The following is a 144,179-nucleotide window of genomic DNA, read 5'->3' on the forward strand; positions in this document are numbered from 1 at the left end:
CTCTATACCATCCAGTTATTCCCTTATTATATATAATTGAGGGCATGGGAAAAGCTTGGGTACAGTTCAGAGAGAAACAAGTATACAACCCTGGTATGCGGGCAGGAAGATCTGGGAGGAGGTTTGCAGCTTGCATTTGGTACCTAACATGATGCATGTTGTATAGTGTACATCAAAAATCCGTTCGTTGGGGTGACCAGATAATACTTCAGAATGTGTGTATGCTACATCTATATTTGAACAATGCTGCTAAGAACACTGGTGTACAAGTTCCCCCAGAGAAATGACTCTTACCCTCTGGATCACACCCACTTGAGGATCTATAATCTGTCTATATCATATCCATATATATATGCATGTATCTTATAAAAGCAACTTGATTGCTTTCACAGGGGTTGCCTAAGACCAGCAGAAAACACAGGTATTTAGAATATGATTCATTACCATTAGTAAACTTGCAGTTATGAAGTAGCAATCAAAATAATTTTAAGGTTGGGGGCCACTACAACATGAGGAACTGTATTAAAGGGTTGCAGCATTAGGAAGGTTGGGAGTCACTAGGTTAGAGTTAGTGTTTTCGAATTGTTGAAGCTGTATACTCAGGAATGGTATTGCTGAGTCAAGGGTGATTTAAGTTAAGTTTTTTGAGGAGACACCAAGTATTCCCTTTCCCAAGCCCAACATTTATGAATGGGGGCAGAAAAGTTTTAAGGGGTAGTTCAGAAATTTTCTGTGGGCATGGCTGTGAGAAAAGACCAAAAAAAAAAAATCTCAATTAGGCAAGTCAACAGGGGACGTGGTGGTCCCCAGTGTGGCACTGTGTCTGAGTGGTCTGGAGTTAAGTAGTATGCTGCTGACTGGACTTAAATAGATAGATAGATAGATAGATAGATAGATAGATAGATAGATAGATGATGAATGAATGAATGAATGAATGAATGGATAAATAAATGAAAAGGAGCAATCAAGGCTATTGAGCACTTGATGGCAGGAGTGACCAGAAACTGGTGAGTGATGGAGAGGAGATAAGAAGTTAATGAATTCGACTGTAGACCCAGAAGGCAGGGTGTCCACAAATGGGTGAGTCTGTTGGGTGCTCAGCTTCGAGCTTGGGATAGAATCACTACTACGTAAAGAATATGGTATGACCACAGCCACACAAAGTTCCAAAAATACGAGGATGACTGAAGATAAATCCTTGAGTATTTCCAGGGTTTGGGGGAAAAAGAGAAATGAGGCCACAAAGCTCTTTGATGTGGACACCAGGAGAAAGACAAGGAGGACGACCAGGTCAAGGTCTGCCACTATGACTCTTACTAGGAGTCTCTACTTTTGTTCTATTGCTGGTCACACTCTTTGACAAACCAACCTTGTTTCTGAATGAATTCAGTCCACTTTCCAGAATCCCCAAGGAGAAATCCTACCATGTGAAGGTAAGTCCACTACAAGTTTGTGGCTGTGTACCCCGAATATGCATTCAACAGTCTTGGTCTTGCTCCTTCTTCAAAACCTATTTAAAACATTCTGCTTACTATCTATTCTCCAGTGCTCAGATACATCCCTCAGTTCTCTGCAGAATTCATTGACCCCCAAACTAACTGTAGATATTTTTACTGAGTCCCTAGCCTCAATCCTTATTTGGTGCCCTTGCTTTCAATAGGTGAGGCAAGCTTTCTGCCTTACCAATAATTCTTTCCTACCTCCCTTTGACTCAGTGTTGTGCTGTACCGTTGGCCTCCGTGTCTTCTGCCGTGTCACCTCCAGTGCTTTCTCGTCAGTAGTTACATGAACTCACTTGGCCCACCTAGATTCCCTTCAGATCCCTATCTCTTTTCTATTTCCTGCCTTTTCTTTCAACCCAGCAGTCATGCATACCCACTGTGCAGTGCACTTCCTTCTCACATGTAAAACTCCAGCCCATTCATGTCATTTAAGCTGATCTAGATAAGGCCACCAACACACACACACACACACACACACACACACACACACACACACGCACAGCTCCTGTTAGTAAACTCAGTGTAATCTTTCTTGATCACTTTATCTACCTCTAAACATTTTCCTCTGACCTTGCTCTCTAAATGAATATTAGCATCTCTCCCCTTCCTCACCCTTAGCAGATCTACCTCCTGCTTTGGTAATAAATAGATTCCATTGCCCTCTGGCAGGGGCTGCCCTGGTTTCCTTCCTATCCACAGCTAATCTGTAAAGAGAAGTCTCAATCTTCTTCCTCCCTCATCCAGGCACACCTTACCCTCTTGCAGCCTAAGACCCCACCCACTATTTCTCTTCTTCAAAAACTGTTATATTGACTTTAAAAATGAACCCACTTGGTACTGTTTATTTTTCTGAATCCTTTATCTTCCCTACAGGTATTTCACTTTATTGCTTTACCTGTTAGTTCTCAGGGGTGCCTATTAAATTAGGTTTTGTATTAAGAAAATCAATACATCCAGCTTATTTCTCAGACAACTTGCACAACTTGAGCCTAATACTGACAAGTTCTTAATTAAAAACAAACAAACAAACAAACAAACCAGAATTATATGAAAATATTCTGAATTTTAGTTTGGCAAAAATGTTTTTTGTTTTTTTTTCCTTTTTTTATAAATAAAATTTATTGGCACATGGCTATACCTACTCATTTAAATAGTTTTTTTAGCCGATTTCATGTTGTGCAGTAAGAGCAGACTTAACTAGATTCAATGAACACTTCATATGTTGCAAAGATGAAAATACTATATGATTCTTATAGAAAAGGTTTTCCAACACCTAAATAAGAATCAACTAACTTTAAATGTATAAAATGATTTCGCAGATATGTAATTAACTTACGGTGCATATATGATCATTATTTATCACTTTACATTCTTTTTTTCTTTTTTTTATTATTAATTACACTTTATTCACTTTGTATCCCCCCATAAGCCCCTCCCTCCTCCCCTCCCGATCCCACCCTCCCACATTCTTCTTCATGAATGCCCCTCCCAAAGGCCACTGATTGGGGAGATCCTCCTCTCCTTCCTGGCAAAACAAATTTTTAAGTATATGTATCTGAATTCCCACTGCAGGCCATCAATTTGCACCATGTATTGATGGCATTTGGATAGCAGTGAAAATGACTGCTGTGTGCACCTTGGTATTTATAAAGACTGTTCCTATTGGCTCCAGTGCTTGACTTAATTGTCTTGCATATGAAGAAACATTGTATGAAGTTTCTTTAATAGTTGTTTCTTCATTCTTAGTTATTCTAATGATTGCCAAAACGTTGGTTTCATTCTTAGTTTCCACTAGAGGCCTGCTCCTGGGGTCTCAAGATGCTAGGTGTTGGCTATTAGTATTTTGCTTCAAAGCTTGTTTCATGCTATTCTAGGTGTATCCTGCTTACATCAGGCATTGATTGTCCTTCTCACTCTTCAATTGCTTTATCATCAGTTTTATGTTCTGGTATCACTGTTGTACAGCATAGGGTTCCTCCTCAATATGGTTTCACTGTCTAAACAACACAACGATTAGTCCAGGCTTGTGTCTGCCTCATCATAACATCTCCCTCACACTCGACAGAATGATGGAGGTATCAGTGGCTGTATATAATAATGCATTTATGCATTTATTCAAATATAAAAGGTTGTAAAAATTACTACGGCACACGTGGGTGCCTGGTATAAAGAAGATAAAATGCAGCCTTTTCTCCTAAAGCAAGTGAAGCAAATGACAATAGCCAGAGGAACAAACATTTTTACAGCCTAAGTGGCCAGGGAGAACATGGGCTCTGAAGCTGAATCGTCAGTTTCCAATTTGCTAATTTTAGGTACACTGTTTAATGTCGTTGGGGTCTGACGTTGTCTTCTACGGGATAAATGTACCCACCCCATCAGATGATTATAGATGTAATTTAATTATATCTGTAAAATGCTTACAGTCTACCATAAACTAAACACTGACAAAGGCTTCCTGTTGCAATCTCAGAAGTTACACTCAAGCCTGGGTGTCTGGAGACAGATAAGAGAGAAAGCTGGGAAGGCTTTTCTCAGTTCCTGATAGAAGTCCTGAATATCTCCAGAACAATTCACCAGGCAATTTCTATGCCCTGGATACTAGACAGTATCCAGATACTGTAAAGTAACAGAGGATAGCAATTGTAGACTGAAAATTTCCCAGATTGTAAGAGCAGGTTTAAAGTCAAAGTGGGCTCCTGAAAGTATGAAGAATTCAAGGTGACAGCGAATAGGGTGAGAAATAAAGAGACAGCAAGAAAATGAAGCGAAAGGTGGGATGTCAGCCTGTCATACCATACGATGGCATTTTAAGTTTATTCTATAGAGAGGAATCAAATAATGCAGGTACGGCAGAGAGACTTAGAAGAAAGCCATAAATGTTTTGCTTAGGTCTCTGAATGCATGGGAACACACATACACTCCTGCATGTTTGTGTGATCAGGTGTGTGTTTCTACTGTCATCTGTCCCAATCCAAATTTCTTGAGTAGCCTTGCCTCAAAACATAGATGGAGGGGGCAGTTTTCTGGGCCAACCCAAGCTGTTTAATTGTAGGAATAAAAACACAAGTTAAGCAGTGAAAATTTTCCGCATTTGCAGGGAAAAAAAAAAGAGCACCTTGTTTTGGAGCACTGGGCATTTTATCACAAAGAGATACTTTATACACGGGACTCTGAATGACCGCCAGCACCAGCTTGGCCCTTCTGGATCTTTCTCACATTGTTTGTGTGTTTTCTCAATTCGTTTAACTAACAAACATTTATTGTGTCAGACACTTCTTTAAGTATTGGGAGTCAACAAAGAATAAAAAAAAAAGTCTGAGTGCCCTCTAGTCTCTGAGGTAAATGAACTATTTGAAAATAAAATAATTGAAACAAACAAAAAAAAAATGAGACAGATTGAGAAAAGCTAGGGCGTCCATTCACCAAAGAATTGAGAGATTAAGGAGCTACCTTGAGGATGGTTTTGCGTGAATCAGCAGAACTGCAAAGCCCTTTTAAAGCACAGCATTTAAATTCGTGGGCAAAGTCCCTTGGCTGTGCAATGGCCACAGCGGTAGCACCCGATTCACAGATGTGAACGCGTATATATCATGAGCTTTATTGAGCTTCCTTTTAACAATGCGGTGTGGACAGTGCCTAAAATGACTCTCAGGGTTCGGTGGTTGTGATAGTGTGTGTTTGTGGGTATGTGTTTAATAGCATCCCCTAGCTCAGAACACTGCCCACGGGAGTGCTGTTCCTTACAATCTGCCCCAGTAGCAGTCCAAACTGCCAGGGACCTTTTATCCTTGTCACAAAAACAAGCCAAACCCACAACAACCTAGCATCAGGGAGTGGTGTCCTTAGTTGATTTTTTTTTTTCCAGTTCTGATTCCAAGGGAAGAATGCCACCTACCGAATCATTCACACCAACAGCCAGCCCTGCAAAACGCAAGCACTCCTGAGCCCTGATCTGTTCCAAATGCTCTCTGATTATTATTTAGTCCAAGAAAGAAAAGAGTCACTATTTGGGCTGACAGGAAGTTAGGCTCTGAGCTCGGGATATCTGATAAACGCTTCCACATATTGTCGCCTTCTCGATAGCTACCACCAAGTTCCGACCTCCTCTCTGCCTACATTTTCCTTTTAAGTGCGCTTTCTCCTTCAGAATGCGGGGTCCCTGCAGCCTGCGGAAGCCCGTGGTGCAAACCTGCAAGGTTGCTTGCCCATGCATGCTTTCTGCCCTGCTGCTTCCAAGGCCACCAGCCCGGGGTTTACCCAGACAAGCTTAGGTAGCAAGGAGCTTGCACCCGGGCTCGGGCGATGCCAAGAGGGCTTCCAGATTTGTCTAACCCCGTCCCTGGGCCTTGGTCAGAGAACGGGGGCGGGGGTCCTCCCCGCAGTCCGCGAACGCGAGGCCAGGCAGGCGGCCCCTGCGTCGTCCCCGAGCGAGCAGCGGTCGCTGCGGCTGCGGCTGCGGCGCTGCAGCTGCGCGGGAAGGGACGCTGGCGGGGGCGAGCGGCCAGGCGCGCGAGCTGCGCCGGAGGCCGTGGCGCGTGGAGGGTCGCGCGCGGAGGCGGCAGCGGCAGCGGCGGCTCCGGAGCCGGCTGGTCCCGAGGCGCCCGGCGAGGTCAGCCGCTCCCGCAGCGCCCAGCGCGGAGAGCTCGCTCGCTCGTTCGCTCGCGGCCGCGCGCACAGGCGGCGCGGGGAGGGCGGCGGGGGCGGGCCGGGCGCGGAGGGGCGGGGCGGGGCCGCGCTGACAGGCGGCCGGCCGGAGCCGAGCGCCCGCGAGCCGGGGCAGAGAGCGGGCGAGCGCGGCGAGCGCGGCGCGGCGCGGGCGAGCGAGCGGGCGGGCGGGCGGGCGGCGGTCCATGGCCCCGACGGGAGGCGCGCCGCCCGCAGCCGCAGCTCGGCGTCTGGCCTGAGCGCAGCGCGCCAGCCGACACCCGGTCCTGGGCTTGGGGTTGCTTGCAGATCTTCTTCATGGAAGCGATGTCTCCGCAGCAGGATGCGCTAGGGGGGCAGCCGGGGCGCTCCTCCTCGCTGACGGGGATGTCTCGCCTCGCGGGAGGCCCTGGCACCAAAAAGGTGAGGACGCCGCCGAGCGGGGAGCCCCACGAGCGCGCGCCTTGCACGGGTGCCTGGCGCCGAAAGGCCCCTGCGCGGGGCTGGAGGGGTGGTCACCTCCTGGAGTCCCCCCCCAACACACACACACACACACACACACACACACACACACACACACACACACTTGCTATCTTCTCCGGTGGGAACCGGTTTCGAACTAGCCCCTTGCCTCTCCACCTCTGACCCGGGGTGTGCCTCCCCGCGGGCCCTCGAGGTGGCCTTGACCCGACACCCCGAGGAAAGTAGGCGGCCCGGGGTGGAGGACGATGCACCCAGCCCGGGCCTCCGGGGGTGTCGGAGATTGGTGTTGTGGGCCAACATTGCGGGACCCGGGAGGTTCGGCTCGGCCTAGATCTAGGCTGGATGGCAGCTGGGTGGGCAGTTTCCGGAGGTCTCAGCAGGGCGTGAGGGGCTTGGCCCAGAGCCATCTCCTGAGACGGGACCCTGTGTGAGCTTGTGGGGGCGTCGCCCTTGTTCCCCGTCACCCGGAGGGGCGGTGAGGGCAACTACTGGGGCTTCTGCCTGGGACTGGCTGGTCCGCGGTATGGCTGGAGGATTTCGATGGGGGTCATGTGTCTGCAATAGGTCCCTGAGCAAGTGCACGTGGGCCGCAAGCTCATGGGCTCCTGGAAATTGATTTGGGTGTTCCTATAGCCACGTCTGCTTCCCCCCACCCCTTCCTCCAGCACAAAACCTTCCGATATTTGGCCATATTTGTTCCTTACGATGGTGGTGCTGCCTTTCCCAGCTTCTCTGGAAACAAGTTGGGATGAGAGATCATTCTAGCTCTATTCTAACAAATAACGTGAAAACATAGCATTGCTATAATTAGAGACTGAAGGGCATACACCAGCTCCCGGCATGTCCAGATTTTATGGCCTTTCATTAATCTTCCCACTGGGATGGTAGGTTGGCTGGAGGTCAAAGAAGAGAAGTGACATCAGTATAGAAATGTATGTGAGCTCCCAAGGACCTTGGACCTGTCGCAGAGCTGTCTATGGATGTCTGTGAACTTGATGTATGGACAGTAGCGGCGGCTCAGCCTTTGATGTATGGAGGCTGATTTTTGTCCTTGTGGAATTTCTCCCTTCAGAGATGGAGGGTGTGTGTGTGTGTGTGTGTGTGTGAAATCCAGTTTTTCCAAATAAAATGTGAAATTGTCAGGATGTCAGTCCTAATTTAGAATGGTAAATGAACATGAAGCAGTTGACATAGATTTAAAGCGTTTTGTTTTGTAAACCTAAGGAATTGGAAAGAATCAAGCATTTGTTTTCTTAAAGAGTGTGGCTCCTCCCCCGAGGCTGATTATGTATGCTAGCAAGGGGCAGAGGGGAGGGAGCGTTAAAGAGTAGCTTCATCATTTTCAAGCTGCCCTCTAAAGGGTCCCTGTGCCCCTTTCCCTTCGCTCTTTTTCTCTCAGCACAGCCACTCTCTCTACGATGGTGTCCTTCGTTATAAAACACCACAGGCTAGTACATTGCCACATCAATCTCACCTTCTCCAAGACGGTTGAGAAAACTGAATGAATGATGGCACATGGACACAGTAATGATAGCACTTGGTGTAGCATTTTCCCGTGTTTGCCATTCACAACACCGTGTCCGGGGCTACTCAGGCCCATAATCCAGGATGGACTTTCAACACCTTTCCTCACTCTGCAGCAGGCAATCCATCAAAAGAGCTAGTACCCTTCCTAAGTGTCTGGAATGCCTCAGCTCCCTCGCCACTGCTGCCATTGCAGCCCAGGCTCCCCTATAGCCATCTCTAACTTGGGCCTTTGCAGAACTCTCCCTCTGACTTTCTTGTCTTTCTGTGACCCATTCTGCATTTAGCAGTGCCAGAACGGCTTTTCCTTTTTTCTAATTTGAATTGATGTTCATTTGCTTTCAATTCTGGAGATTGATTTTGTGTGCATAGTAAAACCCAGGCACTTTTCCTTGGTCTCCTTTGCTTTTCCCATTCCTTTACCCTTCTCCCCCTTGTATGTTCTTCAGCTGCATGGCCCTTCATTTTCATACACCAAGTCAAAATCATCCCTGTTTCTAGGCATTGGTGTTATTCTCGTCCTGTCTGCCCCCAGAGCTGGTATTTTTCACATTGTGCAAATCTTGGGTCTTCTTAGAGGTGTCTCTGTCCTTACCGTGTAAACGGAAGCCACCTCAGACATGCCCTGTGCTGCTGCTTCATTGGTTGCCTCAGCATTGTCGTTGGCATTTTCTCATCTACTTGCTCCTTTTCATCACCTGCACACACCCCCAACTGTGTCTTCAAACAGGAGTGGGGCCTGCTGTGCATTAGTTGTTTCATAAACGTGCCTTGGGTCGTATAAACCAAAGACCGGGAGCAGTGTGGCCCCTGTCTTAGGGCTTGTTCTTTAGAGAAGCATCACCAAGCCTTACAGACACAGGTAGTAAATAATGTAGGTTTGCAGGCCTTATGGCCTCTTCCTGATTCCTCCACTATAGCTCCAAGGCGGCACGGACAGTACATGTGTGAGTGGGCTTGACTGTGCTCCAGTAGAATTTTATTTATAAAAACATGCAGTGGAGGCCAGTGAAATGGCTCATCAGGCCAAGGCACTTGCTGAGCAAGCCTGGAAACCCAAGTTCGCCCCCCAGAACCCACGTTAAGGTGGACGGAGAGAACTGATTACACAAAGCTATCCTCTGGCCTCCATACACATAGCACACATGTGCGCATACACACACACATGCAATAATAACAAAATACACATGCTTTGTAATTCCGTGCCCCCTGGTCTGGAGCAGTGCTTTTGAGTCAGGTGATGAGGCTTGGACTTCACTGTCTAGTTCAATAGCCAGTAACCACGTGCGCCTGTTCAGCTCCTGAAATGTGGCAGTACGCTGAAGGTTTCAGCAGCCCCCTTGAAGTTTAGCTGTTACACAATAACCTCACATATTTAGAATGTATAAGTCTAAGGTTTGATGTATGAATGCACATAGGTAACGTGCATATTCCCAAGAAATCACCCACATGCTTTATGTCATAGATTAAGTATGCATCTCCAGCTTACATAAGTGAACTGCCTTTTATGTTCGTTTTTGCCATTCTTTCACTAGATATAATTTTTCTATCCACCCATGCTTATTAGTATGTGTTAGCGCCTTTCGTTGCTGAGTTGTAAAGATTGGTCTTCTTAACTTGGAAGTTCCACATTCCATAGGTCTTAGATTTTGGATTATGTGGTTATCCAAAGTGAGATACCTTGGGGGTGGCATCGTCTCAATATGAAATTCATTCACGTCCCTTACATGTATAATCTAAAGATAATTGTGTTCATTGTTTTCAGTGCATCTGTACTTGAACCCCAACGCATCATGGGAGATGGTGGCATGGAACATTCTTCTTGGGTCTTATATCAGCAATCAGAAAGTTTCAGAGTCTGAGGCAGTTTTGGACGGCGGGGTTGGGCGCTTGGGATGATCCTTCTGTGGTGCACTTACCATTCACCTGGCATGTAGAGTGCTTCTGCTTTGGGGCTCTTACAAGCGAAGCTGGCGAGAACCTTCACAGCTCTGCACAGATCTGTGCTTTCTTTGGGGTAAATGTTTAGGCATGGATAGACTGGTCATACTTAGCCATATCCTTGACTCTGAGAAATGTGTTGCCTTATTCTGAAGTGATTTTATAGCTCCAGTAGCAGTGTAGGGTGGCCCGGTTCCACACATGCTCACCAGCACCTGTTACCATCTCTCTTTGGCTTACAGCCATCCTAGAGGGCTTGATGTAGCAGTACCTCTTCATCTGGATTTGCATATCCCCAATGATCTTCTCATGTGCTTACTATCCACACATTACCTCCATTGAATTCTCTGTTTAAGTACCTTGCTAGCTTTTGTTGGGTTGCTAGCTTTTATGTTACTGATGTTTGAGCATTGTGCATTCTGGTGTCAAATGCTTTACTGGGTATGTGATTTTCGAAATATTTTCTTTGTGTCTGTGATCAGTATTTTTATTTCTTTGACCTTGTTTTTCTAAGAACAAAAGCTCTTCATTTGGTGAAATCTAACTTGCTTTTCTTCTTTAATTTGACTTAATTGTAATTAACTTGAATTTAATTTAAATATATATAGTGGTATCTATTCAGTGGTTACACTATTGGGCAGCAGATTTAGAGGGAGAGCTTAAAAACAGTAACAGAACAATTATTAAATGGTGCTTTAAATGGTTCATTAAAACTCAATCCTGATTTGAACAGGTATTCAGATGGGCCATTCTACAATGGGCTGTTAAAGGAAAGACCTGTTTAAGTTGCCCTTTAACTCTGTAAAAGAAAAGGACTCTTACATTTAAAAAAGGGGTTCAGAAAGCGGGGGCAGCACTGAATCCAGAGGTCCTGGGGTGGGTCTGTTTGAGCAGCTAGCCTGGAGGTGCTCTGTAAGACCTCAGCCTCTTTGTTTTATAGCTTCATTTGTTATTGTAATATCAAGAATTACCTAGCTGGATAGCTTGCCTTTATTTGCTACTCAAAAGATTTAATGGTTTTTAGAGAGAATCCAGTCTAGCCCAGAAGGTAGAGTTCCTGTCATCGGTGATCTTGAGAAGAACATACGATACATTTGTGTAGCGGTTCCTAGAATAGGGCTCTCGAGTGTGGTTGCAGTGCACGGGTGGCGATTTAAATTCTTCTGGAATAATGTGTTCTTGGGGGATGTCCATATTTGTACATTACAGTCCTGGCACAGTGGAAGCCCGTATCAGAGCCATGCTGGTGTTAGGAATGACTTGTGTCGGACTCCAGCACGCTGACCTTTTGCCTTCACTTCATGATAATTAAAAGCTGTTTAATGTGGCCAGGGCTATTGGGATAGGAAGGAGATTTATTTATAGATATAGAAAACCAGTCAGAGTAAAATCATTTTAAAATGGTTCTAGCATCTCAAACGTAGCAGCTGCTGTCATGAACTCCTCTGTCTCCACTTTGTGCATTTTCTGAGCCCAAATATGTTTCTAGCATTTGGTGGTAGAACACTACCATCACCACTACCAGCAGCAGCAGCAGCAGCAGCAGCAGCAGCAGCACCCCATGCCAAGAGCTTACTATTTTAGCCAAGCGTATGTGTGGCACTCAGCCTTGAATGAAATGTCTTAATAGTAAGGTTCAGTTTTATTCTTCAGCACTGAGAAAAACAAGCCCGTGTTTAAAAGTGTGTCCTACTGAGTCCTTCTCTGGTGTTAGTCGCAAAGTGAACTGCATAAAACCAACCAGGAAAGATTCTTTTGTAATAGGCAAGGGAGCCCCTAGCTAATGTGAAGGGAACATTGGCTAACGGTGAGCACCGATGCAACTGTCAGGAGTCTTACTATTTTGGTAGCTCGCTCGGTTTTGAGCCCTGGTGTCTGCCGCTTTCTGGTGTGTCACAGAAGGAAGGCGGCTCCATTTCAGGTGCCCCTGAGCCAGGCTGAATGCCCATGCTGATAGCTCAGCGTTGCCTGCTGTAGGAAAGCTCGGCATACCCTTCCTATAGACTCGGAGGTATATTTTGGAGTTCTGTGTAGGTGCACCGACTCCTGTGTCTCTGCTAGATCTGCTGTGGAAACTAGTGTGTGGGAAATGTCCCTGAAAGTAAACTTAGAAGTCTTGATTGAGTCTGAGTTTAAAAGAAAAATACATCCATGGGTGATTCTGCAAATGTGAGCCCAATTCAGTTATGAAATTAGGCAGCATTTTTTATCTGTATGCGTTTACCTAAAGTGAGTGTGTGTTCACATCCAGAGGTTATAACTAGATATTAGAGGTCTTCCTTTATGGCTTTCTACCTTGCTTCCTTGAGATAGTCTCTCACTGATCCCAAAGCTTGTCTTTCTGATAAGCAGTCAGATTGGCCAGGCAGGGAGTTCACAGGATCTCCCAATGCCAGGGCTACCCACAGAGTGTGCTCGTCTTTATAGGCAGCTGCTGGGGATTCAAATGCGGGCTCTCATTCTCACAGTACCAGCACTCACCCACGGAGCAGTCTCTGCAGGCCCAGTTAGTTTAATTTGAAGATCGAGTCTCATAGATGAAAATGGGCAGTTATAACTCCTAGACTGAAAGCCCACAACCCATAAATACCTAAAGAGTTTGTGTGGTTGCCATTCTTTTCAGTTTTGAAATGGAGATTGCAGAGAGGTAGCACTTACTTCCAGAGGTTTCGGCGTTCTCCTGGCTTATGGGTTAGTGGAGTCTGCAAGACAAACAGCAATACAATTGGTGACTGAAGAGGAACAGGAAAGCTGAACATGAATCCTCTCCTATTAATACCTAGGGTTCCTATTAATAACTGAGGGTGTCTCAATTCTTTCATGACTCTTGACTTTGTCAGGCTGTTGGACTATTGCGTGTGTGTGTGTGTGTGTGTGTGTGTGTGTGTGTGTTGTAAATTCATCGCATGTCTGCACCACACACAACCTACTAGAGACATGTAATATACAACTTGCATTTTTTTCAACTTTTGTGGCCACTAACATTTATTACTGACTATTAAGTACTACCAAAAATAGCTGTATAAAGCCAGGTGTGCAGACATATATACGGACATACAATCATGTCATATATCTTGTGCTTTGAACACTCACATACATGTATGGATACACACATATACATGTATAGATACACATATATAATTTTGTTACTCAGTGAAGTGTCTTGAAATACACCCCTCATGTCTCCAGAGATTTGGTTAAATAAATCTAAAATAAACCTGTGCTGTAAGAAAACTTTGCTTTCCTGCTGTTTCTGTTTCATCTCTCATGTCCAAGATTAGAATTCCATGAGTCCCTGTATGTTTAAGATGCTTGTAGGAAACAGGGCGTCTGTGGTAGTCACAGCTCTATGGTTGTATGAAACTAGGGTAGGGCAGCCTTCAGTTTTTGTCATTGTATGTGAGACTCTGCCACAGTCCGGAAGGCAGAAGGAGTCGCTCTCTGACTTCTGCCTTCCACCCCAGTGGTGCTGGTAGCCAGCACAGCCCGGTTTATTTTTAAATTTTGTCTCAGCCTTATTTTCTTCAGGACAAGCTTAGATTAGAAACACCCAGCCAACAGCAGAGGCGGCCCCGTCAGCACTGCATGTCAATAGTGAACGGAGCAGCCCTGACCTAATTTTGACAGACACCTGTCACATGGCATAACTGGATGTAAAAGCTGTTTTTAGATGTCTGGTCACTCAAGAGGACTCTGAGAATGGATGGCATGTGTCCGCATCAGCTCACATATCAAGATCTGCAACACCAAATTTTCCCCACATCCTGTCCTTTCCTAATTTACCTGGGACCTCTTTTATAGCAAGCAAGGCCTAATATTCCCTCTTCTGCCTTTTGACTCTCCACTTTACACCTGACCTCGGATAATGACACATATATAAATCCAGATAACCCTGATCTGTTTCTGTTGATCATAAAACCTTCTTCCTCTGAGTTGGAGCATGAAAGACTAAACTGTAAGGCAGAGTTTCCCATTCATCACAGTGCATCTTACACCATTAGGCCCCTGGCCCTCAGACAGGTAGCTATTGGGATAGCCAATATGTGCTTATCATAGAGTGTCATGGCTGTATGAATAACTCTATTTTGTGTTGGCCATGATGTGATAAACCATAGCAGAACCCTGCTCTGTAAGACAAAGAGCACTGATGGTTGATCTGTGTACCTGAGTGCTATTGGAAGGGAACCATGGCCAAAGTTTGAAACTGGTGGCTTTGATGGAGACCACAGTCCAGCCAGTTCAAAAGCTGTCATGCTGATGGGGCAGAATGCATTGTGGCTAAAGATGAGGGAGAACCAGGAATACTTAAGAGCATTGTGCTGTTTTCTCACTTTTTTTAAAGTAAACACTACTGTAAGTCTTGTACGTGTGCCCCAATATCACAGTACTTTTCAGCTGAGGAATTTCTTATATATACACACAGAAAGATAGGACAGAGATTAGTTCTATTTTGGAGAGAATCTGAAAAATTATGTCCCAGAAGTAGGACTAGATTCAAGGCCAAATATCTGCTAGCCCAGTGCCTACTCTTTTATGTTATATAGACTTTTGTGTTTGTTGTTGTATTTCAAAGTAATGATTGTTTTGTGGAAAGAACGAAGCCAAAAGTAAAATCATTTCTGTCCTACTGCCAGAAGGAATGTTAATCTGCTCACAGTAGTCTTTGGTTGAACTGAGTGTTCAGACAGACTCTGGACGGGGTGGTTTATGAATAGGTAGAATAGGCTGAGTAGCATAGGCTACTCAGGTAGAATAGGTAGCACAGGCTGAGTAGCATCAGGCTGGAAGCATCAGCTTACCCAGTGGTCAAAATCCTATTGTGATAGTAGGACCCAGAAGCAAGGCGCGAGGTTAAAAATAATTCTTTTCCCTCTGCAGAGCCAATGTTTTCGAACTATAATTGTGCAGTGGCTTGAGTATGTTCCCGCAGATAAATACTGCAGCCATGCAGGGAACGGGAGATAGTTTACTCCTCATCAAACTGCACAGACCAGCCACAAAAGAATTAGGAGTCAAATTTGAGTAGGCTGGCTTATAAATTTGATCCAGTATTTTTCTGTCTGTAGTTCTTTAAAATATTTCCTCAAACCTCTCATCTTAATGTTATTCTTGTTTACTTTAAATGATCAAGGATGATGATAGCATCGTTTCTGTGAAGCTTGAAATGTTTGAATTTTTATCTCTAAACAAACCATGAAGAATTATAGTTTGCCTCCGACTTAAATCTTTCGCCCTATTCTTTTCTTTGGATAGATGTTTATTTCTGTTTACTTACTGGGAAAGCAGAATGCCAGACTTAGAGTCAGATGTGAGGTGAATAAAATGCAGCACTTAGTTGACATGAAATTAAAATTCTAATGAGAATTAGAAACAGGGTTCTCTCTTAAATCCTTTTGAAAAAAAAAAACCTATGGAAACTTACTATTTCCAGAAGCTTCTTTCAGTATGAACATAAACATAGTTTAAAAGAGTTTAAGTGGTGTTACACTATATTGGGTAAAGGGACAATGCCTCTCCCATACAGTACAGGCTGTCAAAGTAAAAGCCCAGTGCCAGACATGTGCTTCCTTTTATGAGCTGTTGATCAGTAAAGTCCCATAGTCGAGCCCCCACCAAAAAGAATAATAATAATCACATGCCATTGTCATTGCACTTGGTTATCCTCCAGAACTTGGTGGTAAGATCTAATTACTAAAGACACTCCATGCTTGAGTCCGAGAGCATGGCGGAGTGAAGCTGGTACTGGCCTGGAAGTACTATCTATCCCACATGCTTACCTAGCCACTTCTGATCACTTGCCATGCAAACACCTAAGGGGGTGGGTGGCAGCAAGTGGAACTGGCAGGCCAGTTTGAGAGTCTCGTAGAGAGCCGTGGAGACACTCCATAAAAAGATCGGTCAGCTTTACATGTCCATGTGTTATGCACTGGACGGCTGTTACAAGAGTATTCTAACTTCTAGTCATGAGCCAGTTTCCTGCAACAGCCGAATGGTTTAGCAGACAGGTGGTTCTTTTCTTTTCGATTAAGCACACAATTAAAATACTGTACAGCTGATCCGCTTCAAGTGCACAGTCCTTGGATTCTAGATTGGCTCTTTAATTATGCTGATCTCAGGGTCCTTTGATAAAGGACCCTCATAAAGGTCCACATGGCTCTTAGTCATCTCCTGGTGCCTTGTCTTTCCAAGCTCAGGACAAGCACTGGTCTGCATTCCATCTCGGTGGAGCCTTGTTCTGAACACTTCCTCAAGCGGAATCTTCCATAAGTGGTCTTCTGTGACTGTTTCCCCTAAACTGGCATAATTTTTCAAGGTTCAGGCATGTCATGTCATTTAGCACCTCGCACCACTTCTATTACCAATTACTGTTTCATGTGTAAACACGGGACATTGATGCTTGTGTGTTCTTAGGCTTGGTAGGAGGTTTGTTTTTCCTGATGCTGCTTGTGGACATTGGTGTGCAAGCCTTTGTGTGAACACAGATTTTTATTTCTCAAGAGATCATGCACTCGGAAAAGCTGTTTAACCGTTCATGGGACTCTGCACTAGTTTCAAGACTAACTGCCCCAACTTGGCATGAGACAACAGTGTGTAAGAGTCCAGTGTCTCTGTAAACAGTAAGCTGTCTTTCTTAGCGTTGCCATCCTAATTTAATGGATAAAGAAGTGGCTTATTGTGGCTTTTATTTCCCTGGTGGCTAATGATGTTGAACTATTTTTCATGTGTGTTCATCTCTTTTCAGAAATCATATCTTTCACCTGATTTCCACTTGGGTAATTTGCCTCTATTAGTGAGTTGTAATAGCTATTTATATATTCTAGATATGAGTCACTTAACATATGTACAATTAACAAATGATCTCCATTCTGTGCAGGTATTCAATAGTAACAGTGCCCGATTTACCGGTTTGGTTCTGCTTGTGTTTGTGGTGTTACATGAAGAAGCAATTGGTTGCCTTGTTGAAAGTGGCCAAGATGGCTTGTACTTTGTAAGATTTTTATATATTCACTCATGCTTTCCATCACGTTTGAGGCCATTGTATGTGGCCTGAGCTACAGCCCCAGCTTCATTCCTTGACATGCAGTTATCCAGTTATTCTGGCACAGTTTGTTGATGGGTAATGAAACCCTTGCTAAATCATCAGACAGATATTTACCAAGGAGCACAAAGTGACGGTTTCAGAGTGTGTAAAGGATAGGTTCCAGTGGACAGGAATGCCATGTACTGTCTGGTGCCTTCACAGGTGCCCCATTTCACAGAATCTGTTAAAGATCTTGGCTGCCTGCCTTCCTTCCTTCCTTCCTTCCTTCCTTCCTTCCTTCCTTCCTTCCTTCCTTCCTTCCTCCCTTCCTCCCTTCCTCCCTTCCTCCCTTCCTCCCTTCCTCCCCCCTTCCTTCCTTCTTCCAATAGGACCTCACTGTATAGCCTTGGCTTACCTCTTAACTCATACCCATCTTACTTCTGTAACTCTTCAGTGTAGGGTTTACAGGTCTGAGCACTGTGCCTGTAACGTTTGTTTCCATGGGGTGGGGGAGGGCCGCTGGTATTGACATGATGAATGACCGGGTTTTAAAATTCACATCACCCTCTCCCTGTTGACTGACTGTATAGTTTATGCTGATATTACACTAAGTTTGGGAATGCAAAGCTGAGTTTCAATAAGTAATCACTGAAGAAATAGGGCAAGAGAATGTAGGCCGTGTTTTCTAGAAAGGGGCAGAGAGGTAATGTCGCTACAACAACAGAAGTTGTATAACTTTTACATAGAACATTAAATGAGATGGGAGCATGGAGAGTTGGATGTATGATAAATTGAGCAGATAGATATGACCTAGGGTGGGAAACGTCTTGCAGGTTATTTGGCAACATCACTGAAGCTTTGAGTTATTTTTGAAATGTAAACCAAAACATGAATTACATGCTTTTCATTCTCATCTGCAGTTGTGACCTCTGTTCGTTTGCTCTTGGGTGGAATGTTTTTTTTGACCTGCCAGTCTAAATATAGCTTCAAAGAAGACAGCATAAAAATCAAAGATTTCTTTTCTCCCTAGGTGCATGCTATGCTTATTGAATAAGTTGCTGTTTGCAAAAGGAACAGGTTCTAAAATGTGATCACAGTTTTCTTTTACAGTTTCGTATAGATCTTATCCTATATAGGGATAAGGCAGTACACAGAGATACTGTTTCATGTTTGTTTGATTTTTAGCACACATGAAGTTCTTGTTAATTTTGGAGCTGATTCATACTAGATAAATGATAACATATGAAGCTCATTTCCAAAGGGTGTATTCAGTTGCTTTGTAATTTAATGTTTAGTTTGTGCATTTTAAAAACTGTTACCTTGTTCTCTTTGAATGTCTAATTTATTTTTAAGATAAAATATAAGCTTTAAAAAATATTTTCTTCCCTAATTCCATCCACTATGATATCACCTTGTTCTAAAAACATCAAACACTTCAGTTCAGAAAAAAAAAAGAAAATAGTGAGAAATAGGATAGTATTTGTAAGTCAACAAAATACACGCTGTTTGCACTTTCCTGCTGGTTTCTCATAAAACCAAGAGTCATAATTAACCGTGCAACAGCTGTACACTTTGCTGGTGTGGTGCAACCTGACCCAATGGATAGCTTGCACAGCTATCCATTTACAAAAGAATGAAGTGCCCTCTTCCTCCAGAGTGCTGACTGCATATTGTTATAAAGAGGCGCAGAGTTCAAGTCCTCACTGCTTGAATAACGGCCAGTTGTTTTATGCCAAAGCCCCCACAGACCTTTGGTTCTCATACATGAGAGAGATCTCTGGATTTAAATGAAATAACATCCAATTCATTATATTTTCAGTTATATTAGCTGCTTGTGAGACTTTGATTACTTCTGGATGAAACAAATCTTGTGAATCCTAAATGGTTCATATGATACTTTTTTCTTTGTTTCTTTTCTTTTCTTTTTTTTCCAAATCCAGGTAGACTATCAGAAATAGTAATATCAAATGACTTAAGAAACTGTATAGTCCAAATGTTCTTATTTCCTACACAGCAGAAAGCTATAGAAGGGACTGCATTATCTTGTGTTGTATGGCTTCATTAGGAGTAAAGTCTGAGTATGACTGTAAGGCTTCAATCAATAGTAGTGTTCTCGCTGTAATTTTGTTGCATCCCCTTCAGTCTGCATCTGGCTAGATGAAGTGGGAGAACACAATCTAATCACCACATATACAAATGTTCTTTCATGTCATTTCCATGAAAAAAATGTAAATACGTTTACAAAGGAAAACTTATTTTTTTTTTACTTACCCATGCCCGTGTGTTTATAACTCTCCCAGGAAGATGTCCTTAAACCAGATGGTTTCTTTTTTTTTTTTTTTTTGACCATTTTTTTTATTTATTTTTTTATCAGTTACATTTTATTAACTCTGTATCCCAGCCGTGTCCCGATCCCTCATTACCTCCCAGTCCCTCCCTCCCTCCCTCCCTCATCTCCACCGTGCCCCTTTCCAAGTCCACTGATGGGGGGGACCTCCTCCCCATTCATCTGATCCTGTTTTATCAGGTATCTTCAGGACTGGCTGCAAAGCCCTCCTCTGTGGCCTAACAGGACTGCTCCTCCCTTCGGGGGTGGGGAGACCAAAGAGCCAGTCATTGAGTTCCTGTTAGAAATAGTCCTTGTTCCCCTCACTTTGGGAAACCAATTGGTTACTGAGCTACCACAGGCTACATCTGAGTGGAGGTTCTAGGTTATATCCATACATGGTCCTTGGTTGAATGTCAGTCTCAGAAAAGACCCTGTGCCCAGATATATTTGGTCCTTGTGGAGCTCCTATCCTTTCCCCATCAGACTAACTCCCCTTCTTTCTTATGATTCCCTGTACTCCACTGCTGGTGGGAATGTAAACTGGTACAACCACTCTGGAAAGCTATCTGGCACTTTCTAAGACAAATAGGAATAGTGCTTCCTCCAGACCCAGCTATACCACTGCTAGGTATATACCCAAAGTTTGTTCAAGTACACAAAAAGGACACTTGCTCAACCATGTTTATAGCAGCTCTATTTGTAATAGCCAGAACCTGGAAACAACCCAGATGTCCATCAACGGTGGAATGGGTACAGAAATTGTGGTATTTTTATACAATGGAATACTACTCAGCAATCAAAAAGGAGGAAATCATGAAATTTGCAGGCAAATGGTGGGATCTAGAAAAGATCATTCTGAGTGAAATATCCCAGAAGGAGAAAGACAAACATGGGATATACTCACTTATATAGACCTATAAGATATGATAAACATAATGAAATCTATACACCTAAAAAAGATAATCAATTGAGCGGACGTGGGGTAAGATGATCAATCCTCGTTTAGAAAGACAGATGGGATGTGCATTGAACGTATGACAGGAGTCTACTGAGCGCATCTGAAAGACTCTAACTAGCAGTGTTTTCAAAGCAAAGACTCATGACCAAACCTTTGGCAGAGTACCAGATGGTTTCTTAATCATTGAATTTTTAAGGAACCTATTTCAGAATCTTTGAAATTCTGTGAAAATTTTAGTTCACATCTTTTGTGAATTTTAAAATATCCGTTAGCCAAGGTCACTCTTGGATCCCGTTCCACAGGTCTTTTCCATTCCCCTCCGCCTCCTCTGTCAGGCGACGCCCATTTCCTGTGTGTAACTGTGCTGCACTAATGTGGAAACCATCCATTTCCAAATGAAGAATCTCATTGTCATGTTTTTTTGTTTTGTTTTGTTTGTTTTGGTTTTGTAGTAAGTTCTTTTTTTGCACATTTTAATTTATTTTATGGCTCTCTGAATTCTTTCCAAATTGTTGATCAACCCGAAATTCGGAGTTCAGAATTAGCAATCATGTCCGAAGGAGAAGCTCCTATGGGACTCTAGTCTGCTGATAGTGATGTCAGGGGCCCCAGGAGTGACCCCACAGAGGAGGTCAGCGAGTCCTCAAGGTCAGACAGGTGGCAGGGGGCTCCCTCCAGCAGGGCTGGCAGGATTTCTCACATTTCAAATTCAAAATGACAAAAATGAACAAAGGGAGTCCAGGTAGGGAAGAGGGATCAAGGCAAAGCCTGGATAAATGAAAACCTGAAAAAAGGTCTGCAACAGCTTTGCTGCATATTAATAGCCTGCACCTTTCCTACTAAAAATCAACCCAGTCTTCAGTACGCAGGCTGCTCACACAGGGTCAGCCACTGCAGCCTCTGATGTCAGGTTGCCAAGTTCTGTTTCTGGGCTGTGTGACTAACAGAAACCACGAGATGGGATTTAACTGCTGTGAAATGGGAACTAAGTTGTTGGAATCTCCATGACTGGGGAAGGGTAGAAGCTTGAGAGTCTATGTGCTATTTCAGTGGGGAAAGTACCAAAGATGCTTCATGCAGCCTTTTTCCCCTCTATGTAACCTGGAGCCTGTGACTGATTCATAGTCATAATGCCTGTCCTAGGTGTCTGGTAGTCTCCATTTCTTAACCCATTTGCTTCCTGGTCTTTGTCATTTTATGTAATTGCTTCAGCTGCAGCGTCAGGTGTGTTTGAGTGATTCGGGACTATAGTATCCACGTAGGAGACAAAGGATTAGTGAGTCGAACCAATGTAACGAGGCCAGAGTGGCGGGGAGAGCAATGATTTGAGAGATCCCTGTGAACATGATGAATCTTTGGAGTACAAATTATACTAAGGAAGTGTATCATCCAATTAGATGATGATTCCTCTGCCTCATGCTAGTATCTTAAGTTATATTTGCCAGCGAAGACATGGTTAATTATTTCATGACACAGGAGATGCTGACACTGAGCCAGCTAGTTAGCCTTGTGTAGCTGCTATTAGAGCCATGTCCAGTTTCTAAACATGGCTGTTCCAAGCCCTGGGGCAGTGGGTGAGACCTTGGGCCAGGCCTGGGAGAGGACAGAACAGGAAGTATGGTTTTTGTGGTGTGGTCTGAAGCTTAATCACTGTGGTTTGTGACTCCTGTTGACCTTCCTAATCAGTCTCCAGAAGCAGGCATTCTGTGTCCACAGCTGTTAAAATCTGTATTCTTTAGCTGGAGAATAATTATCTGGATAACTCAGGCTGAATAGACTCTCATTCACCATAATTTTCAGCTCTTAAAGAGAACTTGAAGTTTCAATTCTATCTTACTACTTATAACTTACCTAAATAAAGGATGGCTTTTTCTTAAAAGTTAAAAAAAAAAAAAGTGTGCTTACAAGAATGAATACCCATGTGTGTAAATATTTAAATGCAAAATAAAATTAAGAGTTGATTACAGGTCTATTTAAGAATCTGTTTGCTGGGATGGAGAGATGGTTCAGTGACTAAGGGCTCTTGATGCTCTGCAGAGGACTGGGATTTGATTCTCAGCACCCACATGGTGCTTCACAACCACCTCTGACTCCTCCAGGGTACCTGAGGCCCTCTTCTGGCCTCCTTGGGTACTACATGTATATAGTGTTCACAAGATAGATGCCAGCAAATACTCATACACGTAAAATAAGTAAATCTTGCTTGTTTTTTTAATAAAAAGGTCCAAGTCACTATTGTTTGGACTTTAACTGATTCTCCTTCCTTTTATCTGACCTCTTAAAATCTTTTTTTCCACTGACGCTTCATTGAGAACACATGATGATCACCATGAAATGGAGTCAAAATTATATTCCCCAAGATACCTTGAAGTATAAATAAAATGATTCATGTCTATCTATCGTGTGGGTCATGATCCCTTTTGGGATAGAACAAGCCTTTCACAGGAGTCTCCTATCAAATATCTTGTATATCAGATATTTACATTACAATTCATAAAAATAGCAAAATGACAGTTGTGAAGTAGCAATGAAAATAATGTGAAGGTTGGGGGTCACCACAACATGAGGAGCTGTGTTAAGGCTCACGACTTGGGGGGGGGCTTGAGAAGTACTGCTCTAGCATTTGACATTTATACAAAAGGCTGCGATGGGGTTTCCTTTTAGTCCCTGGCAATAAAAAAATGCCTGTGCCTTGTGTTCGTACTTGTGGTATTTTAGAGGTGGCAGCTTTAGATCCATAATGGAAGCTGAGGACCCTTTGACAGTCAACACAAAATTTGCTTAATGAGACTGAAAACCAACATTTACTTCCTTCCCAAAGCCACCTGGTCATTACTTTGATTTTTTTCCTTCCTCAACAGAAAATGAAAACGCTATCAGAACGGAGGAGGAGTGCCCCATCCCTTATCCTGGACAAAGCCTTACAGAAGCGGCCGAGTACCAGGTGAGTCCCAGGCTGGTCTGTACCGCCTGCCGCTGGCCTGTGCTGGGGATTTCTTCTCACCTGATGAGGGTTTCAGATAGTCTTTTCATAGGCATGAAGGTTGTTTATCAGCACCAGCATATCCTGCTTAATAATGTCCTAATAACAAAGTTTCCCATTAGTAAAATAATTATTAATAAAATTAGTCATTAAAATTATTGTAAAGTATTAATTACTAATGCAATTTGTAATGTCGTATTGATTAGATTCCCACAAAATTCCTATTAATAAAATTATTAATAACGTGATATTTTTAATAAGACCATAGACAATTTTAGAGGTAGAGCATGTGCCCAGTTGCTTTAACACCAACCCAGTGACTTTCATATCACACGGCTTTCAGGTACAAGTGGGGAGGGTCAATGTTTGCTTGCTAAATAGAAATCCCAGGGTTGAGAATCGAATGTTTGCATGATACCCCCCCAAAATGTGCTTGCTGTTGACTACCAGATAGTAAGTACCCTTACATGGATGCAGTAATTTCTTATCAATTACAGTCATGAATAAATAAACCAAGCTAAGATTATTCTCTTTAAAATGTTGTGAAAGACAGTATTGTAAATTAGTAAACCTCAAACTGGAAAACCAGGCTAAGTATCTATTAAAATGGCCGTTTCATTATTAAATCTAATTACTTTTCTAGGAGGATTTTAAGAAAGTCCTTCATAATATGTACAAATTTAATTGATATTTAGTCACTAATTCAAGGTTTTGGGGATTTTTTTTTTTGCACGTGTGTATAGGTGTGTGTGTGTGTCCCACGTGAGCATAGATACATTTGTTTGTGGGGTGGGGCAGAGGTTTACATTGGGTGTCGGCCTCGATCACCCTGTTTACCGCAGTAGTCTCTGAACCCAGCACTTGCCAGTTCACGCGGGCCACCATGGCCACCAGCTGTTTATGCGAGCGCTGGGAATCTGAACCCAGGTCTTCGTGCTGGGAAGCATTTTATCCAATGACCCATCTTCTTGGGTCCCTGATCCGTTCAGTTCTTTAACCCAGGGACAATTCTGTGCTCAAAGGTCAACTACGGTAACTCCACGAAGCTGTGCATCCTTCCCTATGAAGAGGCTCCCTGCGGCCTTTATGTGAAGTAGGAGTTTGTCTGTAGCCATGCTGCTTTGACAAGCAGTGCTCTCAGTTAACAAAGAATCTGTATGGTCATAGCAGAAGCTTTTGGTGGAAGGAATACATTTCCAATCCATTTAGTTGAATATTTAAATACTTAGATCACTTTTTTGTTTGTTTGTTTTGTTTCTCAAACTAGGTCCTTTCTGATCTGTGCCCTAAATGTATTCCTTTTAGTTGTTGGGTTGATCAAGAAAGATAAACTACTTTTATTCAACAGGAACCTAATCAAAATTTAATTAGGAAGATGCTCTTCCAAATAAAAAAACAGTAAAGTACTCGAGTGTCATATGTAGACAACTTTAGATATTTGATTTAGCATGCCTGCGTTAGTGTGGGTGAAGGAAAGTGGCCACATCATCACAGTTTGGTCCTGGTTAGCTAGGCAGCACAGGAGGACGGCTCTCAGGGGAGGTGGGCACAGAGAGGAACGTACTTATCAGTACAGCTGTCTCTATCTCCACATACAGAAATGATTTTTACAGGGTTTTAAATGAAATCTACTACTGGACAATTGTGGATTCAAAGTGGAGCGGGGTTCTCAGCTAAAAGAGGCCTTGAGCTCAGGGTCAGTAGGTGGACATCTTCTTCAAGCCCAGGCAGGCATTTATAATAGCATTGATGTAAGGTACTGAAAACGTACACAAATACTCCATTTTCTAGTGATACTAACTAACCTCCAGGGGCCAGTTTGGAATTGTGTGGCTGGTCGGGTTTTCAGAGAAATGCAGAGGGCAGCCAGCACAGCTGGTTAAGACAGGACACATGCAGCGAAGCAAAGGATAAGAAAAGTTCTGGCATCCATTTCAAATGTCATATTTACGAAGAGAAAAAGTGTGTATGTTGTTTACACCTAAAACCTGACTGTTTTATATAGAAATCTGGTGTTTCTATGCATTTTCACTGATACTACATTTTCCAGAAAGGCAGCTGGGTTGTGCAGCAGGAGGTAATTATACTCTGCATTCTTTTGAACCATTTTAAAAAAAATCAGCTGGTAGTAGCACATTTGGAGGTGCTTGTTTCAACAGAGGGTTGCTTACCCTATTGTTCTTAAATTTAAATATATACATTTGAACCCTTGTTGTGCCTCAGCATAGCCATGCCTGAACATGTCCATACTGAAGCACGTAGTTTATTAATTGCACTCTGGTTTGTCTTCTTATTGTTATTAGGTTCTGATTAATATTTTATAGTTATGTTTAAATGTCATTCTACAATATAAAAAGAAGTAAAAAAAAAAAAAAGCCATGTGTGTTTATGTAAAAATGGATGGTTCATGTAATAAAAAGCCAACAAGTTTGGTAGGTCAAAAACTGCAAATGGAAAGAAGCAGGTAAATGGCAGATCAGAAGCCACATCTGTGCAATCAGAGGGAAAGAAGTTAGGGTTCTGTTGTCAGTGGTGGTGGTGTTTTTAGAGAGATCCTGTTTCTTAAAAACAAACAAACAAAAAAACAAAACAAAACACTGATACAGTATAATTCAGTGGTTCTCAACCTTCCTAATCCTATAACCCTTTAATACGGTTCCTCATGTTGTGGTGACCCCCAACCATAAAATTATTTCATTGCTGTTTCATAACTATAATTTTGCTACTGTTATGGATCGTAATATAAATATCTTACATGCAGGATATCTGATAATAGATGAGCCCCACAGTCGGTCCTGACTCACAGGTTGAGAACCACTGGTCTATTTGGACTTTTTTTTTTTTTTCCACAATACAGGAGTGGCCAGTTGTACCATACTACTGGAGCTTGGCTAGAATCAGCTGTAGCTACCAGGAAGTCCTCTAGCAGGCAGACAGCATGAGAGCCCAAAGAGGCAGAAATGTAGCCAGCTAGTGCACATAGCATGCAGGAACAGAGAGAGGGCTGGAGTGAAACAGGCAGTGCAGGCAAAAGCAGAACGAGGCATAGGAGCCTGGAGATCGTCACCTCCCTGGCCACTGGCCTAAGATCACTGTAAGTGTGCAGCGGGTCACGATGCAGTCGATGGGCCTGACAAAAGTCAACACAGGCAGACAGGCCCTCTCTGCCCACGCAGAGTCCCAGGGAAAGCTCTGTGCATGGAAAGAACAATCCCCAGAGCATCGGGGATGCGGTTATAACTTACAGTGAGAGGCCTCTCATTCAGGGGATTCTGGCAGAACACAGACTTAGTCACAAAAAAACCTTCTCAGCAGGAAAGGCACGTAACGTGTCTGAATTACTAGGACTGGCAGCCATCTTCCCCACCCTCCAACCGGTGGACAATGGTAGGAAAGACAAGACAAGAGCAGGAAAGAACCTTCTTGTACCAACTGGAGTCATAATGCCTTCTATTTCATTTTATTGTTTCTTTTTATCATTTTATTGTTATTGCTTTCTTACTTTAATTGTTCCGTTGTATTTTTAAACTTGTATTCATCAGAAAGTGCGTATGATTGTCCTTTCTCTGTTCCTATTCAAAAAATTTCCTCATACATCTTATGATACATTATATATTATACCTGTATTATACGCTTTTCATCTCATTGTTACTCACTCTTCCCCGTTTTCCCATTGCCAATTCATTTTATAATTCACCATTAATAGCCTTAGCTCTAAAATTATTACTATAAATTGCATTTTCCCTGATCAATACCATTATTCCACTGCCTCTAAACCTTGCTGATATCACAGGAGAAGTACACAAGTGTCTCTTACCACACGTCAACAACCCTACACCTGCTGTGATGTCATTATATTTGTCATTGCAGTGATCTTCTAAATAGCAGTAGGGAAAAACTCCAAGTAAAGACAGCTTACCAGGAGGACCCATATAAAACCAAACAAACTAAAAGAGGGGACCCAGAGGACACGTCCTCCCAACAGATACACAAAACACAACAAATAAAACACACACACACACAGGGAAATGAGACAGTAATCTATAATGACACCTCCAAGAGCTCACAACTGTTAAGCACCAAAACTAAAGATGATTAGATATCTGCAATCTCACTAAAAGAGTATCATTCGTAAACCAAGAAGACCATATGTCAGAGGTAGAGAATGAGGCCAAGAAAACAGTCCACTCTAAGATATGTGAAGACAAAAACTGGTCAGAACTCGCAGATTTCTAAAACCTCCGGAACAGGCTTAAGAGAACAGCCCTAAGAACTCGTGAAACAGAAGAAAAAGTTGAAAAACATCTAGAGACATGAACAGTTTATTCAGTGATATTTTAGCAGAAAATTTCCCAAACCTCGAGAGAAAAAAAAAACCTATTTTGAACCCAAATATGCACAAGTAGAGAAAAAATTCTCTACCACATCAGTTCTCAACCTGTGGATCATGACCCCTTTGGGGGTCAAAAGACACTTTCACAGGGATTGCATATCAGATACCCTGAATATCATTTACATTACATTACAATTCATAACAGTAAGCAAAATTACAGCTGTGAAGTAGCACGGAAATAATGTTATGGTTTTAGGTCAGCACAACAGGAGGAACTGTATTAAAGGGTTGCAGCATGCAGCTCTACCACTTATCGGGATCAAAATCTCAAAAGCACAAAGCAAAGGAACAGTGATTGGTAGCTATAAAGGAAAAACACCAAGATACATTCAAAGGCAGGAATGGCAGATAACAAAAATCTCTCACCAGCCTCATCTCTCACCAGAAAAGCACTGTTTCAAGCCTTTGAAAGTAAGTGACTGTCAACCAAGATCTCTAATCCAGCAAGTTTATCACTTAAAATCTCTCTCTCTCTCTCTCTCTCCCTCTTGAGAGAAGAATTGAGAGGAAATGGAAATATAACAGAAGAAAAATACAAATTAAGCCAAATACTGTAGAAAATACTTAAAGTAATACTACACACAGAAGGAAAAAGACAGCATAGGAAAACAAACATTTCACAAGAGGACTAACAACGGAGAGCCAGAAGGGATCATCCTGTTGAGCACAGTGAGCCGAAAAGCCTTGGTACTAAGGGGTAAGGAAGAAAAGAACTGTTGCTAATCCAACCAGAACATAAGAAACAGAGACTGTTGGAGATAGCAGAGGTCTCTCGATAATTACATTGAGGGAAATAGCCCTAACCCATGAGTTAAAAGACAAACAGTAACTTAGTTTAAAAACAAGATCTCACTGTCTCATGTCTCCAACAAACACACCTTACTGATAAAGTCATTGGAAAAACTGGGAGTCAGAGGATGGAAGTATGTCCCCCAAGTGAACTAAAGTCATCCACAAGCGGAGGTAGCAGCTGTCCTGTTTGATGAAGTAGGCTCCTAAATCATGTATTAGGGATATTGAAGAAGGCCTCTGCATGGTTCCATTGTTTATCAAGTCAGGGTTTCTCTGTGTCACCCTGGCTGTTCTTGAACTTGCTCTGTAAACCAGGCTAGCTTTGAACTCAACTATCCACCAGCCTCTGCCTTCCGTGCTGGGATTAAAGGTGTGTGCCACAACCATCCCAATAGAAACAGTTCACCGAATGCCTGTAAGCAATTTTTAACATTTTTTTTAGATCACATGTCGGCACTCCCAATTTTGTAGAAGAAACACTGAAAAGCATGAGAGGTCAGATAGTCCCCAGTGAGAAACCTTTGTACCCAACTCATATTTGCATCAGTCTTCCAAACTAAAACTGAACATCCCAGAGCTAACATACCATAGATGGACTGGACTGCACACATATCTAGAGAATATTCTCTTAACAGTTGGGAATACACATTCTTGCCAGTGGCCCACAGAACCTTCTCCAAAATAGTCACATTAAAGACCACAAAACAATCTTTAACAAATACCAAAAAATAAAAATAATTCCTTGTATCTTATCAGACCATCATAGAATAAAACTAGAAATCTGCAGTAAGCAAAAACAACACACACACACACACAGCTGCACAAATCATTGGAGACTAAACAGTACACTTTTGTGCAAAGAATGAGTCATTGAAGAAATCAAGGAGGAAATATTAACACTTCTGAAAGCAAGTGGAAATGGTGGCACACCTACTAGAACCTCTGAGACAAAGCCAGGAAGCTTCCAGAAGGAATGTGTATAGCCATAGGTGCTCACCTAAAACAAACAAACAAAAAAAAAAAGTCAGGAGCTACGGAAACAAGAACACAAACACAAATGTGGTGATGGGCAGAATAAGGGTTAATACAGAGATGGGTCTTTAAAAAGAGGAACTGGTGGGTCAGAATGCATCTACAGTCGGGAAACAGAGAGCTGTTAACTCACCCCCTCCTTTTTAGTCAGTCCTGCTGTTGGAACGAGTCTCCCCGATTAACTTTTCTTTAACAATTTATTTATTATATATCCTGATGGAAGCACCCTCCCTCAATGCCCTTCAGTCCCACCCTCCCTCCCTTTCTCCCCATCTCCTTCCCCTAGTCTACTGAAAGGGGGAGTTCTCCTCTTCTGCCATCTGCCCATATCTTACCAAGCACTTCCTGGATCCTCTTCCTCTGTTGCCTGGCAAGACTGCATCGCCAGGGGCAAGTGACCAAAGAGATTTCAGGACAGAGGCAGCCCCTGCTCTCCTTACTCAGAAACATACATGCAGCCTGAGCTGCCAATCAGCTACATCTGAGCAGGGGGTCTAGGTCCTCTCCATGCATAGTCGTTGGTTGCTGTATCAGTCTCTGCAGGACCCCTGGGTCAGGTTTTTTTTTTTAGCTTTGTCGGTCTCCTTTTGGGCTCCTGTCCCCCCATGTCCTTCTACCCCACCCTCTTCTTCCATAAGACTCCATGCATTCAGCCCAAAGTTTGGCAGTGAATCTCAGCATCTGCTTCGATCCCCTGTTGGATGGAGCCTTTCATAGACCATCAGATAGCTCTGTTCCTGGTACAGTGGGCTGTTTCCTGGGGTATAATCCAGGACATCCTTAGAAGGTTTGATTTGTTCTAGTGGACTTCGGCAGGGCTGAGCTAGTTTATTTCCGTTCTTGCAGAATGGCACATCCACTTGATTTCTGCATTCCATCTTGGCTAATGTGTTCACTGCAGTTACGACGCGCCTCACCTTTGTTTTGGTGCCAGCAGAGCACCGCCTCACCAGTGGGTGCCCAGTTCCTCTTTCTTGACCTGTGCACAGGGAGAGCAGGCTGTCCTGTGAAGCTTAAAACTGAAGTTCTCCAGAGTATTTAGCATTTTATGGTTGATTTTCCTTTAGAACTATGGACGGAAAGAAGCCAAGAACACCTGCCACAATTGAGAGGCTTTACGTTATAGATTTAAACTAAGTGAAGTCTTGGGCCCCTTCCTGCAGCTTGCGCTCTCCCTTCCTACAAGCTGTGAGAACTTTGGCAAGCTGTTTCTCCTCTTTGGGCTTTATTTTCCTTACCTGTAAAAATGAGCTAACCTTTTAAAATGCAATTTACACATGATAGCTGTAACATAAGCCTTTGTTAAACATACTGTCAATATATGTAAACTCATTTGGTCCCCAGTCACATAGTAGCTTAACATCTAATGGATATAGGTGTAGATCTTGTCTTTCCCATTTGAGTGACAGGACCATATTTTCTACTCTTCAGAATCTGTATGTTCAGTGCATAAACTTTAGTTGAATTAAATACATAATTCCTTTCTTGCCTATCCGAGTAAGAGTCCATGGCAACCTGAGGAAGTATAGAACAATCAGTACTGGGGAAAACCTTAGAAGGAAGGACAAATCTTGACTAATTAAGTGTATGTTGGTTTGTTTTGTTTTGAGGCAGGGTTTTTCTGTGTGGTCATGGCTATTCTGAAATTCACTCTGTAGACTAGGCTGGCCTGGAACTCGCAGAGATCTGCCTGCCTCTGCCTCCCAAGTGCAGGGTTAAGCCACCACCGCCTGGCAAATGTATGTTGATTTAATGCTTGCCTATTTATTTTCTCTTCTGAACCAAACCCGCATGAATAAGGGTCCCAAACAGCAAGGTGCCAGAGGGCAGGACCAGGGATGAGAAAACAAAGAAGGCAGACAGCTGAGACCAGGGGCCCTAACATACCCCATCAGCTTATGGCAAGCAAGTTTGTTAAGAAGTACAGCATCTTACATACACGTCTAGGGGAAAAGTCACCATGGTCAGCAGAAAGCTAAATCAAACAGTGTTGAAGAAGAGAACACAGGATACCTCAGACACAGCTGTCCTTCCCTCCTCCCTCCCTTCTTCTCCCCCCACCCAATGTATACATGAGTAATGGGTACACAGACCTCTGCATGCAAGTGAAGACCAAGAGAGACACTGAGTATCCAACTCTACTGCTCTCAACCTTATTCCCTCGAGACAGGGTCTCTCACTGTATCTGGAACTAGGCTAAATCCCACGAGCCCCAGTGATCCCCCAAATGATGACTGGAGCAGTAGCTCAGTTGGTAAAGCACCCCCTTTGCAAACCGTACTCAGCACAGTACAGCTCCAGAGAGCAGAGACAGAAGGATCCCTGGTGCTTGCTAGGCAGCTAGTACAGCTGAGTCGGCAAGCTCTGGGTTCAGTGTGAGACCTTGTCTCAAAAGTAAGGCGGGTGAAGAAGTGAGAAAGGTAACCGACATCAACCTCGGGCCTCCACATACATATATGCAGGTATGTGCTCATGTGCAAATGCATGCACATGTACACACACACACACACACACACACACACACACACACTAATTCCGTAACCTACAGAATGGAAAGTGTATGTCTGGTTCTTGCATCGCTCTAAATTTATATATAAACCCTTTTTAACTTAGCTTTTAAATTTTATGAAAAATGTTTCATCTACGTATATAATCTTTTTTTATTTAATCCATGTCCTTTACTATGTTTGGGCACCTCTTAAAATATCTGACTGTGTGTTGTACTACTGAGAATAAGTGGTAGGAATCTCAATGAAAAGGCTGAACATTTGTTTCTGTGGGGTTTCTGGTGTGTTTCTGTCGGCCAGTGTCTATAGTGCCCCTGCCCTGGTGACTTCTGCCTCTTGGCAGTCTACATCATCACTGCGTGAGAACTGATCCGTGTAACCAGTAGGTTTAGCAGAAAGTCGTGCCAGCACTGAAATGAGGTTCTAAAGACTGATGTCCGCTCTCCTTGCTCTCATACTTTTCTCTGACCACTTGATTTGGGGGCAGGTGAGGAAAGCCACACGTATTAGCCCTGTGAGGAGACCCCCCCCCCCAAGGAAAGAGGCCACCTCCTCTTTCTGAAGGGGTAGGGAAATGCTACTGTTTCTTGCTAAATGTTCAATAGGATTTATCAGTAATGCCATGTAGGCATTGTGTTTTCTTGTCTGAAAATGTCTTAAATTGTTATGTTTATTTCTTGAATGGTTATTATGCAGAATTATTTAAGCATGCAGTTCTTTTCCCAAGTCAGTTTTGGTAATTTGTGCTTTTCGAGGGATATGTCTGCTTCATCATAGTCATCAAATTAACCATAGCATTTTATTTTTGAAGCAAAATATGCCTAGATGTTTTTAAAGTATGCAAGAGCTTTAACCATGCCTTTTTCATTCCTGATACTGATAATTTCCAGTCATCTTTGTTTAGCTAAAGACATTATTATATTTATATTTTCTAAGATCCAAGCTTTAGCTTTGCTGCTCTTTCTTCTCTGCTGTGTTCTTTGGACTTCATTGGTTTATTTTTGTTTTTCTTAAGATTTGTTAAAAAGCTGTATATAATAAAGCACACATACCTGAAACGTGATGAATTTTAATTTGCTGCTCAAACATGAAGCCAATGCCACAGTCAGATAACATGACCTCCAAAGGTTGGGTGTGTGCCTTTGTCCCCATCCTCTCGTGATTCCTCCACCCATACTTAGGCAATCAGTGATCGGTGTGATGTCACAGTTTTATTTTTTATTTTGAGACTTTAATAAAAATATTGTACTACTTTTTACTACTGAGTAATATTGGAGTCTGAGTTTACCATCATTTACTCCTTTTAACTTGCTGGTAGACAGGAGAGGTGTCTCCAGCTTATAGCCAGTTAAAGTTGCTTTGTACATTCATACACTACTTTTTACATGTACTTGCATTCCATGTGCTTTCATTTTAAAGTAAGTATCAGCAAGTGTAATATCTGGATTGTAAATTAGGTATATATGGGGGTCTGGAGAGATGGCTCAGAGGTTAAGAACACTCACTGTTCTTCCAAAGGTCCTGAGTTCAATTCCCAGCAAGCACATGGTATGGTGGCCCATAACCATCTATTGTAAGATCTGGTGTGCAGGCAGAATGTTGCATAAATAATACATTTTTTAAAAAATTAGGTATATGCATTAACAAACTGTTAAATTATTTTCCAAAGCAGTTGTGCTTGGGCCTACAAAATGGTTTGGTGGGTAACAACACTTGCCACTAAGTCTGATGCCCTGGGTTTGATCCCTGGATCCCACACGGTCGAAGGAGAGAACTAACTCCGGAAAGTCGTACTCCGGCCTCCACTTGGCCACATGCATACTTATCCTCATCAGCACTGGGTATGGCCAGTCTCTGTAATGTGGAGCTATCTCTGCGGGATGTCATTTTATCTATCGATTTAGTTTTTCTTTATCTGGCTACTAACGGTGATGAGCATGTTTTCATCAGCTTATTTAATGTCTCTTCTTTGGTAGAATGCTAGTTTACGTGTCGTGATTGTGATTTTCATTGAAATGTTTGAAGTATTGTTGATTTTTAAAGGCTTAAATGTTCCAAGTCTGTACTAGCCAGTATAATGGCCACTGAAATGCCATAGAAATACTGAAATAGTATAGATTCAGTTCCCCACTCAAGGCAGCCACACTTTAAGACCTCGTGGAGTTGTGAACAGTTATTACCACTGATTCAATGCCGATAAGCTATCTTTAGAATCCCTGTGCAGTCTTTGGCTCAGCATATGCTTTGTGATTTTTTTTTTTTTTGCTCCATACATAAAGCTGCTTACTTTTTCCCTCATGACACTTCTTCAAAGAGCCGGATTTTAAGTTTTAATGAAGTCCAGCTTACTGCTTGTCTTCTTTTATACCTTTGTGCTGTGTTCTGTCCTTTCTTTTTTGTGAGACCCAAGGTCAAGATATCCTTTTGTGTACTATTCTAGAAAAGTTTACATTTCGGACTGTGGTCAATGTTGGGTCATTTGTGTATATCATATAAAATGACGACCAATATTCGAGTTCATTGCATATGGTTATCCAGCTACTCCCACCACACTTTTTAGGAAAGTGCCCTCTCCCTGTTCAGTCTCCTGTCCTTGGTCACACAGTCATTTTGCAGTGTCCAGCATAGATCTCCTTCTGTACTCCATACTCCTTGTGCCAGAAGCACACTACCCCAGTAATAAGAGCCTTGAAATGTTTTCAGGTCCATGTGTGTGGGCCCCTCAACTTGACTGTTGTAGGGTTTTTTTTTCCTTATCTCTGTTTGGTTACCTTAGGACCAGCGATCATCTGTGTAACTGTGTTAATCCATTTGGGAATTCCAAAAACCCCACTACTGAGATAATAGTGATAGGTTTTCCCCGATAGTAATGTAGGTAAGAATTAACATTTTTATTTCATTTTTGAATGTTTATTGTTTTGCTTTGTGACCTACTGGGGCTATCTGTTTGACTGTGAGTTTGGAGTTATCCATTGGATCCCGGCGGGCTTATCTATGGGTATACAACTGAAGATAATATCTGCCCCTCCCTCATTATCTCTGAATATCCAATAACCATCATGGAGAGATAGGGCCTCTCTGTCCTCTCCCTGATCAGTGCTTGATTGTCAGCTGACCTAGTCTTTTGCAGTCCAGTGCAGGCTGCAGTCATTGCTGTGAGATATGTGGAAACATACTTGGCTTTTTATAGTGTTCTTATTCTAGAATACTTCTAAATTCACTTATGAGCTTGGTGTGTGTGTGTGTGTGTGTGTGTGTGTGTGTGTGTGTGTTCCATGGAACTCTACATAGACTAACTATGCCACCCATGAACAGACCCCTGTGCTGCTTCCCTCTGCTCTGAAAGTTCTGTCTCCTCAAATTCTGATTTCTTTAGTCAGAGTCTGCAGGCCAGAGGAGAGGCTGGTATTAGTAGACATCTTTCTGATAGTAAGAGAATGAAAGCAACCTTGCCATTCCTGGAATGTCTTGCTATGTCAAATACATTTTAAGCATCACCATATGAATGGTCATAGACGTTTTCTTTTCCTTACTGCGTAGACTACATTGATGTTACGTGAAAGCAACCGTATATTCTTGAGCAAAGCCTTACTATGTCATAATGCTGTTTTCATGACTTACTGTTGACTTCAATTTGAAGAGTCAGTTTAGCGTCTTTAGGTCTGTATTTCTAAGACATTGCTCTGTTGTTTTCTTTACCTGTAGCATCTTTGGCTTTGATATCAAGGCAGTGTGAAATTTTGTGAATAACTTAGGAAATATTCTTTCCCCTTCAGTTTTCTGGAAGAGTTTATGTAGAAGGTATACCTCTCTAAATGTTTAAATTCACCTTAGAAGCTGCTTGGGCCTGGAGGTCTGGTTTGTGTATATGTGTTATGGAAGACTGTGATACATTCAGTTTCTGTATCAAAAATATTTGTACCACTTCTTTTTCAGTAATCTGTAATGTGCCTTATTAAGGACTTTTCCATTTCATCTAAGTGATCAGTTACATAGCCTTGTATTTCCTTATAATACTACTGTCTTATCCATTTAATATGTTTGAAATCTAGAGTCGCATTTGTAAAAATTAATGCTGAATTGCTTTATTTCATTTATAAAGCAATTTCATTTATTTCATGCACATTAATAATATAACAGTGTTAACTCAATTTTTCTTAAACTGTACACTGTCTTCGGATAACATTTGTATATTATAATAAAGTAAGAAGTAAAATTCACTAAATTTGTAAGCTCCACTGATTGTCTTTAACGGGTCTTTTTTGTTAAATTCTGAGTATGATATTCTTGTACTGCTGCTGGTCTTGTCCCAGTGTTTTTCTCCTTACATCTTGGATAAACACGTGTTTTTTATTTACTGTATAAAAACGAGTTTAGGATTAGGTTTGTGCACCTGGGCACTGAAATGGACTAATTCTTTTTGGATTTAGGAATTATCTGGTTTTTATTAAAAGAAAAATAGATGAAGATGGGAAAATAAGATGAAGGTCAGTTCTGTGTCCTGACCAACCCTGAGAAGATGAGCGAACTCGGCAGAGGGATGGCTGAGTCGTGACAGTGTGCCCGACAGCTGTGCTGGAGCTGTGCATGCCTCAACTGGCCATCAGAAACCAGGAGCAGATCTCCAGCATAACCCAGTGTGAAATCAGGAGCAGATCTCCAGCATAACCCAGTGTGAAATCAGGAGCAGATCTCCAGCATAACCCAGTGTGAAACCAGGAGCAGATCTCCAGCATAACCCAGTGTGAAATCAGGAGCAGATCTCCAGCATAACCCAGTGTGAAACCAGGAGCAGATCTCCAGCATAACCCAGTGTGAAACCAGGAGCAGATCTCCAGCATAACCCAGTGTGAAACCAGGAGCAGATCTCCAGCATAACCCAGTGTGAAACCAGGAGCAGATCTCCAGCATAACCCAGTGTGAGATCAGGAGCAGATCTCCAGCATAACCCAGTGTGAGATCAGGAGCAGATCTCCAGCATAACCCAGTGTGAGATCAGGAGCAGATCTCCAGCATAACCCAGTGTGAGATCAGGAGCAGATCTCCAGCATAACCCAGTGTGAGATCAGGAGCAGATCTCCAGCATAACCCAGTGTGAGATCAGGAGCAGATCTCCAGCATAACCCAGTGTGAGATCAGGAGCAGATCTCCAGCATAACCCAGTGTGAGATCAGGAGCAGATCTCCAGCATAACCCAGTGTGAGACCAGGAGCAGATCTCCAGCATAACCCAGTGTGAGATCAGGAGCAGATCTCCAGCATAACCCAGTGTGAGACCAGGAGCAGATCTCCAGCATAACCCAGTGTGAGATCAGGAGCAGATCTCCAGCATAACCCAGTGTGAAACCAGGAGCAGATCTCCAGCATAACCCAGTGTGAGAACTGCTTCAGAGACTAAGTTGTGCACTCCTCCATTGTATCGCTTCAGGGCTCGCAGCTGAGGGGACCTCACATGCTTTATTAAATTTTTCCTCCTTTGCAATTATCAGTCTATAAGTTGGTATTACAACATGTGCCGAACTTCCCATTCACGGGGGCAAGATTTTTAATTTCACATGATTTTTGATGTCAGTAACCTAAGTTCTTGTGCCTTTGTTATGTGCCACATTCTGTAAACGCATTTCTTTATTTGAACCTCAGTAGACAATACTTTATAATTATTCTCATCTGTATAAAAGAAAGCATTAGGCTCACAGCGTTTAATTGTTAAAGTGCACAACTAGTAAATGACAGTTCCAAGATTTAAATTCTGACTCCAAATCCCACATTATCAATTGAGAAAATGCCTCCATAAGATCAGGCTGTAGGCAAGCCCTTAAGGGCATTTTCTTAGTGATTGATGGGGGAAGGCCCAGCCCATTGTGGGTGGTGCCTTACCTGGGCTGGCGATCCTGTGGTCTATAAGAAAGCAGGATCAGCAAGCCATGAGGAGCAAGCCAGTAAGCAGCATCCCTCCATGGCCTCTGCATCAGCTGCTGCCTTTAGGTTATAACCCTGTTTGAGTTCCTGTCCTGACTTTCTTCAGTGGTGGACTGGGATGTGAAAGTATAAGCCAAATAAACTTCCTTCTCCTCAACTTGCTTTTGGTCATGACATTTCACCACAGCAATAGTAACCCTAAGAAAGTTGTGTCATAGAAAAGACTAGAACTTCAAACTTTCTGCCTAGTGTGCAAAGAGGCCTCTTGAAAATACAGACATGAGCCCAGAAATACAAGGGTACGATATTCGTCTTTTTAACTGGAAAGATTTTCTAAGGTATTTAAGATCTCTCCATAGCTCTTTGATTTTATGAAGGGAAAGTTCAGAGTGAGGCTGAATGCTTATGTATCTCACATATGGACATAGAAGAGTAGATGGCAAAGAAACCAGTGTGATCAAGCAACAAAGCATTCATGTAGTGAATAACAATAGTTTTTGTTTGTTCTCTAGCTCATTAAAAATGTGAGTAAACTCTTTCAGTTCCGAGAACTGGTAGAGAGGTCAGGATATCTGTCTAGGAAGTTTGCGCCCCTAGAAATAACATCTTACTGCATGTGCATCTTAGTGTAGGAGCTTGTGAAAGGCTGCTGCCGGTGAGCCTGATAGGTGGGCTCCCCACCACTGAGATCTAACGAGGACAGCGTGAAGAAAGATGCTGACCTGCTAACACTTTCCAGCCACCCCTAGATTAAGCCTGGAGACCTGAGCCCTTTGAGAAGCTGACCAAAGAGTCCTCAGTCCTCCTTTTTCACCCGTGACTTCATGTATTTGCTCACGGTTCTGCCTGTAAGTCACAATAGTGCTCTCTTCCGGCTCCTCAGTAATGGGGAAGTACTCTACACTATGAACAAAGAGGCGGAGTAGCGATGGTCCAGAGTGTGGTCGCATCAGCAGGAGCATCAGCAGCATCACTTGGCAGCCCAGTGCCGGTGTCAGGGCCCCACCCCGTACTGAACCGAAACTGCCATGAACAGTGAACACACACAGTACTGTAAGAAACTCTGTCTGTGGTTCTCATATAGATGAAAGTTTGATAGCCACCGTCCTAAGGCAGATGAAGCCTTTCCTTGGGAGCGACTAAGCCTTGGCTAGGTGGTTGTCATGGGAAATGAGAAATATAGTTACACTGACAAACTAAAATCTCTGAAAAAAGTAGGGACATAAGGAAACTTTCTGTATGCATTGTCCTCCATTTTCTTTTTTCTACTGCAGGTAGAAATTCTTGAGGAAAAAAAAAAATTACCCTTTTCAGACTCTGAAAGATATTGAGCATTGTCGATTTGAAACTTTGAAAGAATCCAATGTTTGAGGCTGGACCACAGCTCTAAACATAAAATTCATTTATGTTTTATGCATACCTTATCTCTATCGGCCTGAAGATAATTGTTTAGTGGCTTTAGTCTTACTACTTTCATAAGAGGTCAGCTGTGAAATTTTAACATCACTTTGGCACTCAAAACAGTTTATGATTCAGGAGTATTTTGGATTTCAGATTTTTGGATTAGGTCTGTTCAATCTATATTGTATGTTGTGCCCTCCAATACTGGGAGTCCCAAAAGGACATTTTTATCTGACTCTTTTCTCTTTTAAAACACAGTGCATAGGGACTGGAAAGATAGCTTAGTGCACTGGCTGCCTTTCCAGAGGTCCTGAATTCAATTCCCAGCAACCACAGGGTGTCTCACAACCATCTATAATGGGATCTGATGCCCTCTTCTAACTTGCAGGTGTACATGCAGATAGAGCACTCAACTGCATAAAACAAATAAGTAAATCTTATTTTTTAAAAGAGAGAGAAAAATATTTAAAAAACGCACACAATGCCTAGATTTTTGTGACAATTATTTCTGTTGCTGAGCTAAGACACCATGACCAAAGCAACTTACTGAAGGAGTCTATTCGGGAGTCTTACAGTTAGAGGGTTAGAGTCCATGGCCCTCGCTCTAGAAACATGGCAGCAGGCAGGCATGATGATGGAGAAATAGCTGAGAGTTCATATCTTAAGACACAACCGTGAGAGAGGGGGAAGGGAGAGAGAGGACACGAGAGAGAGAGAGAGAGAGAGAGAGAGAGAGAGAGAGAGAGAGAGAGAGAGAGAGAGAGACTTATCCAAACATATGAGCCTTTGGAGCTATTCTCATCCCATTACCCCATATAATCCTGCATATATACCCAAAGGACTCTTAAGGCCTACCGCAAAGAATCTTGCACATCCATATTTGTTGCTATGCTTCTGGTAATAGCTAAGAAATGGAACCAGGCTAGATGTCCATTCAGTGGAGGCATGGACTAGGAAAATGTGCTATACATACTCCGTGGAATTTTATTCAACTCTTAGGAAAAGTAAAATCATGACAATAGCAGGAAAATAGATGCAGCTGGAAATCAGTAATTAATCAAAATTAGCCTAAATCAAAGACTGCATTTGCTTTTATATTTGATGTGTGTGTTTATATTTGATGTGTGTGTGTGTGAGAGAGAGAGAGAGAGAGAGAGAGAGAGAGAGAGAGAGGGAGAGAGAGAGAGAGAAAGAGAATGATGGGGGGGCACTGCTTTAGGCTTTAGGCTTTGAGCTATATGGCCAGAGCCTGGAAATAAGACAGACCCACGTGTGTGCTTGCTCAGTTCTGCCAACAGAGATGCAATGTGTGCTTTTTCTGCTTTGTTAAGAGAATGGTGTCATCTCTGTGATGCATCACTGTGAAAAATTTCTAGTCAAACTACTGATTTTTATTTTCTCTAGCTTGTAACCTCTGGGTCTCACACCTTAATCTTCACCAGCAATCATTAAAGTATTATATTATTCTCTTATTATTAATATTTTTAAAAGTTGGGTAAAATAGAAATTAAATCACCTGATACTTCACTTTGTATGGTCACTGTGACTAAACTCTTCATAATGTCAGCATAATGTCACCACTTTTGAGAGTGGTGATTTTAATGTGATGATTCCTCATGACTGATGGCCAAAAATAATTCTCAAGAAGTGTGAAATATGGAGACTGGAGAAATGGCTGCATGGTTAAGAGCACTTATGGCTGTTGCAAAGGACCTGAGTTTGGTTCCAAGCTCCCACATCTGGGTTCTTTCTGTTAATATTTCTACAGTTTTCTGTGTTTCCATTCAAATTTTAGAATTGTTTTTTTCTAGTTCTGCTAAGAATGTCATTGACATTTTAATGTATATTGTTTTGATTCTGTATATTACTTTTGTTATCAGAGTCAATATTCATAGTATTAATTCTGATAATGGAAGGTTTTTCCATCTTTTATTTCTTCTTTCAGCTCACTGAAGATTTACTTGTAAAAGTATTCATTTCCTCAGTTAGGTTTATTATGAAGGGGCTATTTTTTAATGATTTTTGTTCTCAGCAAGTTTTATATTGTGTGTGAATTTTGTATTCACAAATCTACTAAAAGTATTTACTACGTCCAGAACTTCTATGGTGAAAGCCGTGGATCTTTTAATAATTGAACCATGTCATCTGCAATTTTTTGTTTTCTTTTTATATCTTTGTTTTCTTATTGTTCTATGTAAGATATCAAGAACTATATATATATTGAATAAGAAACAAATGATGAGATGCCCTTAACTTAATTCTAGATTTGTGGGAAAATGGTGTTTTCTCCCACTTAATAAAATAATGGCTTGTTTTATCACACTTAGTTTTTTTTATGTTGAGATATATTCTGTCTATTCTTAGTTTCTTCATAACTTTTATCATGAAGGACTGTTGAACTTTTTTAAAAACCTTTTATGCATTTATGGAGATGATCGTATTATTTATTTCTTTATTAATACTGCATTTTATTGATTTTATGATGATGTTAACCAACTATGCCCTCATAAGATGAAATAAACTTGGCTGTGTGGTATGATTTCTTTTTATTTTCATTATTCTCAGATAATTTAAAACTGAATCCAGTGTCTCTAGATCACACCATTCCCAAATCCTCCATCCAGGACTACCAGATCACCCTACACACATATCCTTCCCAATTTTATGTCTTCTTCCTTCTTTAAAATAAATAAGTTCTTAATATAAAAACTCTACCCAGCAAGGTATCGAAGCAGATGCTGAGACTCATAGCCAAACTTTGGGCAGAATGCAGGGAATCTTATGAAAGAAGGGGGAAATAGAAAGACCTGGAGGGGACAGAAACTCCACAAGGAGAGCATCAGAACCAAAAAATCTGGGCCCAGGGGCCTTTTCTGAGACTGATACTCCAACCAAGGACTGTGCATGGAGATAACCTAGAACCTCTGCACAGATGTAGCCTATGGCAGCTCAGTGTCCAAGTGGGTTCCCAAGTAAGAGGAACAGGGACTGTCTCTTTTGAACTCAGTGGCTGGGTCTTTGATCACCTCCTGCTGGGGGATGGGGGACAGCCTTAACAGGCCACAGAGGAAGATAATGCATCCAGTCCTGATGAGACCTGATAAGCTAGGGTCAGATGGAAGGGGAGAAGGACCTTCCCTAATAATGGACTGGGAAAGGGCATGGGAGGAGAAGAGGGAGGGAGCTACAGCTGGGGCACAAAGTAAATAAATTGTGATAAATAAAAAAATTAATTAAAAAGTATTGTTATTCTTTCAAAGTAAGTACATGTATATAGGTATGTGCACCAGAGTAAAATGCCTACTGAGGTCATGGGTTTTGGATTGCCCAGAGCTGGAATTACAAGCATGAGCCTCACAACATGGGTACTGGGAACCAATCTTTGGTCTTCAGCAAGAGGAGTTCCTGTTCTCAACCACTGAGCCATCTCTCCAGCCCCTTCTTTTTTATACTAACTCATTTAGTGCAACTAATACCGCCCATGTGGATATCAGTATAGGGTGTTGGAGTTGCATGGGTGTAAATGTTGCAAATCTATTAAATGATAGCTTAAACCATTTTATTAGGATTCCTCCTATATTTGGAAACCTATCTTATATATTTCTAATTTTGTTTGATAACTTAATATTTTTCCAAAGTTTGTATGCAGTGGCATTTTAAAATCATCAGTGAATGAAAATTTGATGTTAACATAAATTGAAGTAATTGGTTTATATAGGCCCATCAGAATTATTCTTTGCAAGGACACTGGAGATTACCACAGTGCTTGGTCTGGTAGTTAAAGTATCTTCTCCAGTGCTCATCAGCAATAGACAGCCTAGTCTCATCCACTCTTGGCTTGACTTCTCATTACTTTGTGGATGTTGCTTGCCTTTCTTTTCTAAATATTAAGATCAGTGTGTCCTAAAGCTCAGTACTTGAACCTTCTCTCCCTCTCTCCTTAGCCTATATGAACCAATATATTTTTGTAGTTCTTAAATCACCTGTTTTGATAACTAAATTAACATTTCAAAAGCCAGATTCCTAATCTCTACCTCCACGGAGCTGCTAATTCCAAATCTTGATTGATCATCAAACATCCTCAAGCTCCAGCAGGAATATCCCCATAGAACAAGATCTTGCCACCTTTGTGAGCTATCCTCCTTTTTACAAGCTGCTACTATACAATACACTAACAGATCTTTATGATAAAGTTTAATTCATAAATTGGGTATAGCAAGACATTGGCAACAGCTAAAAATAATTACAACGGTACATTATAATAAAAGCTATGTGAACGCAGTCTTTAAAAATGCGTTTTGTTCTGTCCGTACTTATCTTGTGATATTGTGAAATGATAGTGCATCTGTGTGGGCAATGAATGACATGGGCATCGTGAAACAGTATCAAGCTTTTATACAAAGGTCACTTGAACACTGAAATCCTGAGCCATCAGTCTGAAAACAAAGCAAAGTGACTAAAGATACATAGCGTAAATACAGGCAGGACAGAGTCAAGTTTTCTCACACTTCAGATGACATGTAGTTCAAACTCAGGAACCCCTCATTTCTGGAATTTTCCATACAGTTGTTTGGGGGCAACTAAAACTACAAAGTGAAACCATGAAGACAAGCTTCCCCATGAGGTGCCTCCTTTCTCTGAAAAGCTCTGGGTGAGACTTGGGCGACAGGAAAGTAGTTAAAACTTCGTGCCAACCTCATTCTTCCACTATTATCCAGCTAATTGAGTCAACTCATTTACATATTGACTAAACATTGACCTTTTGCCATAAATGAGCTGAAGGTCATGGATAGCTTAAGTCACTTCCAGTAGCATTCTCCCCTAATGTCTTTGTAACTTGTATTTCTTAATCTTCTAATGAGAAGTTGTTGGTTGGACACAAAGGCACACACTTATCATGTCCTGGCATCATAGGAGACTAAGGCAAGAGGAGCATTTGAGCCCAGAATTCCAGGATCAGCCTGGCAACATAACAGCAAACCTGCCTCAAAAGAAAACTTAAAGACATTATCAGGGAGCATTTTAATATTTTTATTTTTTACAATTTAGTCATTGTATATCCCAATTGATGCCCCTTCCCTCCACTCCTCTCAGCTCCACCCTCCCTTCTTTCCTTCCTTCCCCCCCATGCCCTTCCCCTAGTCCACTGAAAGAGGGAGTTCTCCTCTGCCATCTGCCCATAGCTTATCAAATTGCATCAGGCCTGCCTGGATCCTCTTCCTCTGTGGCCTGGCATGACCACATCACCAGGGGCAAGTGACCAAAGAGCAGGCAATTGAGTTCATGACAGAGGCAGCCCCTGCTCCCCTTACTCGGGAACACACATGGAGTCTGAGGTGCCAATCAGCTGCATCTGAGCAGGGGAGCTAGGTCTTCTCCATACACGGTCCTTGGTTGCATCAGGCTCTGCAGGACCATAGGATATCCAGAAATTACGGACAGAATGACTCTGATTGAAGCATGACTAATTTTCTTCTTTTCCATGTGCCATTATTTAATTGTTACCTGAACCCACACACTCAGTAGAGAATCTAGTCAACAAGTGAGTGACCTGTCTTATTGTTAAATCAGTAAATAGTCTAACGTGGCCCCATCGCCGTGTAGTCAGTACATACATAAGTTGCTTAATAGCTTGAGAGTGTTTGGCATTCTCTGATTCACGATGACCCACATTAATCTTACTTAGTTCACAATGGGGACAAATGGCATTTTGAAGTCAACACGCCACTAAAAGTAACAGAATCTGTTTTGTGTTTCCTCCAGTCCTCGGTTGAGGCTTACCTGGTTCATATTCTTTCATTTTCCAATAGAACCATTCTTGCAGTTACCCACTCATGTAATTCATGTTTCTTTCTGGTAAGTGGGCTGTGTCTTTGTGTATAATATGTTCTCAACCTGTGGCTCATGATCCCTTTGGGGATCAAACTAGGATCTCAGTGGCCTATCGTAAAACAACTGGAAAACACAGATATTTGCATTACGATTCACAATAGTAGGCAATAACAGTTGTGAAGTAGCAACAAAATAATTTTATGGTTGGGCTTCACTAAAACATGGCAAACTGTGTTAAAGGGTCACAGCAATGGGAAAGCTGAGAACTACTGCGTTAGAGACACCAATCACAACAGCTTTTCTCACGAATGTCTTGTAAGTGCCCTGGACTCTAAGTGGACTTCTTTGTCCAGGCTATGAAGAAATTTCACATTTTATTCTTTGGAAATACTCTTGTGTGGGAGGGTGGGAGGGTCTGACATTGTTAGTGTAACTGCTTATTGGTGACCATCTGTCCTTCACTTCCTTCTTTTATCTTGCTATACTGTTTTACTTGTTTGTGTTCCTTAACTTTTAAATATTCATATCATATAATTGTTAATGTACTCAGTATATGATATACTGATGATTAAATGTTTTCATAGGCACCACATACTCTAATAAGTATTTTGCTGATAAAAGTGCACTTCTCTATATTTCTTGCCCTTAAAGGTTCTGCTCATTCTGTTTATGCAAACATTGTTTCATCTGTCTTTCCAAGCCCTTATCCTAACTGAGTTCATTTTGATTGTGATATTAGCATTATCTCTAGGCTCTTTTCTCATAATCCAAGGCAAAATTCATGCTGTGCTCATTATGTTGTCTAGTTACTTTGGATATACATTCATACATACATAATACATACATTCGTACATGGCACACTATCATTTCATGGTGTAATTAGCTGTATAGGGTTTTTTAGTAACTCGAATGTGATTTTTATGACAATGATGACTACTAAGAGGCATCACCACCTGCTTGTTCACCCATCAGTAAGACACAAATGCTTTAAACTAGATTTCCAGGTTTTGTTTTATTACTGAAATATTCAAGCTGGTGACAGGTGTTCCATAAATGGGTTTATGGATGGGGATCAATAGTGGTTTTGTGGCATCATTTCAATAGCTATGTTCTTTTGTTTCAAATTATTTCCAGCCTCATTTATTCTAAACAGCTCAGCAGGGATGCCACCCGAAGACTGTCGACACAGAGAGTTGTAAACTTAGCATGCCATAACCAGGTTGCATTTCCTTATTAGACAGTTTGCATTCTACGATGACTGGCACCATACATTTAGAATCTTCAGTTTGGTAGAAATTTTAAATGCAGATTGAAGAAAGGAGTCAGCAAGAATAAGTAGAGTCCAGCTAAGGGGTCCTTTACAAACTGTAGAAGCAGTAATGAGGCCCTGATGTATATATTGCGTCTTTTTAGTTAGCATACCCTTAAAATGTAAGAAGCAGGAAAAGAGGGGCTGTCAACCATCACTGGTGGGGTGTAAAGTGGGAAAGGTCCTGTGCTGAAGTCTGCTGGTATTTCAGGAAGTTAAATATAGAGTTACCATCTAGTCTTCAGTATACTCAGCGCTGAAAACTGACATGGGAGCATCAGAAATGCTAGCTAAAAGGTTCAAACAACCAAAGTATTCCTTAGCTAATTATTTTTAAAGTATATCCACACAGTGGAACACATAGCAATAAAAAGCATTGAGACAAGCTACAGTATGAATCTTGAAACTCTTAACGTTAGCCTCAAGAAGGGGGGACAGAAAGGAACACATACAGGACAGCATGACACATGCAAAGTAGGCAAATCCAGGCCAGGGCTGACAAGGGCCGGATGCTTAAGACCCACAGGCTTTCCTTTAGGAGTGATACAAGTGTTTAACAACTAGATAGTGGTAATAATTGCACACCATGCATATTGTAAATACTAATGAATTTTACATTTTTAAGCGATCAGAATACAAGGGCTGTAGAAAGAGCTCAGTCAGTAAAGTGCTTGCCGCACAGTCACAAGGACCTGAGTTTGATCCCCAGCCAGTGTAAAGGCTGGGAAGATGCTGCATGTTCGTAACCCCAGCACCGGGGAGGTACAGATAGGAAGGTTCCTAGCCTGCTGGCCACACAGACTGATAGGTGGGCTCCCAGGTCGTGATGAGCCCAGTTCCCAGTGAGAGGCGCATTCTCAAAGCAACAAATCACAAGTGGACATCTCCCAAGAAATGCTTAGTTTAACTTCTAGCTCCCACACACATATTCTACACAGCTTGCGCGCGCGCGCACACACACACACACACACACATACACAAATAAATATGAAAAATGTGTATTTTGCTATAATTTCTGACAGAAGTCAAAATTAGATGCGCTTTTAAAAACAATAGTTAAGCAAAAATCACTGGATTAAGTACTTTCCGGGAACCCTGAAGAAGTATAGTGTGGTGCACATGATCCCAGAAGTATAGTAGACATAGAGACTGATAGAGAGAGTATTAAACTGTGTGTGCTAAATCTTTGATACCTCTGTATGGTCTACACAAAATATAAGTGTGAGTCCTGGCACTGTCTTGATGACAGTGCATTCAAGGCTGTTGTGGGGAATTTAGTGAGACTACTGTTCCTTAATGAGTAAACAGATGGCAGGGGACATGGTTCAGTGGTAGAGCACTTGGCCAGCATGCACGAGGCCCTGGGTTCAATGCCCAACAAGGTGCAAAAGATAAAAAAGAAAAGCTGAGTAAAGACAAGACATAATTAAGGCTTATTTTAATTTTATGCTCACAGCTAATTAGCTTCAATGGTGTATATTTTAATAATTCTAAAATGTATTTTCTTTTTTTAAGTGTTAACTTTATTTATTTAGTTGTTTCTTTACATCCCAACCATCATCTTTGTCTTCCTCTCTTCCTGGTCCAATCCTCACCTGCCTCATTTCCCCTTTCTGCTGACCTAACTTTCACTCCTCTAACCCACCCCAGCTCTTCAAGTTGCCTCAAGACTGAGCATATCCTCTTCCATGGTGGCCTGACAAGGCAGTCCTACCAGGAGAAAGTTATCAAAAAGCATGCAACAGAGTTCATGTGAGAAACAGCCCCTGCTCCCCTTACTAGGATGCCCACAAGAAGACCAAGTTGCCCATCAGGTACATATGTGTGTGTAGGGGGCTTAGATCCAGTCCATGCATGGTCCTTGATTGGTGCTTCAGTCTCCTCCCCTCCCCCCCAGGACCCATGTTAGTTGGCTCTATTGGTCTTCTTGTAAAGCTCCTGTCCACTCTGGGTCCTTCTATTCTTCCTCCAATTCTTCCACAAGGCTCCCTGTGCTCTTCCCAAACTTTGGCTGGGACTCTCTGCATCTGTTTCCATCCTTTCCTGGGGGAATCCTCTCAGAAGAAAGCTGTGCTAGGCTCCTGTCTTCAAGCATAACGTAGTGTCATTAATAGTGTCAGGGGTTGGTTCTGTCCCATGGGGTAGGTCTCAGTTTGGGCCAGTCATCGGTTGGCCATTCCCTCATTCTCTGCTCCATCTTTATCCCTGAACATCCTGTAGGCAGGGTAAATTTTGGATTGAAGGTTTTGTGTATGAGTTGGTATCCTCCTCCCTCCACTGGAAATCCCACCTGGCTAGGATGTGGACACTTCAGTCTCCATGTCCCCCATTGCTAGGAGTCTCCGCTAGAGACAACCCCATATCATCCCAGAGCCCCCTCTCCCCCCCGTCTGAGGTCTCCAGTTTGCCTCAGAAATGCCCATCCCACGGTTTCTCTTTTCTCTGCAAGCCCTCTGTCCTCCTATCCTCCTCTCCCAATATTTTCTCCCCACTCTTGTTTCCCTACCCTGTGTTCCTCCATATTCCCTCTCCTCTCCTGTTCTGTCTCTTTAACTACTGATGCTGCCTATTCTATTTTCCCTTCTGAGTGAGACTCAAGCATGCTCCCTTGGGCCCTCCCTGTTACTTAGTGCCTTTGGGTCTGTGAATTGTAGGGTGGTTTTCCTACAAGCCAATATCTACTTTTAAGTGAGTACGTACCATGTGTGTCTTTTAGGGTCTGGTTTACCTCATAATAGTCTTTTCTAGTTCCATCCATTTGCCTACACACTTCATGATTTCCTTGTTTTTAATAGCTGAGTAGTATTCCATTGTGTAAATTACCACATTTTCTTTATCCATTCTTCGGTTGAGGGACATCTGGGTTGTTTCCAGATTCTGGCTATCATGAATAAAGCTGCTACAAACATAGCTGAGTAAATGTCCTTGTATGATAGAGCGTCTTTTAGGTATGTGCCCAGGAATGGTATGGCTAGGTCTTGAGGCAGGGCTGTTCCCAATTGTCTGAGAAATCTCCAAATTGATTTCAAAAGTGCTTGTGCAAGTTTGCACGCCCACAAGTAATGGAGGAGTGTTCCCCCTTTCCACATCCTCTGCAGCATGTACTGTCACTGAGTTTTTGATTTTAGCCATTCTGATAGGTGTAAGATGGAATCTCAGAGTCAGTCGTTTTGATTTGCATTTCCCTGATGATTGATGGCATTGAGCATTTCTTTAAGTGCTTCTCAGCTATTCAAGATCCCTCTGTTAAGAATTCTATGTTTAGCTCTGTACCCCATTTTTTAATTGAATTCTTTTGTTTGTTAGTGTTTAATTTCTGGAGTTCTTTGTAGGTTATAAATATGAGCCCTTTGTCAGAAGTAGGGTTGGTGAAGATCTTTTTCCAGGCTGTAGTTTGGCGTTCTGTTCTGTTGACCATGTCCTTCGCCTTACAGAAGCTTTTCAGTTTCAAATGAGTTTCTTCCATCCCTTTTCTCCTCATTGCTGAGTGTGCATTTCTTACCTGAGGTTCCTGTGGCAGCTTCCTAATGGTTTTCCTCTCCCTAGCTGCCCTACTCTGTTTTCTTCAGTATGTCACAGACACAGCACCCTGCCCTAAAAGCCCTTGATGCTTTGACATAATGTCTAACTAAGATTCTTATAAATTGGGAAAATATCCTAACCAAGTCCTGTAATCTAGTCCTTCCTTAAAGTCCCTGTTAGTAGACCATGTGGTCTTCATGGCACACATCCTTTCCTTGGTGTGCCCCTCAGTGTTTATTGATCTGCCTGCCCATTCTTGAATACTCTGGGTCCTCAAAGAAGTTGTCCTAACCCATCCAGGCTCAGATTAAGGTCATAGCTTTGCTGGGCCTCAGTACTCCGTGTGTCTGTCAGGGTACTGATTTCTCATTGTTTTATTTGTCTGATTCTTCTATGGGATTACTGACTTCTTGAGGTCAGGGACGGGATCTGTCTTCCATGAATGGACATGGCAGGTACCCAGCAAAGCAAACTTTAACACTATTACATGTATTGCATGGTATTCACAATTAATGCTGAATGAGAATTTTGAAGAAATAAGAGAACTGAATATATGTCATGCAAAAGATAGCAAGCATAGACTGATTTAAGAGGAGACATGACATTTGGAGTGAGCTATGAGTTAGGTAATAATTTTTGAAGAAGTAGATTGCATTCTGTAATTATTGAAAAGTAACTATATTAGTTAGTGTACCGGGACTTGAGGTCGAATGGATCCTACTTAGTATATTGACTATCACTTGTGAACAGAGGTATTTCCAAAGAAGAGCTTGGCAGTTTTGTTTTATTGTATAGCACCTTGTTTTGGAGGTGTGGGGTTGGCGGTGAGCAGATGGTAGGTACAGTGTTGTGTGGAAGTCAGAGGACAACCGCAGGTGTCGGTCCTTTCTGCCTGAGGCACGGACTTTATTGCTTACCCCTGCAGTGCATACACAGGCTAGTGGGCCAGCAAGCACCTGGCAGTCCCGTCTCTGCCCCCATCTCACTATGCGAGTACATTATTACAGATGTGTTCTGCCACACCCAGCTTTCCTTGGGTTCTAGAGGTTCAGACTTAGGTCCTCACACTTGCGCCTGAGCCCTTTGTGATTTGTGCGAAGCAACTGTAGCTCTCAAACTTTATCTAACAGCCAACTGGTTTTTTTTAGCATAAGCCCAAGGAGAAAGTATTGCTGTGGCCAGGTTTCAGGGAAGTTACCTGGTTTCAGTAACAGTTAGGTTTTTTTTCTTTGCCATTCAGAAATAGCTTCGTACACTCTTCAAAATGGTATGTTCATGCATAAATCTCAGCAGGCTGATTTTTAGACCATTTGCTGTACTTGTTAGGTCAGTTTAGAGCTCTCTTAATTGTAACTTGTACATCCTATTCACTATATTAAGGATTAAATAGAAGGCTACGGTCTTACCCCCTCCCATTTCTATACCATAAGAGACTAAAATAATCACATCTCTATTGCGCACAGAACAAAAACAAATACTTCATCACTGTCTAATAATACATTTTAAGTAGAAAAGACTAAGATGGCAGTTTTTTTTTTAATGCGAAAGTTATGTGTGTGTCCCCTTAGACAAAAGTTGTTTTTAATTATGTGAGTGCTGAGTGATTTTTTTTTTCAGATGTGCTACAACATGTATTTCTTTTTAAGTCAAGGCTCAGCTTGCTAAGGTCTTGGAGGATCTCTTGTCATACATAGAAATCTTTAAAATTATAGACCGTAGACTTGTATTGCTGAATTTACACAGAAAACTGTTTCAGTTTCTTTGTGGGTTCTTCCCAACAGTACCAACATATTGTGTTTGAAGGTAATTTACCTATGAGGTAAAGCTTTTACTATGTGTGGAAATTCTTTGCTTTAAACACTAAACAACTACATTAACCCTTGGCCTAGGCTAACCTCAAACAAATAAGTTGTTTCAAGTTAGTGGCTGCTATCCCGCATTTCTAAGTTTCAGACTTAAACGTTTAAACCAAGGCTTAGAACAAGTTGTAGCCCAGGCAGGCTCCTTTGTTTTGCACAGTATTGCTAGGCCATGTCCTCACCTCTTTTACCTGTGGTTGATTCTGCAACGTGAGGGTTATAAAGACATCCTCACATCCTGAGATTGGCTTACGGCAAGGAGACATCATCCAGAAGAGGGTGAGGGAACTCCTAGGGAAAGGGGGATGGGAGGAGGCAATGTCTGGAGGCTACAGATGCAGTTGGTGTTGCTGGGAACATGGCAGAGAGCTCTGTTGCAACTTGGGCTCTCATAACAAAAGATTGTGTTGGCTAACAGATGCTGGGTATGCAGAGCAGGCAGACTAATAACAACTAAAATGTGCTTGTGCTGGATAATTTTTACATTATTGATTGTATAAAAAAAATGAATTTGGCATCAGCCTCAACCTGTAGTAGAATGAAACCACCCAGGGACCAATTCATGGCATCCAAATAATGGCTGAAAAGGATGACCTTTTTGTAGTGATGATTTCCTGTATCTTAGGTGAGGAGTTCAGACTTCACAGGTGAATACATTTGTCAAAGCTTAGTGTATACACACTGATGATTTGGTCTTGTGCATTTTGTTGTATACGTTTTAATTATGAGACAACTCCTAAGTAAATATTGGGCTCTAAGTATTATGCCCCCAAAGTGGTTAATACTGAAATGCCAAAGAGGAAATGAATTAATGAATCCATAGAAAGACAGTTGGATTAGGGCTATGATGACCCAATGTGATAAAACATTAGCCTAGGTCAAATTGTACATGTATTTTTTTATAAAGGTGTTTCAATTTTGTTAAAGGTTTTTTTCATAATGAAGTTCTGAGAGACTGCTGTGTGAAGAATCAGAAGTATCAGCAGGGAGAAGCAGTAAACACTGAGCTGCTGCCTTAAAAAAGAGCCCTTGAGTCCCACATTCTTACAACGACTGTCAGTTTCAACGTTAGAAGTCTTTGTCTTGTGGTTGAGCATTTGACTGACGGATTTGCTGCATGTGATCTGTTTCAGAGACAGCCATTCTGCTAGCATTGACACGTGTGCATTTCTGTCATCATTCATGTGCTCCAGTAGAACTCTGCTGATTGATGGCCCAGTGGAACTTAAAAGAGGCCTGCAGAGGCAGGAGAGGCATCTTTTCCTATTCAATGATCTGTTTGTCGCAGCCAAAATCAAGTAAGTAAATTGTATACACTGAATAATCGTTGGAAAGTTGAATTCCCTCTAGCAAAGTCCACGTTCTCTATTTGCGGTTACTATAATTATGTTTGGTCTGCATTAAACGACTAGCATATTTTATGAAGCTTTATTCATGTTCGTATTTATCTGGATGTTTTTTGCCACATGCATGCAGTGCCCATGAAAGCCAGAAGAGGGCGTCAGATTCCCTCCCCTCCCCACCCCTGAACTGGAGTTGTAGATGGTTGTGAGCCAACATGTGCAGGGAGTTGAAGCTGGGTCCTCTGGAAGAGCAGCCAGCGTTCTTAACCACTGAGCCAATCCTCCAGCTCCTGTAGCTAATATCATAAAGGAGATACTTGAGGGTTCTTTTTTTTTTAAATTGTTTATTAAAGTGTTAATTTAGGTTCCTGTTTGCTCCATGACCTGAGTAAACGTAGCAGGGATGGTGAAGAATGTGACAGGTCTAACCCCTGCTTCTCTGAAGCCTGCATTCTTACAGGATGGGATGAGGGAACTTGCATCTTTATGTGCATACGAGGGGTTACAGATAGTGACCAACACAAGGAGCAAAACTTAGGTGCTGGAGTAGGATATGAAAGATAAGGGGCGGCGGGGGGGGTGTCATCTATGTATTTGGTGTAAAGAATCAGTAAAGGATGAAAGACATTAAAGACAGGATGAGCTAAATAACAGATTCCTCTAAAACACAGCAGTTCAAAAGCTACCAGCATCTGCTGCAGTTTGAATCAGGAATCGGGACTATTTAAGTAGACGGCTGTGGCGCAAGGGCCCTCGTGACCCTGGGGCTTGGCTGGAGGATCCACTTGCAAGCTGGCAGCATCCGTTTCTCACTGTATATTGGTCAGAGACATTCGTTTCCCCTCATTTGATCTCCATCATAGTACTCCTCCTAGCATGGTACCTGCTTCCCTCATAGTGAAAAGTCCTTCGGAAGTGACAACACCATCACTTCTGACCTGTGCTATTGGCTACACAGACCAACCTGGGTACGGCATGAAAGGGAACTTCACAATGGCACATCAGGAAGCAGGGAGCACTGAGGGATGCTTTGGAAGCATGGAGTCACTAAGCTATACTAGAGAGTTTGGAATTTAACCTTTAGATTCGGTTGGGGAATGCCACCATGTGATACATATTTTTAAACTATTTGTTCACTATAAAGAATGGGTTGTAGGAGAAGCAAAAGCAAAAACAAGGAGAGTACACAGGAGGTTGCTGTGGTGGCCTTGGGAGAGATGATAGGCGCTTTACCTGGGGAAAATGGCAGTAGGGCTAAGATTTCAGACTTATGGGGATGTTGAGGATACACCTTAGAGGTATCCAAGAAGACCGACTTTCCATTCAGCACGAGCTGTCAATGCAGTTAACACAGAAGGTGGTGGCTGCGATGCGTGCTCCCTTCTGCTTTCTCGTTATTTATAAAACAACATGAAGGATCAGACTGTTTTAACAGATTTTCTCTGCAAAGTGATTTTCAGTCACTAGGGAAAAAAAATAAGAAAAAGCAAACACTTGTTAAACCTACACTAAGTTTTGCTATGTCAAAAGTAAGACTTGGGCAGAGCCGGATATTGATGTAGCGAAACTCCATTTAATCTGAGAGGTATGCTCGTGGCAATAAGAGTGAAACATTTGATAGCACCTAACTGTCAGTAATTAACCTAAAGACCTTAATTTCCAAAACCATCTTGAGTTGAGTATTTCCCTCACTGCAAACATGAAATTGAAATGGCGCTCCAACATTATAATGTTAGTACTTGGCTGAGTCTATATGAGGAACTCCCTGCTGTGCCAATCCTGTGGCTACTCTAACTGGAAGCCGGATGGTTTAATGTGCCAAAATAACGGAGTGTCGCTCTTAGTTTTCAGTACTTAGTCCCCCTTGTGCGTCACCCCGTCAATGTCCTTAGTCATAGTATAAATCTCACTTGGGCTTTATATTCTCTGTGGTGGATGAGTTTAGGGGTTCCTGTCCATGTGCTGTAACTTGGATTTCACAGCAGCTTTTATTTACCCAAATGGTTTGAATGCTAGGAAATTCATTTCCCCGGGCATTCTCTTCAGAGTTCACAGTGCCTTCTAACTACTTAGGTCTCAGAACTCTCAGGGGTATTAACTATATTGTATTTCCATAGTAAGGGTCCAAGGGAGATGAGGAAGAAGCTGCTGAAAAGCAGTCACAGCCAACTGAAGGTTGCTGCCTGCTAGGTGCCCAGAGCTGAACACTAACTATGTTAGCACCAGTCTCTGTTTTGGTTTGTTTGTTTGTTTTGTTGTAGTACTTTTCTAGTTTAGATTTTGTTTTCAGGTTACAATTTCTCAGTGTTTAAGAATATACTAAAAATGAGAAAAAAATTCTTAAGACTTTGTGGCTTTAGAAACACAAATTACCTTAACATTTAACATTCTATTGAAATTTTATTATAGATTTCTCTAATTCTAGGCTCATTTTCAGTGTCTCCTAAGATGGAAGTACTTAACAATTTATAAATCATGTCTTTATGTGTATCCACTGAAATAATTTTGAAAGTAAGCAAGTTATATCTCTTTTATCACAGAGATAAATCTAAGTTGGGTTTTGATCCCAAAGTAGTATTCAACATATAGGTCATTCAACATATAGATATTTGCTGCCATTAATGCAGTCATAAGAACTAAACTTGCCCAAATTATAATCTGCTGTTTCAGAAACTGGAGCTGGGAACAATAAGACCTTCTTTGTCCATAGTGAGTGGAAACTGCACTCTCGTGACAAATGCAGAACCGCCTAGAAAACAAAAGAAACAAAATAACAAGAGCACCCGTTTTTATTTCTATCCCACTAGATATAACAACAATTTTAAGATAAAAAATAAAATAAAGTTAGCCGACATGTGGACAGCAAGCTGTGTGGATGAAGTGGGAGAAGGCGACACGCACGCGCCGAGGTCCTTTGTCCTGGGCTGGCCCACAGTGAACTTTGTGGCCACATTCAGGTAAGAGCCATGGTTTGCCCCGGGTTCACCTGGGTTAGCTACTATAGCCATGTCTAGGACAGGCATGAAATTGGTCTCGCCAATTTCATGCCTGATCTTTAAGGAAAATATTCTGCTGTAGTTAGGTATTGAGTAATTCTTCCTTCGCCAATAAAAACCTTCATATGGCTGACTTTTCATCTGAAGATCATTATTAGATTAAAATATATAAAAATTAGTGATAAATGTTGGGAATTCAAAGAGCAATTCACCTTGGGTTAGATGGTGGTTTTTAAAAAGGGTTTATGGAAAAAATCAGAAGGAAAACAATTTATGAGATGACGGAAGTAGAATTGGGTGATCCGTCTGGGAACCCTTCCATTCTTAATGTCTAGAAGTGTGTTTGAAATATTGAGATTTCAAGTATGATCAGTTCTTACAAACCACAGAAAACCACCTCCACTGTTGATGAACCAGAGCTTTTTATTGCACAGATAATGTGTCAAAGAACTTTGTATGCTAAGTTCTGATTTGCTATCTATAGAGATTATTTTGTCAAAGGGTGTAAACTAGTGTCCAAAGACTCATTCGTAGGCTGGTACACATTTAGAAAATGCATGAATACAGAATATGTGGTTTTCAGCCTGACATAGTTATTTGGCTTTCAGGCTCAGCGTGAGCTGTTGAAAACGCATACCTGTGATTTTGAATGACTGCCCCAACTCCATGTTGATTTTCATTTTATAGATTTAAGTGTTTATCTCTCTCTCTCTCTCTCTCTCTCTCTCTTTCATACACACACACACACACACACACACACACACACACACACACACGAAGCTTTTCTGCTTCTTCCTGCTTTACCACCAAACTACTCGGGCGTCATTCTGAAGCCAGACTGGGAAACTGTTGGTCTGTAAATAAAGAGCAGGCATGCCACATGATTTATCCTGTTGTGCACTGTGGACCTGTTGTGGCACTGTTTGGAAGAAGAACATTTTTGTCACTCTCTATATTTCTTCCTTTCCGTGATCGATTCCTGATGTTTAATCTGCTTGGTAACAGGCAGTGGTTTCACACATGAGGGTGACCACGTGTTACCAAAAGTCTCCACTCTTTTTAAGAGGGTGAGACATGAGCCCCTTCGCTTGAGCAAAGCATGGTTCTTCAACCACTTGGTGAAGGTTAATATGCCCAGCAGGGCCATGTGGGTGCCATGCATGTCTCAACATAATTTGGTAAGAGCAGTTAACTTCTATACTATTTACTCACCATCACGCTAATCATAAACACCTGTCAAACCGAGGCCAAGTCTATACACTCCCTAACCACTACTCCTCAAAACCGCCAAAGCAAAGCACAAACTAAGAAATTCCTGTACACCTCCTAAGGAGACAGGCCCCTAAATGCCTTGTGTGGCCCTGAACAGAACAGAAAGAAGTTCCTTCCAGATAATTGATGAAATCTGGAAAAAAAAAAAAGTCAAGAGTTTAGTTATTAGTCAACGCCAGCATTTCCTGGTTTTGACAGCTGGGCTGTACCTGAGAGAGAACAGTACAGAGGCTGCAACTGGCTGGGAAATTTCAGGAATTTACTCTTCTCTGCATATAACTTTCCTGGAAACATTTTTTTTCCAAATTAAGTATCATTTTTTAAAAAAGTAAATTATTAAGTAGTTCTGCCTCTGGTATTAAAAAAAAAAAAAGTTCAATCTTAACAGACTGACTACCGGATAGATAAACTGTTCAAGTGTCTGAGCAAAACACAAATATCAGCAACTACCTGAGGGTTCTGGGAGATTTTGGAGAGGCATTAACACTAGGAAGAAGGTGCCAGCATGCTCTAGCTTTTTAAGGGTTTTCTAAGGCTTTAGCTTGTCATGGTGGCAAGCAACTAAAATTCACAAAACCTCACCGTCCCTGTGGAATTAAGAAGCAGCGTACAGTCTGAGTCAGCCACAGGTATTGGGATGAAAGAAGACACATCACAAAATAATTCACACTTCATTGTATAATTTACATAAATGACCCCCATCCTGTACCATTGAAAAGCAGGATTGTGAGAATCAAGGCCACAAGTGGGGTACAAGAGGACTTTTGATTTCATAATTCAGGTGCTAGGACACTTTTTTCTTCTGCATCAAGATTTTATGTAACTGAATCTAGAAAATCTTCGGGGTGGGGGTACCCAAAACAAGAGGCTGGAGATGTGGCTCAGTGGTGAAGAACACTTGCTGTTTCTTTTAGAGGACCTGAGTTCAGTTCCCAGCACCCAGGTTAGATGGGTCACAAGTATTTATAACTAGTGTTCCAGGGGATCCAACAGCCTTTTCTAGCCTCTGTGGGCACCCACATACACATGGCATATATTCCCACAAGCATACACAAATAAAGTTTTTAAATAAAAAACTAAAAGAAAGATGACAAGGAATTATTAACTATGAAAATTTTATGTTCCAAAATAAAATAATGTATAACATACTTTCTGATTACCAACCCTGAAAAATTGTCTATGTGAAGATAGTTAAGCAACAAAATTAAAACTGATTACAAATATATATTAAACATTATTTTCTGGAAAAAGAAAATTTTTCAACTTTTACACAGATTAAAAATACTATTTTTAAAGTTTGTGACTTACAGGATCATATAAGAATAAATTAGATGAATTTTTAACAATCCAACAGTGGCAGTAGAACACAATATTTAATTGTACATACTTTCATATTAATCAAAATGTTTTAGTAATTAAAATAAGTTTGTTTTGAGCAAACCTACTAAATTACTATTTTGCCTGTGTATATGAGATAGAAAAAAAAAAGTTTCTTTTCCTGACAACAGACTGGTTTCTGGGCCAAGGCATTTTCATTTATCTGCCAAATCTCACTTTGATCCCAATGTTAAGCATACTTTCTGTTTTAATGAATGACAGTTTAAGCTGGGGGGGGGAAAGCTCTGGAAGAGAATAATTAACCCAGTTTTACAGGTACGAAAACTGCAGCTTCGGGTAAGTGGCTTACCCGTGATTATCTCACTTGCATGCAATTCTGAAACTAAATATTTTGTTTCCAAATGAGGTATTCTTTCCACTAAAACAACCTCCCTCCCCTCTGACCCAGTACTATTGGTGAAATAATGCCAGCGTATTAAAAAGAAGATGCCTTGGATTCACCTAAGTGGCTTTAATAAAGCAACCGATCCTGGATCACGTGACCTTTCCATGGGGACTAAAATGCCTGTAGCATCTTCTAAGCAGTTGTATGAAGCTCACAGTGTCCATGTACAGCTCCGTGCACAACGGCAGGCTGTTCATGTCGTCACCTGAATGGGCAGGCTTTAAAATGCTGGCGTCAATATTTTATGTGGCTTATTTCTCTTCCGTTTTCTTTGATTGCAGTTCTCCAGAACAAAAGGACAAATGGCTCTCTCTCCTTCAGAGGTACTTTTTCAATTCACATATTTTTAATGTTATTTTTAATCTGTGATTAAACCAAACACGGTACTGTAGAAATGTGCCCTGGGGATGGTCCTTCTTCTCTTTAATGGAAATTGACATTTGTCTGCTAAAAATCACCTATTGTTTGGATGGTACACCAGCTAGAACACAGTGAAAATAATATTCTCTCACTACAAGTACTTCTGGAAGGAGAACACTGGGGTCTGATATCTCACATTAGAATCACTGATGTCTTCTCTCTCTGATACCTCCAAGCTATAAGCTAGTCATTTCTCCATCGTGCTCATAATTGCAAGGTTTTATTCAGAGCACCTAGAAAAATTGGTTATTATCTCTATCATTGACTGTACCGAGTAAAAAGGTCAATATGGGTTTGTCAGTTAGAGGCAGAGTTCTTCCCTCCTTTCTTTCCTCTCCTCTTCCCCCATGGAATGATCCAGATTTACACCGTGCAGAGCAGCTGAATGAGAGTGAATTCCCTGTACATTGGTATGTAGTCAGGTACTCACCGCAAAGTAGAAGACTATTCTGAGGGGAGAGGAAGGCCATAAGGACAGACCATCCCTCATGGGCACCTTCACCTGGTCCCACCTCCAACATCATTTGACATGGACGTCCCATTTTGGGGGATGGGGAGGGATTCTCTTTCAACCTATCATATAATCTGATTGTGCTATCTTTCAAGTGTCTTTAAAAAAAAAAGAAAAAGAGAGAGTATATAAGTATACTGACTATATTATCAAAATAGGTTGATAGTTTTTAATGACCACTAGTGAATCCCATCTAACTGTGTGTTGGGTTGGGTTGTTGTTGCATTCGATCAGATACATCACTCTAGAAAAAGAGAAGGACTACCCGAAGAGCATCCCCCTCAAAATCTTCGCCAAGGACATTGGGAATTGTGCCTATGTAAGTGTTTCTGAGCCAGGTCCCTGAATAAGAGAGAAAACACTGTGGATGAAAAAGGAGAGACAGGCTGACAGGCTACGTGTGTGGGTGTGTGTGTGTGTGTGTGTGTGTGTGTGCGCGCGCGCTACAGAAGGCAAGCCTTTGGAGGTACCATGGTGGGGGGAGGAGTGAACTTAGGTGTATCCTTCTATGCATGAAAAGCAAATGCTAAAGAAAATGAGACAAGGGGAATTCATATGAACTGTGGTATTTAGCATGTACCCCTGGATAGAACAGAGCTTGTCAGAAATCTCTTCTCATGGCATGGATACTTGTCTGGGTCCTTCCAAGAACAGCTGCAGAAGCTTATGGTGAAGCCACGAGGAGGAATTTGCTATTGATATTAGGTAGTTCTCCCCAAATTGTCACTTCAGGCAATTTGGAAAGTGTTTCATGCTTTGAGTTCTTATGAATCAAATCCCTGAGATTAAAGAATAGATCCAAAAGAGAGGATATTATCTAAGAATCACCATGTCTCTATGGTAAACAGTAAGTCTTCAGCCTCAGGTATGTGTTCTCTCCCGGCTGAAATTGTAGCATAAGAGCTGAGCTGTTGTCAATCATGTAGAGGATGGGAACTTGCCTTCATGAGGCTGCGGGCTGTAATACCACACAGCTGCTCCCAGTAATAGTCACTGTGTGCATGCAAATGTAGTTCATGAGACTTCTGGTTTCGTTAAAAAAAAAAAAGTTACACATACATTCTGACCAAGTCTTAAAGGCCAGATCTCACTGTGTGAAGGAAATGCAAACTTTTTGGCTGAGAAATTACCTAGATTTCCTCCAGTAAAATAGAAAAAAAAAAAAAAAAAAAAAAGACAAAATAAACAAGGCTACTGCATTTCTGCTTGCTTTGCTTGGATTGATTATATTAAGGATTTTCATGAAATTTTCTAATTTTTATCATTTTAATGTATGGGAAATACATGTTTAAATAAAACTCAAGAAGTTAAACAGCAAAAAATCAAGTAATCCAATTAAAAAATGGAGCTAAAGAGAGAATTCTCAATAGAGGAACATCAAATGGCAGAGAAACACTTAAAGAAATGCTCCACATCCTTAGTCATCAGGGAACTGCAAATCAAAACAACTCTGAGATTTCACCTTACACCCATCAGAATGGCTAAGATCAAAAACTCAAATGACAACACATGCTGGAGAGGATGTGGAGAAAGGGGAACCCTCCTCCACTGCTGGTGGGAATGTAAACTTGTAAACCACTTTGGATATCAATCTGGTGCTTTCTCAGACAATTAGGAATAGTGCTTTCTCAAGATCCAGCTATACCACTCCTAGGCATATATACAAAATATGCTCAAGTACACAACAAGGACATTTGCTCAACTATGTTTGTAGCAGCTTTATTCGTACTAGCCAGAATCTGGAAGAAAGCCAGGTGTCCCTCAACTGAGGAATGGATACAGAAATTGTGGTACACTTATACAATGGAATAGTACTCAGCAGTTAAAAACAAGGAAATCATGAAATTTGCAGGCAAATGGTGGGATCTAGAAAAGATCATCCTGAGTGAGGTATCCCAGAAGCAGGAAGACACACATGGTATATACTCACTTGTAAGTGGATATTAGACATATAATATAGGATAATCATGCTAAAATCTGTACACCTAAAGAAGCTAAGCAAGAAGGAGGGCCCTGGGTAGGATGCTCAACCCTCATTCAGAAAGGAAAACAGGATAGACACCAGAAGAAGGAAAAAACCGGGAAAAGAACAGGAGCCTACCACAGAGGGCCTCTGAAAGACTCTACCCAGCTAGGTATCAAAGCAGATGCTGAGACTCATAACCAAACTTTGGGTGGAGTACAGGGAATCTTATGAAAGAAGTGTGACAGGAGCAACAGCAGAGCAAAAAAAAAAAAAAAAAAAAAAACCTGATAGCCCAACCAAGGACAATGCATGGAAAGGATCTAAAACCCAGGCTCAGATGTAGCCCATACACTCAATATCCAAGTGCGTTCCCTAGTAAGGGGAACAGGGGCTGTCTCTGGCATGAACTCAGTGACAGTCTCTCTGATACTTCCCCCTGTGTGTGTGTGTTGGGGGGGGGTCAGCCTTACCAGTCCACAGAGGAAGACAATGTAGCCAGTCCTGATGAAACCTGATAGACTAGGATCAGAAGGAAGGAGAGGAGGACCTCCCCCATCCGTGGACTTGGGGAGGGGCATGCGTGAAGAAGGGGGCGAGAAGGTGGGATTAGGAGGGGAGGAGGGAGGAATTTATGGGGGGATACAAAGTGAATAAAGTGTAATTAATAAAAGTTAAAAAAATCTAAAAATTGTAAAAATCTCATGTCCCGCTCAGTTTTGAAGAAAAGATGTGAGATACAGTCATGGGTAAAGTCAAGGTACAGTGACACACTGGAGTTTTTCCTGGGGGAGCTTCAATGGTGCAGTCTCTCTCAGGGACTGAGCTTCTAGAGTAACTCCCCAAATAGGATGGCATCTTGGGAAGTAATTCTTTTATCCTCAGCCTTAAAGTTGTGTGCCGCTTGTTGGTGAAGTCTGCTAAACTCAACGTGGTTTTAGTTATGTGTGCTCCTTTTTTCTCTAGGCAAGAAGCACTATGTGCCGAAACTCATTTGTTCTGTCCCCTAGAAAGGTTTGCAGGGAGACACACTTCTGTAACTACAGTGCCAAGCATGTATGTGTCCAATGTGAAAACAATCGCCTTGGATACTATGTATAGGAACATGGACACTTTGCTTTACAAACTAATTCATGGCAGTGTTTCTTAAACTGAATATATTGACTTTCCAACTTGGGATGGGGACCAGCAGAGCCTTTCTAAGGGCCTGCTTTAGATAGAAGCCTGCCTTGTATTGTTTTTTTTTTTTTTTTTATGCCACACTAGTAGATAACAGAGGTTGGGCCTTTCATGCCCTCCCTGTTGGGCTCTGAGACCTTTTGATCTACTCCTTGGGAGTACAAGAAACTCATGAAGTCAGTGTATATGCATCTCAAAAGTTAGTTCAATTAAGTTTGTCCTATCAAGTAATTGGCTTATAGGAGAAAAATCTGTAGAAGACAAACAAGTGATAAATATCACTGAGTCTCCACTTTTTCCTTCATGTTACTTTGTTATCATATATGAAACTATGTGTACCCTGTCAGCCAACCTTGTGTCTGAGGCAGAGCACTAATTGCTAGTTTTTCTAATAACTATCATGTGTACTTATGTGCATAGCCAAGTTTTGCCTCAGTAGCCTGCCATTTATAGTGAGTCTTGTGGAGTTCATTGCACTCTCCAGATACTCAGACTCTCATCAGTTTCTTTCATCTTCGCTGTTCTTACGAGCAACTTGCAATATAGTTAGTAGAGAACTATTATAAATGGCCCTATCCAGTTGGCAGAATGAGGTTTTCTAGAGCTTTTACTCTTCTGCTAGACTCATCTATTTTAAGCCATCGAAGGACTACAGCACCGACAATCCCAGGAGCTCCAGGGCTGAATGCTTAGGAAGCTCTTACTGGCAAGCCTTAACTCCTTTTAGTAAGCAGTTCCTATTCTGGTCTCTCCTTAACTGATGGCGCACTACCACTCAGAGAAATGAAGTGATGCTATGAGAACTGCACTCACAGAACAAGGGCCAGTTCTGCCTCCACCACCATTCCCAATGGGTTACAGAAACACTCTGTAGAAACAGAACAAAGGAAGAGCCTTGCTGGTGTGTGTGTTTGTGATTGACCGGAAATGGGATTTGTACCCTCTTGCTCACTTTCTGAAGCGTTTTTAGTTTGTGGGCTATCCATTCTTTAAAAGAAAGGAATGAACTGTTCATGGCTATAACATATCAGAACAAAAGTGATTCATATTGGGGGGTGGGGTGTTTGTGCTCCACTCTGTCCATACTTGAGATTAACATTCACATTTGGTTAATCACCTGACAATGATTTGCTCACTATTTTTAAACTGTTCATTTATGTCATATTTTTTATTTGTTTCCCTACAGTTTAAAACTATAACAGTAATGAATTCAGACACAGCGAGTGAAGTTATCAACATGTCACTTCAAATGTTAGGGATAACTGTAAGTTACTTCCGCTATATTGTTTCCTTTCTGAAACATGGTCCTGCTGTATAGGCCAGGCAGGCCTTGAGCATGGGATTCCTTTGCCTCTGCCACCTAGATACTCTCTAAACTTTGGCATTTTATATTCAAAATAATATTTAGTAATTTAGATGTAAGCATATCATCCCTTCCATCACACACAATCAATAACAAAGTTACCTTTGCTCCCCAAAATGTAGACTACAGGAAAGCTTTTATGCTAACATGACATATGGGTGCTGTTCTGTTAACACCTCTGTGGCCTGAAAACCATAATGCTTAAACTAGAACTCTGTCATGGACTTGAAGAGCCTTACTCTGCTCACCATGTCAGTCGGTCTTGCTTTTAACCTGACCCTTTGTTTCCTGGGGTGAGTCTGTGAAATGTTAGTAGAAACGGTTAGAATATTGAGAAGGAGGTCAGAGGAAAAGAACTGGAAGGCTTCTCTTTTGCCTTCCTGCTAGTACCTCCACGAAGAGTTCTTTTAACTGGGAGACTTCAGAAGAATGGAAGCTAAGAAAAACATTTGTGACATTCTCTTTAAACACACTAGATATAAACCACCAAGATGGCTTTGCTGTAGATGGCTTGCTGCCGAGCCTGATAACCGAAGTTCCATCCCTAAGTTCCACCTGTTACGGAGAGAACTCACCCCAGAAGCTTTCCTCTGACCTCCACATGTTTTCTGGCATGCTGCTCTAGTGCCTGTGTGTGCTCACATATGTGTGAGCACGCAGTAAATATAATAGTTATTTAAAACTATGCTGTGACATGATACACCTAAGATGTCATAATATCACCTGTCTATATAGATTTGCTCCTGCGAAGTGCTACTAAGCCCATTAATGACTCAAGGCAGCCAAAATTTTCGATAAAATAAGCTGATTAGTAAAACTTAGTAATATGGTTAAAGTGTAATTCAGTTTTATATGCCCTGAGTAAAGTGGATATTTCTGCAATGGTTTCTAACCTACACAAACATACCTTGGAAAAGAGTACATAGTTTTAGGTTAGGAAGGGAGATTAATTACTTAATGATGCATTTTCTTAGATTTCTCCTTTAAAGTCTGATCTGCTCAGGCAAATAAATAAATAAATAAATAAATAGTGTAATTAGTAATTGAGATTATTTTATGACACCCATGCTAAGAGATACCTTATAATGTTTCTGACACTGCCTAAAATGTGTTTTTATTAGATTGCTTCTCCTCTGTCTAAAGGACAAGAAGGAGATGAAATGATCTGTATGGGTATGCACTTGTGTCCAGGAGTGATCCGTGTGACAATAGTCAGGACCCTGCAGGCAGGGCAATGAAATGCTTCCAACAGACTTGACTGTCTCTGTTACAGCTGCCTGTAAGAATGTTGCCTTGTCCCTACTGGAGGATCCAGCTAAGTTCACATAATTTGTATTTCAAGTGGAGTTGATCGTTCTGTTGGGTTAATAATTCGACTAGTGAACGATTTTAATTGTTTTCCATGACTGGGCCTATTCTCTAGTAGAATTCTTATCCTTTCTGTTCCCAAGACTGGATGAAGTTGCTCCCACTGAAGTCAGTTCAACCAGCTATTCATCTCCACAAAGCCTCGGGCCATTCCGCTCAGAGCCCAGTGAGCTAATGGACTGGCCCTGAGGCTTGCCGTGATAGTCCCATTGACGGTCCTGTTTATGGCTGTCTGGATAAGAAGGTTGGCTTGCAGAGGCATATTGAATGCTAAGCCCAGTATTCTCTGAGAAGACCAGAGAATCTCAGAGGTTGGGATCCGCCTTTTAGAACCAGGAAGTATATTCCTCCTTTGTCAAAGGGCTACCCTAGGCTTTCACACTCTGTGGGCCATTGGTAGGAAGGGTCTGATTCCATTACAGTAATATGGATCCCAGTCAGCTCAGGGGCTGTGGGAACAGGAGGACTAAGAGCGTTGGATCTTGCTTTGGAATAAGATTTGTTGTGGGGATAAGCGCCACTACAAACCATCTGTGCCAAGGAATCTAAATTAGCATGAAATGCCCCAACCCTCTCCTCATTCAAGTACCTAACATGAAAGATCTGTTTTGATTTTCAATTCTTTATCTCGAGGGCACTGAAAGAGATTACCAGCTGTGGGTGAATTCCGGAAAAGAAGCGGCACCGTACCCACTCATTGGTGAGTGTCTGTCAGAGTCTAAGACAGCACCGTGCTCCAATCTTAAGCCTAAATGTTACTATATCAAGCGTTTACTCTGAACTAGAGAGTGGAATCTTTTCTCTCAGGATGCTAATGATGAGTGCTGGGAAACACACATTTTCCTCGTGGCTTTTTTACTGTACGAGCAGATGTTGCCAAGCCTTCTGTAGGGTTCCCCCCACACACCCATGAGAGAGCAGCAGCGTGCATTGGAATTCCTTTTGCTGCACACATTGGATTTCAGTGTCTTTAGTTGACCGTTGTCTTTCCTACCTGCGGTGCTGCTGACACGGCTGCCTCTATGCACATAGTTTTGTGAATGGTGCATTGGGGCACTGTCACCCATCCCTGAGCACGTAACATCCACTCTGTCCCAGAATTCCCTTAGCATCACAAAGGAAGTGACATTAACTCATTTTGATTCCTAAAAGCCTTCACTGACTGATTTACCAACTAACTAGTAATCTCTTTTAGTATTTGTATAGGCCAAATTTCCATTTGTTCTTAGGACTCTTTTTTTTTTTTTTTTTTTTTTTCCGGCCTGTGAGACAATGTCTCCCTGTGTAATATGGGCTGGCCTGGACTGATATTCTGATGAATTATTGAGAAGTAGATTATGATTCACTTTATTTCAACTATTTATTTAAATATTTATTGGCTAGGAATTTCACTCTAATTAACAAAAATAGGGCAATTAAAATAAGTTCTGGTGTCCATGACAGATTCCAAAATGGTAGCCACAACAATAATTTGTTAGTGGCTTTGAAACACGGCCAGCCTGCTCAATAGTGCGCAGCATGCAAGGCATGCATCATTTCAGGCAGTCCTTTGTCAGCGAGGCCATTCTTGGGATGACTGAGTATTTCAAGGTGCCATTTTAAATGTTGTCCCTTACACGAGTGCGAATAGGCAGCAATAAGATGTCATTTAATGATAACATAAACATTTAAAATAACTTTAGTAAGTTAGCACTAAGTACATGGTAACTTTTTTAGGCATGGAGCCACCTTAAACTAAATTAAGTGCTATAACTCTAGACTATGTAATTAAAATCTGCAAAGCATTGTGGGTTAGCTGGCCAGTGTTTATGCAGGTTAGTTTTGTTTCATTGCTGTTATGGGGGCCTTCCTGCCTTAACCTTCGGAGACTTCTGTACTGTATAAATGTCAGTAACGCATTTGCCTTGGATGCCTGTGTCAAGTGCACAGGAGGGGTTTGCTGAGTTGCAGCAGTGAGTGGAAGTGAAAATGTGCCGTCTTTCCCTAAAGGATCTGCAGCATGGCAGGATCAAAGGGTTACGTCACACTGATGAGTCTACCTGGAGTGCTAAGCATCATGACATGTCCAGGATTTAGTCTGTCGGTCTTTCGTTGCGCCTACACCTTTATTCTACACCCACTACAGTTAGTTCTCTTTTCGCTGTTGCCTATGAACACCAACCTCAGAGAAGCAAACAGGGCAAACCACACCTAGTTTGAACAACTAGTTACACAAACAGCAGTAAGTAAACGTCTCTTACACAGATGTGCTAGACAGCAGGGCGAATCTTTGGGAGATTTTTTTTTTTGGAGGGGGTGGTGTTGGGACATAGACTCTTTAGCGCAGGTTCTATCTCACACTCAGTATAGCTTGCACCCAGGCTTGCCTCAAACTCACAGCAATTCTCCTGTCTCAGCTTCCCAAATGTTGAGATTGCAGGCATGAGCTACCAGACCTCTGTACTAAGCTTGTGTTCAGGAATGCAAACTTTTGTTGAAGAAGGTCCTATGCCGGAGGGGGGATAGGGGGAAGTCACCACTCAGTAGCTGGGCAGAAGTGATCCTACCCAGATAAGCTTCTTTGTCCCTCTTTTCAGATACCCTTAAATATTCTTAGATGCAAACCTAGCAGTCAATTATGCAATCCATAAACTGATGTCTCCACTCATTCTAAGGATTCTTTTGAAGATTTTTTTTCCTTTTCTCACCCCCCCCATCCACCACCGCGAGACAACCACTCAGATTTTGTAGAGCACCTGCAATATGCAGGGGCCCCCAGTTGCAGGCTGGGCACATGGATCGCTCAGTGAACAAAAGGATTCTTTATCCCAGACGCCCCAGGTGTAAATCGCAATACACTCCAGCTTGCAGCGCTTGGTGGTGGTGCTCAGTCAGCCTCAAGTCTGCATTTGGATTTTCTTCTTTGTAGGACATGAGTATCCTTACGGAATTAAAATGAGCCACCTCCGAGACAGTGCCCTTCTGACACAGGGATCAAAAGACGCCGCCAGCCCGTCCCAGCTCCAGGAGCCTTTCCTCATGGAGCAGCTGCCCCGAGAGATGCAGTGCCAGTTCATCTTGAAACCTATCCGCCTGGCGACAGCCCAGCAACTGAGTGGTAAGCTCCCCTCCTTCATAGAACCCTCTTTCAGCAGAAGCCCGCATTCCTGAAAACAAATTTAACACAAAGGCAAAGGCCCAGCTCCCACCCAGATGAACTTGTAAATACGAGTTTTCAAAAGAAAAAAAAAAAGTTGCATTTTGGAAGCTGGTTCTGTAAAACCAGCGATAGACTGTTACTGACTTGCCCTCAGAAACAAGGGACCGTATCTGTCCCTCCCTCCCTCGCCAGCCTTCCCCCTTTAACCTTATGCCTACTGCAGAGTCGGAGGCCCAGGCAGTCTGCAGGTGCTTCAATGCCTTCTTTGTACTGTAATACACTCTGCTGTGTGTTCCCCTAAATGATCACATTATAAAAGGGAGCCTGTCCACAGTGGGTGTCAGCAGAGTGCGATGCCCTGACCGGGATCCTGGTCCCAATACATGCGTGGAGATTAATATGATTTCTACCCAGGTCTCCCCTTAGCCTACCAATCTAACATGAATTCTCTGTGAGCAAAGCTGTCTCATTGCTACCCCACAATAAAGGCTGTATTATGGAAGCTGTGATGTTCAACAGAAGAGCATTATAATTTGCCCTGACCCGAGCCTGCTCTAAAGCCCTCAGTCTGGAGCAAGACTTTAGAAAGAAACAAAAGAAAATTGATACCAAAAAATATAAGGGTGATAGGAAATGGAAAGTGCACTTCTGTGTCTGCCTTTGTCAGCTGACCCAGTGAACAGTTACATTGCCTCCTGCAAGCGAACAAACTCAGACTTGAGGAGGAAGATTTAAAGGGAGGGCATGGACCGGGAGAGATCAGAGGCTGCCCTCCCTCCACATGACAGGCTATTGGCATCAGCTGAGTGCCAGATAAAACTCTTCGTCTGTGTCATGTTGCCGTTACTGTAGCAGTCCTGAAAATGCGCCTTTTCATCTGCTCCATTTCTAACCTCATTGCTGAATGACCCTGCTTTAAAAAAAAAAAAAAAAAAAAAAAAAAAAAAGAGGGAAGTGACAATCAATACTCATCATAAAGGTTTTTCTTGCTTTAACTGTTAAGGTGCGCGTCAAGGTCTTTTCAATTGGGACCTCCTCTCATACATTTAAATTCTTTAATTTTTTTTCTCTCACTAAAATACCTGTAAGTTTCTGAAATAATTGCAGTTATCAGGTGCAAACTCAGTTTTCATTCCATTAATTTCTGATGTTTTTATTGGGCTAAAATAAAAGCATGCAACCGCTCTGTTTTTCCTGTCTATAAGCCCATATTCCTCCTTCCGCTCACCACCAAGTCTAACCCATATTCCTCCTTCCGCTCACCCACCAAGTCTAATCCATATTCCTCCTCCCACTCTATCAACTCTACTACTCTCTCACCGTCCCCCCCTCTGTGTCTGCATGCCTCTGTAGCCATACATGACCCGAATACCATGCTTATCACAACCTCTCTTGCAGATGTCTTGAGCTCCTTTACCTTTTTCACTTTACTACATAACCCGGTACAGTCCCATTTCTAGATGGCTGCTGAGTACTTTGAAGAAATTGTACAGCAGAAAGGCAGGTTGGCATCACTCAAGACCAGCTCAAATAGGCACTCATACTGGCTGGGCAGTCCAAATCACCTGTTTTATACACAGCTACACACACACGTCACCCCTGCCACTGCCTGGTGACCTGGCCTTGGATGGAGGACCCCCCTCCAGTCAGAGCAGATCAGAGATCAGTTGTGCAAATGGGCTTACATCTGTATCTGTCATCATTTTCTCTCCTGTAATGGTTAATGGAGCTTGGGGTTCCAAGCTGCTTGGGCACTTCCTTGGGTCAGTTTGAGGTGCTGCTTTAGAGTACCCTTGATTTTATCCACTGAAAGGAGAAGGCTATATGCTGGTCTCTCTCTATTCCAGCACCTGGAGCAGTGCCTGGAGAATCTAAGTAAGTGCTCAGCAAATATGTACTGATTATGGACAGGTTAATGGATGTTTAATTCCTGAAAGAATTTAACCTAGCTAAGGAGACTGATATTCTGACTCTTCTACCTTTAAACTCAAGGTTTTCAAATCCGTTTTTCTTTCGTTACAGTAATTACTTGGGGTTCTCATCTACTCTGTCCATTGATTTGCATTCTCGTATTCTCTGCTGGAAGTGAGGGCAATGCTTGCATCTTTGATGTTCTGGGAAAATAGGAGAAGGGAGACAGTAGCTACCGCCCATGGGCCCAAAGTACCTGAACCATCGTCTCTGTAACAACCAACAGCAAGTGTAGCACCTACTCACTTTGCTCTGTAGCTTTGCAGTGTTTTATGAATAGAAGGTTTTCATGAAGAGCTATTTTGGAAATTGCTGGCTTTTCCTGTAAGGGGCCCATTAGTAAAATGTATAGGCCTTTACAAAGTATTGCCAATAAAATTCTGAAAAATTTTATTGGCAGATAATCCATTTGACATAACCTGATAAGAAAATTTACATGAAATATGAGAAAAGCAATCTCCACAAATTTCTTACTGGTAGAATTTATAATCAAGCACAATGTCTATAGATGAGAAAAATTGAATTTGGGGGAAAGGCATTTTGCCTATTTGGGATTTGAAGCTCTTGAGCTAATCATAGAAGTTGGATGTACATATTCTTATCTATGATGAAACTGTTATATATCATCTTAAAATATTTTACACAGCTAAGTATAGCTAAATACTGATGCCATTATAAAAATACACAATTTCAATTGTGCATATATCTCTCTTGAATGGAATTTGTAGAATTTTATTAGATTCTTCTTTTGATAATTGCCTCTTAGCATTCCATCACAAATTAATCACCTCATTTCCATATTCACATGGATTTTGAAGTGTGGAAATTTTCTTTACTCTCACATAAAAGTTAGTTTTTAAAAAAAAAAGAAGAAAAAGAAAAGAAAAAATACCACTGGAATTAGGGTGATCTTAGAAATTCTAATTGTTGCAAATTGTTTTCAGAATGGCTTAAGTACTGTAATAGTTTTATTTTTATTTATATCTTACAATTTTAGATTGATGACAGGTGTGGTGATGCATATCTGTCACCCAGCACTCTGGATTCTGGGGCAGGAGAATGTGGGTTCCCAAGTAAGGAGAGCAGGGCTGCCTCTGTCATGAACTCGGTTGCCTGCCCTTTGATCACTTCCTCCTGGCAATGCAGCCTTACAAGGCCACAGAGGAAGAGGATCCAGGCAGTTCTGATGAGACTTGATAAGCTATGGTCAGATGGCAGGGGAGGAGAACTCCCCCTTTCAGTGGACTAGAGGAAGGGGATGGGAGAGGAAGAAGAAGGGGGTGGGACCATGAGGAGATGAGGGAGGGGGTTATGATCCTACAATTGGCATATAAAATGAATACATTGTAAAAAAAAAAAAAAGAGGAAGAAAAAAAGAAAGGAAGGAAGGAAGGAAAAAAAGAAAAAGAAAGAAAGAAAGAAAGAAAGAAAGAAAGAAAGAAAGAAAACGTAAAATTTAAAAATAAAGTTACATGCAGCCATGAATCATCTGAAGGAATGGATGGGCGGGCAGGGGAGCGTTAGCAGGCCTTCTGGTGTTGGTCTTCTTGGTTTGCCTGTGGTATATATGCAAGATTAGAGTCTCACAACAGCGTAATGCAGCCATGACCATTCAGGCCTTTACAGCCATTGAAGCAGGACAGTCTCCCCAAGCATGGTTGGCTACCATAAAAAGCTAAAATGTTATGCTCAGGATGTGAGGCTAAGCACTGCACTCAGGGTCAGCCGCTTTGAACCCAGAGAAGAGCATGTCTGATTGCATGCGGGTTGATGCCCCAGGTCTCGCCTCTGAGAAAAAGGTATCGGACGGGTCTGATGCTCTTTGGGTGGATGCCACCTAAATGAACATCTGTACAAAGTCCCAATTTATTTCTAATATCAGAGATCAGACCTCTACTCTTGCCTGATGCGTCTAAAACAAAAAGGGGGAACTGCAGAGAGCTGCGTAATGCCGCGCCTTAAAGATGGAGCTGGTTTCCGCCTTCCACCTTCCCGATGGTGAGTGCTCTCTGTCACAAACAACTCCACATTTGGCTAAGGCTGAGGATCTGGCTTGCTTCCATGTATGTGGACCTATCTGCATTGCCCACGTGGCACGCTGGGGTTGGCTACCCAGAGGCTATTTAAGCTGTGGGCTGGCTTTCCCCAGGGTCAGATGATTGTTCAAGGTTCCTGAATAAACTGCATTAAAAAAAAAAAAGCTACCTAAATGAAATGGATTACCAAATATGTAAGAGAGGGTGGGTTAAGCAGTGTAAACAAATCTTTTGATAAGCTTTACATTTTATTTAAATGGTCACTGTGTTATACATTTTTCTAGAAACATCAGTACAACAAAAGTATCAAAATTTTCCTCATTTTATGTAAGAGTCATTAAAGCAGAGCTTGAAATAGGAAAAAATAAAAATTAAAAAAAAATAAAGTTACAGTAAAGCCAGGTGGTGGTGGCACATGTCTCTAATCCCAGTACTCAGGAGGCAGAGGCAGGTTTAAAAAAAAAAAAAAAAAGGTTACAGTAAAGGATCCAGACATCTATTCTACAAATGAGACTGTTAGATTCCTGTTATCAAGCAGTTTTTACCTGGAACCTAGACTTTTATTGACTTTTTAACTCAGTTGATAGATAAGCTTCCTCGGACTCCATGCAGCAGTGGAAAGCATAGTCTAGTGGGAATGAAACCCCGCCTACATCCTCTGTCCCAGATCTCTCAGCCCCACTGTCTGCACCTGGTAACATGAATTCTCCTCGTAAAACAGACCCCCCTTTCACTGTAACCACTGGCCATACTGCCAGTATTCTCACTGCACCTGCTGCTGCCTTTCATGTGTGAGCCAGTGTGCCACTGTGTGTTTTCAGTACTGAAACTCGGTTTTCAGTGCACAGCCACTGTGATGTAGAAAATATGCCCATATCATTTCCATCCCCTTCCTTCCCACCTTCTGTGGCCCAGTTCATCACTTGTGAAAAACCAGAATTTGAAAGGAAACTCGGGAGGGTAAGGCAGGGTTGCCACAGCTCCCAGGCAAGCCTAGACCACAGCGTCTGACCCCACGTCAAGCAAGCAAAGCAACTTTGTCTTCACTCTTTCTCACCGCCCTCGAGCACCGTCATGGCAGCCTGACCTATGTGCTTCTCCGCATATTCCGTAAGTGTGTAGAGTTTGCCCATATTTGCCTCGCACACGTGGCGTCCCACGTTCTGTACCTCTTAAATTCTCACAACTCAAATTTGTGAATTGCTTAGGGCTAGGAAGTATCTACGTTGCCATGGTCTCTCATGCAGGAAATCTCTTATTTCTAAGGTTAACAGGGAGATAACAAAGGAGGATAATTTCTTTCTGCTAATACTTTATGCTGCCTGCTTACAATCAGCCATAATTAGGCACAAACAAAACAAAACAAAACTTCTTATCTCCTCTGGTTAACTTAAGAAAAATATTGCTTTCTCTGGAAGCCAAGGGAGAAGTGTTACAAATTGAGGTCTAGGGGCTGGAGACATGGCTCAGGAGTTAAGAGCACTGGCAGCTCTTCCAGAGGACCAAAGTTCAAATCCCATCACCCACATGGCAGTTCACAACTGTTTGTAGCTCCAGCTCCAGAGAATCTACCACCCTCACAAAGTCATGCAGGCAGAACACCAATGCACAAAGTAGGAAAAGAATTGAGGTCTAGGCCTGGACTATAATCCTGAGATTGTGTTGTCCGTGCCTGCCAAACAGAGGTGGACTCATTAAAACCAGCTTTTAAACACTTAAATTATGAAAGCTTGCAAACTTTAAGGTTTCTTTTAGCATTGAGTTCATATTATGGAAAAACTTTTACATTTTAGTCTCAAAGCAGTAAAAAAAAAAGAAAAAACATATTAAATAAATAAATAAAAGTTCCTGCCGATATAGAAAAAAAATAGATCCCTTAAACTTTCCTTCAGGGTGATTAGTCCCCAGTGAGCGGCTCTACTGTATTGGAAGGTTCCAGATGTAAACATTAAAATTATTTGGGCTCAATTCTGAAATGTCACCTCTTGCAGACCTTTGTCCCTTCAAGCAAGTTGTTACCCTGTTCGAGCTCTTCCTCTATATCCTGTGTGACATCTAAAAGATACTGTTGTCCTTAGACCATGAGAACGTCCATCTTGAGTCTCTTGCTCAATGCAAAGCAGAAGGCAAATAATGATTGAGCGGCTCAGTTACATCTATAATGGAGATAGCAGGGTGAGCAGCTTTGGTGGAAAGTGGGGTGTCTGTGTGTGGTCTGAATGAACTGTCCATATTCCAGCCCAAACTGAACCAGACCTGCAGCACCGCAGGCCACTTCCCCACGTCTGTGCAGACCCGGGGCTACCGTGATGGTGAATTAGCTTCATGGATGATGGTAGAACACAGTACACTCCTTTGCACCCTGTCAGTCTACTGTTCCCACACGAATGTGCTACTCTGAGGGAGGGGAGATATTTATATGGCCAGAAGAGAATTTCCAGTTAAAGCTTTTTGGTCACAACTATTATTTTTTAGCTATAAAGTTGTACAAATTAATATTTTTAGTATTAATACTACTCAGCAATTAAAAACAAGGAAATCATGAAATTTGCAGGCAAATGGTGGGATCTAGAAAAGATCATCCTGAGTGAGGTATCCCAGAAGCAGAAAGACACATATGGTATATACTCACTTATAGGTGGATATTAGAAATATAATATAGGATAGACATACTAAAAGCTGTACACCTAAAGAAGCTAAGCAAGGAGGAGAAACCTGGGTAAAATGATCAATCCTCATGCAGAAAGGCAAAGGGGATGGACATTGGAAAAGGGAGAAAACAGGTAACAGGACAGGAGCCTACTATAGAGGACTATTGAAAGACTTTACCTAGCAAGGTATCAAAGGAGATGCTGAGACTCATAGCCAAACTTTGAGCAGCGTGCAGGGAATCTTATGAAAGAAGGGGAAGAGAGGAAGACCTGGAGGGGACAGGAGCTCCACAAGGAGACCAACAGATCAAAAAATTCTGGACAAGGGGTCTTTTCTGAGACTGATACTCCAACCAAGGACCATTCATGGAGATAACCTAGAACCACTGCACAGATGTAGCCCATGGCAGCTCAGTCTCTAAGTAGGTACCCTAGTGAGAGGAACAGGGACTGTCTGATATGAACTCAGTGGCTGGCTCTTTGATCACCTCCCCCTGAGGGGGGAGCAGCCTCACCAGGCCACAGAGGAAAACAGTTTAGCCAGTCCTGATGAGACTTGATAGGCTAGGGTTAGAGGGAAAAGGAGGAGCAACTCTAATATCAGTGGACTTGGGAAGGGGCTTGGGAGGAGATGAGAGCAGGAGGATGGGATTGGAAGGGGATGAGGGAGGGGGCTACAGTGGAGATACAAGTGAATAAACTGTAATTTATAAAAATATACATAAATTTTTTTAAAGTGAAAAAAATATTTTTAGTATTGAAGTTTAATCATGCAAACATGAAAAGTATCTAGGAAAGCTAAATTTACACTTAGGTTTCTGTATATTTATGTCGTCCTTGTGTCTTTTTTTTAATATGGCAATCTCATCTTTTGTTATCAGCTTTTGTCATTTAAAAAGAAAAAAGTATGTACTGAAAGGCTGCAAAAAATATTAAGTAAGCTTCAATCAGTTTTTTTCCTCAGTCCCAGGGAATCTGACATTTCACACTAAATGTTATACACAACAAACAGGATGGCTGTCACTGAAAATATTTAAGTATATGACTCAATGTTGACTTTATCCTCTGTCTACATTCATAGCTGGGTATGTAACTTGGTGATAGAATATTCTTAAATGTGTGAAAGATAAAACCAAATATGACAGTTTAGAAAAAATGGGTTAGAACATACAAACCAGACAGAAAACTAGCATTCATCACTACAGACATTTGCATGGCTTGGTGGGCAAATTCCTTCCTGGATTTAAGGAAGAATTGGTCCATTTTCTGTTTTGCTTTGTTTGGAATTCAAGTTAGACCAAAGAATGAAGAAAGTGCTGTAGTTGTGTGGAATAATAATAGTCTTTCTTGTCTGCATACTTCCCAATAGCTGTAAAACCCATGAAAACAAAATGGGTACAAAGAGATGTCCTCTGTCAGGAAAGCCTGGTACAGCTTTAACTGAGAGCCCACAATCACGCCCTGGGCAAATACTTTTCAAAATTAGCCTAGTGCTCTCTCAAGTAGGCCTTTTGGCAGATAGATAACATCTTTTTCAACTTACAGAAAATAGGAAAATTGAAATGGGTATGTGAACCTGAAGCTTAAGTACGCTCCTGACTCCACTGTCAAGAGAACTTCACACCTCCTTGCATTTCCTGCTTACAGTAGCATAAGGAAGAGAAGTGTGGTTATTGTCAAGATACTGTTTAGTAAATAATTGCTCATTCATTTATTATCCCACAACTTGGCGTACTTCATATTTGGTTTAAGTCGATTATTCTGAAGAAAAACATGTTGAGTTACTTTATAGCCAAATGGCACAAGGGGTTCTTTCAAAATTAGCATTTGATACTAATTAGCATTTGACCATCTCTTCTTGGATTATTTCCTATCCAGTGTTGCACAGCAGAGTGTCATTTCTGAATAGAGAAGCCATGTAGCAGAGTTTAATGTCCAGTTCTCCCCGCTCTCCCTGGGATGGGAAGTTTCTGTGTGCCAAAGCTCTCCAAAGCTCAGTTTTCTTGTACCTTCATTGCAAGCTTTTTGTTTTGCTTTGAATCAGCATCATGACTGATGCTTTAGGTATTAGCCGAAAGATATGAGCTCATTTTACCTGCAGCATTTGGGGCTCACACTCCTTTGGGGCTTTTCTCCTTTCAGGCACACCTTTTCCTTTTGTGTGTTGTGGTTGCCTCTGTCAGAGTTCCCTAGGTGTTCCAGGTCTCTCTCCAGGTGTTGCCACCCCACACCCTGGGGCCTGGTGGGTCTCGCTGGTCTGCGTCCATGCTGCCTTAAACACACTTTTTGAAACTGAGTATTGAAAAAGATACATTGGCAGCATCTCAGTTATCAGAGGAGAACAGATATAAAACGTTAGCTTCCCGTCTCTGTTCTCAGTCAGATGAGACACCAGAACACAAAGCATTCTTTGTTTCTAGAAAAACAAAAAATAACTCCTCTTCCTTCTCCCTGGTTCCTCTGCTAGCTTGTCTTCCCTCCCCCATCCTCTCCTCCTCCCTTTTACTCACTTTTTAATTGTGAACTAATTCATTCTTCAGCTTTTTATGTGCCTGTCTCACCTTTTAAATTCATAAATCTATGTTGATGCAAAGTGCTTTCTCCTCAAGTTGTTATAGCTCAACAAGAAAGGAGTGTTTTCTTTGTCGCGAAGTGTGGGGGGTGGAACTTGGGTCTTGTGTGAGGCAGACAGGTTCTCTACCAGTGGCCTACACCTCCAGCTAAGAACTGTAACTTCTTCTCTAGATTTCAGCGGCAAGACTCCAATCAGCAGTGCAATAATCTAGCCCAGAAATGTAAACTATACCTCGAAGCAGTAGCCAGACTCTAGATTCTTCCTAATTTGCCACTTACTTTAATAGATTGTCATAGCTCGCATTGTCAGTACCAAAGTACCTCCATCAGCCCTTGTCTGAGCTATTGTAACGCATAAACTGTAGACCAGAAACTGCAGAAATAACCGAATGAATCACAAGTTTCCCTCCTGATCTCGTGTCTTAGATTCTGGGCAGAAGACGTTTAAAAGGAGGCGCTCTATCATCAACTGGGCTTTTTGGCGGGGTTCTAGCACACACCTAGACAACATCCCCGTGTCGCCAACATCCCCTATGCCGGGACAGCTCTTTGGAGTTTCTTTACCAGATATCTGTGAGAATGACAATCTGCCGAAACCTATCTTGGTAAGTGTCCCTTGGGTCTGTAAAGTAGTGGGGAAGGCAGTGAGTGAAGGGAACGAGCTGCAGGGTAGATCTGTCTCCAAAACCGAAGGATTATAAAGACCCCCTGGCCCTTGCTAAGAATCTCTATCCTTACTTCAAAACTTAAAGGTCAGACTTCATCATTGCAGAACCCTCAGGGAGATACAGTAAGAAGAGACAGTCCAGTCGACTGTTTTAAGAAAGCAATAGAAGCTCACTTAACTCTGTTGCCCTGAAAGCCTCCTCCCATTGCTTAAGCTTTTAAAAAGTGGTTTGTTTATGTCTCATATGTTAAAGCTTCAAAGTGTATTCTCTGGTGTTTAGTCATTTACACATAGTATGGGACCAAGTAACTGCTGGGTTCGAATCGTCTCCAACTGATAGGTGAAACAGTCATGGCTAAGCAAGATTTGCCCAGCATCCAGTATCCCACAAGCAGTCCACACCACTGCGTTCTGGAGCCTCGTGCTGTGTTGTCCATCTGTAAATGCCAGGCACTGTGACGTGTTTTGTTATCTTGCTCACCCTCACAGTATAGCTAACAGGTAGTTAGCAACATCATCTCCCTTACTTTATGAATTTGAAAGTAAAACTCAGACCTAACCCAGATTGTACAGGAAATCAGGGGCATAACTGGCTTCCAGAGCTCATGGATTGCTTGTCTCCACACACTGCTGTCTTCTATACTGGATGCAGAGGACAGACAGACAGAAAGCAAACTGGGAGAATGCTTATACTCTGTGCTCTAAAACTTTTACATCCTTGTTAACTACAGTCAGCAGGTTATACAATAAACCTCATGATTGTACTTTTTCTTGGACCAGGGCCTATCTCCCTGGCCTCTGATTATAACCACTTTCTGTTCTAGAACTGTCATTTGAGTCCTTCTAGTCATCCCTCCAGCTCCAGGCCTTCCATGCTTAGACCCTGGCCTTCTGCCAGTCACAGAAGGCAAGTACCTGCTCCTGTGCTGGTGTGCGTAAAGTACCATTTTAGTTTATTTCCTTTGCTTCCTCATAGGATATGCTTTCCTTTCTTAACCAAAAAGGCCCCCTCACAAAAGGCATCTTCAGGCAGTCGGCCAACATGAAATCCTGCAGAGAGCTAAAGGAGAAACTGAATTCCGGAATTGAAGTCCACCTTGACTGTGAATCCATCTTTGTGATAGCATCCGTGTTGAAGGTAGGGAAAGTTTCTCCACTGTGAGCCCCAGCCTTTAGGTCCTAATGCAAAATCCATTCTGTTTATTTCTGTCTATAAAGAACCATGATAGATTTACAATCAATAAAGTGTTTAAAAAAAAAAAACACACACACACATTAAACAAAGCCTCATTGGACTTTTGAAGGCTACACCTGTAATGTGTACGTCTCATTGTCACTCTCACACCCTAGACACAAAAGCAAGTGAGTCAGACTGTGTCTCATCACCAAAACACACAGAAGACATTGTACCACAACAAACATCCTGTGTTTCTGAGTTCTTCACTCTCTGCCTTCCTAATGAAGACAAAGTTTTCAAGACTGAACTTTTGAAAAGGAGCATTATGTTTGCCGTAATACAAGGAAGATTTGCAGATGCCACCTAAATCGTATCCATTACTGTACCCCTCATGTCCTCCGCTCTAAAAGGAGAGCAGGGACGGCTGGGTCTTCTGACCATTGCCACTGTTAGAAAGTTCTAATGCATTCTCTTCCTCGTGTTCTTAGAAATGTCCTATAATTTTGGAAAAGAAACAAGAACTGAACTGTGAGCAGAGCTTTTGACATCTCTGCAGATGTGCCTCAGAATTCCGTTTCCCAAAGGGTTTGTGATGCACTGAGCTAGGAGTGGAGAAGGCCCCACCATCAAATACAAATGTATATCATCAGGTTTCTCCTTCTCTCTCTCCTTAATTTAGGCAGGCACAGCCTGAGTTGTAGAAATAATCCCTTGCTGTCTGTTTCACAGTACCCCACTTCTTAAAAGTTCTCTGCTAAATTGTCAAGACTGTTCAAAGGAGCATGGACTTAACAGGGTTGTGCTTCAGCCTGTAGGAATATTTTCTGTGCAAAAGCAAAAGGCACCCAGATGATTGAGGCTAAATGGGTTCCATATAACTGAAATCTTATCACTTATCAAATTGTGTCTTTTATCCCCATCTATTTCATTTGGTTTTAGGGAGAAGATAAACTTAAGCCTTTGTTTTCTTAAGCCTTTGTTTAGCTTTTCTTTTTTAAAACAGTCTGAGGTCATTTAAATGTTCCTTTAATTTTACGTACCTAGTTTTGCCTAAAGATAAGTTTAGCTCTTCAAACTGTGATTAGACAAAAATTGTTCAGGACAGTATGACTCTGGCCCTCCTCCCTCAGGGAAGCCTATCAGTGTGTGGGATCATCCCACATGAAGTAGAAGGTCTTGTTGTCTTGGGTTCTGGTTTTAAAGGGAACAATTTCACTGAGCCCTGCAGGTCAGTCATTGTAATCCAAAGTCCCCATCCTTCTGGGCTGTGACAGCTCCATTTCGTGACCTGTTGTTCCAACTGTGGGAGAGTGTGCTGCAAAGTTGTCCCTGACCCAGAGTTTACCCCTTAAACTCCGCCTTTTAAAGTGGTACTACAAGTTGATCTGGAGTTCTGGAAACTGGAGGCAGCTTTTGTGGAGGAGTTATCTGAGTCACAGGTGTCTACGCGCATTTATGCTTGAAGAATGAAAACAGAGGAAGATAGAAGGAGTCATCGTTTTAAACCCCCCCCCCCCAAAAAAAAATGAAGAAAAATAAAGGAAAGCAGACAGCACAACTACAGTTTTTAAATTATCTTAACATCTGGTTATGTTTGACTGGTCTCCCTTGCCCCCTACTAATAGTCTGTGTGATACTTTGTAACAGGTGAGTAATAGCCTCTATGTGCCGACTTACTCTTTACATTGCCATATAAGCCCAAGAGTGCAAGGGCCTGTCCCTGCCCTGATAGAACCCATAAGCAGTGGTTGAGAGTTCTGCATAATTAACTAATTTATTTGAATACATTATCGCAGCTTCCCTGATATAGAAACATCAAGTTGGATAGTGGCTTTTATAAGCTGCAGAGATAGTGATCACGACTTTAAAAGCCTGATATCAGACTTCCCACCTGTCTCTGTGGTATAAAGACTTGAAGGTGACTAGCTATGTCACTAAATTGAGTTCTCCTGCTTAATGTTGACTGGGTGGGGATCACACTGCAAGCCTTGACAATTAGTGCTATTCAAAAGAGACAGACAGGTAGCTGAGAACCAATGCCCAATGCTTGACAAGGACCAAATTCAACTAGCCTTTAAGCCTTTTGTAAACAACGGCTCCAAAACAGCAAGCACCTGTGGTTATATCCCGTTCACGTCATAGTCTGGTTTTCCTAAACCCATCTCCACAGGTGGTCTCAGCAGAAAAGACAATGTGACAAGGACATGTGCATTTACCATACACAAGTCACACCATGCTACCCTGGTTCCTGAAACGCAGCCAGTAGATGGGTTCTTCCCTCAGATGCACAACCATCTTATTTCATGGGAAACACAAGAACACGGCCTGTCATTGAGCACCAGCACTGAATATAACGTTCTAAGGTCGAAGCAGCTTGCTTGACTCATTTTTATCTCCCAAATACTTCCAGCAGTTGTGAATAAGTGCACGCAGAGGAGTGGGCCAAAATGACCGCCATGACACAAACCTCACAGATAACTTGTTACGTTTCCTTGAACTTGGTATTTTAAAGAGAAGGAAGGGTTTGAAGGGGTGGACTGTCGGATCCCACCACTGTTAGCTCGCTGAAATGTCTACAGGCCAGAAGCTTCAGTCAAATAGTGTGTCTTTTACCTTTTCAACAGTAATCCAGAATTGTTTATACCAGCTGGTCCTTAGAAAAATGTCACTTGCACGCTTCCATGCACATAACACAGTGGAGAGTGGACAGGACTCTTTTTTCAATACATATTTTGCATAAGAATGACTCAAATATTTGGGTTTTTTTTTCTTCATCTAGGATTTTCTGAGAAATATCCCAGAAAGTATTTTTTCATCAGATCTGTATGATCACTGGGTCTGTGTAATGGATCAAGGAAATGATGAGGAAAAAATAAATATAATTCAAAGGTAACTATTAAGTCTGAAAAATATCTTAAAATACTTGTATAAACATTTCTGTTACAATTAGGTATGTGCTGCTTTTGTTGTGCTGATTTTCTCTGATTTTAAAAATTACATTGTGTGTGTGTGTGTATGTGTGTGTGTGTGTGTATGTGTGGTGTATACAACTTGTAGAAGCCACTTCATGTAGGTCCTTGGCAGCAAGAGCCCCTACTAGCTGATCCATTCAACAGCCCCTAAGGTTGTTTTTTATTTCTTTATACCTCTTCTCAGTTCTGGGGATTGAACCTGGGGATTTGGGCATGCCAGACAAGTACTCTACCACTGAGCCACACCCAGGCCTTTTCTCCCTAATCTTAGTAACATGAAATAATTACACTGTATACCTCTACCTCTATTTCTATGAATCTGATAGGAGCTGAAATTCATTGGACTGTTGGATGCTGGGTATTCATGTAGGAATAGCATCTACCCCACTAGTTGACTCCGCATGTTCCTTTGGTGATGGGAGTCTTGCAGGGAACATAACCTCTTCTCTTCTCTCCAGGAAGCTACAGTGTGGTAGAGTAGGTAGGTAAAGTGGACGTGCATAAACCATTTGCTATAAAAAGCACCTGGTGAGTATGGTGAGGGTGCCAGAGGAAGGCAGTTAACTCCTTGAGAAGTGTGTTAGAAAACGGAATTTATAGACTCTTAGGCTTGTAACAAAGAATTCAGTGCTGGAGTCAAGTGTGATTTGACTCATGCCTGTAATCCCAGCACTCAGGAGGCTGAGGCAGGAGCATGACTGCCAAGTTTGATGTCAGCCTTGCTACAGCGTGAGACTCAAAAAAAAAAAAAGAAGAAAGAAAGAAAGAAAGAAAGAAAGAAGAAAGAAAGAAAGAAAGAAAGAAAGAAAGAAAGAAAGAAAGAAAGAAAGGAGAAAGAAACTGCACTATCTAAAGCCAACCAGTGATATTCCTTGTAGAATTCTTCACCTCATGTTCATGAGTATTTCCTACATCATAAGAGACTATGTAGGAAAGAAGTGTGCATTAAAAAAATTACAATAATCTAGTTTATGAAAATCTTGGATCCCTAATATCACTTGTTTAATTTTAATATGAAATTATGACACTTAAGCAAAAGCTTTTGTTTATTTAATTTGTGTAAGTTATTTTATGACAGGACCAGTAAGACCTTCCACACAACCCACACACAGCAGATTGCAGAATACCCCAGCTTTCAGTAACTGAGTCATGCGTGCTACTGTAAATCTGCAGATATACAGAATTGTCTCTTTTTTTCTGGGCCATGGATGCTGATCAGTCAGTTGTCCTTTCTGCTAGACAGAATTTAATTCCATAAGCAAGTATTGGATACTATTGCTACCTACGGCTTGGTATTGAAGTAGCCTGAAGCTTAGCATGCTTACAGAATCAGATGACCTGAAAGCGTGGGCTAGAAGCTTTATCTCCTACTGAATACACCCAGATCATCTCTTGGCTTATTTCAGGGTCGGATCTGGAGTCATGTCAGCCCATGATACCGAAGAAAGGCCTCTGCTGTTTGTGCAACAGGTGTCAAAGTACCTTATTTCCTAAAGTTGTACATTCTTATAGAGATACATATATACACACACACAGAGAGAGAGAGAGAGTGTGTGTGTGTGTGTGCCTGTGTGTTTGTGTGTTCTGGGTGGTAGCAAAAGTAATTTTCAGTGAATAATCATTTAAAACCTAGTCACTTACGTTAAATGAGAACAGTGGAAAACATAATACAAACTTGACGAATGAGAGAATGGTACCAATAAAGACAGGCCGGGGGCACAAGTGCCTTTGGAATCTGGGTTGGGGAGAACATGGCTCCCAGAACAAACGTGGAAATTTTTGTGGCTAAGACCTGGGTTGTCACCAAGAAAGAGCACTGCTGCCTTGCTGCTTGAAGTAAAGGAGCACTTTAGTCTTGCCAGGATGCCTTTCGTGGGTTCACTAGGAAATACTATGAAATGTTGCAGGAGTTGCCTGAGTTAAAACACTGTACTACGTTTCCTGGGAATAATAGCAGGCAACATATTTCATGCATTCTTCTATATTTTCATTGAGTTATAAAGACAAGATGGGAAAAGTCATTGCCAGCGCTTACCTTGTGTGTAAGCGTCCCTTGCTGCACACGCGGCCGTCAACGGGACCTCTCATATATCCGCACTGTGCTCCCAATTTGCCTGTTTGATTTGCATGGTTCCCGTGCAGGTGAAGTGAGAGCTGCCTGTCTTCACACGTTTCTTAATAAAACGTCCTGCATTTTTCTGTCTTTAGGCTATTAGATCAGCTTCCCAGAGCCAATGTTGTTTTCCTAAGGTATCTGTTTGGGGTATTACACAACATTGAACAACATTCCTTATCTAATCAGATGACTGCATTTAACTTAGCAGTGTGTATCGCTCCAAGCATTCTTTGGCCTCCTACTTCCTCCAGCCCAGAACTAGAAAATGAATTTACAAAAAAGGTAATGACATTTTTTTATTTTTATATCCCAAGTCCTCATTCCCCATTCTGCAACATTTGAAACTCACAGCATTCTTAAACGCAGGCTCTTAAATATCTAAAGTAGATTTCTCTATCTGGGTTTGTTGGTCATTCTGTCCTGGTAGACTAGCTAGGTGACATCAAACAGAAGGGAGAGACAAAGATCCACTGTTACTTCACTTTTCCTTCTAAGGAGGCTGGCTGAACAAGTTCTAAGAAGGCACTTCATTAAAACCTGGGCCTTAGAGCTCAGACCAGCCAGAGTTCAGTTCTCAGCAACAACATTTGCCAGGGATACAGTCTTGTGAGCAGATCCTCACCATGGTTCCTTCCTTAATGATACAGTGGAGACTGAGGTCCCACCCCTGGGGTGCCAGCTGTTGATCAGGGGTTCGGGGCACCAGTTTGCTTCACGCACACCATTTCTCAGTTGCTGAGGCGAATCAGCCATAGGTCAGTGCTCCTCCATCTCGGTGGCAGCACGGAGCCAGCTTAAACGCTCCTCTCCCCTCAGGCACCTCTGCTTAGGGGGTGTAGTAGGGGGCCATGCTGACACCGGTTAGAGTCCATGTTTCCTTGCTGTCTGCCTGTCCCTCTCCTTCCTTCTGTACCCCCAGAGGAGTCTTCTTCCAAAATTACAGCCCTTTACACAGGAATTTCTTGTGTGAGTCCTCGGTACTGATATTTGATAAATTTTAATAACACAGTATGTGTCTATACCTCAAACACCTATGGAGGTTGCTTGAAGTTGCCCTGCTTTAAAAGGCATAGCTATATGATATAAAACATTAGTGTTAAACCAAGGCTACAGATAACTGTTATCTGCTGACTCAGATTCAGTTCTGTGGCCAGACTGTTCTTTAAATTATTATCAATTGGCGGTGGGGCTTTTGTATTCTTTCATATGCTTTTCTCTATTATTTTGAATTTTGTGGTTAAGATCGGGATGTGTATATGAAGTGTGACATAATAAACACATATGAATAATAACACTTGAATTCTTTCATTGGGCACAGGTTTCGCTTCTTATACAATTTCTAATTGAAAATTGCTGTAGGATATTTGGAGAAGAAATCACTTCACTCTTGGGGGAGCTTTCTGAGAGAAGCGACAGAGAACATACCTCAGGTACTGTGAAGAGCACCTTTTGTAAGAACTAAATCTTTGTCTATGAAGACGCCGAGGCTAGTTGTTCCAGAGCCTCTGACCTGGGTCAGCAGGGACCAAAGCTTTCATTCCTTCCTCCAGAGGGCCTGCTGAGAGGTCAGGGTGATGGAGCCGAGATACACATGGGTTAAGCCTGCAATCTGTGCATGGAAGATTTGTGCCCTTGTTTAAATAAGAAACTCTAATATATATTAGAACTACTGTTGTGGAAACTGGAATCAAAGGTTCAGAGGCGGTGGGGGAGGTCCTGATTTGGGGGGGGACTTCTTAGCCCCTCAACTCCTAGTGAATTCTAAGACCTCAGAATTCTAATGTGCTTTGACCCAATTTGAAACAACTAGTGTCTTTGAGGTGAGGGGAGGTTCTGAAGTCATAGATATACAACCTCCCTAAAAATAACTTCCTTACTACCAATTACTACTACTCTTCCTTCAGTCCATAATATTGTTCCACCAAGCCTCAGTATTCCATCTATGAAATGTAAACAATGTTTCATCTATATAATAATTACAAGAGTTAAAGTAATGGTCTAACTCCAAAGAGCTTTATGAAAGGTCTCTCAGAGTCTGCTGGTATTTTGTATAATTGTATGTAGCACACTCGTGTCAGAAGATGGACTCTTAGCCAGAATCCAGGTCAGCTTCACACTAGTTCACTCACTTTTCATTATTTGTCCATTTTATGACATATCTGTTGCTTTGAGAAATGCCTCACCTTAGGAAAAAGTCACTTCATTGGAAACAGAGATGAATCTAGCATTCATGCCCCCTAAAAGAGTTTTGCCTTCAACACTAACATTTGGGGTAATGAAAAGATTAAGGTAGACAAGATGACTTAGTGTGTAAAGGTGCTTACCCTGCCACCACCCCCCATCAGCCTGAGTTTAATATCCTATTGCTGGGGACCAACATGGTGGAAGGAAAGAACCAATTCCAGCAAATCGTCCTCTGACTTTTTTATGTGTGCCTTGGCCTGCATGTGCTGCCAGCTCCCTCCATACACAAAGTTATAAATTTTTTTATTTTTTATTTATTACAATTTATTCACTTTGTATCCCATTGTAGCTCCCTCCCTTGTCTCCTCTCAATCCCACCCTAACCTCTCTCTTCTCCCCCATGCCCCTCCCCTAGTCCACTGCTAGGGGAGGTCCTCCTCCCCTTACATCTGACCCTACCCTATCAGGTCTCATCAGGATTGACTGCATTGTCTTCCTCTGTGGCCTGGTAAGGCTCTCCTCACTCCCCACTTTGGAAATCACTCTGGTACTTTCTCAGATAATTAGGAATAGTGCTACCTCAAGATCCAGCTATACCACTCCTAGGCATATACCCAAAATATGCTCAAGTACACAAGGTCATTTGTTCAGTCATGTTCGTAGCAGCTTTATTCATAATAGCCAGAATCTGGAAACAACCCAGTGTCCCTCAACTGAGGAATAGATACAGAAATTGTGGTATATTTACAACAATGGAATACTACTCAGCAATTAAATTTTTTGGAAGATTTTAAAGTTTAAAAAAAAAATTTAAAGACCATGTATGGACTGGACCTAGGCCCCCAACAGATATGTACATAATGGACAGGTTGGTCTTCATGTGTGTCTTCTAGCAAGGGGAAGGGAGCTGACTCAAACGAGGACTCATTTACATTCTTTTTGATCACTCCCCCCATGGCAGGGCTGCCTGGCCAGGCCACCATGGTAGAGGATGTGTGCAGTCCTGATATGACTTGATGTGCTGGGGGGGGGGCTCCCCTTTTCTGAGGGGGAGCGGAGGGGGGTTAAGAGAAAGAGGGAAGAAAAGGGACTGGGAGGAGAGGAGGGAGGGAGCTATGATAGGGCTGTAAAGTGAGCAAATGGGGTTCTTTTTTTAAGATTCTTTTCTTCTTGGAGGGTAGAAGTTTGAACTCTGTACATGTAGATATCAGAGCTTGCTGGTGTGCCTTAAAGGCAGTACAGGTTGGATCTGTGAGGCTGTTGACCATGGTGTCCTTTCTGCGCACAGATATGTCTTGCTTCCAGATGAATGACTCCTCCTATGACAGCTTGGAAAACGAGCTCAATGAGGATGCCGACGCTCCGTGCAGTGACCTGGTGAAGAAACTCGGCCAGGGGAGCAGAAGCATGGACTCTGTCCTAACCCTCAGCGACTATGACCTCGAACAGCCTGAGGTGGAAGGCCTTCTAACCCTGAGCGACTTCGACTTGGATCAGCCTAAAGACGAACACATTCAACTGAAACAACCCCTGGAGTCCAAGCCAGTGAGTGTCTTCGTAGCCTACAGGAAGGTCTCACTGGGGGAGGACGCCAGGGCCCCAGCTGGCCCGGGTACACCCAGCTGCCTGCCCACAGCTGCAGCAGACGCCCCCAAAGTCCTGCGGAGGCACCGGCGCTGCTCAGAGCCCAGCATCGACTATCTAGACACGAAGCTCTCCTACCTCCGGGAGTTTTACCAGAAAAGGCTACGCAAGTCCAGCTGCGATGCCGTGCTCTCTCAGAAGGAAGAAGATTACCTGGGGCAGACCCAGTCCCTGAAGAAAGAGGGTAAGATGCGCCTTCAACAGAGTTCAGTTGGAGGCACTGACATCAGTAAGAGAAACACTACTAACGAAAACATAAAGAAGAAAAGCTCTTCCGGTCATGAAGGAAATCAGGTGACAGCTTTCACTAAGTCCAAGCCAGTGGCCATTTCTGTGGCATCTTACAGCCACGTGTCCTCCCAGGATCATGCCAGGAAGCAACCGTTCGATGCAGATACGGGCGGGTTCTCCCCGCCACACGCAGCAGATGCCCGGAAGAGCTCCCGGGTACATCGGCGCTGTTCAGAACCCAGCATCGATGACCACAACTACAAGCTGTCCTATCTCAGGGGGATTTATTCAAAGAAACAGCATAAAACTAGTTGTGAGGCTGGCCTCTTGCATGGAGAAGAGGAGTATCTCAAAAGGCATAAGTCTTTGCAAATCGAGGGGCAAAAACTCATTAATCAGAGTCTGGTCATGGGGATTGAGGTGGGCAAGAGCAGCGGCACCCACCAAAGCACTGAGAAGGTTTTACCCCCAAGACTAAACCTTTGCCCAAGGGCTAGCTATTCGAGCTTATCCTCCCCAGGCACGTCTCCGTCGGGCTCAGTGAGCTCCCAGGACAGCGCTTTTTCTCAGATCTCGGAGCACTCTGTGTTTACGCCCACCGAAACTTCCTCGCCCATAGACTGCACTTTTCAGGCAGGGAGAAAACAGGAAGAGCTTTCTTCAGACTTTCACAGTCCCAGCCTCATTTCTGGAATGCCTGGTCCCTCCACGGGGCAGACCAGCAGCCATCTAGCTTATTTAAGAAAGGGTACCACGGAGCAACCATCACAAATGCATTCTGTAACCCTTCACCCCAGTGCATGGTTGAGAAGTGGTTTGGTCACTTTGAAAAACTGGTCCCTCAAAAAGAAAACAAAAGCAGCCAGACCGGAAGACATGAAAATCTGTTCCCTAAAAGAACCTTTGGAATTACCTCCACATGCTTCTGGTCCTCCAGAGACTGACTCTCTCCACGAAAGTCTCGATGACATACACCTACAGATAGATGAAAGTCCTGGAGCGATACAGACAGCCCATGGGTGCAGTTCTTATGCCTGTCAGGACTCAGAGCAACACTCCAGCTCCCCATTCCACCTGGTGGAAAGCAGACTCAAGCTTTGTATGAAGTTGCATGAAGGAGAAGAGGGTGGAGGGCAGTACCCTTCTAATAACTCTTGGGAAAGAGCCTCACCAAGCCTTGGGACTGGGGAGGATGTGGCCAGCCCAGATGCAGAGTCTATGACAGTTTGTGGTGATGGGGACAGACATTTAACCAAAGACATTTAACCTGCAATAAGAATCTGGCATCAAAATAATCGGATGTTTAAGAACAGGAACTGGGCTAATAAAAATAAAGACAGCAGTTAGTGTCTTTAGAAGACACCTGGGGTAGGTAGCACAAGGACAATCATTGCTAATATGACAGTTTCTTTGTTGAGATGTTTCATACTCTAAAGTTTTGAAAGGCATTTTCTGAGAAAGGGTGGGTTAGTCCTTTCCTGAGACATAGATACCGACAGAAAGTCAGAGGACGTGTCCTCTGTGGAATAACCCTGCTGTGTCAACAGTCTGTGAGTCCGGTGACTTGGGAGGACCAGAGTACCTTAGTGATATGTAAAGAGGATCAGTAGAGAGAAGCCATCTTTATGCCATGGAATAAGTAAGCAAGAAAAGGGGTCACCAAGTCATTCAGAAAAGCATGTACATTCACTATGGAAAGCAAAGCCTGTCCCTGAATCCAAGTCAGTGGCTTTTCCCAGTCACGTGTCTGCACGGGGTCATTTTAGGGACCACCTCATTGATAAAAGAAGAGAAAACCACTCTTAAAGATTAAAGAGTATGGGTGTCATGATAACACAACTCGTAATTGGGTGGCTTGGTTGACTGAGGTGTTTTTTGTTTTGTCTTGTTTTCTGTTAGAGTTGAGTTCATTTGCATTTTTCAGAAATGGAGATACAAAGGGGATGTTTGATCATTTTGTTGTCCTTCCCACTGTGCCTGTGGTAAAGATGCGCTACAGAAACATAACTTATCCCTCCTCCGAAAAGAGCATGCTTAACGGCATTTGCTCAAGTAGTGTAGAAAAACAAAAAATAGCCATATAAGAATTAGAGAAATTATTTCAAAATCAACTTTCCCTGGCTGGTTAATCTGAGGAAAGGCTTCAGAGAAGCAAGAGATGCCGTGCTTTGTGCCATGTCAATAGCAGCAATCATGCAATTGAGAAAGGCCTTTTACTGTGCTGGAATTGGTAAGAAAATGTGTGTAGATATGTATCCAGATCAGAAGGTTGGATCCTGTGATACATGAGATGTCACAGAAAGGGCTGCTCACTGGCTTAGACTTAATGGCAGGCTGCCAGGTAAAACTTTTCTCTAAGTCCCAACTTTCTCATTTTGAAAGATGGCAGTCTTCGGCAACAACATTCCCTTCTTGGTTCCATAAGAATTCTTTACCAATATGGCATCCCTGTGGAAATGTTTCTTTGCAGCCCTGATTGTTAGTTTACAGTCAACCAAGAGGAGAAAAAGAACAGTTGTTAATTATCCCTTTATTCTACAGATTGTTATTGATTACAGACTGACAGGCTGTAAGTGATTATTGAGTAGAGCACAGAATGAAGTTGCTGTTGGGCTGTCTCTGATGGTCACTGTCTTTGGATATATATATATATATATATTGCTGAAGTTCTCCATCTTTTCCAAATGATCTGGAGTTTATAAATATTAAAGTTTAGGCCATCATATTTTATGATGAACATTTCTTCTCTCTCTTTACTTTCAAGGCTGTACCAGTATGTCTTCTTTCCTAGGAGTAAGATCTTGCCAGGCAGTATGAGATGGAAGGATATACCCTAAAATAGATAAATATCTTCCCTTGAGATACTCACCTATTAGAAGTTTCCTGGAGTTTATGCAGTCTCTTGAATCCACTGTAAAAAGGACTTTTCACTCAAAAACTAGGTTACCCCAAATTAGTTTTCCTACCAGTCACCACGAAACTCATGGCAGATGTTGTTCATGTCTCCTAAAGGTCACATTGTCAGTTATAGGGTATGGACTTATCTCAGTACTAACTAGAGAAGTGCCACCTACCTCTTGGGCATGGCCCTGTTTTCCCTGGTCTTAATTATCTCTAGAACTCTGTGTCCAGTGATCTCCTTTGTGACACTGGCAATCTCAGTCAGATGTAACCAACCACTTCCATATGAAGACTCCGAAGTATCCACATATACCATTTGTGCTATTAGTGTATAAAGTTAGCAGGACGACCCTTCCCTTTGGGGCATACTACTGTCAGAATTGCAAGATGTGAATGAAGATCTTATGGCTTAGAATGTCTCTCCGGAAGAAATGCCTCCTAAACAAACTAAAGCATTCTGGCTTTCTTTTTTCTTTCATAATGGCCAGTAGAAAATCGTCCACCCAGTTTGAAGCATAGAAGAAAATAGTTGGTAAGGTTCGCCACCAACCATTCGGACTCTGTTTCCTTAGTATAATGCTCCCATTATACTTAATGTGAATAGTCTGTTGATATTGCTGTAAAGTATTGTATGATTTGAAGACAGACATGTCATTTTATTAGACTCCATCAATCTATAATATATTAGACTGATTCTTTATCTCAAATGCTATGAGTTTGTATAATATATCTTGACAAATTTTATTACCGTGTTATGTAACAAATGTGTATTTTTGTACCTTGCAGAAACTGCTGCTAACTTTTAAATTGTTTGGTTTTCAAGGCACTGATGATGGACATGTACAAAGTCCATGCTGTCTGTTAAATAAAATGTCATCCTGCAGTTAACAGTCCCACGGAGAAATACCGACTGTGGAGCGTTCTTTCGCTCAGGAAGCCTGAGCCCCCTTTCAGTTAACCATTTCATACATAATGAGTTGTGGCCTTAAGTTTTTACTCATAGTTTTCTAGGGTAAAATAGTGAAATTGTTTCTCCTTTTTATATTTTTAAATCTTGTTTACCAAACAAGTTATGTTTTATTCATAACAGTCCCCATTTTGTCAGAAATTGTGCTTTTTCATTGTATTTCTGGAGTGACGTGGACTGGTTTGTCCATATGCCAAAAGAAGTATCAGCTCAATTTCATGTGTGTATGAGATTTTCTTTCATGTTTAAAGCATTCTGGTGGGAGAAACCAATTGACTTTATACACACACCAGGATATCTGTGCTTTGAAGGTACTTTGTGAAGTATGACAGTTTCTTATGACTACTGACTTCTTGGGGTTTATTGAGTGGACTCTGTATAAATTTAACCACTGTTCAAAGGGTTTCAAAGGGATTCAGAAACTATAAAAACAGATTTGTTCCAGTTAGGTAGGAAGGACAAATCCACTTTCACAAATGCTTTTAATTATATTTCTGCAATATACACACACACAAACAGTAAATTCTACCCAAATTGCAGAGAAACAGAAGTTTACTTTTAATGAGCACTCAATCTAATGTCAATAGCTCTCTTCTTTATAGTGTACTTTGCATGTCATAACACTGAATCAGAAAGTTCTAATTTGTCAAACCAAGAATAAGATTTTTGTTTTTTTTTTTTAATTACTCCCAGTAAGTTTTATACTGTGAATAATAAATTTGGGTAAAGCATTTGCTTCAGTTGCTTTCATTTTGGTTATGAGGTCTTCTCATAAACAAACTTTCCTTTGAAACTAAGAAATCACTCACAGTGTGTGCTGCCTTCCCTGAGCCCTGCTCTATTTCTGAACTACCTTTGTGTTGCATTGTTTCTTTTTTTTTCCTTTTCAAATACAGTAAACCCCTGGAGCTTCATCTCTGTACAATGTGAAATATTCTTGTAGAGTTGGCAGAAGACGAAGGAATATTTGCAGACTTTGGTTTTGAAATCTCAGCCTATACACACTGTTGATACTATTAGACTAGAATATTGTTCTTTGCATTCCTATTGGACAACATCAGGGCACATAGACAATTTTAATTGACTTAAACGTGTTTTTCAGTATTTTCATTTGTCAAAGTAAAAGTAGTGTTTAGATTTTTACCTCACATAGTAATATAAGATGCAGGTTTGCAGACATTAAGATTTAGATGCTACTTGTTTTATCTGTGTTTTAGATTACATTAACTTAAATTTAGATATTCTTCTTTGCAGCCTCTTGTATAAGAACTGAATAAACTGGCTAAAACCTTCTGAAATAGTCTGTTACTCAGAGAGAATAAAATGGGTACCCTGAAGACTTACTCTTTCTCTACCACATCACAAGAACTGGGATTATTGCTGCCTAGAATTTTCAAGTTTAAAGAAAGTATTTTATATCTTTGCTCCCAAAATGGAATGACTGAGCATAGACTATCAAAATACATGAATGTTGAGAAGTTTCCTGTTAGGTCGCACACCAAATGTGATAGGCAAGCCCTCCTAGATGTGTTGACTTGAGAAAGAGAAGCACAAAGATCTCAAAAAGCAAGGCTTCAGATAAGATCATCAAGTAGAAACCATCTCTACGACATTATTGTAAAAGAGGAGTCAGCATTTAAAAGAAAAAAAAATGCAGAGGAAACTTAAGAAAAAAAAAAGATCAGGCTTAATAGGATTTTTCTCCACAACAAAAGCAGCCAAGCCCTAGCGCATGTTTTCCAGCAGGCTAGGGTCAGCAGCAGCTACTGAGGGGTGCTCTACCTGCGCCCACACACAGTCAGAACAGCAACCTGAAGAAGGCCACCCAGCCTGTGGAGATGCAATGAGGGCTGGGGAAATGTGGTGTGTGCAGAAAAGCCAGCCTACAACGAGCTGCAGAGATGCAAACAAAATTGTGGTAAAGAAGGCTAACCTTCTCCATGAGACACTACTCTCACCATGCCTCAGCAGACTACACAAGGACGTTAGAAGTGGTCTGAGATAGGGGCGGTCTCCTGGCAGGCATGCCTTGGAATGAGATAAAACAATTTATTCAATGAGATAATAGCAGAAAGTTCCCCAAACCTGGACAGAAAATAGACATTCAAACATAAAGGGCATTTAGAATTCCATCTAGGCATAACCAGAGAACCACTCTCCAGTAAGCCACAGTCAACATGGCAAAACTAACAATATTTAGTGCCATTGGAGAAAAAGAAAAAAAAAAACTTTCTCAGTTTTACTATGAAAAGAGTATCTGTTTTCAAAGATTAAAAAAAAAAAAAGCAAGAAAAGCATAAGGTGATGTATTTCAAACCCTACAAGTATCTGCCAAACATTGGTATACTCAGCAAAAAGCATCTAAAATTACTGGAGAAATAAGAACATCTCAAGATAAGTACAAAGTAAGGCAATGCAGTTCAAGCCAGCACCAGAGAAAATACTATACACAGATGGTTCCATCACCCAGAGCACAAAAGGAGCACTATTTCATGAGAGTAATAGATGAGCACAGGAGACCTAGGAAATAATCCATCAAGTCCAACAGAGTAGACCAGCAAATCCCTAATCCATACCCCTCCAAAACAACAAAACAAACATAGAAATAGCGAATTCTCAATAATGATATTAAATGCAAATAGTCCCAACTCACCATTTAAAAGGTACAAACTGGCTGTATTCAGAAGCACACTACATCTATCTCATCTTTAAAGACTGAAAGAGTTTACTGGGGGAGGAAAGAAGAAGAATGAAGAAGAAGGGGAGGAGGAAGAGAAGATGAACAATCAACATCTCTTAAGGATAAGAATTCATCCAGAGACCCAGCCCAGTGGAGGTAAGTTGGGCAGAAGATCCAAGCCCCATTGCCTTCCATCCCAATGAGGCCTGTGTGATGCTGGACCACACAGCTCTCAGCTTAGAGATCTTTCTGCCTGTTTCCCATCTGCCTGTCCCACCTGGGACACGGACGGCAAGCCCCACTGTCCCCCACCCCAAGGAGCCCTGTGGGGTATCAGAGCAGCATTAGGCTTGAATATCTCACTACCTGCTCTCACCTGTTGGCCTACCTGGGCCAGATGGCTAGAGGCCAGGGTAAGAACGCAAGCAACAAAACTCAGTGCCATCTGACACCACAGGAAACCAGTGGTCCTACCACAGCAAGATCTGGAGATAATATCACATCTGAAACACAAGAAAAAGATTTTAAATCTGAAGTTATGGAAATGATAGCAGCCTTAAAGGAGAACAGTAAAGCTCTCAAAGTATCACAGGAAAGTACAATCAAGCAGGTGAAAGAATTGAACAAATCCATTAAAGAAATATAGAAAACTACAAACAAACTTGAGAAGGAAATGAGTAATAGTATTCAAGACCTAAAAATGGAACTAGAAGCAATAAAGAAAATACAATCTGAGGCATTCCTGGAGATGGAAAACCTAGGGAAGAGGACAGGAACTACAGGCACAAGCATCACCAACAGAATACAAGAGATAAAAGAGAGAATCTCAGGGGTAGAAGATATGATTGAAAAAAAAATGATAGCTCAGTCAAAGAAAATGTTAAATCTAAAAAGCTCCTGACACAGAACATCCAAGAAATCAGGGACACCATGAAAAGACCAAACCTAAGAATAATAGAAAAAGGAAAGACTCCCAGCTCCAAGGCCCAGAAAATATTTTCAACAAATTCATAGAAGAAAACTTTCCAACCTAAAGAAAGAGAGGTCTATAAACATAAAAGAAGCTTATAACAGCAAATAGATTGGACCAGAAAAGAAGATCACCCTACCACATAATAATCAAAATACTAAATATAAGAACAAAGAGAGAATATTAAAAGCTGTAAGAGAAAGAAGCCAAGTCACACATAAAGGCAAACCTATCAAAATTACACCTGATTTCTTATCAGAAACTCTAAAAGCCAGAAGGGCCTGGACAGATATCTTACAGACACTAAGAAACCACAGATGTCAGACCCAAATACTTTACCCAGCAAAACTTTTAATCACCACAAAGAGAAAAAAACAAAATATTCCATGACAAAAACAAATTTAAACAGTACCTGTCCACAAATCCAGCCCTACAAAAGATAACTAGAAGGGAAACTCCAACCCAAGGAGGCCAGCTACACCCAGGAAAACACAGGTAATAAATAACCCACATCAGCATAACCAAAAGAAGGAATCACACACACACACACACACACACACACACACACACAAACTAGCACCACCAACATTAAAATAATAGTAAGTAACAATAACTGGTCATTAACATCTCTCAAAATCAATGGCATCAACTCCCTGCTGCATTCTGCTGCATACAAGAAACACACCTCAGCAACATAGACATTACTTCAGTAAAGGGCTGGAAAATATTTTCTAAGCAAATGGACCCAAGAAGCAAGCTGGAGTAGCCATTCTAGTATCTAATAAAATAGACTTTCAACCAAAATTAAAAGATATGGGGAAGGACACTTCATACATGTCAAAGGAAAAATCAACCAAAATGATGTCTCAATTCGAACATCTATGCTCCAAATACAGATGCCCACATTTGTAAAAAAAAAAAAAAACATTACTAAAGCTTAAATCATACATCAAACCCCACACCCCACATATTAATAGTGGGAGACTTCAACACCCCACTCTCTCCAATGGGTAGATCATCAAGACAGAAATGAATTGGGGAATAAAGAAACTAACAGATGTCATGAATCAAATGCACCTAACATATCTACAGAACATTTCATCCAAACACAAGAGAATATACTTCTTCTCAGCACCTCCCGGAACATTCTCCAAAACTGACCATATAATCAGTCACAAAGCAAGCCTCAGCAGATATAAAAAAGATTGAAATAACCCCCTGCATCTTATTAGACCACCATGCACTAAAGCTGGAACTCAGCAACAATAGAAACAACGGAAAGCCTACAAACATGGAAAACTGAACAACTCCCTACTCAAAGACCATGGGGTAATGGAAGAAAGAAAGAAAGAAAGAAATAATGACTTTCTAGTAGTCAAAGAAAATGAAGGCAAAATATAACCAAACTTATGGGACACAATGAAAGTTCATAGCACTAAGCACCCACATAAAGAATTGGAGAGATCCCATACTAGTAACTTAGCAGCTCATCTGAAAGCTCTAGAAGAGAAAGAAGCAAATACACCAAAGGTGACTAAACAACAAACTCAGGGATGAAATCAATAAATTGGAAACAGAGAATGATACAAAGAATCAATGAAACCAAGGGCTGGTTCTTTGAGAAAATCAACAAGACAGACAAACTCTTAGCCAAAATAAACTGCAGAAATTAACAAAATCAGAAACAAAAGGGGGACATAATAACATACAATGAGGAAATCCAAAGAGTCGTTAGATCTTCAAAACCCTATATTCCACAAAATTGAAAAATCTAAAAGCAATGGATAATTTTCTGGATAGAATTCACCTACCAAAGCTAAATCAAGATCAGGTAAACAGTTCAAACAGTCCCATAATCCCTAAGGAAATAGAAGCAGCCACTAAAAGTCTCCCAACCAAAAAAGGCCTATGTCCAGATGGTTTTAGCACAGAATGTCTGCCAGACATCAAAGAAAAGATTGTACCAATACTCAAAACTATTCCACAAAATAGAAACAGAAGGAACATTGTCAAACTTGTTCTACCAAGCCACAGTCATCCTGACACCTAAGCCACACAAAGACTCAACAAAGAAAGAATTTCAGACTAATTTCACTCATGAACATTGATGAAAAAATACTCAATAAAATACTCAAAAACCAAATCCAAGATTATATCAACTATATAATCCACCATGATCAAGTGGGCTTTATATCTGGGATGCAGGAATGGTTCAACATATGAAAATCCATCAAAGTAATACACCATATAAACAAACTCAAAAAAAATCACACAATTATCTTATTAGATGCAGAAAAAGCCTTTGACATGATCCAACACCCCTTCAAGTTGAAAGTCTTGGAGAGATCAGGGACACAGGCTCATACCTAAACGTAATAAAAGCTATATACAGCAAGCCAACTGACAACATCAAATTAAATGGAGAGAAACTCAAAGCGATTAAAAAAAATCAGGGAGAAGACAAAGCTGCCCACTCTCTCCATATCTCTTCAATATAGTACTTGAAGTTCTAAGCTAGAACAATAAGAAAACTAAAGGAGATTAAGGTGATACAAATTGAGAAGTCAAAGTATCCCTATTTGCAGATGATATGATAGTGTATGTAAGCAACCCCAAAATTCCACCAGAGAATGGATAAACAGCTTTAGCAAAGTGTCTGGATACAAGATTAATTTTTAAAAAAATCAATAGCCCTCCTTTACACAAATGACAGACTAAGAAAGAAATTAGAGAAACTATAACCTTCACAATAGCCACAAATAATATAAAGGATCTTGGTGTAATTCTAACCAAGCAAGGGAAAGACCTGTATGACAAGAATTTCAAGTCTCTGAAGAATGAAATTAAAGATATAAAAAATGATAAGATGTCCCATGCTTGTGGATTAGTAGGATTAACATAGTAAAACTGGCCCTCTTACCAAAAGCAATCTACAGAGTCAATGCAATCCCTGTTAAAATACCAACACAGTTCTTTACAGACCTTGAAAGAACAATTCTAAATTTCATATAATCAACAAAACCAAAATAGAAAACCAATTCTATACAATAAAAAATCTTCTGGAGGTATCTCTGTCCTTGACTTCAAGCTATACTACAGAGCAATAGTAATATGAAAAACTTCATGGTACTGGCATAGAAATAGACTGTTTGTTCAATGGACTTGAATCAAAGCCCCAGAAATAAACCTACATACCTATCATCACTTAAGTTTTGACAAAGGAGCCAAAAAAAATACAATGGAAAAAAGACAGCATCTTCAACAAATGGTACTGGTGTAACTGAATGTCTACATGTAGAAAAATGCAAATAGATCCATATTTATTCTCCCTGCACAAAACTCAGATCCAAGTGGATCAAAGACGTCAATATAATACCAGATGCACTAAATCTATTAGAAGAGAAAGTGGGAAAGAGCCTCAAACTCATTGGTGCGCAAGAGACAACTTCCTGAACAGAACACCAGCAGCTCAGGCTCTGAGATCAACAATTAATAAATGGGACCTTTTGAAACTGAAAAGCTTCTGTCAAAGCAAAGGATATTGTCAGTAGAATGAAACAGCAGTCTACAGATTGGTAGGGAAAGATCTTTACCAATTGTATATCCAACAAAGGGCTAATATCCAAAATATATAATGAACACAAGAAATCAAACACCAATAAACAAAATAACCCAATTAAAAAATGGGACAAAAAACTACACAGAGAATTCACAACAGAGGAATCTCAAATAACCAAGAAGCATATAAAGAAATGTTCAACTTCCTTAGTCATCAGGGAAATGCAAATCAAAACAGCTCAGATTCCATCTCACATCTGTCAGAATGGCTAAGATCAAAGTCTCAAGCAACAGAACATGCTAGCGAGGGTGCAGAGAAAGGGAAACATTCCTCCATTGCTGGTGGGAGTATAAACTTGTACAACCACTTTGGAAATCAATCTGGCACTTTCTCAGAACATTGGAAATAGCTTTACCTCAAAACCAAGCTGTAAGACTCCTGGGTATACACCCAAAAGATGTTCTACCATACAATAAGGATACTTGCTCAACTATGTTCATAGTAGCTTTATTCACAATAGCCAGAATCTGGAAACAAGCTAGATGTCGCTCAACTTAAGAATGGATAAAGATTCTGGCAAATTTACACAATGGAATACTACTCAGCTATTAAAAACAACAAAATCATGAAATTTGCAGGCAAATGAATGGAACTAGAAAATATCACTAACCCAGACCCAGAAAGACATACGTGGTATGAACTCACTTGTTAGTGTAAACTTGTACAACCACTTTGGAAATCAATCTGGCACTTTCTCAGACAACTAGGAATAGTACTACCTCAAGATCCAACTATACACTCCTAGGGATATATCCAAAATATGCTCAAGTATGCAACAAGGACATTTTCTCTACCATTATCATAGCAGCTTTATTCGTAATAGCCAGAATCTGGAGACAACCCAGATGTCCCTCAGTTGAGGAATGGATACAGAAATTGTGGTACATTTACACAATGGAATACTACTAAGCAATTAAAAACAAAGAAATCATGAAATTTGCAGGCAAACTGTGGGAACTAGAAAAGATCATCCTAAGTGAGGTATCCCAGAAGCAGAAAGAGACACATGTTATATATTCACATTTAAGTGGATAGTAGACATATAGGATAATTACATTAAATCTGTACACCTAAAGAAGCTAAGCAAGAAGGAGGACCCTGGGTAAGATGTTCAATCCTCATTCAGAAAGGCAAACAGAATGGACATTGGAAGAGAGAGAAAACAAGGACAAGAGCCTACCCCAGATGGCCTCTGAAAGGCTCTACACAGCAGGGTATTAAAACAGATACTGAGACTCATAGCCAAACTTTGGGCAGAGTGCAGGGAATCTTATGAAAGGAGGAGACAGAAAGACCTGGAGGGGACAGGAGCTCCACAAGGAGAGCAACAGAACAAAAACATCTGGGCAAAGGAATCTTTTCTGAGACTAATACTCCAACCAAGGACCATGCATGGAGATAACCTAGAACCCCTGCACAGATGTAGCCCATGGTACCCATGGTAGTTCAGTGTCCAAATGAGTTCCCTAGTAATGGTAACAGGGACTGTCTCTGACATGAACTCAGTGGGTGGCTCTTTGATCACCTCCCCTTAAGGTGGGAGCAGCCTTGCTAGGCCACAGAGGAAGACAATGCAGCCAGTCTCCTAAGACCTGACAGGCTAGGGTCAGAGGGAAGGGGAGGAGCACCTCCCCATCAGTGGACTTGGGAAGGGGCATGGGAGAAGATGACAGAAGGAGTGTGGGATTGGGAGCAGAAGAGGGAAGAGGCTACAGCTGGGAGACATAGTGAATAAACTGTAATTAATAAAAAAATAAATTAATTTTTAAAATAAGTGGATTTTAGCCATATAATACAGGATAAGCATATTATGAGGCACAGACCCAAAGAAGATAAGTAACATAGAAGATCCAAGGGAGGATGGGGAAGATATAATAGACAGAAGTGGTGGCTAAAGGAAGGGAACAAGGTAGGAGAGGGGCACAGAGGGTTAAGAGGTTGGAGATCAAACCTGGGGAGAGCAAGGGTGAGAGGACAGAGGGCCTGCAGAGAAAAGAGAAACTGAGAGTGGGGGAATCTCTGTGACAAGCTGGAGACCTAAGTCAAGGTGGGCTCCTGGGAGGACATGAGGGGGACTCAAGCAGAGACTGCTAGTAGCAGAGGCCATAGCAATTGAAGAGGACATCCTCTAACTAGAGTCCTCTAACTAGACTCCTAGCAGAGGGTGGGGAACAACCCACCTACAAAAACTTGGACCCAAAATTTACCTTGCCTGCAAGGTGTGCAGGATGAAGATAGAGCAGAGACTGAGGAAATGCCCAACCAATGCCTGACCCACCCTCTCGGAGAGTGCCAGCCCCTGACACTACGAACGATACTCTGCTAGGCTTGCAGGTACTCTGCTAGGAGCCTGACAGAGTTGTTCTCTAAGAGGCTCTACCCAGCAGCTCCTCAAAACATGCTGAGACTCACAGCCAAACATTGGGTAATACAAATGGAATCTTGTGGAAAGGTGGGAGGAAAGAGCAAATGACCTGGAAGTTACAGGAGCTCCATAACAGCCAACTAACCAGGGCCCTGAGGGGCTTGCTGAGACTGAAGCACCAACCAAAGACCATACAGGAACTGGACCTAGACCCTCTACAAAGATATAGCAGATGGGCATCTTAGGCTTCATGTGGGTCCTCTAGTAAAGGAAGTGGGGACTGCATTGGACATGGGTTCACTTGCCAGCTTTTTGTTCATTTTCCTCTGGAGGACTGCCTTGCCAGGCCACAGGGGAAGAGGACACACTCAGTCCTGATACAACTTGATGAACTGGGGTGGATAAGAAAGGAATCTCCCCTTTTCTGAGGAAAAGTGGTAGGGAGAGGAAGGAGGGCAGGTGGAACTGGGAGGTGAGGAGGGACATAGCTACAACAAGGATGTCAAATGATAGATAGATAGATAGATAGATAGATAGATAGATAGATAGATAGATAGATAGATGATAGATAGATAGATAAGAACTCATCCAGAAGACTGAATTTCTATACTCTGAGAAAGTTTCCACTTTCACAGAGCAAACAGCACAAGGTCAGATAGGTCATAATCCAATGATAGTGGATGACTTAAATACTTTTCTTTTTAGATAGATCTCCCAAACTAAAATGCAGGAGTTAAAAAAGAAAGAAAGAAAAAGAAAAAAACTTCTGAGCTACAGTGAACTAGTTGGACTTGACAGATCTATGGACTGTTTCTTCCAACACCCATGGATTACATATTCTAGGCAGAATATATAAACATCTCAAAATTGAATTATAAATAAAATAAAATGTGTATGAGTGTGTGTGTGTGTGTGTGTGTGTGTGTGTGTGTGTGTTTAAACATCTATAATGACATTGGGGCAGTAATTCTACAAAGAAAAGCATATGGGTAAGTGTGTAAGTGTGTGTGTGTTTGAACATCTATAATCACCCTGCAAAAAAAAAGCACAAAACTGAATATATTTGCTACTTTATTCTATCAGATGTTAAAAAAGCTAAAATCAACACTTTTCAAACTGCAGTAGAAAGGGGGGAAATGCTATCAAATTCATTCAACAGAGCAATGTTACCATGATAACAAAACTTGACAAGGACAAAAAAAAGGAAAATATGGAGAAATCCCAATAACCATAGATGTAACATTTTTCAACATCATAACTAAGATTATTTACTCCCTAGATACAAAGCTCACCCACCATACTCAAGTGTAATATGACATTTTGAGATTTAATAATATTATTTCTTTCTTAACAGATTCAGAAAGACATTTGATAAAAGTTCAATATTCCTTCATGATAAAACACGAACAGAAACTACTAACAAATGAAACAGAATAAATTATGTTCAGAAGAAAGCTGGAGCCAATATAGTAAGGCAGTGACAAAATTCTTCCTCTAAAATCTGTAATAAGACAGAGGTCCCCACTCTCTACTCATTCCAGAAAGTACTTAAGATACTTAGCTACAGCAGTGAGACAAGAGAAAGAAATGAAGGAAATAACAATAGAGAAAGCAAAGTCAAATTACTCATCAAACTCTGCAAAACATCAATAATGAAGGTGCTGGAACGTTCCAATCACAGCTGCTTACAACCAGAGGAAGAAACCAATCCTCAAAGTGAAAGACTTTTTTTTTTTAATAAAAACTTTTAAAAAACTGAAAAAGTTGAAACCTAGAAAATAGGAAGACTCCATATTTATTGTTTGGCAGAATCTATATCTTAACTCTTACTGAAAGAGGTCTTTAGATTCAATACAGTCCTCTACCAAAGTTCTAATTACATTCTTAAAAAAAAAAAAAAAAAGTCCTAAACTTCATATGGAATCACAAGAGACACAAGTCAAAATGGGTGATGCTGAAAGTGTCACAATACTTGATCTTAAATTATACTACAGAGTTACAGTGACAAAGACAGCAAGGTCTTTGGCACAAAAATAGACATGTAGTCCAATAGACTAGAACATAGCCCCCCCCAAAAAAAAAAAAAACTCACCACTTTGTCAAAAATTAGGTTGTTGTGCTATCAGAAATATACTTTGTTTTAAAATAAAGCATCTTCAACAAATAACACTGGGAGAATGATATAAACACGCAAAGAATGAAATCAGATACCTCCTTCTCATCCTGTACTTTTAAAGATCAATTCAAAGTGTGTAAAGGACCTTACAAAGCCTGCAATGCTGACAGTGCTAGAAGTAAACATTGGGATGGTAGTTTAAGACATTAGCAGAGGCGTGAACTCTTTGAAAATGACTCCAGTAGCATGGGGAATAACTGAGAAATGAGATTATATCAGACTAAAAAGAGACAGCCACGGATGAAAAGAAATCTTCCCAACTAGATCTCAAGGGATTAATATAGACCATATAACCTGCAAATAGTAAACACACATCTTCCAGTCAATAAATGGACTAACAGACTCTGAATAGACAGTTCTCAAAAGAAGAAGCAGAAATAGCCAATAAATATTTGCAAAAGTGTTCAATATCCATAGCCATCAGGGAAATAGAATTAAAGCTCCTTTGAGATTTCAGCTAGTTCCCGGGAACCTAACCCGAGAACTACAGTATGACCCAGCTCCACCATTCCTGAATGTATACCTGGAGGACTAATTCTTCCCACAGAAACACACGTATTTATACATGTTTATTGACACAATTTCACAATAGCTAAGAAACGAAACCATGTAATGTGTATATATACACCATAGTATTTTATTCAACATTAAATAAGAAGATCATGAAATTTGTGTGAAAATGGATACCACAGATCATTAACCTTGTCAGATTCAGAAAAAGAGCATCTTTTCTTTCATATGTAGATCCTAGACTTTAAGTAGATCTTGTATTTATTGTGCACATAATTTATATAGAAGCACAAGACCTTAATTATTCAAAGCACTTGAGCAAATATGAATTCTGGATGTATTATCTAATTTCAAATTATAGTATAGATGTAAAGCAATGGCAGAAAAAAAAAGCACAACTTTATATGCCCAAAGAATAGAAGAGAGAGTGCAGACATAAACTCATAAAGATACCTGCAACCATCAGACTCTTGAAAAAGGTGGAAAAAAAATTATTGACCAAAAGATAATAATAATAATAATAACCAAAACAAACCAAACAAACATTAAAAACACCTTTAACAAATGGTGCCAGAACAAATGGATATTTGCATGTGGAATATTGAGACTTTAGTTCACACTGTTCAAAAATCAACTCTGGATAAACCAACAGATATCAAGACCTTTGAAACTACTAGAAGAAAATGCACCAAAAACACCCTAATATCCATGCTGAGGTAATGGCTTCCTAGAGGGAACTTCAAGTCCTCAGGAAATAACTATATTTGACAACGGGAACTGAATCAACTTAAAATTTTTATTTCTAAACAGCAAACAAAAAATTACCAAAGTGAAGACACAGCCTACAAAACAGAAAATCCTCGCCAGCTGTTTTTCTTAAATGTCCCAACCCGTGGGACTTCAACGTGGGTTCCTAAGGGAGGAGAGTGGAAGGAATGGGAGGGGACGAGAAGCGCAAGGAAGGAAGCCAAGTCTGTTTGTCTGATCAAAGCTTCATTTATTAGAAATTTTTACCCAACTTATACAGGGAGAAGGCAGGAAAAAGGAGAAGGTAATTAGCTGCTGCAGGAGACAGGAAGAGTGCTTTCATGTGTTAAATAGGGTGCCTGCAAGATACCATAGGGATGTTTTCTCACAGATGCTCTAACAAACGATGTCCTCACAGTCTATCACCCATGAGTTAGGGTCCTAGATAACTTTCACTAAATAGCTTTAGGTCTCCACTAAATGACCTTTGCTCACTATTTGGCTTTGGCCTAGTAAACACCTTTTGTCTCCACTAGATAGCTTTGACTCACTAATTGACTTAGGTGTCAGTAGATAGCTTTGGCTCCACTACATAGCTTTGACTTTGGCTTCAGTAGATAGCTTTGGCTCCGGCACTTAAAAATAAGGTTAATACTCAGTATACATAAAGAATTCAAAAAAACAAACAGCCATCTGGTTAGCATATGAGCATATTTGTATGAAAAGACATTTCTCAAGCCATAGCAGAAATTTTCCCAAACCTGTGAAAATGATTCTATTTAGGTACAGGAGGCATTTAGAACACCAGAAGAGAACCCCCTCACACCCCAGTCTAGTTAAAACACTGCAGAACAGAGTGTAAGTCCCAGCATCCATGTCAAATGGCTCACAGTGCCTGGAGACCCTGATCCAGGGTACTTAAGTGTCCCCTTTTGGCCTCTTCAGATACTACATTTGTGGCATACATCTATTTACACTAGTACATATACATACACATAGATTTTTTAAAAAATCAAAATAAATCTATCAGAAAATTTAAGCTAATAAGCTAAGTTCTCACTGGAAAAAAAAAAAACCTCTAGAGCAAAGAACAAAATAAAGATCAGACACTAATGTAAATAAACATAAACAAAAATATTTTAAAGCTCAGCAAAACTATAGATAGGCTCACAAATTGAGGGGGGAAAACTGGCAATTATCTGTCTAGGGTTACAGGTGATGGTGGTCACACGTGGCTTGCACATGGGTGTTGAGGGGTCTGAACTCAGGCTCTCACACTTGTGGGGCAAGCACTTTCCCCACTGAGCCATCTCCCTGCTCCGTAGAATGAGTGGTTTTGTTGTTGTTGTTTTAATTTTTGCTTCCTTTTGACCAGAAGGAAATAACTTTCTCTCAATCGCCCCCCAACCAATGCTGCTGTAACCCCACAACGACGCCTCAGGGGATGTCAAAAGTGCGGGTGCAGGGCACAGTAGTTAGTTAATGTATTAGATGTAGAAAGGGCTGAAGAGAAAAGTGATATAGGGAAGGAAGATGGAGTTGACAGGAGCCATGGCTTGAGGAAGAAATCTTGGGTCAGGTGTCCACAGGGACTCCCTGAGGCAAGCAGGGGTCTCTAAGGACATCTAGGGCAAACACATTCTTGGCAATGTGAAGACAGGGAAATTGCCCAGAGGTTTATAGCACCGGACATGTGTGCAGATGGAGGAGAATCAAGCTGACAGCTTAAATATTTTGTGGTCTATTTTTCCTTCTGTTGCTTCCAGGTTGTGTCAAAAGATTAAAAGTATCAATGAAAATCAGAGCCATCAGAAGTGACCTAAGAAACCTACTGGCCAACCTCAAATGACCCGTAGAGGCCACATCTGGCAGTAGTTCTGCAATCAGGAAGTAGCAGGGCGTTGCTTCTCCAGGGCTCGCATTTGCTGACTGCAAAAGCAGGTCATCCAATGCCTACTTAGACACTAGCAGCAGGCGAGATGCCTCCAGGCAGAGACAGCCTTGCCTTGGCCTTTCTTAAATCCAAATCCCCTCTACACTGAGAATCTTGGCCTGTTGGCTTTAGCTTCCAGTCCTCTCAAATGCAAACACAGTGCCCTGGTACTTCTCTAGCATTCATCCAGGTGTCACAGGCCACTAGTGTCACACATGGACCCCGAGCCGTGGTAGTACACAGAAACCCTGGGTCCTTTAAGGACAGACACAAAAGCAATGCTCAGGCCTGAGCAAGCTGATTCATCTGGCTCTTAAGATGCCTTCCCTCCACTTGGCCTCAAGTGCAGGCTACAATGGACAGGTGGCTGGTCTGCGTTCAGATTGCTCTCAGTGTCACGTGGCACCCATCTAAACTGTTGGCCTGGTGTCCTGTAAACAAAACTGGGGCATTGGGCTTTCACTCCTTAGGCTGTAGGTCTGGGTGGGGCGTGTCTAGACCTGGGAACTTTAGGGGCCTGCACATGCTGCTGATCACTTAACAGGAGCAGCACCACCCTCCCACTACCTCTCAGGGGCAAGATGCTTTGTTCTGAGGGCAAAGGAAAACGCAAAGCATAATGCTGGGTGGCTCATGGGTAGTCCTGGGCTTGGGAAGCTATCCATGTTCCCTGGGCTCACCTTCTCTTTCAGAGTCATTAGCAAAGGCTCTGACGTTCACCCCAGTCCTTGTCTGTGAGTGATGGCTCAGTCCACAAAAAAGGCTTTCTCTCAGAATCTGAGATTAAGGAAGATGAAGGCCCTAGGCCGCCTATCTGTCTACAATGGGCATATTGCATAAAGATAGCTTTCTCCACATCTTCCCGGTGGCTTTGTAACCTAACACCAGGCCATAGCTTCTTATCTTTGCTGTCTTCCGTGTCCACCTCCCACCTTCCCTTCTCCTGCAGATGCAGAGAGAAAACCGAGCCACTCCTGCTTTGAAGCCTTAAGGATTGGCCCTTTGCCCTTAGCACCCATTGTTTGTTGAACTCACTATTCAGAAAGACCTTTAAGCTGCCTACCTTACCTCCTCCCCCACCTTTAGCCTACCTTTAGTTCCTCCCCCTAGCAGGTGGCTAGGCCCCCAGCTTCACAGGCTCTGAAGGCCCAACTGGGGTGAGACAGAGCCCACATTTGAATATTTGAACTGGCATTTTTCCAGTGGCTAGATCAGCTCAGAGGAAATGAAAAACAAGACTTACTTAGCTTTTGGACTTTTTAAGTCTCTTCCAGCAAGGAGCCCTGGGCTCTTCCACCCCAATCCAGAAAAAAAGGCAACTTCTATGTATTCAGAAGCAGACTGGTAGCCCCATCTGCCAAGCCCCACATTTAGAGATAGTACAAGCCTACCCCGGCTTGATACCTCTAGGTCTCAAGCCCCCTGCACCACCAGCTCAGCAGGGGTATGGTATAGATAGTCCACAGCATCTGAACCTGGGGATACTAATTATTCCCATAAAAATGGCACCTTATTTCACAACATATTCTCCACTCTGCTTCCTCTATTGTCTCCGAAAAGGAAAGTAGGTAATTTAAAGAAGGAGGAGAGAAAAATCTTTTTCTTCCTAAGTTCTGCTATTCTAAGGTATTTTCTCAATGGCATTTCTGCAACGAGCTGACCCCTCCTGGCCACAGCTTGCTTCGGTTTCTCAGGGGTGGAAACAGAGGCCCCCATAAATTTTTCAGGAAAAATAAAAACCACTTATAAAACTGCACAGGGTGTTGGCAACACCGATGTCCTTTACTTTGATCTGTTTTATTCTGACAAAATAAACCACTTAAATCATAGAAATGAGAGTATTTGTGTTAAGTGTGTTTTAGAGTTTTTGTAAAAATTTTTATTTGTTCTTTGTGAATTTTATAGGTAAATGTTTTAAAATGAGATTTAGAGGAGGGGTGTTTAAAGCAGCCATTAGAGGTGAGAGGATCAGATGCCTTTGGAAGCTTGCTTGGGAGTTTGTTCTGGATCCTCATGGGTTGTCAACCTTTGGCTTCCATGTGACCCTCCCAACTGCACAAAGGTCTGCCTGGCTTTCTGCTCCATGGACTAAGATGCCTCAAGGATATTTTTCTAGAAATGTAAATAAGTAATGAGAGTCTGATTTGAGTTTTGCAGTCTTTTCTTCCTGCCTTTCCAGAACCCTTCGGAATGTGGGAGAGGTGAAAGGGTGTTTTTAAGCAAGAGTTACATAGGAATTACATAGGATGGGAAAGGATCAGGAAGTGTGGGCCGGATAATGGACCCCTGTGGGGTTGGTGATCACTGACTGAGCTTGTGCCTTTTCACAGCCACACTTCCAGACTCTTGTACCCTTAAATGGTGAAGGCTCCTCTATCCCATTGCATCCCATTATCTTGGGTTCTTTTGGAGCTCCTTGTTCTGCTGTGCCTGCCTCGGGGCTGAAAGGAGACTCTTGGGTAAAAATTAGACCATGCGTGAAGGAAAAGAGTCAATCATCAAAATTAAATATGTCTCTTCATCAAATGATAGCATGCTGATGAAGAAAAGAATGGTGGTGTGTCCTGTCATTCCAGCACTCAGGAAGCTGAGGCAGGAGATTCAAGACCAGCCTAGTCATTCTGAAACCAGCCTGAACTATGTCATACCCAACATCCTGTAAAAATGGAAGCTGATGAACAGATCTGCATCAGACTGCTAGACTTGGGGTCAACGGTTTTACATAGACATCTAACAAATTTAAAGTAAAGAAATCCTACTCACGGAGCATAGACACAATCCAGTTTATAATGTTGGCAAAAGACCTGAAAAGATACTTCACCAAAGGGACTACAGAAATGCCCAATAAGCACTTGGTAGGTGCCCAACATCATTAATTATAAGAAATGTGGGTAAGATTGTCCAGTAAGACAGTAAGACATGGGATACTAAATGAAAATCTCAGTGCCAGGATGGTAGATACCCCGTACAATAACACCCTGTTGGTCACGGAGGCCCCAGAGGGTCCTCAAACAACACAGGCTGATGCTGTTACTTTTGGTTGCCCACCCTATTGCTGAAGATATCACAAAGTTAAACAGCTGGAACAGACCTGAAAAATCCCTCCCCACTGTTCAGCTTTCAAAGTGCTCCAGACAGAAGGTTCTATGTAGGTTCCTGAGTGAGAAAAGCCAATCATATGCGGCAGTGAATCCCACATGCTAACATACTCACTGCAAGTCAAGATATGATTAGTGCTGCAGTCATAGTGGCATGACGACTATGGGGGTTACCAACCGCTTTCTGATTGGAGGCCTCCTCCACCAGAGGAATCCATGTCTGGCACTGTAAGCCTTGTCAGAAGCCCGTGGCTGATAGACCATAATCTCTGTGGGTAGGCGGCAGCAGGGCTTATGGGTGGGAACCTAGTACTATTTTCTTTTTCTAAATGGGTATGTTGTTAAACTGCCTTCTAAATTCTTTTTTGTAACCATCGATCAACACTGTTCTCATCCTTAGTCAGAGAAACTTCTTTTGGCAGTAAACGGTGATTAATACCAGGTCAAATTGTTGAGGATAAGTACCCATTGATTGATTGGCCACGAATGGGATATCTAAATCAGCCCCGCAAGGCTCAAGAAACATCTCTCGAGATGGTGGCAGAGAATTTAATAGCCAAAGGATGGGGGAAGGATGCAGACGTCTGGGCCTGACACGGCCTCTGCATGCATGACCTCACAGCAGCTGTGGTTACTTGCATAAGACCTGCATGTGAACATGCCAGTCGGGGACTCCTGAGGCAACTCCTCTAGCTGGAAAACTATTGCCATGATGTCTGCTGGGGGAAGGAGAGTCACTTTGTCGGGGAAAGGCTTCTGGTAGGCTGTGCGTGCTTGTGTGCCTGGCCTTGTAGCCATGAGCATTCAGGAAGCACTAATTGGACTCAGTGAGTCATTTTTACAAAGAAAAGGACTTGAGAGGAGGACTTACTGAGGAGTGGAATCCAGAAGTAGAGGCAAGGGAGAGTTAGGGGTAGCCATGATCAAGATACATTGTATACATGCATGTAACTATCAATAATTTTTTAATCCCTAATTTAAAAAAGAAAACACAAATAAAAATGCACAATGAGAGCATTCCGTTGTAGAGCCGGGGAGCTTTGAGACCAGAAAAAGCTGGCCTAGAGCAAGAGTAGGGTTGAGGCAGGTTCAAACCCCAGAAATCTCATCCTGAGATCTACAGGAGTAGGGTTGCTCCCCCTTGTCCCAGGCCTACACACCCCAGTGCACGTAGCCCTGTGACCTTCCCCTGCCCCTCCTGAGGAGGTCATATAGCCAGGTTAAACTTCCTCTCTCTCATATCCGGCAGCACTCGGAATTCCTCCTCTTGGTAATGAGGCATCCCAAGCACCCTGGCCCCAGCCAATGATGTAATCTCATCCCAAAAGCCCCTTATCCACCCATCCCCCAAAGGTTTAAGTAGCCTCTGTTCCCACCAACTAAACAAGCTGTCTCCCTAAGGCCTGTCTCCTGAGAAGTCTGTTTCTCGCTGCACTCACAGCCCCCTGAGATCTCTTTCACTCCTGGCTGTTCCTGCTTTGCCTCCCTGCTCAGGATCCACCAGTTGCAAACACTATTACAGGCAGGGAAGCGGAGTCTGAACGGCACTCCATACTGCTGGGACAGCTAAAATCTGAAAAACTGATGTCATTAATGGATATGGAGCAACTAGTATTCACACATTGATGTATGAAATCACGAAACAGATACTTACTTTGGGAAAGTGGCCATTTCTTATAAAGGAACTGTATTTAGAGAGTCACCTAACAGAAAGAAATAGTTATCTATACAAAGACTTGTGCAGAAAGATTGTTTGCTGCTTGAGAACCCAAAACCTAAAAATAACTTGAATATTACTTAAAGAAAAATGGATAAATTGCGATATGTTAATAAAATGGAATGCTATTTACTATTTTAAAAAAATGGATGAAGAACTGACATATACAACATGCTAAATTTGGAAACACACTATATTGAGCAAAAATATAGGCTCCGAAGTATGTATTCTGTGTTAGTTACTGCTTTATTGCTGTAGTGAAACACCATGACCAAGGCAACTTACAGAAGAAAGCATGAAATTGAGGACTTGCTTACAGTTTTAGAGAGTTGGTCCATTAAGGTCATGGCGGGGGTGTGGTGGCAAGTGGGCTGGCATGATGCTGGAGCAATAACTGAGACCTCACACCAAGAGACAGAGACAAGGAGGGACGCTACTGCTGGGTCTCAAGGGACCTCAAGGCCCATCCCCAGTAGCACACTTACTCTAACAAGGCCACGCCTCATAATCCCTCCAAACAGTTCTACTGACTAGTGAGCAAGTATTCAAACATATGACCCTGTGGAGGCCATTCTCATTCAGATCATGACATTCCACTGCCTGCTCCCCTAAAACTGTAGCCACAGTAAAATGCAAAATGCATTCAGTCCAGTTCCAAAAGTCCCCACAGTCTTTCATAGTCTCTTTTGAGACTCAAGGCAATCTCTTAACTGTAATGTTCTGTAAAAGCAAAAGCAAAAGCAAATCACATGCTTTCAACATACAATAGCACAAAATACACATTACCATTCCAAAGAGGAGAGAAGGGAGCACAGTGAGAAAATATTGGACCAAAACAAGACTGAAAACCAGCAAGACAAACTCCAAATTCTATATCTCCATGTCTGATATCAAAAGCTTTTCAGAACTCCTCCTCCTTCCAGAATTGTTGATCACAACAGGATTCTCTCCCTGGGATGGTTTCAATATTGCTCAGCATGAAAGACTCCCAGGAGCCTATCTAGACAGGGAGACCCCGCTTCCCAAGGAACAGCGAGACCAGCCTTCGGATGCAAGCCGCAAGAGGTTTATTTTGATACACGGGTACCCGGGGCGACCAAGCCTATCGGAGGACTTGCGCGCCTCTCGGTTGGGGTGATGGGTTTTTATAGGGCTCGGGAGCAGGAGGCACGGTTACAGAAGCGAGAAGCATAGTTACAGGGGTCTGATTGGGTGGTTTGAACAAAGCCATAGTTAAGTCACGTACCCAGAACAGGGAAGGCGGGAAGGCAGATTGTGAGCCGAGTCACGTACCCACCCGGAACAGCGAGGTAGCTATCCCCTCAGGGAACTTACTGCTATACCGCGCCTACTCTATATAACAATCGCTGCTTATCTTTTGGTCTCTCAAGCAGGTATCCCATGACTCTGGCATCTCCAGCATCTAGGGGTCTTCAGCACAATCCAGGTTGCACCTTCACAGCTTCACACAATGGCCTCTCTGGACCTCCATGCAGAGACACCCCTGTCACAGCCTGGCCTCAGCAGCTTTTCTTAACCACAGGAGAAGAATCCAGAACCCCTTTCCTGTATCCTTCTTGACACTTAATCCAGTTCCACCTGTCTGGACTATCAATTCTTCTGCATGCTAGGGCAGGAACCTGGCCTCCTCCTTGAATTAGATTTGCATAAACTTTCCATTGTTTAGGCCTATGAAATCCTTCAGACCTTTCCCTTGGAAAGCTTGTAGAATTAGCGGGGAGAGGCCTTGCCCTGAGGTTTCTACTTCCTTTATGCCATTTACCATTAGACATTTCTTTAAACTTTTCATCTCCTTGAACACAAGACTTGGCTTCAGGATTACATTTCCTGAAACTCCTTTTCTCCTCAAACTGTACTTTTTGCATTTCTTTTTGCCCCAGATTGTTCCCTTCATTGTAGATCTGCACAAAGGTAATCACTAATAATCATGTGGCATAGTCAAGACTAGCCTGCCTTGAAATTCTTTTGCCAATGATTTTATTCCAAAACTCTTTAACTTAGCCTTAGGCAGTTTCTAAGGACTAGAGCAAAACACAGCCACATTCTTTGCCAAAGCATGAAATGAATGGTTTGTAGCCCAGCTGTAATAATGCCCCCCACCAAATCTTCTTGACCTGGGCTTCCACAGACCACATTGCTTTCAGCATTACTGACTTCTATTGTCCTACTAGGATGGACCATTAAGCCCCACTTATAACATTTACTTTCTAATCTAAAGTCCAAAAAGCCACATTTCACTAAGTAGTATGGCCAGGCTTGACACAGCAATTCTTTAGTCCCTGATTCTGTCTTAGCGTTCTATTCATGTGATGAAACACCATGACCAAGGCAGCTTATAGAAGAAAGCATCTAATTGGGCCTTGCCTACAGGTCTTGTCAGAGAGTGTTATGACAGTTAGGCAGGCATGGTGATGGAGCAATAGCTAGGAGTATCTGATCTCCAAGGTGCAGGCTAAGGGGGATGGGGCAGAGGGCAGGGGGCAAAGGACAAGGGGCAAGGGGCAGGGGTGGGAAAAAAGGAGGAAGGGAGAGAGGGATGGGGAAGAGAAGGATGGAAAGAGAGAGAGGTGGATGGAGAGAAGAATGGAAGGAGAGGGGAAAAGAGGGCACTGCTCTGGAATGTGCTTTTGAAACCCCAGTGACACACCTACTCCAACAAGACCACACCTCCTCATCCTTCCCAAATAGTTCCAGTAGCTAAGGACCAAACATTCAAATATATGATCCTATGAGGACCATTCTCATTCAAACCACAATAATCCATGATTCCGTTTATGTGAGGCTAAGGGCAGAAATACTAATCTATAACAAAGGTGCAAGAGAACTTTTACGGTGATGGAACATTCTGCCTTGTTTGGGAAGTAGTTGCACATGTGTCAACAAGCGTCAAAAAGCTTCTAACGTAGCCAGCTTCCCACCATACCTGAGACTAGAGAATGAATCTGGCATCCTGGGCTTTACAGCAAGACCCTTCCTCAAACAAAACAAAGCCCCCATAGACTCATATTTGAATGCTTCCCAGTGGCATTAGGTGGTGGGGCCTTGTTGGAGGAAGTGTATCACTGGGGAGTGGGCTCTGGGGTTTCAAATGCCCAGTCCAGGCCCAGTAGCTCACTGTCTCTTCATGCTGCCTGTCCACTGTGATATAAAACTCTCAGCTACCTGTTCAGTACCCTGTCTGCCTATATGCTGCCATGCTTCCTACCTTGATAATGGACTAAACCTCTGAAACTATAAGCCAGCCCCAATTAGATGCTTTCCTTCATAAGAGTTGCCGTGATCATGGTTGTAGTGAAATTTTTTGCTTTATTTAAAAACATAGAAATGTCATGTGACTAGGTTTTTGTTTTAACCCCAAGTGTAGAATATTGGGCTGCTTCAGATTAATTACAGCCGCCAACTACAATTTATCTCATGTTCTGGCAGGGGTATGATTTTGCCAGCTAAGGATAGTTTACATTTAGAATTTTGGGAACTCTTGAGAGGGTATATATAAATGCCAGAGTCCTAAAAGGGTCTGTGGAGGCTGCTGCACATGTTGCTGTTGCTACTGCTGCTGCTGGTGGTGGTGGCTGGATGGCTGGTTGGAGATATCCTGACTACAAAGATCAAATTTGCCCCAAGGAACTCAACAGCCCTAATCAACAGGAATAGTCTAATAATATCAACACCCCCTTTCCTCTGTAACCTTGGAAGGGAGAGGGGTGGTGTAGGGAGGTAGGAGAAATAGCTCAAAGTAGCCAAAAGTCTGGCTACACATGGTGTCTCTTCACAGCAATGGAAACGTTGATTTTAATTCAATGTAAAATGACTCTGTGGCTCCAGAGCGCTTCGTGTCTCACTCACATTCACATGGTGAATTCAGCTAGCAATTCCTCAACATCTATTGTGTAGTTCAGACACAAGGATGAATCCCCTGCAGACTTAGCCCTGAAAAGTGCTCAGCTTAATTCAGTAGATGTGAGTGCAAGTCAGTTAAGACAGAGGCAGCTAGCAACAAGCTTAGGAGATAGGGCCAGGCTAGAGGAGAGAGAGATTGCTTCACACTGCAGCCAGGCAATCCAGAGCACTTCCTAGTCATCTTGCTTCTTCTCATTCATTCAGTCCAACACTCAAAAAGAAATATTCATTGATCCCTATTATGTGCTGGGCACTGTTGTAAATGCTGGCGACATGACTGAATGAGATCACTTGTCATGTCCTGAGGAGAAATGACAAAGGTACATTGTTATGAAACACTGTCTTGCAGGTGTGACATAGGCACTGCATTCTTGAACTCTCAACAGCTGTGATTAAAACTGCAAAAGATCCTCCCAAGCTCGTGATCACCAAAGTTCCCTTAAGGAGAAGGGAGAGGTTCAGGACACACCCATACACACACACAACCCCCACACTCATACACCAGAGAACTTAGGGGCAGTACACAGTTGTTAGGAAGTGGAAAGGGGTCATGAGGCAATTAGTGGTTGCTGGGGAAAAGAGACATTTTCTTCAGTGGTGTAACCACTGGTAGATTGTCCATGCTCATATAAGTAAACCTAATTACACTTGCTGGAATCAGCAGAACGGGAGAAGAGAAAGAGTAACAGTGGACAAATATTACCCCAATAATGTATGAAAATGCTAGACTCAAACCCATTCTTATATACAATCAAGCTATCCTAGTTTACAAACAAAAGGTAGAAAGTGTGGTCTGTGGGTGGTGACTGGTCTGCAGATAATGATGACGCTGAGTTCCTCAGTTGTCTTTGAGCAGACTACCAGACCCTTTCTTTCACTGGTCCCCCACGTCACAAGGAACTGTGTCCCCCGTGGCTAGTTCCTGTACTTATCACCCACCATCATCTCTCCCCATCATTTTATCTCCCACTCACACTTTCCCCTCTGGGACTTGGCTCCATCAGCCAGGCAGGTCCCTCTGCTCTCCCCACCTTTGCTCTTGTCATTCAGTGATTTCCATTCTGTTCACACAGTTTCGGTTTCTCACAGTTCGAAAGCTCCTCAGCTGTTCTCAAGTAGATATTAAGAAAGCCTTCCTGCCCTGCAGACTATCAGTGCAGATGCTGAGACTTATGGACAACCTTTGGGCAGAGGGCAGGGAATCTTATGAAAGAAGTGGGAAACAGTAAGATCTGGAGAAGACAGGAACTCCACAAGGAGAGCAACAAAATAAAAAATCTGAGCACAGGGGTCTTTCCTGAGACTGATACTCCAACCAAGGACTATGCATGGAGATAACCTAAGACCCCTGCACAGATGGAGCCCATGGCAGTTCAGTATCCAAGTGGGTTCCATTGTAATAGGAACAGGGACTGTCTGACATGAACTGATTGGCCTGCTCTTTAATTACCTCACCATGAGGGAGAAGCAGCATTACCAGGCCACAGAAGAAGACACTGCAGCCACTCCTGATGAGACCTAATTGACTAGGATCAGAAGGAAGGAAAAGAAGACCTCCCCTATCAGTGGACTTGGGGAGGGGCATGCATGCAGAGGGTGGAGAAAGGAAGGGATTGGGACGGGAGGAGGGAGGGAACCACAGGGGGGATAATTAAAAAAAAAAAAAAAAGAAAGCCTTCATCTGCATTCATCCAGTTGCCATGTATGGAATTGTGGGTATGACAATGTAGATGAGTGTGTTCCCATGACCTGAGAACCCCCACGTCTTAATAACTTCTTTGTAAAGAATACCTGACAAGAAGCAACCTAAGAAAGGGAGTAAAGAAAGGACAATTTTGAATCAGGACTTGAGGGCACAGCACACCATGGTGAGGAAGGCATGCCTGTAGGAATGGCTGAAAGCAGATTGGGGCTCAAATATCAGTGGACCAAACAGCAGAGAGTGTGGGGTGCTGGCACTCGGGGGGGCGGGGTGCTGGCATTCAGCTGGCTATATATCCTTCTTCCATTTCCACTTCGTTCTGGACCCCAACCTGTGGAACGGCATGCCACCAGGTGCACAAGTTGCCCTCTTCTCCCAGTCAATGATATCTGGAAACGTCCTCACAGGGGTGCGCCCAAAGGCTGTCTGGGCCACTTACAACAATCAAATGACTAACTAAAATTGATTGATCATTGGAGGGTCTTGAGTCTTGGGCAATCCTGTAACACCCACCACAGGTTCTTAGTTTTGTTGCCAGAGAACTTTAAAGCATAACTATTTGCCTACACTGCTGTTTCCCCCCCGTTACCTCACCCACCCCACCACATACCACGTTTCACTCTGCTGAAGCAATGGATGCAAAGATTAACCAATATTCACCTATTTGCCAGTAAAATAGCTTTCTTTCCCCACTGAATTCAATGTCTTAGTGTCCTTAAATGTTGGTATTTCTAAAATATATTCTGAGCCCTCTGCTGGCCTTTCTATTACTTCTTAAATTTCTTTTTTTTAATTATTTTTATTTTTATATTAGTTGCAGTTTATCTACTTTGTATCCCTTCTGTAGCCCCATCCCTCATTCCCTCCCAATTCCACCCTCCCATGATCCCCCCATGCCCCTCCCCTAGTCCACTGATAGGGGAGGTTCTCCTCCCCTTCCCTCTGACCCTAGTCTATCAGGTCTCATTAGGAGTGGCTGCATTGTCTTCCTCTGTGGCCTGGTGACTGAGTTCATGTCAGAGACAGTCCCTGTTCCCCTCACTAGGGTACCTACTTGGAGACTGAACTGCCATGTGCTACATCTGTGCAGGGGTTCTAGGTTATCTCAATGAATGGTCCTTCGTTGGAGTTTCAGTCTCAGAAAAGACCCCTTTGCCCAGATTTTTTGGTTCTGTTGCTCTCCTTGTGGAGCTCCTGTCCCCTCCAGGCCTTTCTATTTCCCCCTTCTTTCATAAGATTCCCTGTACTCTGCCCAAAGTTTGGCTGAGTCTCAGCATCTGCTTTGATACACTGCTGGGTAGAGTTGTTTAGAGGCCCTTTGTGGTAGGCTCCTGTCCTGTTCCCTGATTTCTCCCTCTTCTGATGTTTGTCCTGTTTGCCTTTCTGGGTGAGAATGAGGATTGATCATCTTACCCAGAGTTCTCCTTCTTGCTTAGTTCCTTTAGGTGTACAGATTTTAGTATGTTTATCCTATATTATATGTCTAATATCCACTTAAAGGTGAGTATATGCCATGTGTGTCTTTGCTTCTGTGATACCTCACTCATGATGATCTTTTCTAGATCTCACCATTAGCCTGCAAATTTCATGATTTCCTTGTTTTTAATTGCTTAGTAGTATTCCATTGTGTAAATGTATCACAATTTCTGTATCCATTCCTCAGTTGAGGGGCATCTGGGTTGTTTCCAGGTTCTGACTATTATGAATAAAGCTGCTCCAAACATGGTTGAACATATATCCTTGTTGTGTACTTGAGCATATCTTGGATATATGCCTAGGAGTGGTATAGCTGGATCTTGAGAACACACTATTCCTAACTGTCTGAGAAAGTGCCAGATTGATTTCCAAAGTGGTTGTATAAGTTTACATTCCTACCAGCAATGGAGGAGGGTTCCCCTTTCTCCACATCCTCTCCAGTATGTATTGTCACTTCAAACAGCTTGTATTCTGGAAATTTCCTCTCCTGGTGAGAATGAGAAGATCTTGAGGTATTGATGGTCTATACATACATCATTTGCATGTAATAAAGCTGCAAGAAGCTACAGTTCTGTCCAGTACGCACGGAGACAGGCACATGTACATTGGTGGGACCTGGTAAATGCTGTGAATTACAACATCGTCAGTATCTTGCTTTCAACCTTGTGCTATGGTCATATAATATACAAGCATTGGAAGATTCTGGGAGCCATGCTTAGGGGAAGTCAGTGTGCCTTTCTTTGAAACTCCTTCCCAGAAGCTCTATATTTCAAGATGAAAATAAGAACCTAAAATAGATACATATGTTTTAAAAAGTAAACACACAACAAGAAAAGCCCTCAATGACTCTCCACTTTTCAAAAGACAAAAGACAATAAATAAATAAATAAATAAATAAATAAATAAACTCATTTGATCCACACTCAAGACCCTACATGATGAGCCACTTGGAGCCTTTGCAGCCTGTGTCCAGTCCCTCTTCCTTAGACCTAACATTCATTCTTTAGATAGCTAATGAGCACTCACGATGGGCCAAAACACCAGAAATACAGTAGTAAGCAAAACCGATAAGGTGCCTGCCCTCGAAAGCTTGAAACAGCCAGTTAAGCAATGTGCACTTTCCTGGGCTTCTGATCCAACACTCCCCCCACGCTATCAAAGGATTCAATCATAAACAAACAGTCCCCAAACACCTCCAGAGCTCCCTGCTGCAGCTGCGCTGGGGCTGCAGCTGTGAACCACAAAGCAAGGCCTCTGCCCCAGGAGTCTCACTCTGCCCCAGGAGTTAGTGAGGGATGGCTGGTCCACAGCCAGATGGGACAACACAAAGGGACGGGATTTAAGAGCGTGATCTAGGGAGTGGATTAGGCTAGTGAGCCAAGCAAACATTCCCCCAGCAGGTATTATCTTAGACACATACCTAGATGACAAGACAGGACATTACACACAAAGGAGGAATTGGGCTCAAAGGCTTAAGAAAGGAAATGTTTGACCTAGTTAAGGAGTGGAAAGGTTAGTGTAGTGAGGCAAAGAGGAGGAAGAGATGATAAAAATGGAGGAAATCAGAAAGGTGAGCAGGAGACAGTTGCAAAGGGCTCTGGGAATCAGGACAGCGTGGATGCTGCTTGGATTTAGGGGTTTGAGTGAGAGAACAATGACACATCTATCACAGACAGCATTCTGCCACAGTACAGAGCATGGCTAGGGGTGGGGAAGAGAAAAGAAACAGACAAGCAGGAGTCCAGAGATGCCAGCGGTCCTAAAGAGTCTCCGTGTGACCTTGTTCGCAAGGCTGATGTCTCACTTGCCCCACGGGTAGGGTCTCTGGTTTACATCCTGCCTTCCTGACTGGCCAGGCGCTGACAGAGCAGAGGGACCCTGCGCTGTTCCTTCTTGGTTCCTCCGTGCCTACCAAGCTCAGTCATTTTATAAATTAATTGCTCATGTCCAGCTTGGGGAGAAAGGAATGTAGATCCAGGAAGGTTCTAGAAAGTAAATGGCATTTGCGGTAAACCACTAAGGACGGGAAAATTAGGCATGTGGGACTTGGGAGAGCAGAGAGAGCAATGTGCTGAAAGGAAAAACGAATGGGGAAGCCGTGGCCGTGGGGTGAGCACAGCAAGGCCGAAATCAGCTGGGGCTGGCTGGGCCTCACAGACGAGAAAGCTGAATTAGGGCGAGAAATGGCAGTTTCTTACAAGTATTTCTTAGGGAAGGATGGAAGGAAGCTACTACGTAGACGGAAGAGAAAAGCTTGGCTTCTCTAAGAACTTTAAAATGAAGCTGCTGGAACAAGGAAGGGAAGGAAGCAGGAAAGGCAAGAGTGTAAGGGAGGTCGGAGGAAAAGGTGATGAATTACCTGAGCCAGCCACTTTCCGGAAAGCAAAGCTTGGCCTCTTTGAAAACCTGCACTCATGCCCTTAGCGGTTACGGGATTTGTATCTGTGAACAGCAGCCAATGAGGCCGCCACAACCTTTACCTGCCCGGTGTCTGCTGGGACAGCTGAGTAGTTAGGACTGTAGGCTCAGTTTACAGTCGCCGAGTCTAGGAAGTCCGAGTCGAGCGCTGGCTTCGGGAGAGCGTCCTTGCTACAGATTCAGACCATTCAATGTCAAGAGAAAGGCCGCAAACCCTTCAGCTCACCAAGAAAGGAGCCCTTGTGGTCCGATCGTGCCAGAAGGGTCTCACCAGTTAAAAGTACCCACTGCGTTTTAGCCCCCGCATTTGGGAGGGCACGCCTTTGCGTAAGCCGTAGAATTTCCGAAAGTGCAGGGTTTGGTGAAGATTTTTCCAAACGACGTGTGCACCGTCCAGAACCTGAGCAGACTGGAGAAGGGGAAGAGGCAACATGAAAGGGCAGACCAGGGGCGGAGGAGCCCCAGGAGAGAGGCCAGTGCAAGGCAGGCCTGGCTGGGAGCGGGTATCTGTGTCCCTTTGCGTTTATCTTCTCTTGATCCCTAGTCGCCATGATTCCCAGCACCACTGAGCCAGATCACCTGCTACATTACGTTATTTTTCCACCAATCCCTTCAGCTGTTTCACTCCCACCGTCTGCTGGTGTGGACTTTCTCAGTCACAGGACGACTCTCCCACAATGCTCGGAGCACTGGTAGGGAAGAGAACTGTCTGGGCTCCTCCGCCTCCCTCCATCCCACCACGCTTGTCCATCTCTGCAGCCTGAGCCTCAGAAAAAGGACAGGAGCTGACTGTTGAAACGCACTAGACAGTTTTTACTTTTAACATGCAGAACATGTTTTTTCCAACACAATTTAATCCTCACAGAAAGTCAATAGAAGAGCTGAAACTACAGTTTCCATTCTAAAAAGGCAAAGCTGATAGGCAGCCTACACGCACCTGTGGAAGCTCAGCCTAGAGTCTGGATTTGACCCGGTCAGCGATCCGAAACACAGTTCTCCGGTGGCAAGCGCTTTTATAACCCTGAAGATATGGGAGGGCGTTTATCTACAACTAGTTCCGCGTAAATCGCTAGAGAACGCGCTGAAACCCCTGTCCTTGTTGCCCCTTCCTTCCCATGACAAAGCCACTACCCGAGAGTGGTGTCCACTCTTGTACACATTTTTAACCAACACAAAATGCCAGTTTTTAAAATTCACATGGTGTGACACCAAATGTATCCATTTGCATTTAGCCGTAATCAATTTGATTTAATTAACTTGTTTTGGAAATAATATTTTGTTTTAGGAAAATATTACATGGATGGATATTTTGGTCTTTTCTGCTGTCTTGTTATTTCAATATATCGTAGTACTTTGATATAGGTGCTGTGCAAAATACTTTAAGCTACAGACTTTAAAATGGGACTTCTCAGTGCTTGGGGGTTTGTTATTACTGGTTTTTCCTGCTTGTGCATTTTTTTTTTTTCTAATCCTTATATAGTAGTCTGGCTTCGAACTTATTACATAGCCTAGGCACTCTTTAACCTGCTGATCCTGCTGTTTCCACCTGGGTTGGGGTTAGGGGAGGGGTGGATAAAGTCCCACCACGCCTGGTGTGGGACTTTCATTTTAAAGGCAGTCACCCATCTTGTTTCTGAATTACTGCAGTCACTCTTAAAGTGGCAGCCTCAGCCTCAGAGTACGAAGTCACAGCAAACCCTGGATGGTGAGAGTGTAATGTGGCCTTTGCCCTTCTGTGCTTCTCTATACCTGAGAAATAGTTCACAATTAAAGTGTTACTCTGGGTTAAAGTGTTACGATTTTTGCCTTCTGTTCTCAATGGCTTGAATTAAGACTTAGAAAGGAGGAAGGTCTGTGAAAACAGATGGCCAGGTTAAAAATAGCCTCAATAGAAATTTACCAGTCCAAAAAAAAAATCAAATTTACTAGAGATACATTAAAGGTTAAAAATCTAAAACACGGTTTAGAGATAGTTTCTGGTATGAAGGAGTCAGGCAGATGGGGTGAGCATGGGTTGGAATGGCCAGAACAGAAACACTCTGGACCCTTTCCTGTCGATAAGAAAATAACTCATTTTGTTCATGTCATGTTAGTCGATCATACTCCACCCCCATGACTGGGTAGGCTGGCTGGCACCTGTGTGCTAGGGAATTGCCTGTCTCTGTCTCTACCCATCTTCTGTGCTGGCATTACAGACACAGGTCGTTACTGGCTTTTACATATGTGCCGGGGGTCTGAAGTCAGGTTTTCATGTGGCACAGCAGTCATTTTACTCACTGAGTAATCGCCTGGCTCCTGTTTGAGTTTTCTATTTGATGCATCTAAAATTGAACTTAGGCCAGTCCAAATGATGAAAAATACTTACATTTATCATCAAACATGAAAGCCAGCCTCTAGACAGCCTATCAGGAAACACGAAGGGGGCTGGAGCAGGAACTAGTAATAGAGTGCTTACCCAGCATGTTTGTGAGCCTAGGTTTAAAACCAAGAACCTCCATACTGTATGTAGTGTGTGTGTGTGTGCTGAATATGTGTGTGTATACATTAATGTGTATATACATACACTGAGTACATATATATATAGTTGTATATGTGTATGTTAGGAAACTATACTGTATGTTATACACCATTGTTATTACAATTACTACATTAATTTTCAAATGCAAAGAGAAAGAATGTCAGGCACAATAACTCATGCCTTTAAACCTAGCATGTAAAAGTCTAATGCAGGCTTACCACAAGTTCAAGGCCAGCCTAGGCCACAGATTAAGACCTGTCTCAAAATGAAACCCATTTTTTGTAAGGAAAAAGAATGTTGCTATAATGTGAGAAGGGCTTCTCAACACTGGGCTGTACAAAAGTAATTAGCATAAGTATAAGTAAATGCTCTCCCCTGAGAGGGAAGAACTCATTCCAGCTGATACAGATAGCCTGACACTTTCTGATGCTGTTGTCTTGCTAATAAAGAGAAGGCTAGTTTCTTTCTTCATAGAAAAGAGTTGTCAGAGCAGAAATGGCCTGAACGTATCACCAGGCTCCTTTGCTTTGGGGACCTTTCCAATCACACACCTCACTTTAACCTTCTACACAGAGTGCTCTACTGGAATATGAAGCTATGAACTTCTGAAATTAACACCAGTGAACATTCTGCAGAATTCTAACAAGGATGCCAGACCCAGTTTAAGAGTTCAAACAGTGATTCCAAGGCTGATGAGATAGCCTGGGGAGTGGAGGTGCTTCCTGGCAAGCCCGGCAACCAGAGTTCAGGGAAAGACCCCGATTCCCACAAGTTATCCTCTGACCTCCATGCACGGGCATGGCAAGCATATACACACACATGTTCTAACACACACGGATGATAGATAGATAGATAGATAGATAGATAGATAGATAGATAGATGATAGAGAGAGATAATACAGGGGCTGAGAGCTACCTTCTCAAGAGCAGGCTAACAGTCTGGGTTCCAAACCTGGGTGAGAAGACAACTGCAGGAGTGATGAGGTCCATTAGAACTAGATAAATCAAAGGCAGCTGCCAGGGGATTACCACATCACTTTATCTCTGCTTCAGCTTGACCCCATCCGCACACGGCAAACTTGTGTTACACATTCCTAGTTATCAAGGCTAGAAAAGTGCTGAGCGGGGACGTGCCTTCATGATGGACACAAGCCAACCTCTGCCCTCTGTTGTTGGCAGGTAAATGGGAAGGCCAACACTATGCAGAACCCCCAAAACAGCAGCCTCAAAATTAGGTGGTGAGAGGCTGCTGCGGATGCCCAGGCAGCTTCTCAATGGTAAAACTTCCTCAATTGACAGAACTTATTCAGTGCCATCCTATGTTCAAACACCTCAATAAATCTGTGCGGACTGATCATTAATTGCTCCTGCATATGCTTTTGTCTTGTGCTAGCGACTACAACTTCTTGGTTACCTATTCCTATACTGGGGTTACAAAATAAATATTTGAATCAGGTGCTCTTGATCAAACAGCCACTCCTCAGACACTGATTCCATAGGATTTCACCTGAAGAGCTTGGCCCAGGCCCATGCTCCTCTCTGGGCCTTCCCATTCCTCCTATCCCACACTTGACCCTGGCTATGTCCCTAAATCATATGCTTCTCTTATGGAGCATGCCTGTTCCCCACAGCCTTATTCTCCCTCCCTCCTGGAGGGAGAGGTGCTGCATTCTTGTGCAGACAGGAGGCATCCCACAGAGCCAGCTAGAGTTGGCTGCCCTTTTCCAAAGCACTGAACATCTTGAAGATATTTGTAATTCTACTCGCAACTGGAGGATATAATTCATTGCTTTCTGAATCAAAGCCCACCAGCTGCCAAAGGATTCCAGAGGCCATTTGTGTGATTCTGAAACCTAAAAACAAAAGAGAAAGGTCCAATTCTCATCATCTTCCCTCACCCCCACACAAACATGTGTGCTCACAACCAAGTCAAGAAGAGCTCTTGTTCTTAGAATGAACCACATCATTCCCTGCTGACCCCAGCCTCACAGTCCTTGATTTTCAAGGAGAGATGTTCCAACTTGCGTTTGGGACATACAGGTTTTGTGGGTGAAAATCAGGTACAAGCCAACCACAAGGTTAGGAGTGAGAGACTGTCCTCTATAAGGGGCTGGTGGGACCTCAGCTGAGGGGAGGGAAATTTGTTCTCCTATACTATCCATCACTTTCCAGTGTGAACGTGACTGCTAAGAAGATAGGCGCGATTCAATGGCTTTCCTAGGCTTGGCTTTGCAGCCAAGGTCATAAAGCAGGGCAGCTGTCCATGGCCTCCTCTGTGACTGAGCCTGGGGACATGAAAAAGCAGATTCCTCAGCAGCAGGAAAGACTGGGAATTGGTTTTTACCCTGCCTGTCAGAGAACAGCCACTGACCTGGTCGTTGTTGCTTTGGTCTGACTCTTCCTGTGTCTCCTTCACACAGAAGTTGAGCAAATGTATATACCTGCCCACATTCAACAGAGTCCTTATAAAACCTCCTTCACATCCATAACAAGCAAGAGCTGGAAGATGCATAGAGCCCCAACTTTCAAGAGACTAAGGCAGAAGAACCGAGAGTTCTAGACCCGCCTGGACTACATACATGGAGACCTCCAAGCCAACCCGGGATGCCTAGTGAGATCTTTGTCTCAAAGCAACAATACAGTAAAACGCACTGCCGTTTACTGAAGCATAATTATGTGGCTCACACCTTGCATAATTCCAGGGGTATAATTTCAATTGATCCTCCTGGGAGCCCTTTGAAGTGAATTATTTTTGCTTGTCCCATTTTTTTTTTTAAAATATAGATGAGAAACATTAGCTCCAGACTCTGGGACTTGTCAAAGGCTAAGGTGTTGCTGAATGGGAGATAGAAAATGGGAGATAGAAGATTCCAGTTCAGTCTGATTTAAAAACCATTGTATCAAGTACCCTACTGTTGCCTCTCCACCAATGCTCGGGGAAGTCTCATGAAGTAAAAACTCTTAGGGAACCGAGACCGGAAGTTTTTATTCCTCTGGATGGCAAAAAGAACACGAAGAATCCAGATATGGAACAGCTGTCCCAGCAACCAGCTATGACCTTCCAGTGCAGTTTTTGTTTGTTTCCTTCTTGCCATTCGATCTTTTGCAGAATGATAGGAGATAGACACACGAGATGCCAGACAAATGGGTGCACAGATAGCAACCAGATGCACGGTGAACATGTGGACGCAGAGGTGGATTGGGGAGGTGTACAAATGTGTGAATCGAAATGATTAGATCAGTGGATGATTGAGCAGGCTGAGAAACAGGCCTAAAGACAAATAGATGACCATGGCTTCTCTGACACACAGAGAGCCTGACTCTAATACCAATTTGACCCTTGTAAGTAGGAGTTGACATCCAGACATGATTAGTAAAAAGAAGGGAGAAATGGCTTGATATACATACCCTGGACCACTGAATAAGTCAGTTAACCTTCTCTGTCAGGCCCACTCTGCTGCTCTCATTCTTGTGCCCTCCCCATGGCCATTGTCTCTGCTGTCTGCTTGGCTAGTATTACCACAAGTGATTTTGTCTTTTATGAATGGATTTTCATACTCCAGCCCCACCTGCTACCCCCATCCTGAGGGCAAGCTGACACACATCTCTTACTTGTCTTTACTCTCTCTTGGCATAAGTAAACACAGTGTCATGAAGCACATCACAGAAGAAAGTCATGGGCATCTCTATCAGGGAGTTTCTCTAGCTCTTGCAGATGCCATCACAATGCATATGAAGTCCTACTGGGATCATCCATACACAACCACCACTGTGTACAAAATGTTTCAATGCCTCATAATATGGGTTACTTATAGGGCATTTACTAAGTATATTAGTACATGACAAAGCAAGTCTTGTAGAGAGCTTATGACTGACTTAAATAATTTGCACTTAATGACTTAATATTCATTCCAAATACCTATAGGTAGGTCTTACTATTATACATATTTTACAGATGAAGACCGGCCAAGTAATGTTAAACAACTCACTCCAGGTCACACATCAATGAAAGGCAGATCAAATCTGAGGTGAACTCTAAGCCTGTATTCCTAAGTCCCACGCTACTGGGACAAGGAGGATGGATTCCCCTGACATTGTGGGAAACACAACGTGTTTGACAGGTCTAGTAGATGCCTTCTGCCTAGCTTTGCCCACACAGTCCCCCCTGATCAGTTAAGCGGTGCTGGAGCCCAGTGCAACAACACAAACGGGCAACACAAGCTCATTCAACTCACTGACCAGCTGTCAACCTCTGCTCAACTCCCAAAGCCACGGGAGCGGAACCTCAAGGTCTAGGGCGCGTGGCGACCACTCATTCGTTTTGTGACTTCGCTCCAGTTGCTTCACTTCGGGGAGCCGTCCTTTCCTCCTCTGCAAATGGGAAGCCCTTCTGCCCGGCGCACTACATGCAGCTGTTGAGAGGATCAAGAATGACTTATTAAATGAAGGGGGCTCTGCCAGAGTCGTTGGCGGTATTTCTGTATCAAGGCCCCTTAGAAAACATGATCTAATAGGGTGATTCAAGCAGGCTTCCCAAATGCATTACAGATCACTGCTAGGAAATGCTAAGTGGGGTTTGAGCCCAGCCAGCCTGAAAGGTTACTCTCCAGGCTCGTGAGTAAACCACCGTTATATCACGCTGGGCTCCTGGCCACTTGGCGGGGTGCCAGCACAGGCTCGCTCTGGTCAGACTTGGTATGACCACAATCGTATTAAATAATAAATCATCCAGTGGCCATAGCAAAGAAGAAAACTATGTCAGGGGTTAGCTATTCTGCACTTTGTTACTACTCAGAAGAATTTCCTAAATGTTTCTCGGGCACTTGAGGCTGAGCCTGGGCTCCAAAGAAATGATATCCAGCCTAAGGAACTTTGCCCTAATTTCACTGAAGTTAAAAGTAGGCCTCGATACAGAAACTGTGTTTCTTCATGCTCTTAGCAAGCAAGAGACTGCAGAGGAAATGCAAGCTTTCTGTTCTTGAACGGAGGGCAGCTGCTTTTCAGCTGGAATTCATGTCCTTTGTCACCTTGTGGCATTCATGACATTAAGGCCTGGAATTTTCTCTTCACTTCTCTCTTATCAGACAGCACCAAGAACAGCAAAGCCAAGCTTAGTGTCACGAGCAGAGGGACAACAGACATGGTGAGCAGGCAGAAGGGCCTACCTTACCTATATTCTTACTCCCCTAGAAGACGTCACCATGATCAGAGTGTGAGGAAGCAGTCAGAAACATCCAGAAGCATCTGAGACAATACAGGAGACCTCAACATAACTGAGTTTAACAGCTGGATTCCAGACCTCTACCAAAATTTTTCAAGAGAATTCAGGATGTATTAATATGAAGTGTGGGTGAGAGGATACTGATGAGGACTAGTTTTCCTTGGTGGAATAATGGTAACAGACATGGGTTGTAGACTGTTTTTATTCTTCAGAGCTGCTTTCAGGATACTCTACCCTGAAGACTAGATTTCATAGCACCAGGTGCTGGGTAAGCTTCCAAGAGAAGAAAGTAACTAATAGTCCTATCCAGTTGTGACATCTATGAACTGCAACAATGACCAGCATGGCACAATATCCCTAAGGGTACAATAGTGGCGCTCATAGCTGGTGGTAACCAATGCCTCTCCTACTGCAGTTCTAAATATTTACCCCTATACTCACCAATAAGCGTATTTCTAACCCCTTAACAACCATAGATAAAGAACTTTAGGCAACTGAAAAACGCTGAAGGCAGGAGACGTTGCCTTCTAATAGTATTTTAATTGGGAAAAAACAAACAAAAAAAAAAAAAACAAACCAAACCCTGATTACCCAATGCCAAATTGTTAGCCCTAGAGTCATATACATATATGTAATACCAAGTGGACTGAACAAGTTATATTTATATATTTAGGCATATGTGTGTAACACACTGAGATGTGGCTGCTGCCACAGCCTAGAGCCATTCCTGACTCCATGCTTTCACCACCGTGAATGGTATGTGCCTTCTAACTATGAGCCAAAACAAAACCTTCCTCCCTTAAGCTGCTTCAGACGAGCATTTGGTCATAGTAAAAAGAGAAGTAACAAAAGTTTAGATTAAGACACAGGGCAGCCATAAGCATGTTACAGTCTCCCCGACATCCCTCTCTTGGCCCTGATAACTTTTGTTCATATCAGTCATGATAATGTCCTTGGATTTGTTCCTGAGTCTCTCTGAACCACAGAGATGGATAAGGAGCCTGTCAAATCACAGTAGAAACACTCAGAGGTTGGGAAAAATCAAGTAAATCTCTGAGGGAGGATATACCATTTCATGTCAGTTTCCTTTACTAAACGGCCAGCTGATTTCTTAATAAGAAATAGAAATATTTGGTCCTGTAGAAGCTGAGAATATACAGGAGTCAACAGGTAGATGAGGTATAAGGGCACAAGTTAGACGACAGAGGAAGAAGCCCCAGGCCGGGGTGCAAAAACACCATAGAGTCCAATTAGAATAGTTGTCCAGAGAAAAGCCAAAAATAATAGCATAGCTTCTTGGTTGTTACAGGGACCTGCAGTTGGAACCACATGAAGCTCTAACAAAGATTCTTCCTGACTGAGGAGGTATTTTCTTTCTCACTTTGGCTTAAGATGGTACGAGCTTGATCCTCTGAAGCATGCTTGTACATGAAATAGCTGGTTGCACTTACTATTAGGCTCAAAGGGCAATGTCACTAAAAAGAAAATGGGTGTGGAAGGTATGTCCTGAAACTCCAGACCACCCTCCACAACCTCCAGCTCTGCTTTGCCAAGAGCCTTGCATCTCTTCATGACCCAAGGGTATCCAATACTCTGGCCTGAATAACTCAGACTGGAGGAAAACATCACATAGAGAGGAAGAAGTTACAGCCCTTTCTGTGGCAAAGAGTGAAGATTCTGAAAGGGGCCTAAAAGTAACATAGAGACAGAGGACAGAGGGCTGGCTCCTGACTCTCCCATGCTTGCCCAGGGGAATCCTATGGTGAAGAATATGAACTGCTACCTCTATATTAAGGAAGTGTTGCCCAGCTATACCAGAATTCCTTTTGCTTTTTTCTAGCCCCTGAACAAACAAAGAGAAACAAAGAGATAGAGAAATGGTAGGTAGATGAGAGATAAACAGAGATAGAAGCAAATAAGCATAGATGGTGGAGACAGCTGGTAGACAAATTAAACGGCTGATAGATGGATAGAGAGATGATATATAGGATAAATGTATTTTAGAGATAATATGTTAGATTACAGATAAGTAGCTGCACGTGTTAGATTATATAGACTTAGATGAAGAGAGATAAGATATATAAGTATATATAATGTATGATATATATTAGATTACATAGATGATAGGGGGCTGGATAGATGGCTCAGCAGTTAGGAATTCCTTACCCTTTTGCAGAGAACCAGAGTTTGATTTCAAGCACCTACATGGAGTGGCTTACAATTGCCTGTAACTCCAGCACTAGAGGATTTGATACTCTCTTCTGTCCTCTGCAGACAGCTACACATACCTACACACACACATACGTACACACATATGTATGTGTGTATATATATGTTTAAAGTTAAGTGTCTATGTCATAAATGATAGATAGATAGATAGATAGATAGATAGATAGATAGATAGATAGATAGTAGGTGGATAATTAATTAGTCCTGGACACACACACACACACAAAGGTTAAAATGGGAAGAGAGCAATGGCCAAACACAAGAAACAAAACAGTTTTGAGAGGAGGGCGCCTGAGCCTGGCAGCAGGTGGAGTCCCTCCTTCCTTATCAGGGGAGCTCCTGAGGACACCCCTCTCCACTCATCCCTTTTAAGAGAAAAGAGCAAAGGTTTGACATCAATATGTGGGTGTCAAAAACACAAATTCAGAGGATGGTTTAGGAAGCGGTACTGGGGTACTGGTGAAAAGAATGGCAGGGGCCACACATGGAGAAGGTGGTGTGCCCCCGATGGGCTGGAACTTCTTCCAAGACAGGACAATGTGCTTGATACTGGCTGGTCTTTTAGAGACCTCTAAAAACCTACAGCCTTAGTTGGGGGTTCTATTGTAATAAAACACTATTACCAAGACAACTTGGGGAGCAAAAGGTTAGTTCAGGTGACAGTTCATCGCTGAGGGGAGTCAGAAGTCAAGAACTTAAGCAGGAACTACAAAGGAATGCTGCTTACCGACTCTCAATTTTACTCTTTTATATCATCCAGGACCATCTGCCAAGGGCTCCACCATGCACAGTGGGCTGGGCCCTCCCACGTCAATCATTAATTAGGACAATACCCCACAGGCTTGCCTACCGCCCATCTTACAGAGACATTTTCTCAGTTAAGATTCCTTCTTCCCAGATATGCCTAGATTAGCACAGATATGTGTTGAATTGACAAAAACCATGAGCGTATCTACAATTCTGTCTCTATAATGGTTTTATCCCCACTGTCAGATTTAGGCCCATAGATGAAAGGTACTGAATCCAGTGGGTAGGTGGTTATAACAGCCAGCTGCAGCAGGGAGGCCATCAGCCCATTGTGGGTAGCATGACCTTTGTCTGTTGCCAGCTTCTACCTACTGGTCTGATCTCTCCACGGCCCACCTCCATTTTGATGCAGACTCTCTCTGTTTACTGTTCAATTTTCACATGATGAAAATAGTAACAGCTATTCCTCTAAAAAGATTTTTATTCAAGCGCTCACAGCTACCCAGCCATGGTTTCTGAATCTCTTGATTTTGGTTGGGAACAGAACCCTTGGGTGCTGTCCAGCTGAGGGACTGGCTACCCGGAAACAAAGAAGTCACTAAGTGAAAGTGGAATAAGAACAAGGTGTGGGGAGGAGGGTGGCGAGAGAGAGCACTTTGCACGGGTGTGCGCCATATATTTAAGTGCTGTGTGTACATGTGCATTGCTACATCTACCATAAACAAACATGGAGGTCAAAGGACATCAGATGTTCTGTTCTATCTGCTTCACTTTATTCCCTTGAGACAGAATCTCTTTCTCTCAAACTGGAGCTAGGCTGGCAGAGATCCTCCAGCCTCCACCCCAACTGTGCTGGGTTATAAGAGTGTGTATGGCCACACTAGGGTTTTTACACGGATGCTGGGGAGTCGAACGCTGTTCCCATGCTTGTGAGGCAAGTGCTTTGACCCACTGAGCCATCTCCCTAGCCCAAGAACTAGGTTCTTGTGGGAAGACTGTGGCTACAAAAGCTTTTCCCTTTAAGTGATAATCAGAGCTAGGATTGCAATAGAAGACACTTCCGTGGGAGCATTACCCAGACAGTATGGCGAAGAAAGGGACAGAGAGCCGTGGTTCAGAAATGATTGGGATGTGTTGTATGAGAGAGTAATCTATTTTCAATTAAAAAAATAAAAAGGACTCGATGGCTGGCTCTTTGACCTCTCCCCCCTCCCCCAGGGAGGAGCAGCCCTGCTAGGCCACAGAGGAGGGCTTTGCAGCCAGTCCTGAAGACACCTGATAAACCAGTATCAGATGGAAGGGGAGGAGGTTCTCCCTTATCAGTGGACCTGGAAAGGAGCAGGGAGGAGATGAGGGTGGGAGGGTGGGATTGGAAGGGAAAGAGGGAGTGGGATACAGCAGGGATACAAAGTTAACAAACTATAACTAATATTAAAAAAATAAAAATTTAAAAAAATCTGAAAAAAAAGAAAAAGGAAGAAAAATTCAGCCCTTTTAGAAAACTGTGCCAGCCTCACATACTACTGAAAACATGAAGAAAGATTTAAACAATACACTGAAAACAGGTGAAGCTAAAGAAAATGCTGATGTAAGCTTAGGAACATGGCTTGGTTTCACAGTGAAAAGTGGGAAGTTGAATTCAGTTCCCCTCATTCACTGTGTGACACTGTGCCAGTCTTTCTTCACTGGACTTTACCTTCCCACTCTATAAATAAGGACAAATGACAAGACCTTTTCTTGCTCTGGTGTCCGATGTGCTTTTGAATAGCCTGTGTTCATTGCTAACTGAAACTGAAGAGAAATCTCCTACATGGGGACTTTACTGTCCTCGGGATGACTAGAAACAAGGAACCCACAAGGTGAACAGAACTAGCCTGTGGCGGAGTTCGAAGGCTCCCTGCAAGGTGCGATCAGTATATGCCCAGATTCTATTTGCTGCAGCCCGTGTTCTCTGCAACACCCGCTTCTGCCCTGTCTTTTATTACGTTGTCATAACTCAGCCGGGGGAAACTCGGTGCACAGCGGCTTCCAGACGAGAATGAAGCAAAGGAGAAGCTCCATGCTGAAGTTCCTTGTAAGGAGAAAATATTTGGTGTTTATGTATTAGAAACAACAATCAAGTCTAGATAAATGTCTCTGTAGTTAAGAGCAGTTGCTGCTCTTACAGAGGACTCCAGTTGGGTTTCTAGTACCCACATGGAAGCTCGCAGCCACCTGAAATTCCATCTCTAGAGGATCCGGTACCAGGCACACATGTGGTACACAGTCATGCATGCAGGCATAATCTTCACACACATAAAATAAAAATAAATAAATGATTTTTTTAAATAGCTATTGATAGCCAAAGGGTGAAGTACATGGGTTGTAAAAATCGGTGTACTCCAGATCAGTGTGCCATCTCAGCCTTTCAGTGAGGTCCCTTCTTCACCTAATGTTCATGTTTTGATAGCCTGCTGTAATTCTAAGAATCCCACTAGCACTTTGGAACCACTTCGCTGCTACTAAACCTCTGCCCTCCCTAACGGTTCCCATTAGGCCCATTTGTAATAGACCACCTACCATGGATAATTCCTCTAAGATGAAGTCTCAAACAGATGCTCAATGAAACAAACTTAGCCATTACATCTAGCTTGCACAGTTTGGGCCAGAATGTTCTATTGCTGTTTCTATCATTTTTCGTTTTTATTTTTAACTCATACATCATATTTATGGGATATATATGAGATGCGATCATCTTCTCCGGACTCCCAATTAACTAAACGTCTTGCTCAAACGTACTGAAAAAGACCTTCTGACGTTAAGAAATGTATACCTCTCTCATTCTAGCCTGGTTTCCCTGATTACTTGATTGATGACAATGATGATGATGATGATGATTTCATATATAATCTTAAGATAATTTATGTGTGTTGACTTGTTGTGATAGGTATTATTGGATGTCACAAAACAACAGAAATTAAGAATCAAATGGTTCAATCTTTTCTCCAAGCATCCTGTCTGAAGGCGTCTATTTCTTCGTTGGCTATTGCTGCAATAAATACTCCCCATTCTTCTTGTAATGAGTCATAATCTAATCAGTTTGTTGTTCTACTTCATGCTTTATCCAATGAGACCTAGGGACTATAAATTTTGAGTTGTATAATTATCCTCAGACTCATGAGACTTATTTCCTTAAATGTGAAATGCCTTCCATACTTTCAGTGAGTTGGAATGGCTCTGGGTAGAAGTCCCAAATTAAGCAGATTCCTTGCAAATTATATTCTTCTGCTTCATGTAAAATTTCTTCTCCTGAATGCAATGAAATGGTCATCGGTATTAAAAGTAATTGAAAGTCACACTGAGATGGCAGCATTCTTCCTGCAAATGTCCTGAGGAAGCACAGTCAGCCGTCTCTGCACCAGGAGGGAAGGTCCTAAGTTCCAGTCTCCGCTGGGAAGCCAGGGGAAGTCTAAGCCTTGGTCCTACAAAGCCTACAGCTCACCAACCTATTGAGAGAATGCCATCTGTCTTGGGTGGCTCAGGTGGTTTCAAGTACTTAAGCTGTGCAGTCAGAACGACCTTCATTCAAGTCTTGGCACAGAACTCACCTTGGGCAAGTTCCTTAAGCCCCCCGCCTTCAGTTCATCTCTACAATGATTCTGTTCATACTGTAGGGTTGTCATAGACTGTAGTCAAGATCAGAATCTATGTAAGCTGATATGAGTAATGCCAGTCATATAAGTGGGCCTTGATTGATACATGTGTATGTGTGTGTGTGTGTGTGTGTGTGTGTGTGTGTATGTACACATATATGCATATACATTTCTTCTCTTTCTCACTCATGCTTCACCACCTCCTGGAACTGGCTATCTCTGCCTTTCAAGTGTACTTCATTTGCTTGTTTAGGGCCTGTATCTTTAAAAGGGATCACTATAGCCCAGGGGCCTGGTCCAGGTGTTAAGAGCTCATCTAGTGATGTCCTGTAGCCCTGGACAACCCTGCTTTGGTTTGGGAAGTCACTGTCATAGATGCAGGCATCAGAAACTCTGAAAAAAATAAAAAATAGCCTCGGTTGACAGCAGGCTCAGGCTCTCAGAGAGAAAAGGCAGAATGCACGGACTCCTCTACCCTAGACCACCTGACTGCCATGACCAAAAGAGCTGAACCAGAAGACTAGGAAGAGAGCTACCACCCTCTTTACTCTTCACGACCCAATCTAGTAAACACTTTTCTACTTACAATAAACATTTAAAAAACTGTGCATATTTCTAAGGAGTGCAATGTGATATTCAGATACTTATACGCAGTGTATGAGCTCAGGGCATTGGTGCATTCAAACATTTGCTGTCTTTGGGAGCATCTGTCAGTCATTTGAAATTTATCATTAATTTCTGTCAACCATGGTTAGCCTACTGGACAGTAGACTATCAGAGTTATTCACCGCATCCTACTGAGCCCCTGTTCCTATTAACAATCCCCTCTCAGCTCCCCTCCCTTTAAACTCCACTGGCTGCCATCCCACTCTTTGTACTCTGTACAACCAATTTCCTTGACATCCACACATAAGTGAGAACATGTAGTATTTGTCCTTTTAGCCTAAAATTTTGCTTAACATAAAGTCTGTCATCTTCACCTTCATTGCTTCATGTAATAGTGTGTCATTCTTTTTCATGGCTGGATGGTGTTTTCTTAATGTTTATATAGACCACATGTTCTCCATTCAAGTACTGATGAACAACTAGGTTGGCTCTCTATCTGGCCTATTGTTTGTAATTCTGTAACAAACAGGGACTGCAGATGTCTCTTTGACATGCTGATTTCCTCTAGATAGCTACCCAACAATGGAATTTGCAGGTTGTATGGTATATATTTAAATCTATGGTCCACATATGAGGCAATGTCATGTTTGTCCTTCAGTTTTCCTCTTATCATCTTTTCTTGTTATATTTCCTTTCCTTATAAGTCCACTTCCTACTATATACTTAAGGTATATATAGTAAGGTTATTTATCACATATACTTAAATCTAGATTATACATATGAGAGAAAATGTAAAATGTTTGTCTTTTTTAATCTTCTGGGATACCTTTTTTTTAAACTTTGTTTTAATAATGTCTCAATAGCATTCCCAGGCTAGTCTTGAACTTGTTCTGTCTCCCAGGTAGGCCTAGAACTTACAATCTTCCTGCCTACAGCACCCCAAGTCGATGGGATTATAGGCCTCTATCACTGAACCTCACAACCTGTAATTTTTAGAGTTGCTGTTTTTTGCTGGTTAGAGTCAGCAAGCTAAGATGGTGGGTGACCTAGAGAAGACCCAGCCAGAGCTCTGAGGGAGAGGTCATGAGCACAAAAGAGTACAGCCAGGCAGGGAATTATGTGAGTCCCCTCTTACCTCAGGACTATGCCTAGAGTACCAGCGGAAGCACATGACTAGCCAAGGACCACAGAGGCTACTGAACAAAACAAGCCAGAGACCTTGAGGGCCCGGGCTGGTGGCTCCTCCTCTCTTTTGATTAGCAGGTCACAGTGACCTTATCATTAATTTTAGTGAGTCAAGTTACCAATATTTCCTGCAAGGTTATTTTCAACATGAAATACCAGAAACTGTTCTAAGCATGATGTATGTCGTTGTACAGTTTATAAGTACGTTTGAAGGACCATGATATCTCTATAAAGAAGCAAGCTTCCAGCAGCTAAGAAACATGTTAACAAATGGCAGTGAGAAGCCACCCGTGTCGCTCACACCATATACTATGAAAGAGTGTGTATCACCTCCATAGCTGAGAATACATAACATTAAGCTGTTTGCTGGTATTGGCATGCCAGACATGCATTTCTCATTGAGAAAAATGACTATTATGGATCTGGGGAAAACTATTTCTTTTCCTTCTTTTACATGCAAAGTTCTGTTCAGATTTGCACAATCCTTAAGAAACTACCCAAGTGTCCACCATGCTTCAGTTCCTGTGCAAATCCACAGGCTCTAGCAAGCCTCTGTGGGTCCCACTGCACTTGATAGATCAGCTTTTAGGCTGGAGTTATACCAAGAATTTCTCCATCTGTCTTTGCCAGAATGACTGTTTCCAATTACATTAACCTCTTCAGGAGATGGTAACTCCTTTTGAAGGGGTTAAGTCAAAATGTGGCATTTGGAAATGCAGCTTTGACCTGCTAAGCCAGTCCTGGGACAAAGTGAGCTTGAGCCCCAACCTATGGCCTCCTGGATTCCCTCTGAGATAGCAATAGGGGTTGCATGTCACAAATTAAATTCACGCTTTCATGCCTTATTGTCTGTTATTTGCAGTCAAGGTAGGGTTATCTGTGAATAAGACAGACTTTTCTGTGGTCAGAGTGTTGGGTAAACAGCTGAAGGCCAGAAAGGAAGGGTAGGTAGCTCGTGTGTACCTCCTTGCTGTTCCAACACAATCTGGAAGTAGGATTCTAGATTGTAGTACAAGGGTACATGGGCTCTCCTGTCAACTAGGCTGATGGGAAGTTTTTAAATGGAGTAACACTTCCCTTCCTTCTTCCTATACCAAGTTCCTGACCTTTATGCCCCTCCCAGGATCTCTTATTTCCTCCCAGCCTCTGGCTGGCTAAACTCAGGAATCTCCCTGAAGCCGCACCACTTCTCATGCCACCCATATTAAGATTGCCACATACACTAAGGGGAAGATGAGGAAGTTGGATGTTTCCGGGTGCCAGAGGCCACAGCTTGCCACTCTCGGATGTCCCTCCAGCTAGGAGTTTCCTCTCCCTTCACTTTGCTCCCACTTTATATAGGCCAAGGGCCAAAGTATTGTTGCCAAATTCAAAGTCACGATAATCCTAGATCAACCTTCCTTTGACGGATGGTTTGCACTGAGTAGATTCTTCATTCCATCGCCTAACAGGCTCAAAGCCCCATCCCGTCCATGACACCTTCTGTCAATCAACAACTGCTAAAATGAAGGGAACACTCATCCTGGAAGGGCTCCAAGGGAAAGGGGATCTGGTGGTTGTAAGAAAAGAATTCTTGAGGCCTGTGTTGGAAATGAATCTTTCCTTCAAAACTTTGAGGTACCTTTGATAGGGTTTATGGGTGGGTAGAGCACCCAGTCTTAGCCAGGGCCATGCCTTTGTGTTAAACAGTGATAATTTTGAAATTAAAGTTGTTTAGTTCCCAACACTAAAGTAACTTGCTCTAGATCCTTGCCCCCCTGTTCTATTGAGCCCCAGTGGCCACTGACCACAAGAGGTGATTATCAATCAGCTGACATCCTTTAAGCTACCTCCCCCCCTTATTTCCCTAGCCATGGCCATGGTGGGGGGGGGGGACAAATGTTCAGACCCTTTCCCTTATTCCTCTTTTCTGTCTTAGAACTGCCCCTGCCTGTAAGAGTCTATTAGGCTCCCTGGTTCTTGCACTGAAAAATGCCTCTCTCAGGCCTTTTCCCACCTGTATAAAGCCTGTATTATTACTGAGTCACTCATTCCCTTGTCTGTCTTTCCTTCTTGGTGGCTTTACAGTAAGAAAGAACTTTGTAGGCAGAGGGTGATGTGCAAAAGTCCCTTAAAGGGGAGGACCTCATAGTCTAATGCAGGACTGATACAGGCACTTATCACAGCCAGACTGGGATGGGAATAGTTCAGGTCAATGGTGATGCTGCAGATGAAAGCTGAAGCCCACCATCCATGTCCCCATGCAATGAAAAAGGTACATTTCAGATTGGGACTTGGTCTCACCTACTAAAGGAGTCACTGGGAATTACAGTCCATCTTGCATCTTCCAAAGATGTTTACTAAAAGTTACCATGAAAAACAGGGGAATCCCTGGGAGTCTCATCTAGAGCCGGTAGACCCCTTCAGAGCCAAGTTGAGACTGCTGAGGTATTTGACCTCAAAGACTGGGCAGCTACCAAGTCCTCAGCATCTCTATTGGGGAGACAACTATTCTATTGTTTGTGCTCTTCTAAAGAACCCTAATACTTAATAAGCAAGACACCAGGATGTGGTAGGCTACCATGTTTGAGTTTTAGAACGGAGTCTTTAGTATCCAGATTTATGGCTTAGGGATTTAGCAGTTAGTTAATATGCCTGTTAATCTGTTGGGCTAGTAAATGCCCAGAGAGTACAATGGTTGGCAGTGCCCACAGTAAATCTGATTGTGGACATATGGACGTTGAGGTCTTTGTAGGGGATACAGATAAGAGATGCCCAGTTGGTAATGGGTTGTCTGATCCAGGAGTTCAGAAGGGTGGTGGTCTATGGGTTGACTACTGGACTCTAGAATTCTAGCCAGGCCTTCTGCCCTCCTATTTCTTAACGTTCTTGCCCAGTGATTATGATTAGTTGGAATAACCTGGGTATCATACAAATAGTATGGCCCTTACTGCCTAAAAAAACAAATTCCTGTGAAATTCTCCAGCCCCACACAGACCTGTGCTAGTTTTCTAGAATGTACTGAAAGGAAATGTGTATGAAAGTCTTGGGAATTTTGCAGCAGGGAAGAGTGAAATGAATGCACCCAAGACAATCTGGGAAGAAAATGCTGTGTCTTTTTTTTTTAAGTGTCTTTTTTTTAGATTTTTCCATAATCTGAAGCAGAAAGAAAGTTATGTGCAAAACTCAAGACAAGAGAGATATCAACACATTCAGAAACTGTAAATAAAATCATGGGGATTGGTACAGAGAGAGGAGAGCCTGGAGAGCCCTATAAATTATAGAGTTTGAAGCTGAGACGTAACAAAAACACAGTTAAAGTTGGGAAGGTGATCCTAACTGCCATATGCGGGTACAGCCTGAGGAAAAAGAAGTGCCCTGGAAAATGGAGAGCCCATAAGAAGCTGCTGCTGTAGTGCTGGCAAGAGAGAATGAGGGGCTAGCCTGGGGTGGTAGCTTTGGGGAAAGGAAAGTGGACAGACATGAGAAGTTTGTTGTTGTTGATGTTGGTGATAGTGCTGGTGGTGTAACTGGGGGGGAGTCTGTTGGTCTGTCTGTCTGTATACTTATTTGAGACAGGGTCTCACTATGCAGCCCTAGCTGGACCAGAACTCACAATGTATACCAGAATTGTCTCAAACACTCAGATATCTGTCTGCCCCTACCTTCCAAATCCTGTGACTGAACATGAGTAGCATCATGCCTAGTCTGAGGGTAATTTTAGAATGTAGTATCTACACCATTTGAATAGTGTCATAACGTAAATATGAAATCACCCCATCGGCTCATGTGTTGGCAGCATGATTGTCAACAGATGAGCTTTGCAGGAATTTTGGATGCTGAGGGCTCTGGCCTAGCTCCTTGACAGACTCATTTTATTGTGGCATTGGAAGAAGTCAAAAGTAGAGAGTTGGTCCTCAGTGGAGGGTGCATCCTTGACTACATCTCACCCCGATCCTTCTTCTATCTTCCCTATGATTCTTGGCTATCGTGATGTGCCCTGCTCTTTTCCTCTAAGCAGTACTTAAGCATCTCAAGCAATGTCCCAACATGAGTCATTCTTCCCAGTAAGGTGTCTATGTCAGGTATTTTGCGCAAGAAACATAAAGTCTAACACATGCAAGTCATCAGACTTCTTACTGGGTCATCACTATCTCCGATGACCTCTGTTCACTCTTACCTGTCAAGAAGAAGCCTTAAATCTTGGGATGAGAAGCAGGGTGCCCTGTGGCTTAAAGCACGGTTTGTCTAAGTGGCTAGGTCTCATACCTGGAAGAATGCAGGAGGGAGAAGCAGCAAGATCCTTAAAGAGCATGCCTCAGGGCCACACTACAGGACAAACTTTTAAGGGGCTAACTGCTGTGCTTAGATGCTGAAGCTACAACACCATTTTTTAAGCATTGTCAAATGAAGGGAAAGGTAAGAAAATGGTACACTTTATTCTTGAGACACCCATCTCATCTTGGGTGGAGCATGACCTTGAAGCTAACTTGGGAAGTAGAGTGTCTTCTCTGAGCTGCTGAGAACGTTTGTTTTAATGTGGGAAGAAAAGGTACAATGGTCATTTCACAGAGACTCAGCTAGGGTCACTCCCATAGACTTCCTGGAGCTTCCTCTTTCCCAGAGATGTCCCCCCACCGATTTCTGTTCTCCCTCCCAGTCCTCCCTCCACTCCTGCACCTCCATCTCCCCATATCTGACCCCTACCTCCATTACCCTCCCCACCCACTCTCCCATCCTGTTTCTTCCCTCCATCTACTTCAGATGTCTATTTTATTTCTTCTGAGTGAGATTCAAAAAATCTCCCTTGGATCCTCGTTAGCTTCTTTGGGTCTGTGGATTGTAGTATGGTTAACCCGTACTTTACAAGTGAGTACATAACATGCCTGTCTTTCTGGGTCTGGGTTACCTCACTCAGCACAATCTTTTCTAGTTCCATCCATTTGCCTGCAAAATGCATGATGTCTTTGCTTTTAATAGCTGAGTAGTATTCCATTGTGTAAATATACCACAATTTCTATATCCGTTCTTCAGTAGAAGGACATCTAGGCTGTTTCCAGTTTCTGGTTATTACGAATAAAGTTGCTATGAACATAGTTGAGCAAGTGACATCACATGCTGGCAAGGATGTGGAGAAAGGGGAACACTCCTCCATTGCTGGTGGGCATACAAACTTGTACAATCACTGTGGAAATCTATCTGGAGCTTTCACAGAAACTTGGGAATACATCTACTGCAAGACCCAACTATACCATCCTGGGCATATGCTCAAAAGCTGCTCCACAATACCACAAGGACTCTTGCTCAGCTTCAGAATGTTTAAACCCTCATATTTTCCCTTCTTGGGGCCTA

At 42.3% G+C, this 144,179-nt stretch overlaps 1 protein-coding gene across 3 annotated transcripts; it reads left to right on the top strand.

The window, feature by feature from the left end:
- The first annotated feature begins 6,093 nt into the window (after positions 1-6,093).
- Arhgap20 (Rho GTPase activating protein 20) lies at positions 6,094-94,109 on the top strand. 3 transcript variants are annotated; one of them, XM_060373813.1, is made up of 16 exons: positions 6,094-6,111; positions 6,456-6,569; positions 23,264-23,346; positions 53,084-53,248; positions 56,101-56,250; positions 59,626-59,667; positions 60,510-60,594; positions 64,604-64,681; positions 66,782-66,848; positions 69,057-69,245; positions 78,946-79,124; positions 80,163-80,324; positions 83,143-83,252; positions 85,544-85,733; positions 86,770-86,881; positions 88,924-94,109. In XM_060373813.1, the coding sequence occupies exons 2-16, from the start codon at positions 6,465-6,467 to the stop codon at positions 90,774-90,776; spliced, it is 3,570 nt and encodes a 1,189-aa protein (XP_060229796.1). In that variant the 5' UTR covers positions 6,094-6,111; positions 6,456-6,464; the 3' UTR covers positions 90,777-94,109. The 3 variants fall into 3 exon arrangements, with proteins under 3 accessions (XP_060229796.1, XP_060229794.1, XP_060229798.1); XM_060373815.1 differs by lacking the exon at positions 6,094-6,111 and adding an exon at positions 48,220-48,383 and having other exon boundaries at positions 6,523-6,569; XM_060373811.1 differs by lacking the exon at positions 6,094-6,111 and having other exon boundaries at positions 6,262-6,569.
- The last annotated feature ends 50,070 nt before the right edge of the window (positions 94,110-144,179 follow it).

This window comes from Meriones unguiculatus, chromosome 1 (assembly GCF_030254825.1).
Source record: "Meriones unguiculatus strain TT.TT164.6M chromosome 1, Bangor_MerUng_6.1, whole genome shotgun sequence".
Classification (NCBI taxonomy): domain Eukaryota; kingdom Metazoa; phylum Chordata; class Mammalia; order Rodentia; family Muridae; genus Meriones; species Meriones unguiculatus.

Bases quoted from the DNA above. Each gene is read 5' to 3' on its own strand.
- Arhgap20 (XM_060373813.1), top strand. From the start codon at position 6,465: ATGGAAGCGATGTCTCCGCAGCAGGATGCGCTAGGGGGGCAGCCGGGG. The intron at 80,325-83,142 runs GTAGGGAAAGTT...TTCTTCATCTAG, and splicing joins TGATAGCATCCGTGTTGAAG to GATTTTCTGAGAAATATCCC. The intron at 83,253-85,543 runs GTAACTATTAAG...TTCTGTCTTTAG, and splicing joins AAAATAAATATAATTCAAAG to GCTATTAGATCAGCTTCCCA.